A 144,179-nucleotide genomic window follows, 5' to 3' on the forward strand; every position below is an offset into this window, starting at 1 on the left:
GGCCGCCGTCATATAGCTGGGATATTGCGGAATGTTAAACAACACATATAAACACACGTCACTCTACGTGTGAAATATATTCGAATGCGACGTTTAGCCCCATTTCACCCCACCTCACTGTCATTCGACTCTCATAGTCATTTTATTGTGCGAGGAGATTTATATTTTACGACTACTTCAAATGTTTGTACAATTATTCTAAGATGCGTAACTGTAAAAGTGGAAAAGTTAATTAGTAAGATGACTTTTGAATATTAATATCATATTACTTCACAGAATTATCAGCTATAGGGTGTTTGTTAAAACATGCAACGCAAGAAGGACGCCGTGATTAATTTACATAGTGAGTGTGAACATTTGTGAATTTGAAGTGCTTTCATTTAATAAAATTTCGAAGTATTCTTCATGGCAATTCCATTAAATGCTATTAGTTACAATCTATATTCATATTCATGTGTTGTGATATTGAGCAAACAACAATGAAGTCTATAGTTGCCTTTGATAGTTAAGCTCAGTTAAAAGTGAGTAAGTTTGGTGTTTGATATTACGTGTCAACTTGATTTTAGAATATCAATGAAATACTGCATGCTTAAGCGCATAGGCGCCCCCCCCCCCCCCCCCCCCCCCCCCCCCCCCCCAACACACACACACCAATAAAAACAAACAAACAAATTAAACAAAAACTGATAAAACAACAACAAACTTCCCAGCCCCCAAAATATCAACATGTTTGCCCCTTATAATACCTTGACATCACCAATATTAGGTAGCTTAGTCTAAAATCAGGTATGTAATCATCATACAACGTAGATGGTAGGGGTTGTAAACCTCAAGGTCACCGCAACATAAATATATAATATTATACAGACAAACCATTCATAGGTTAGGTTGACTTGTATTATGTATTTCATTTTTAGCAAGATGCTCGACATTATGAATGTGATTTTTCAATTGATATTTTCATAGTTTGTTCGTTTTTTCACCTACAACCATTCAATAAATATTTCTTTAGGGAAGATCTGCTCTACATTTTAAATTACGGTTAGATCACGGCTAACGTTTGTGCGGAAACTCGTTTCTGCCCTTGTATATAATGTAATATCGCAACACCTCGCAGTAAACTTCGCGTTCCCGTGCAATAACTCTCACGTCTGTTAAATGTAACGTGCTTTATACTTCTTTTTATTTTAAATTTCTCTTGTTCACCTTTGACGCGAGCTTTCGCTATCTGTGTACGAGTCATTTGTTTGTGAACAAGTTGTTTTCTGCGTAAGAGTTACCTCCCTTGAGGAAGGGAGATAATAGGATGAACGCTAGGAGTCTGTCCGGGTTTCTAACGAAGTCTTTCGCTGGAAGAAAAACGCGATCTGCTTTCGAATTATACCTTAACAACCCCTGTAGTCATCGTAATGTGAACCTGGTACAATCATCCAAACCACAACAACGAAACTTCAGCCACCTGGTTTCTGAAATGTCGAAGAAAGGCGCGACATCGAAGCAGACGAAGCTACCATTTACGACTCAACCTGCGAAAAATATGAGTAGTCAGAATGCCGGTACTGGTGGAGGTGGAAGTAGCAAAAAAGAACCTCCGAGGAAACCGGATGGTGGTGTTGAAAGGAAAATTACACGACAGTTTGTACAAAAGGACGACAAAGCAGAAGTTGAGACAGATAGAGGTATAAATTGTTTTATATTGCTCACAAAGTGAAAGTGAAAGTTGCTTATGTTTTATTTGGGTTCAAATCAACCAAATGCGAACCATTTCAGCTCAAACAGTTCAAAGTTTTCCATAAATGAAAAATAATTAATCTGTATATACTGTTACCAGCTGTTTATAAGAACAAAGGTCTTAATTTCAGGTACAAACATTCTTCTACACCAACCAGGGTTATAAGAGAAAATGGCCCCCCAGCAGAAATGGCCCGAACAATGTGAGAAAAATGGCACCAAATTTTAGTGAGAATGCCCAAATATTTTTGAGAAATTGGCTCCAGTGTTTGGAAAAAATGGACCCAAAGAAACCTAACACAAATCCGTAGTGGTTTAATTTATACAATTAATACATCGGACACTTTTCTCCTATTTGCCATGAGACATTGTATTTCAAGTAGACTGCAACCTCGGGGTATTGCGGTACTTGTCATGTACGCTAAATGGAACAAAATGCACTCACTAACATTTATGATTATTCGTGTTCTCTATATCAGATGTCATTTATTTTATCTAACTGCATATTTTACTGATAAAGGTCATTATTAACATTAGTTAAGCTCCGAGTAAAACCGGGCCCCGTGCTCAGTATGACAAGGGAGAGAACTCCATTGTATCGCGGTACAGAGAAAAGTTGTGTATGGAGTTCCGAATTGGACAAAAAGAGGACATACTTCTACCAACCACTTAGTATAATCATGCCAGATATCAGTGATTTGTCCAGACATGTGCAACGACAGCACAAGTAAAATTCTAAATGCGTTATCAGTAATAGGTATTCTATGCATATTTACCGAAAAGTCTGAGAAAAATATTTTAAAAATCAACAACAAAATATCAGTAATGATATTCTTAGATCGTTTATAAAAAAAAATTGGATGACAACAATTTGTCACATAATGGAAAAATGTTAAAAGTTAACAATAAATATATAAAAAACACTCCTACTATGCCCAAAGTATGTATTTATCTTTTGGCTTCTAGTGAAGAACGTATTTCTAAGTTTGGCATTATGGCCCTTATGATCTCCCAATAGATTCTGAGCACAGAGCGGGAAAAAATGTGCGGACTACGTAACTTCCGTTACCTTATTAGTCGCCATGAATATGCAGATGATCTAGTTCAGGTCGATAGAGAAAGTTTACTTGGGGAACTGCGGGTTATATTGTTGGCCATTGATAGATGGGGGTAAGGCAATATTAAAAAAAGATGCAAGAAGTAAGTATCAACACATAAGTAACTCCTTACTTACAGCAGGCGGAACATTCCGAGGAAATTGAAATTGTTTACGAAGTGAGCACTTCCTGGTAACTGATTTGCATTAATAGACAGCTGCTAAGAGGCCTGTCCCGCGTGAACTACCGGAAAACACAAATGCCGCGATACGATGAATGCCGCGGTACCACGGGGTCCGAGTATACCTCTTGTAAGGGATGGATTCACAGTATGTGGACCTGTAGCTCAGTACAAAGAGCTCACACAGCAAAAAGTGGAATTTCCCTTCACTTGCCATGTCTGTGTTGAGGAAACCATTGTTGACAGGCCAGATGTTTGCAATGTCAAGTTCGCAGCTTTTATTATGTCACACCTCTCGTTACGCAACAAATCACGATCAATATTGTTGTTAAAAAACATGGTAGATCTACATGGCGATAACTAGTCCTTGGCTGATTCATCTTCGTGAGGCAAGAGTTAACTGACTATAAAAATCCAGTTTCCACCCTTGCCGAACTAGGCTGGTATTGTGGAGTTACATTTTGGCTGGACTAATGAGTCTATGCATAGTTCAATCCAAATTGCGCAACGAAATTAAAATCTGGTTTGTAAACTGTCATGCAGATTATGGTCGATTGCAGGATTTGCAAAGCATGTGCACCGCCAACTTGTTGTCAACAAATCATTTTCAAATCTGTTCATGTTTTTAAGCATGGTGCTCACGTGATTTGATGCACTTCAGGATGTAAGACCTGTTTTATCACAATACAGAACTTGATTATCAATCAGAGCGTCTTGACTGGGCGCCGCAAATGCAAGTGATACGAGAGATGGAATCTGATCTGTCCATAGGAGAGGCTGGAAACTCTAGTTAAGTCAGTTAACTATCTTGCCTCGAGGGGGGGGGGGGGGGGGGGGGGGGGGGGGGATGGGGGGGGGGGGACGGGTGACCCAGGAGTCTAAGGCGCCATGATTCGCTGTGCAGAGTTGCGTCCCTTGGGCACGCCAGAAACCTATGATTGTTGGTTCGAATCCCGGTTCGCCCCAATTATGTTTCTAGGTTTGTCGGCACCATATCCGTGCTCGTGGGTTTCACCGAAGTGGTAAATGTCTGAGACCTGCATCACTTCGGGCTTTCCTCCCACATTAAGCTGACACGCCGTGATATGACTTGAATAATGTTAAAAGCGGCGTTAAACCCAACTCACTCACTCACTCTTGCCTCGGGAAGATGTAACTGATTTGAAGTAAACTCAAAGCATAGAGAACTCGTAAAGATTTATGGCCCACAAGACCTACTAGTCATTGAGGACGACAATCTTTTGACTTTAATTGTCGACAGCACATTTTAGTAGTCTTGGTCTAGTGGAATAGCATGCATTTTGAAGGCTGTGTGATAGCCACAGTTGCCCACATGAGTGAACTGGCTCCCAGTTTGGTTCCATCAGTGCTTGTAATACCGATGGGACTGAGTCAAGGTGAGCAAGGCCCAGTGCTGAGTTACGTTCCTTAGCTGCAAAGGTTTTGGGGATTCAATTCCAATTTTATTTCTTCTATCCTTGATCTCTGTCTCAGCAACAACCAGTGCTTGGAAGTTGTGTGGAAGTGGCCAACATCTAAAAGCATACTGACTCTGGACCGATCTCCCACCGATCACGTTTAAACCATGATGACTGAACAGTGTTGACATCCTGCCACCTGGCATGCCAGGAACACTTGTTCATAGCAAAGGAAAAAAGTGCCTGTCCGTACTCAATTATTTATTGCCCATATGCTTTGGGGTTCTTTTTAAGTGTAACTAGATCTAATGCTACTGTTTTATTTGTTTCCAGAAAATGCATTGGGTATGTCCATAGAAGAAAAGCGCAAACAATACAAGTGCCGTGATAGGTATGAACTGCTTTCAAACATACCTTCCTGGAAAAATCAACCAGAATTGTCATCAGCAACATTGCCGAAGAAAAAGAAAGGTTTTCTCAGTAAAGGTATGTCATTCCAGCATTACCAGAACGTCACTTCAGTTGAACAGATGGAAAATATGAGATTTTCACCACTACACATAGTATTCAAACTACACTGTAGGTATGGCACCACAAGTACTCAAAAGAATCAGGTGGTCAGGCTCAAGGACTTCGTTGATGCATTGTCATCGTATCCCAATTGTGTAGATAGATGCTCATTATGGCAATCACTGGATTGTCTGGTCCAGACTTGATTATTTACAGACCGCCGTCATGTAGCTTGAATATTGCAAAGTGTGGCATAGAACCAAAAGCAAACCCAGTAGGCATGGCATTAGAAATACAATGTAGGTATGGTGTGCATAGTAACAGAGGTTAATATACATGTGTATGTGTGTCATACTGATTTTGCAAAACGATTGTCACAATTCTTGTATTTCCTGAGCTAGAAAGAGGGTAATACAAGTTTCATAAAATCAGTATGACACACATACAAGTGTAATAATTTCTTTAATACCCATTATTTCCTAATCTTGTCAGAGCTCCACCTCAGAAAAATGCACTAATCACAACCACCTTCTGAGAAAGCCAAAATTGTCGAATGACGTCAACAATCTCAGCTATGACATCATTTCTACATGTTCTTGTTTGACATTATATCAACCTTTTGACACAGTAGTATTCAAATGAAGTCAACAAAACCATCCAGATGATGTAAACAATACTCTGGTGCACATAATGTGATATTTGCACTAGTGCACATACAATTTTTATGAACTTGGTTATTTCTACCCTTAGGTATGCTCATGACATCAATCACCGGATTGTCTGGTCCAGGAACCTTTATTTACAGATATTATAGCTTGAATATTGCTGAGTGTGTCGTTAAACAACATACAAACAAAACAAAACTTCCTGTTGTTCTTCTCTTGAAAATGTTTCCTTGTTGTAACAACACTTGACTAGTGTGTATTCTGTTGCTTCAAACAGCCGTCTTGTAGATTTCAGAATATTTTTTGTTGAATTTGATTTTGTATTTAATCATATCCAAATGTATGATAAAGAATTTTAGTAACCTTAAATATTTTTTGTTCTGTTATTCCCCTGGTTTGAATTGAGTGGTGAACTGGTGCCTTTTGAATGATTTGGGATTTATGTTTTTTAATTTTTGTTATGTTTTCATAACGACAAGTTGAACTTTACAGAAAATCTCCTGATGACTCTTGTTTATATTTTTATGATATGGCAAACACGGAACTACTTTTGAAGTCGCAATTACAAAGGGTAGTGAAACGTCCCTGTGCATCAGGTAGGGAAATATCATGTTTCTCTCTAAGACGCCAATCTCTTAACTTTATCTCCTTAAATATCTCCTTCCACACTCCCGGTCACTCGATGAGAGAAACATGATATTTCACTCGACACATGAAGTATCCTCTATTTATCTGGACCTGCTCATGTAATAACAAAACACATGTTTTATGGCTGTGTAGAGGCAACTAATAAATCACTGACAACAGGACCAACATTGAACAAAATAACAATTCTTTCCCAAATTGGCTGGCAGGCCCACTTAGTTTGGAATCCTAGATACAGCCCTGATAGATGGCATACACAGAACTGTCCAACATCTGGCAATATTTTCTTGATTTCCTTAATATTGAATCTCTGATACCAAGTTTAAATTCAGTATTATAACATCTCCAAGGATGTTTGCTCAAATTATGTGATGCAATCAATCTGTTTTTAAGATGTCTTCAAACTGATGTAATGTACATATTTTTTTTCCTGGTAGACTGTTTTCAAGACAAAGATTTACAAAAATGTCCAAGGAAATCCTGAACATAGAACAAGGAAACATACATACAGGATATTTACAAAGCCATATTGTAGAATAATATCTCTGAAATTTGTATGGTGTGTTTCATGGATGAAATAACTATCAGTGATAGAAGATTTTCAATTAGAAGTTACTTCAAACTTTGTTTCACCAGTTTAAATTTTAGGTGCTCAGGAAACATGCACAAATAACCTTATTGTAAGTACCGGTAAATAGAATCACTATCTCTATGAATATTTATTCAACTGTCATAGTGTCCTGTGGTTTTGTTGGGCCACACTTTCTTGCTTGCTTTATGGGTCCGCCGACTGTAAATTTTATTTTAAATGAAATAAAAGCATATTTCAAAATTTGCTCTCTTTTTTTTATCCTACAAATAAGCTGATAGGATATTGCACCAAAATAAATATTTTCTAAACAAGGACCCGCTGAAGTTGACATATGTATTAAGCATGGGAGGCAAAATATGGTTTGTTGTTTTTCCTGAAATTGATAGGATGCGGAGATGCAAACAGTATTCAGGCTTGATTCATCAGGTTTGCATTGCTTAGAGCAACCCCTGTGTTGTAGGATGTCTTCCCCACAATAAACTGTTTTTATTCTTTTATACCAGCCAACCTGTAGTGGAGAAAAAAACTATAATGTCATCCAGTACACTGCTATCATCCTAGCTTTGTGTACAAATGAATTCAGACATCTCATAAGTAGGAAGTGTGTGTTTTTAAAGCAATTGAAATGAATATCACAAAATTTCCGACTTGAGACAAACATTACGTCATACCAGCAATTCTTTTGCAATGTCCTGCAACTATGATGTGGTCTAGGGCATTCTCCCTGAAAGCGAGACTGATGATACAGACCCCTGGAAGGCATGGTATGACAGGTACCTGGTGGGCATGGTGTCATGGGTACCTGGTGGGCATGGTGTCACAGGTACCCGGTGGGCATGGTGTCACAGGTACCTGGTGGGCATTGTGTTATGGGTACCTGGTGGGCAATACTGGGCATGATGTTAAAGGTACCTGGTGGGCATTGTGTTATGGGTACCTGGTGGGCAATACTGGGCATGATGTTAAAGGTACCTGGTGGGCATGGTGTTATGGGTACCAGGTGGGCATGGTGTCTCAGGTACCCAGTGGGCATGGTGTCACGGGTACCTGGTGGGCATGGTGTCACAGGTACCTGGTGGGCATTGTGTTATGGGTACCTGGTGGGCAATACTGGGCATGATGTTAAAGGTACCTGGTGGGCATGGTGTTATGGGTACCAGGTGGGCATGGTGTTTCAGGTACCTGGTGGGCATTGTGCAGTCCTGATTGTATGCAGCGATTGCAAAGTCATAGAATATTTTGCAGAAATACCCACTTGGTGCAGAAATATACCTGTGTGAAAATCACATTTTGTGCAGAATTCATGCAAAATTTTGCATTTATCTGCCGAGGAATTCATCAAATACGCTGCAGAATTGTAACATGTGAGTCAAAAGCTGGTTTTAAGCGTGTAAATAAATATATATTTCATTTCAATAAACCATTCTAGCAGCTGTTAAGTTAATAAATATAATGCCTGCCACTAGTCAAACAGATGCAAAACTACGAAAATTGATCTTAAAAGTATGCAGAATTGTGTGCAGTATTGTCAAAATGTGGTTGCAGAATGTACAAAAGTTGACTGCAGAATTTTTAATTTTGTTGGCGAAATACTGCGGGGACTGATATTGTTAGAAATACACGGCTAGTGTGGTATGAGAAATCCATGGTAGGTATGGTGTCACAGGTATCAGAAGTACCCAGAAGACATGATACTACCAGGACCAGGCAGGCAGGCATCATACTCAGTACTCATCAAGCATACTGTCAGTATCATAAGTACCCTGTGGAAACCTGGTTAGCAATGGCCCCCAGTGTACTTTGCTTGTTGGAAGAGTCTCCTAAAATGAATCAGATTTGTTTACTTGGCATGGAAAGTTAATAACCACTGGTTTGTCTGGCCCAGAATTAATTATTCATAGCCCACTCTGATATACCAGTAGATGGAATATTGCCGACTCAACCGATTTCACCCAAAAAAGGGAAGTACCCAGTATAGGCATGATAGAACGAGAACCTGGTAGGCATAGGATCACAATACTGGTAGGCATTTGTTCAGTATGGTCTCAAATGTAGAAAGTATGTTAAGTGTAAAGTTCTCGGTTGGCATATTGTGATAAGTACCCATAGCCGTGGAACAGGAAGTATCGGGTAGGCATGAAATTAAAAGTATCAAGTAGGCATGTCACCAAATGTATGTGGTAGGCATGTTATTGGAAGCATCGGGTAGGCATGGTATCCAAAGTACCTGGTGGGTATCACAAGTACAGTAAAGTACGGTTATAACAAACTCAAAGGGACTACTAATATTAGTTCATTATAACCGTAGTTCGTTATAAGCATATATACAGCATAATACAGCTAATTATCGGGACCAAAAAAGTAGTTCGTTATATCCGTCAGTTCGTTATAAGCGTGTTCGTTATAACCGTAGTTTACTGTACCTGAAATGTATCGGTATTTGTTTAAGTACCTAGTAGGTATTGTATCATCATTACCTGGTAGGCATGATGTTACAATGATTTATCTGCAAAAACGTTCTTTAAAGACATTTATCCTAAACAGACCTTGACCTTTCAGATTTCAGTTGAGTGAAAAGAGATTGTTCAGACAAAGTGCAGTGTGTTGATAAATCTTTGCTTTTAATAGTGTTACAGGTCAAACAGGGTACCATCACCTGGGGCAAATAAAAATTAAATGCAAAATTGAAGGTAAAAAATTTACTACATCAGAGATCACTCTTTGATTCTACAGTTACCACTGTCATTGAACATTTCAAATAATAATTTGTCCTTTGACCGACTGTGCAGATGCCATTCACCTTGTACATTATTTAAGGCATCAGTGCTAGTGAGTGAGTTAGTGAGACAGAAGAGTAATCATGGTTGGGTTGGCAGGTTGTTTCAAATGTTTACTCATTTACTTAGCAAAAACATAGGCGGATCCAGAAAACAAAATGTAGTGAGCAGTAACATTACCTGAGAAGGATAGTTATATTTTGGACCCCTCCTTTTTAACTGGATCCACCCTTGAAAAAGCTTTGGAACTTTTCAGGTATGTACACTAATAGGTGTCCATGTGGATTGGTGGATCGTGTGGTCAGAATGTGTGGTCTGGCTGATACTTTGTCATTGGTCATTCTTCTTGCTAGCCATGCCTAATAGCCGTGACTCGACTTACAGTCAGCAGTGATGTACCTGATAGCTTGAATATATTGTAAAACAACATTTTGATACTTTCAACTCACAGATATAGTCCGTAAGTTATTAAGTTATATAAAGCAACTAAATCTTATTCCAACTGTTTGTTTTTAAGTGATCTAACAGGTGCTTCATGACGTAAATCCATTTATTGTTTTCCCTGGACAAAGAGAGACAATGCATGCAAATGTTGTTGTAAGATGGTGTTGTCATTTCACTAGCGTGGTGGAAGTCGCTATTGAAGAAGACCGGGCCGTCTCATGCACTACGGGAGCCTCATTATAAGCCGATGGTTGAAAGCGGTGAGATAAACCATTAGATAGCCACTTCCATTGCCTTGAACCTCCAAAGTATTTAGAACTATCGTGACTCACTTGATTCTATGATTTTCCTCCTGATCCAAAGAATGAATATTTACTCTTTTATGATGTAATTTTGCCAAATAGATCCTGAGTTTTCCAAATTCCAGGATGACCTTAGTAAGTGCATCCTCAGTTATCCAGTGCATTTGTCTCACTTCAGCTATGATAAATACCCAGGGCCCATATTTCTTTTAACTCTGTACATGATGTTAAATACCTGTATATATATATATGGTCAATCAAATTACACTGATCATGAAAGAAATAAGCAGCAGTACTACCAGTTCCCGCCTCACCTTGTTATATGCTATGTTTAATACAAAAGAGAACTTCACACAAATCTGTAATGGTGGCAAATGGGTCGAGGGTATTTTTCCTGAGTGGAATTGAGATCTACTGTATACTTCATTTCTTGGTGTAGAGTAGTTTATTTTTCCTCTTGAAGTAATTAACAGAAGCCCCTGTAAATTTGAGAGTCTTCACGATTTTTTTTCCTCAAACACGCTTACAAACGTTGATAACATTATACCTGATGTGCCTCCTCTATTTCCCGGGAAAGTTTTCTGACATGAGACAACATTGTCATGGTCACTCAGTATGAACTAGGTTTTTAAAGACCTTCTGTACATGATGTCTTGAGTATTAATGAAGAAATGTAGGGCCCTCTGGGCTGAAAGACATAGGATCATTTTGAAATTTAGGGGGCACAACATTGAAGTTTTAAAAGTTTAATTCAAGTATGATGTCTAAGTTTTACAAATCTGAATTTGTATTATCTATTCTGAACTATAGGGGTAGAAACTAACATTTCTAGTCCACTAGTCCATATAATGATTATAACAAGTAGCAAAAGCCTTTAAGGGCAAATATCTACTTGTCCTTATGATACCTTAACCATTGGGTAGTTTGGCAAGGACTATAGGACTAGTGCCAACTACTAACGCTGGAACAAGTTTGATAATCATAATTGTTTCACTTTTTAATTATGAACATCAACTTTTGTCACGATCAAACCTTAAGCAGGGATTGCTAGACAATCATTTGTCTTAAAACAGACTCTCATTGTGTTGAAATGTCACTTGTAGGGGTTTGGGGTGTTGGGTCTGATGAAATTTCATTTTTGGCACTGACAACTGAGAGACATTGGTAGAGTGGTGCCTACTGTCTTTTCAATTATTTGTAATAGGAAAACACTTAACAGAGTCTTAAAACACTTTGTCTGTCTCAGCCATTTTGTAGCCTAGCAAAAGTTATTTATTAGGACAGAAGGATAGGCCTATCTAAGAAACATTTATAGAAATTATAAACCAATAACTACAAGCTCTTATACTACTGTATAGCGAAAGTAGGTTAAATGGAAACAAATCAATGACTGACGAATACACTAACCAATGAAAACATTTTGTCTGATTCCATATATGCTACTAAGTTTATTTTTTCCTTTCGTAAACATTTCTAAATCACGGAAAAACAGACTGATGTCTTATGAAGGGAAGGGCGATAATCTTCACAGTAAACCGGAAGTGGTATGGAAGTTTCATAATGAATTCAAGTTTGTCTCGACCGCAGCAGGTATTACTATTACTGGGTGGGTCTTTTTAAAATTTCATCTAAATTATTTGCAGGTTTGTTATGTCATCATAGTGGCTGTATCCTCGAAGGGGGTTGAAGTAGCGTAAAATTATTGTCCCCCTGAGAGGATATGTAAGCCCACATAAATCAAAGTAATTTTATATCTGCCAGTGTTTTAATCGTAGTATATTTGTTGGTTTAATCTGGCTAAACCTTGTCAATGGTCGCCAGTGACTAAAGGGATGGTGTAAATCCTGCTGGGGTCCATGCAGGTAGCAAAGGTACTGTAAGTCCCCATGGTCCTCAGTATGGTGACCTCACTTTAGTTGCTGGTGATATATAGCCCAATTTTATCTATTGTAATGTTATGAATTGTCATATTTTATGGTTCTGTACTAGTTTTAAACATATATCTGTGATAATCTAGTTGTTTTACTGTCCTTCGTTGACAGAATTTTATACAGTTTACATATATATTATTAAAGTCAAATTTTATCTCGTCACGATATGGCTGCAATACTGCCGATGTGACGTTAAATATTAACTCACTCACTCACTTGTTATGTCATCTGTGACATTATAACTGAAATAAACACAGCTTCATTTAGAAACAATCAAAGAAATTTCCAATCACCTATTATAGATCATAAATAGCTGATCATACCTGTTAGATACTCCTGCGAAAATGAAATACATAACCAGAATTTTGGTGTGGGAGTTAGCACACACTGACTTCACATCTGAACACTTGATGAGTGATGATATTTGACATACGTCTAAAATTAAGACAAACCACAGAAAATGAAAAAGGTTCATCTTTTGTGTCCACCAATAACATCAAAGGCTACCTTCCAATTCCTGCCCTTGGAGAGAAATGAGAGTATGGATCACAAATTTGGGAGTGTAAGCCCACTTGGCTTGTAGTGCATGTTTTCCCTCTGTTACAAATGTCTGTGGTTCAGGCTGTTGTACACAGTGATCCAACTCGTCCCATCAAGTACATATCTGGTGATTTAGAGGACCATGGGAGAACCTGTACATTGTAGTTCCCAGGGATGCTGCTGTTACACATGCTGTATGTAGTCTAGCATTACAGTGTTAAATGATGATGCTGATATGGTTCATAGTGTGAAATTGTGCCTGTAGGATTTCTTCACAATGGCGTTTGGCTGTTAAGCTGCCTTTCTTCCTCCAGGTTTGTTCTACCATTGTTGGAGATCGCCGCCCACATCACTACATTGTCATCAACAAATCTTTTCACCTGTTGTATGCTGTTCCTATCAGCTTGAAGTAGTATGATATATCTTGAGTTGTTGTTGAACCAAACAGTCCTCCATCACTGGTTGGGCCATATTCTGTGTGCTTGACAGCTCTGATGTCACAGTTGACAATGTCGTTTTGCCATCTGGCTCTGAGACCTGCTTCACGAAGTCATATGAGCTATGTCAGATATTCTTCACAATCTTGGAATTGTTGCTGTTTCGGCGAATGAGAAGCCCAGACTACTATACATAGATTATTCATGTTTAGAGCATCGAAGTACATCTATCCTATGGTCCTCTTGTGGTGTTACTTTTCTGTATTGTTACTTTTGGGTTAAATGCATTTGATTGTTACTGTATTTTAGAGATCCCAAAAACAACATTGCTGGTTTTTAACCAAACATGCCAACAACAAACATGCCAACAACACTGCTCACCTGAGGCAATACTTTTTGTGTGATATATTTGACAGATTTTTTTACAAATAGAAATCTTAATATGCTTGAAAGCACTGGTTATATTTAATCCACCAAAAGATTGTACATATGATATGATAGACTGCAAGATCAACCATTGCCAACTGCTTAATACGTTTTAAACAGTTGAAATGTCCCATCTTGTTCAGGTATGAATTCAGTATAATTAGTGGATATTAAGCCATCAATAATTCTTGTATTTATTGGACCAGGTATAGCAACCACAAAGAAGTTACATTAGCGACTGCGTCAAGGATATCCACTTTCCCCACGGCACTTACCTCTTCTTTATCTGACCAGTGAAGATCCAGGGTAGAATAGGTCTTTAGCAACTAATGCTTGTCGCTAAAGGTGACTATGTTGTTGTACAAGGCAACTAACGGGATGGTCAGGCTCACTGTTTTGGTTGATGCATGTTATGTATCCTAATTGCGTGGATCGATGCTCATGATGTCAGTCACTGGATTGTCTGGTCCAGACTCAATTATTTACAGACCGCTATCACATAGCTAGAATTTTGATGAGTGCGGCGTTAAACAACAGACAAGTCTACACCTTGGCAGCATAATAATTGGTGTCATCAATGTAAAAATGCTGTCACCAATGTAAAATACTGTCATGGACAATAAAAATCAAATCTTTAATATGAAGAGTATATGTGGACTTATGCTTACACTGAAAATGGCAGTAGTGCTCCTTTACGGAGCAGATCTTGAAAACCATACCATAATTCTTCATCAAACTTGGCACATAGATAGGTCCAGTGATGAACAATGGGTACAATGTGTGAAGCCCATTTCTGGTGTCCCCCGATATTGATGTTGCTGGAATATTGCTAAAAGCAGCGTCAAACCATACTCACTCTACTTATCATTGATGACTGTTCTTTTGAATGAAGTGATAAGATGATGATCAACCAAGATGATTTAAAATTTAGCTCACCTAAACAAACTTGTAATTTGAACTTTGACTTGATGCACCAATGTGTAATATATAACATGCAGTGAGTTGAAATAGATCTACTGCTCATGTTAGTTATAAGTACTGTGATGTACCTGTCCTCAACACAAGATTGCTGATGCAATGTTAAGTAATATTCACTCACTCACTCACTCACTCTCACTCACTCACTCACTCACTCACTCACTCACTCTCTCTCTCTCTCTCTCTCTCTCTCTCTCTCTCTCTCTTCACTCTCTCTCTCTCTCTCTCTCTCTCACTCACTCACTCACTCACTCACTCACCTGCTGTTCTTGCACCTGCTTGTGTGAAGCACAATGTGTGCACTATATACATGTTAAAGGGAGACTAGGCCTGGGTCACTTGGCAGTCCTAGCAAATTTGCTGGAAGTAATTCAAAACTCATTTTTCTGCAAACTCACATTTTGATATGTAGGTCTATGTCAAACAGGTAATAATTACCCTTACTCAAACAGTTTGACAAAAGTTGCTAATTATGTCAAAATTAGCCTCAAACTGGACCCCAGATCACAGAGCATAGTTCTCCTTTTAGGATGTTCATATCTGTTAGGAATTAGTTAATGTTTTGTATGGTCTAAAATCTTTTATTAATGATTGAATAATAACAAATAATGATTGATTAGGAAGGCTTGTAAAATTTAGGGCCTTCCTTATATATATTTATATTCACTATTCTGTTTAGAAAATGATTCAGGTTTATTTGCAAATGTGAAAGGGAATAGAATTTCTTTTATGAAAAGTATAGATTCTTATTTCCCTTCATTTTTCTTCTGAAATAACAAAACGTTCATATGATTATTAGCTGACCTGACTAAAAGTCAAGTGAGCATTTGTTGTGGCGCTTTGTCCGTTTTCTGGTTGTCCATCCATCTGTTGTAGAGTTTCGCATTTGCAACATCTCGTCTGAAACTAAAAGGCTGATAAAGCTGAAACTTGTGTTCTATTTTTTTCTGCATTATTTTGAAGTTTGATAAATTGTTTTGATCTTTACACCTTGACAGCATAATAATTGTTGTCATCAATGTAAAAATACTGTCATGGACAATAAAAATGAAGGTAAGTGCAGACTTTGAAAGTCATATCTTATTTTTATCATGCCAGTCTGCCACCATGCTTCAAAAAAAGTATTTGCATTCATTGGTACCCATGATTAGAATACCCTTGGTTAGAATAGGGCCGTCGGGTAGCCTCGTGGTTAAAGCGTTCGCTCGTCACGCTGAAGACCCGGGTTCGATTCCCGACATGGGTGAAATGTTTGAAGCCGATTTCTGGTGTCCCCCGCCGTGATATTGCTGGAATATTGCTAAAAGCAGCGTAAAACCATACTCACTCACTCACTCACTTGGTTAGAATAGGTCTTCAGCAACCCATGCTTGCCTTAAATATGCTTGTCGTAATAGGTGACTATCAGTATTGGGTGGTCTTTTTTAGAAAGGTATTTGTTTTCATTACAACGAATTGGATTTTTTTTAAAATGAGGGTAGTGCTCATTTCCAGAGCAGAACTCCAGAATATTGATTTATTTTTTGTCATGGCAACAATTTGGACTTATACTGAAAATGAGGGTAAGAGCTCGTTTCTGGAGCAGAACTCCAAAATCATTGACTATTACTTGATGAAACTTGCTATACAGATCAGCCTAGTGGTGATCTAGTGCCTTTTGATGATTTGGGATGTTGAAAACTTCTGAACTAAAGGTATCCAATGGCAACGAACCAAAAGGATTCATTACTCCATAACCAAATTGCACCAGACTGGGGAGATATGTCATCTTCTGATGAAGCTTGTTGTTTTTGTTAAAGTGAGGGAGTGAAGTTTTACGCTGCTTTTAGCAATATTCCCGCAATATCGAGGCGGGGCACACCAGAAATGGGTTTTCGCACATTGTACCCATGTCGGGAATCGAACCCAGGTCCTCGGCCTGACGAGCGAACGCTTTAACCACGAGGCTACCCGACTGCCCCTATTCTAACCAAGGGTATTCTAATCATGGGTACCAATGAATGCAAATACTTTTTTTGAAACATGGTGGCAGATTGGCGAACGCTTTAAGCACTAGGCTACCCGACCACCCCCGTTTTTGATAAAAATACTTGTAATCAAAGTTTACAAGATATACAAGATGTTTTAAAGATGTTAGCTTTTTCTTAAGAAGCAAAGGGCACTTAAAGCTGAAACTTTGTAAATGGTTATGACTATAAGCATGATAAGGAGATCCGTAAGAATATGTTTTTTTTTATTTACAAGAGACGTTTGTCTTAAGATTGTTTCTTCCTGTGAGCTACAGAGATTTGCGGCAGGAATATTTTTTAAGACCATGTATGATTTCTGAAACTGTTTTCACTACATTGAGACAATCAAGAGACAGTCCCCCTAAAGGACATGGGAAAGGGTCATAATACATGTAAAACAAGTAGCTGTAGGTACTTTTGGAGGTAAAACCTCTGAATATGTAATCATTATTTTTACCTGCCTTTTACATGATGGAATCTCACATGTTTTTTCAGGAAACGTAAGCATGTTTAAGGACAAAATAACTCAGAAAAATGATCAAGTTATAGATTTGGGATGATCTAACAACTGTGCGATTCGAATCGTATCACGACACCTTGCTCGCGATCCGATACCTATCTCAATACTTGCCTGTGCTCTTATCTGTGGTGTGTAAGCCATCTTTTTCATAGACATGATGGCCAAATACCTGGCAAACTAACAATTTACACAATGGATGAAAATATTTGCGTTTTCTATACTCATTTTCACTAGTAATTAGTGTTTGGTGTAATATTTATTAAAGAATACATTTAAGGTAAGAATCAGTACTTTTTACTTAGTGTGCGATTGTGATTGATAAGTGAATCGAGAAGATGCATTGGTGTATTGTCCCACTACTATCAAGTAATGGCCAAGTGGAACCTCTCATGCAAAAAAAGGAAATAAAACATTTTTCAACCTGACTTTGCAGTCAACAAGGATTCTTCATCAGGAAATTTGTTAGTATTTCTGTTTTGTACCGAGAGGAAAAAGTTGTAGATATTTTACCACAATTTGACTATCAAATGTTTTTTTCAGACAAAGCATGTAAGAAAGTGTATGAGGTAAGACCTGATCTCAACGAGAAGGTATCACTGTGGTGTGGTGACATCACAACGTTAGAAATAGATGCTATTGCCAATGCTGCCAATGAAGGACTCCTTGGAGGAGGAGGAGGTAAGTTACAGAGAGCTCAGTTTTAGCGTAGAGGTTATGGTATAGCCTGGTGGAGGACACTGATGAACCAGATTCAATTCCCTGTTAAGACCATTTTTGGCACCCCCTGCCATGATCCTCGATTACCCAGTATGTTATATCTCCATTCTGTTATTGGAATAACATGAAGCTAAAAAAAGCTGTCCAATCAAGTCACGTCGTTCCATCGTGATTGAAACAATTGGTGATATCGCCAGTATTTGACCGGCCTTGTTGCTTGTGTCTCAAATACTTCTAAGAAGGTCTTGTAGCCTGACTTTGACCCTGTCTTAATTCAAAGGAAATGACTCTTGATTTGATTATATATATTAAAGACCGAGATTTTGATATTAGATCAATGTCAAACTTGCTTTTGAAAGCGGCGTTGTGCTACATTATAGATAGGTGTCACTTGGTAAACCTGCTAAATGAAGCTATGGTGGGAAATGGGTCCTTTATGTATATCATAACAGAATGGAAATATTGTACCCTGGAACATCAAGGTTGGGAATACCTGATGATATATGATGGTGTGGGAATATTTTTAAAAGCAATGTAAACCCATAATCAAATATATTGTGGGAATATCAACTTTGTCATGTTAGTCAATACTGTAAACGCTGTTAACATGTTATAAGATCTTTGAGTGATATGTTGCTGATGATAAGATACGAGGGTTGATGTGATCGAGATATTTACACAAAAACTTGAGTCAAATGACCCAATTGTTTCGCCATGACAAGTCAGTAAATTCAGCAGAGGTCTGTGATCTGTGGAAAATGGACAAACTTGTGGAACATGCAGTGATCAAGTTCTTGCAGAAAGAAAGAAGCCATCCATGAAGATATGAGTACAACACTTAGGAAGGATGCCCCATCCCATGCCATGTTAAGAGGTTAGAGGTGGGCAGGAAAGTTTAAGCATGGCAGGGAGAGCCTTCACGAAGGCCTGTGATGTCAGCAACATCAGAAGTGATCCAGAGCATCCACACCATGGTGATGACCAACTGGGACTGATAATTCAGTAGGCATTTCTGAGGAGAGTGCATTCCATTTTCACAAAAAACTTTGGCAATGAAAACCTTATTAGCTCATTGGGATCCAAAGCTTCTGACATCTGCTCAAAAACGCACCAGGCATAACGTCTTTTGATAATCCTGGCTGCTCTGTTTGAAGCTGAACCAGAAAGGTTCTTGCAATGATTTGTGACTATGGATGAAACCAAGGTTCACTACTTCTAGCCTGTGTCCAAACAACAATATTCGAGTACTTGATTAGTCCACATTCCTCAAGTTTGTCCATTTTCCAAAGGTGACAGACCTTTGCTTATTTACTGACTTGTCACAGCAATTGACTCAAGTTTTTGTGCATATGCCTTTATGACATCATGTAATGTCCGCAACAAAAGATTTCACTATTACACAATTCCTTCTATGTGATGCTCAAAACTTTTGAATCAACCCTCATGCTATGTGTGTCCTATAAGTGATCAACTTCGTTATTACAATTGTAGCCACATTGAGATGAAGCTAGAATCAACAATCAATGATCCTCACTAAATTCACAAGACAGATGGACATGATTTAGTCCATACATACATCATGTTGTGGCCAAACAGTGTGAACATTTCATGCTTATCCAAGTTATCCAATCCCTAATGGACCTGGTTCAGGGTTAGAATTGGTACCGACCAAGCTATGCTGGTTGTGAGAGGAGACTTAATGAATCGGTTGGTCAGAGACACTGGCTGGGTTGATTGATTGTACCCCTAAACAGTATGGATCGTTCTCACAATGTCAATTACAGGATTGTTTAGTCCATACTAGAAAGCTGGCTGCAGTATGTATACAAGAATATTCACCCCCTCCCTCCAATGTTATTGCAGTAGATGGTGCTATCCATTCAGCAGCAGGACCCAAGCTGAAGAAAGAATGCAAACTCCTTAAGGGCTGCAGACCAGGCGATGCTAAAATAACTGCTGGCTATGAGCTTCCTGCCAGATGTAAGTGCTGAATCATTTGATAAAATAACCTGGTGATATGATTAAATCTGTTTTCTCCAGACAATTATTGATCTACTATCATGTTTGTATTGAATCAAATGTTTAGAAAATGAAAGTATAGGTTAAATCTACTCGTGTCATGAATTCTTGGATAACTGGTTATGGTTTGATTTGAAGTCCTAACCAGTTAAAAAATGTGCAAACCAATATTATCCTGTTTTAATGATATAAATATCATTTGAAGTTATATGTAACGTGAGCTGTGTTCGTTCTGAGTAAAATCAGATCTAATTTCCATACCAAGGTTAACAGTCAACCAATCAAATGAGTTCAGTCATAAAGGCAAGGCAGCATTTATTATCCCCTACCACGAAGTGGAAGGGGGAATATATGAATGGGTACTCTCCATCCGTCTTTCTGTCCGTCTGTCTTTCTGTCTGTCTTTCTGTCTGTCCGTCACGTTTTGTTTCCTGGAAGAACTCAAAAACCATGAGAGATAACTTAACCAAACTGGACACATTGATTGGCCTAGTTGTGAACTGGTGCCTTTTGATAGTTTTTTTTCTTTTTCTTTCCAAAAATAATTTTCCACATTCCATTGCAACAACTTTGACTCAGACCATGTAGACTGAAAATGGATGTAGTGCTCGCTTCCGGAGCAGGTCTTGACAACTGTACATTATTTGTTCACCAAACTTGGCACATAGATAGGCCTAGTGGTATACTGGTGCCTTTTAAAAGTTTGGGATTTTTTTAGAATGTTTCCTTTGCAAGAAACTGGTAATGTGTAACATTCGTTTCTGGAGCAAAACTCGGAAACCGTTTACACATTTTACAAAGAGATCTATGCAGGGTTGTCTGAGAAACGTTACCATAATTTATCATCCAAAACTTGCTCCCACAGGAGATATCGCTTGGGTGCGATCAAGAGATATCTACATTGTAGATATCGCTGCAATGAAATTGCATCACAATGATTTGCAGACGATTGTGACGTCACTGGTTACCATGACGTAACAATCAAATGACATCACTAATGGCTCTGCTACTGAAGCTGTTAGCAGTACTTTTAACACTTAAGGGGGCGGTTGGGTACCCAGGTTAGATTCCCGACATGGGTACAATGTGTGAAGCCCTGGTGTCCCCCGCCGTGATATTGCTGGAATATTGCTAAAAGCGGCGTAAAAATATACTCACTCACTCATTTAACACTTAAGACACTGGTTATTACTATCTACAAACTGAAAAAGTTGGAAGAATGATGTTGGATAGATAGAATCTCACCCTCGTGTCTTTTGATATTAAATATATCAACATGATTTGATAAAAGTGGAAACACTGTAAGGCTTACCAACAGCTCCAGTTGCAGAGCCATTAGTGATATCATTTCATTGTGATGTCATGGTAACCAATAACGTCACAATGTTCCGCAAAGCATTGTCATGCAATTTCATTGCAGCGGTATCTACAATATAGATCTTACTTGATCTCACTCAAGCAATATCTCCTGTGTCAGCAAGTTTTGGATGATAAATATTTGATATCAAAAGATACTTCCATATATCAAATCAGTAAACAAGAGTTGGTCTCATATCAGTCATTTAATAATGAATACATAGAGGATATTTAATGTGTTTTCTCAAATACCACTTTCATCTCACGAGTGAAAATATTAGACTCTCCCCACTTCACTCGATGAGATAAAAGTGGTATTTGAGAAAACACATTGAATTTTCTATTTATTATATACATGTTTTTTTTTTATTACTTGCAATTTATATATTTTTTTGAAAACAGTGTCTGATATATTACTAAGTTCTCCCTGTCGCCCCTTTACCACCGCCGTATAAAGGGGGTTTGCGAAAAGAATATAGTTCGTGAATAAAACTAGCCCTGTTAATATATGTTATGCGAAACATATTATTTCATATCGAGTATTAAGTTCCGTGGAAATTAAATTCTTGGAAAATTCAAGCGGGCGCTTCTCGCCTTGGCAGTACGTCTCGCTGTCGCCAGTTGTGCCTAATGACTGGCGAAACATGTCCGGCGCAAGAGTGATATTAACATTGACATAGATGTTATTTCCAGACATCAGACTCCATGTCTGATATTTGAGAAAACACATTGAATTTTCTATTTATTATATACATGTTACATTATTTCTTGTTGCTTAGCAGACGTAAACAAAGGGGGATAACCCTTTAATGTTTTGATTCAGGAGAAAGTAGTTCCGGCACCTAGTTTATATCAGTCACTAGTGTCTGATAACTTGATCCATCGTCACTGATAAATTCCAGTATTTCATTCATATGTATATAATAAAGATAATTATTTTGTGATAAGATTTTATATTATTACAAATTGTCAATGAAACCTCTAAATTAAAAACACTGGTTTATCACCATTCTACTATAAAGCTGACACGACTGTCAATTTCCTGCAGTAGTTGCTTGTTTCAAATCTACCATGACAAAATGAGGAATGAAACGTGTCTGTGTGTTAGAATGCTTAGTTTGACTTGCTAGTTGTAGGAATGAACATTAATAATTTTGTTGTCTTTTTGAAAATCCACCATGTTAATGTTATTAAGTTACTTTTCAGATGTTATTCACACTGTTGGTCCAGTAACAACTTCTCCAGAGACCCTTGAGAGTTGTTATGTTCAATCCTTGACAAGAATGAAAGAAAACAAGCTGAAAACAATTGTAAGTGTCTCCCCAGTAAATCTAGCACATCCATTTTTGATGTCTTGATGCTGAGCTACACAAGCTCCAATACTGACAACTGGCACTACTCATCCAAGATGCCAAGTTTTTCTAAGATCAAATACTAACACTAGATATTGTTGTTTGCATGATATTTATCACAGGTTTTGTTTCATAGTACATTTAACTGCATGTCAAGAAACGTAATGTAACATATGTGAGCACAGCTGCAATTGGTTTACTCAACCACATGCTTTTGACAGATGTGAGTGACTTCATTCCGCATATACCTGTTACATGCCCCTGGGGAATTTTTCAATCTCATTAAAATCAGATCTTAGTTCTTGCTATCGCTAAACAATGATCTGAGGACATCCCATTAAGGGTCACATCAGAACGACCTTCATCCGACCAATCAAAGAGTCGCTTATCAGATCATGAAAGTGACAGTTGAAATGTGTTTTCTAATCATGCAACCTCGAAAATGTTAACATGGGGTATTCCGAATGACAGTAACGGCCTGTACGACTGATTCTGTTAAAATTATCGTCTATCTCTCACGTCCGTGGGATAAATGTTTGAATGGTGGAAGCGTTGCACAGTACATGGGAAGCACTGCCATACTATCTCAACCATATATTACACATTCCAGAATGTTTGTTTGTTCAGTTTTCAAAATTTTAATCGAGAAATGTGTCGACATATCTTTCAGGAGAGGTCTGAAATGGAAGTCGCCAGGTTGAAACGAGTGCCTTAAAGCTCGAGAAAGCTGCTTTCTAAAGGCTGACATCGACTTCTTGTTAGTCATTTCAGTGGTCCCTGGACTGGGTCGTTCTGACGTGACCTGTATTAGGATGTCCTCAGAGATCTTTGTTTAGCGGCACTGGAACTTAGATCTGATTTTAATGAGATTGGGAATTTTTCTGACTAAGATGTGATGACATTGAACATGTTTTAGGACTTGAAAAAAGATAGACCCAGGTAAATCCCTGGATACCGGTAGATATTGCTGTGGTCAGCTGTCACTGATTTTGTGAAGTCAAAATGGTTCATGGTACATGTTTCTGGTGATACTGAATTATGATAGTTTTAGATTAGTACTGCTACTAATGAATGAACAACTCATATGTCACACCATCATGAAAGTACCTTTGCAAAATGATACAGAAAGTTTATTGATTGGGTTCTATGTTAAAATATAGATTTTTATTAGTAGTATTCACCATTTCTTACGAAGTTGATGTTAAAAACTGGTGTTTTGTTTTTATGTTACCTAATTGTAAAACAGAGTCGGACAAAAATATTATTGTATAAATAAGTCATTTTTTTATATTTCTAATTTCAGGTGGTTTCTTTGTCTTTTGGTTGGTCGCGTAAACCAATTAAAATATTTGTAAGGTCTATGTACACCTTTCTAGTATGTTTCTCTTTTCCAGGCGTTTCCTTGTATATCTACAGGAATATATGGTGAGTTAACACAACACCATCAGTACACACAGTACATGCCCTTTGCCCGAGGGGACACAACCCTTCAGTCGGTTAAGGTTTGTCTTCCACACAAAAAAGCTCAGGAACAAAATGGACCAATTAAGTTGACACTTCACATTCTTGTACCCACTACTGATGTCACCTTAATTTATTCAACCTGTTGTTTCCTAATTTTCATTATGACAGACATTACTTGACAGACAAAATACTTTTGTTCAAAATGTTATAAAAATTGGTCCATAGTGGGTTTGTTTTCCAGATTGTATCCAGTATTTATTCTGAATATATTTTAATAACAATGTTGACAACATGTTAGTTAACCATGTTAACTGGCTGTCTTTGTTGACATTTTGGTTAATGTACTGGCTCTAGTTACATTATCAGCAGTAGAAAGTAACATTTTTAGTCCATTAACATATAGCAAAACCTTTAAAAAGGGCAAATTTCTACTAGTCCTTATGATACCTTAACTATGGGGCAGTTTGGCAAGGACGACAGGACTAGTGCCAAATTCTAATGCTTATTTTGTGATCTCGAAGATGCAGTATTTATAAGCAAAACAGGTTGTTTATTCATCCTGTGCACTTTATCCCATGTGTCTGAATAGGCCTGTTTTGCTCCTGATGAGATTTAACAAAATGCAATTGTTTCAGGTTATCCTAATGAGAAAGCAGCCCCAATTGCGATGAGAGTAGTTCGAGATTGGCTGGAAAATGATCCATATGGACCTGAGGTACAGTGTCGAACTTTACAGTGAAAACTCAAACTCCAATTTTTTGTCTGAAGTTTCAGCAATATACAACTTACCCATTGGATAAGAGGCGACAACATGATTACAAAACTGACATTAATACCTTATGAAGGACTTATTTTGCCTAATATGTATGGATTAGTTACAATGTTAAATTAAATCCATCAGAAGAGAGACCATATGTAAAGACAGGTCAAATTAGTTTGCCTGCTATCCCGGTAAGATTCCAGGTAACATAGGTCCCCAGAAACCTATGTTTGTCGTAAGAGGTGACTTACGAGGGCTGGCTGAAAAGTTCTAAGCCTAACTGTGGAAGACCTGTATCAAGTTGATGGTTTTCATTTATTTCTCCACATAGTCCCCTTCCAGGTTTACACACTTTTGCCAGCGATGCTGCAAGGCCTGGATGCCGGTCAAGAAGAAATATTCTTCAGCCACCCTAGAAAGGGCATTCACAGCGGAAATGACGTCATTATTACTAGGAAAATGGCGACCGGCTAGTTCCTTTTGCATTTTGGGAAACCGGTGGAAGTCTGACGGGGCCAAATCGGGTGAATAAGGGGGATGGTCAATGAGTTCGAAGCCACAATCATGGATCGCTGACATGGCAAGCACGGATTTGTGAACAGGAGCATTGTCTTGGTGGAACAGGACTCCTTTAGTGAGCATTCCCCATCGCTTAGCTTTGATAGCTTCACGCAACTGTCTCAGTAAGTCAGCATAATATCTTCCATTGATGGTCTGGCCTTTTTCAAGATAGCCAATCAGCAGAATACCCTTGGAATCCCCAAAGACTGAAGCCATCACCTTTCCAGCAGAAGGAACCGACTTGGCTTTTTGGGGGGCTGGTGATTCCGGATGCTTCAATTGTTTAGACTGAATTTTGGTTTCTGGTTGAAAGTGATGAATCCAGGTCTCATCCATGGTTACAAATCAGGCCAGAAAATCATCAGAATCTGCTTCAAAATGGCATAAATTGTTATGGAACGTCAGGAATCTGACACGTTTCTGATCCGCTGTCAAGAGCTTTGGCACCCATCTTGCAGAAACTTTTGTCATTCCCAACTTGGTGATAATCTGCTCAACCCTCTAATGAGAGATGCCCAGAACACTGGCAATATGTCGAGTGGTCAAGCATCGATCAGCCATCACCATGTCATGCACCCGGGTAATTTTTTTCTGGAATGGTTGCTGTTGAAGGCCTTCCTGGACGCGGGTCATCGTCAAGGCTCTCTCTGCCACGCTTGAATTCCACAGCCCACTTCTTTACAGTGGAAAAGGAAGGGGCATCATCCCCTAAAGTGGAGACCATGTCAGCATGTATCTGTGTTGGTGTTAGCCCTTTCAGTTGCAGGTACTTGATGACTGCCCTATAGCCAGTTTTGTCCATTTCAGGTGATTTCAATGGGTATGTTCACAAGATGGTCTGGTACAAAGACAATAATAACACTACAGTTGCAGTTCGTATGTCTATGATTCATTAAATGATTGTTGGTTGCAAAAGTTTGTTTCAATCCGATTGACATATCCCACTTAGGCTTAGAACTTTTCAGCCAGCCCTCATACTAGATCGGGTGGTTAGCTTTGTAACTTGGTTGTTGGCATGTCATCGTATCTTCATAGCTGGGTTTGATGCCTATCATGCCATATACTGGATTGTCTGGTCCAGGCTAATTATTTACAGACAGTCGTCATATAGCTGGAATATTGCTTAGTGTGGTGTTAAACTGTAAACAAACAAAACAAAAGTTGGCCTGCTAATTTGTTCAGCATCTTTTTCATGAATACAGTGTTCCCTCACTATTGTGTTCTTCAATATAATATAGCGCCAGCTCGGTTGTAGCATGTGGTAAAGCATGACTCCAAAATTTTACTTACATTTTTAATAATTTTAGATACAATTCTTCCGACGATTGCATCAAAATTCTTTGAAGTTGTTACATTGGGTACTTTTTAACTGAATCCCAGGTAGATAGGGGAGGAAACCTGTGCACAGCTGATTCCTATTTCTGGCTTAGTTTACGAGAAAATACACATGGTAATCTTAATCTCTGCATATAGAACAATGGCTAAGAGAGCAGGAAATTCAATTTAAAAGGTAAAACATCATGTCCGGTGATGTTTTATATCAAATTTCATATTTGTATTGACAAAGTTTGTTATACCTTTTCGTTCACCTGTATTCGTTGAAGAGATATAATGTGTTTTTTTTAAAGCGCATAACCATGTAACACTCGATAAATCGTTTTTAAACTATGAATCATAGACAACTACTGTTCTAATCTTTTTTTAAACTCTGAAACCTGCAACGTAGAATGTGTTAGGTAGGCAGAGAATACTGTTTTTGTTGGTCTTCTACTCCCAACGACTCCACCTCGGTTAAACCACTGATTGTCTATAACGCTCATCAACTATTTTCACCCCAAAGGTAGCGTTGTAGCAAGGAATCTCTGTATATATCATTTTATGTACATTCATTTAGCTTGATGTGTTAGGTTATCAAAAAGGCATCGCCTGACTAACATTGTTTTGAATGTTTTCTATCTCAAACATGTAAAGGTTTGAGTTTAATGCAAACTTAGGATACTCGAACGTAAGATACACAGTGTCATGCAGTGTGATGTTCTCTCTGTCAGCCACATGGTCATTGATGCTTGTCTTCTACAATACAGGTGGAGAGGGTTATTTTTTGTCTCTTCCTGGATATTGATGTGGAATTGTACAAGGAGGGGATGAACACTTTCTTCCCACTTGGAGACAGCAACTCAGGAGGTGAGGGTTGGTTGAGGTTTGTCTTGCATAGGAGGTGAATCAGACATTGAATAAGAATGTGAATGAGGAAGTGAGTAAAAAAAGAATACTAAACAAGCTTCTGTGTAAACCAATTTGATGAAACGTGTGAATCGCTCTGGCCTAACCAGAACTATTCCCGAGTTGACACATATTAATTTAATACAACACGTCATTCCTTTTGAATCCAGCGGTCCGTTCCACAAAGCTGTCATAGCACTAAGGTTATGGTAATTCCCATACTATAACATAGACTTACGACTGTCTTTGTTCTATGATCGCCTTGTGGAACAGGGCCCTGCATCACAAAGTTTACAGACATGTCACAATACCCTGTTACGTAATTTGTGGAATTTTATTGAAACAATGCCATGTGACGTCAGCCAAGCATCAGGGTTGCTGGGGTCATCGGTTATGCATAAGCTCCTATCATCTCAGTGTTGTTGAATAAGCCCACGGATGTTGGGAGTTTTCAATATTTGTGAGTGAAACTTGTTCCTGCAGTTAAAAAGCATGTGCCTTGGTATTACACAACATGTAATACAGCTGTATGTTATTCTACCATGAATTTGGAATTTACTCTATTCTGATTGGTCAATCAGAGGCTATTAAATCACAATAAACCCCCTCTGATTGAAACAGCGGCATCACCGCGGAAGCTAATATTCATGGAATAGTACTATTTTCAGTCATTGTCGGTAGGCATATTTAAATAATTATATCTACAATTACAGGTTACAAAATGCACAGATGCGGTTACTACAATATTCAAAGGATGTGTGGCAATACATTTCGTGCAGAAAAACACGACAGAAATCAACAAAGGGAATGTATATATGTTTTGAAGACAACAGAGAGATTGGAATTTTGGCGCTTTTCTATATACGACTGTGACGTCATAACTTTTGCGTCACAATGAGAGATATGACGTCAGAATGGTGGTGTGTGATGTAGAGCAAAAGCCTTGCAAAGCTTGCTTTGTTTACTTTAGGGATGCCCACCTCATGTTAACTTACCAAGTTGCCGTGCTTATACGCTTTCAATGCCTGTCATGTTTTCGAGTGAAGTATTACGTTGTAAACAAACTGCTTGAGTATATACAGCGCCATATTTTGTTCAGTGATTCCGTAATTCAGATCGATAACCCACTCTAAACACTGGACTCAACCCATGCCGCTTCACTCAGTATATTAGCTGACATCAAAGAGTTAGCGTTTTATTTAGTCATGGTAGAATGGAGATAAACATACTGTGTTTTCAATGTAGAGCTAGGTTACCTGTAGATTGAACCCCGCTAAATTGAATTTGCATTGAAAACACAGTATGTTTATCTCCTAATTGTATCTCTTCACAGGCAAGTAATAATTGAGTTTGACACTGCTTTAAAAAGTACTTAAGTAATATCACATTACATCAGCTAAGTGTGAATAAGCCTGAAGTGACACATAGGTCATAGACTTTCACCACTTCATTGAGACACATGTATATGTTTGGGTAGGGTGCTGATACAAGATACCAATCAGGGAAAATCTCAGATTTGATCTCCTGGCATTGCTAAGGGATGCAACTCTGCAGTTCCTAAGACCACGAGGTCTGTTCATATTGTTAACTTATCTCGTAACGCCTTCACCTCAGACCATGAGAATGTCAATTACTCAACATGTTACCAGTGTTATTTACATACAAGTAGTAAAGTATGCTGTGTTTCTTTATTTTTCTAATTTTGCTTGATGTTTTTAATTTTTCAATTATTTGTCTTTTTATAAAAAAAAATTTTTTCACTTTATATTGGGTGAAATGATTTCATTTATTTATCAAATGACATTGTTGGAAGATCATCAAATACTACGAAACATCAATAACACAAAAACTCCCTAAGTTTATCAATAGATGTGGATGATCAAATAAGATTTTCCAAAGATTTATTTCCTTTGAGAATGTCTAGTTTGATTTGCAGGTGAAACAGCTGAAGGTGCTGTAAGTGATGAGGCCAAGGGAACCAAGGATGATGATGTTTCTGTAACTGATGAAGCCACAGCTACAACTGTTGATGAAGTTGATGTCAGCGATAACAGCAAAGAGCCCAAAAATGAATCCATGGAAGTGGATGATACCGGAAACACAGCTAAGGAGAAGGGAGATAACTCTAAAGCATCAAAGGGCAATGAAAATGACATTGAAATGAAAAATGATCAGTCTGAAAGTCAGGAGGCTTCTATTGATGACAAAGTTGATGATGACACACAGGAAACAGCTAAGGGGAAAGATGGAGGTAAGGTGTCAGCAGAAGAAAGTAAGGGAGATAAGTCTAGTCGAGAAAAGAAGTCTGTTTCGGCAAAGAAGGAATCAGCAGATGGAGATGGAGACGGTGACGGCGCCAGGGACAAATCACCATCAGAAGGTAGCAAAGAATCTGAATCGGCCACAAAGACAAAAAGTTGTCATTTATGAGGATGGTATTTTTTAATGATGGCATCTTTGAAAGGTTGAGGTGTGAGAAGGGTTCTCTGGAATTATAGTAAATTAATAATGATGCTGAAAATGTGACATCCCTTTGAAAAATATCTTGCAACAAGGGCATGTTCATTTTATAATACAACTTCTGGTGTCCCCTGCCATGATATTGCTGGAATATTGCTGAAAGCAGCATAAAACAATACTCACTCACTCATTTTGTAACATGAGAAAAATGCTTCCCCAAGATATAAAAAATTGGTCTTTTTGGCACATGATTGCGCTTAATTATATTTTAGGTTCACACTCGCAAGTGTTCATTAAGTATTTTTTCTCAGTCATATGAACTTTCTTGTAACTTTCATAGTTTTCCTCATTTTATCAAAAATCGCAATTGTTTTAATTGTCTTAAAAGGTTCCTTATCATTCCTTATCCTTTCTTAATACTGTAAATCTGGCATGGGTTGTACCATGCAAGTATTAAGAGTGTTCAACAAGCATCTTTATGCATGGAGAAAAGTTTTGTTGATAAGAACATGGATCCAGAGTTGGGGTCCAGAAGGTCCGGACCCCCCACTTTTGAAAAACTAATATAGTATGTTTAGGCATTAAAGTTATCTGAGAGATGATTTTAATATTTTGGACCCCTCCCATTTAAAAAAGCTGGATCTGCCCTTGAAAAAATACATGACAGTCCGTGGTCTAAAAATCAATCTAAAAACTTTTCGTTTTGGATGATACATGTATTTAAAACAAAAATATCCTGGTAGGCATTCACATCTTCGTCGGTGACTTTGTATGCAGGTGACTAAACTCCTTTGTTTGAAATTAACATCCCACTCAGCTGATCCATGAAAAATGACTTTGTTTAGTTTGCGTGTCCCATTTGACAAAGTGTCATTAGTATTTATCAATTGGAAGTCTGTAGCAAGGTGTAACAAGCATAGCTCCAAGATGGCTTGTCAAACAGGGCTCTGCGTCACCAGTCCCTAGTGTTTTATTGAGGGGGTATCTAAAATGGGGATCAGGTTGATTGTGTTTTGTTGTAAATCGAGGGCAGGAATTGGTGCTCATGCTATTAGTCACTGGTTCGTTGGATTTAGACTAGGTTATTTACATGCTGCTGTGATGTAGCAGGAATATTGTGGCGTTAAACAACATTCACTCACTCAAGCTAAAATGAGGATTGGGGTTGACCTGGCTGATTTGTTTCTTTGCTTCCGGGCGGTCAGCGATGGAAATTAACACTAGTCCTGAGGTAATTGCCAAACAGCCAAATAGTCAAGGTATCTTAAGGACCTGTCCAAATTTGCCATTTTAAACGGTTTTGCTATATATTATCATTATAAGATCTAGTGGACTAAAACTGTTAGTTTCTTTCGCTGGCAATTCAATAATTAGTATGGATTGGTGCTCACGCTATCAACCATAAGTAAGCCTGGTCAAGAATCAGAATTGGTTATTTAAACCTGTTGTAAACAGTTTAATATTGTTTGAGAAATTCAAGATTGTGTAGGAAAGAATTGTGTGTAGCACTGCCATCAAAATGCACGCTAGTCCGCCAGCCCGAGACTACTAAAATGTGAGGACAAGTAAGAGTCCAATCATGGTTGTCCTCATTGACTCGTTGCATTGAGGGGCTATAAGTTGGAACCAGACCTCAAAGCTTCACTTTTGCTACAAACTGGAACTGAATAAAACTGACATAAAATTTAAACATTTTAAACAATTTTGTCTTGTTCAAGCATGACTTCTTCAAACTCACGCCGAGTGAAGTAAAATTTCCACTATATTTCTGACAGGTCTTTATTAACGTCATTCTAAGGCTGTATGCGACCCCTGCAGTTCTCACAGTAATCATGTTTCTTGTAATACCTTCCATATTTACAGTCTGTTTTAAAGAACCTTCTCATATCATCTTCCCTGCATCAGTAACTTGCAGACTTGTATATTGTGGGATTTATCACTGGATGATCATCAATTTGTACATTTGCAAGTTTTTATGTATGTTTCTGTTATATAAGTCATGAGTAATGGCCAAATCTTATGTTCAGCGAGACATATGCACATATAGTTGTTTTGCAGAGGGGATATTCTGCTCCAACTGATGTTAATGCTTCTGTTTTAGCTTGTTTACCATGTTTACATGATGGGATATTTCATTGATGGATTTAACTCAATCATGTCGATGATGAAATATGTTTCATGATTGATGCTTTGTCTTTCAGACAGGAAGAATGCTTGGATGATATTTGTTAATTTGTTAAATCAATGTTTTAATGATGCATATAAATGTTTTGAATTTTTAGACCAGCAAACCACCAGATATAATACTCCAATAATCCTTATATCTCACTAACCCTGGTCCATGATTTTGTGGTACTTTGTTAAAGGGGGCCTCATAGGGTCTAGTCATCAATTGGCTGGGCAGAGCTGCAGCTTATCATGCTTATAGGCATACCAGGATCCGATTATCAGGGGTTCAAACTCCAGATTTGCTGTGATTATGATTCTCAGTTTGCCTGTGCTCGTGAGTTTCACCAAAATGGGAATCAGTTTAGACCTGTATCACTTTTGGCTTTCCTGTCACAGTAAACTAACATGAAATACTGTGGAAAGCGGTGCAAAGGCCCTCTTCTCCTTCATGAGATTTTATGCATGAAGTCCAGTGCTTGGGTGAACAAAGTGACCTACTTTTTCAAGGGGTGCGAAATTGAAGCTGACTGGTTGCAAATTACAGGAGCAGTAACAGCACTCTGACATGACACTGATGCCAGGAAAGATTCAGCATTTGATTCCTGGTAGTGTCCTGTCATGAGTTCTCCATCTTATTCAGGTCTCTCTATCTTTAACACTCAGTAGAGAGAAAAGAAATACATGAGCATAGTGTAGAGTATTACATCATAAGCATGACGGGATAGGAGAGTTTTGATTTGAATGTATATTTACTATTAAATGAAATAATAGTACACTAAATTTCGGATTCGGTTTGAGGTATCAAGTTGTGTGCTATGCTGTCCTACCTTTATGCTTGATTATATAGTGTCATAGTGCAGATTTATGAGAACCGGTGAAATAGGGGCCCATGTTACTTAGAAATTCAGGGTCATTTGTAGTTGTTCAGGTTCCTCTAAGGTGTTCACTGTGCAGAGATGCATCCCTTAGACGTTCCAGACAGCTTTGATCATAGGTTGGATTCCCAGTTCACCCTGATATATTTCTTGATTTGTCATGGCTATGCCTATGCTTGTTGGTTTCACTGAAGTGGTTAACTATTAGGACTTCAAAGAACAGTTAACCCAGACAGAAAAATCAATCACTCAATGATGCATACCCCTTGAAATCTAAAGCACTAATGATGAGTAAGGCATTTTGTGGTCGTGGCCTAGATTTATATTTTAATACTTCACTCAATTTCAGTGTATGCATGTATGAGGAAATTTAAGGACAAAATCATTAATTCAGAATCAAATTGACATGGACAATGATCAAATATTTTTGGGCTATATCAGTTTAATGCCTGCTTTGCTATTTGCCAAGATGCATCCATAGCCAAGAGTTACTTTCTGACTATTTTCATGATTAAAAATCTTTTTTGAATTGTGTCTTTTTGTAGTAAAACCTCTTCCAAAGAAAGGAATCACCTGGCTCGATTAGAACATTTTGTTGATTAAGTGTTTATTAGACAATCGGATATACAGCAGATATGCAAGATATTGAATTGTTATTTTTGACATAAAACATAATGGAATTGTGAATAAATTACGAATACATGTAGTCCATTGGATGACAATGGAGTGAATAAATAGTAATAGAGTGATTTCTAATTAGATTGTCTGTCTTTTTTTATGAAATAATATTTGCATATACTTGGTTAGTGAAGGATATATTTATGGTTGTGTGTAGCATTGTCTGTAGTGCTACCAGGAAGGACTCTTTGAAGGATGTATGCCCCTGGGTTTCACCGAAGTGGTAAACGTGGAAGTCCTGCAGCACTTCCAGCTTTATCCCACATGACGCTGATCCGACTGAAATTCTGTTCAAACTCACTCGGGGGCATGGTTGTTGGTTCGAATCCCGGTTCGCCCTGATTATGCCCCTGGGTTTCACCTAAGTGGTAAACGTGGAAGTCCTGCAGCACTTCCAGCTTTATCCCACATGGCGCTGATCCGACTGAAATACTGTTCAAACTCACTCGGGGGCATGGTTGTGGGTTCGAATCCCGGTTCACCCCGATTATGCCCCTGGGTTTCACCAAAGTGGTAAACGTGGAAGTCCTGCAGCACTTCCAGCTTTATCCCACATGACGCTGATCCGACTGAAATTATGTTCAAACTCACTCGGGGGCATGGTTGTGGGTTCGAATCCCGGTTCGCCCTGATTATGCCCCTGGGTTTCACCTAAGTGGTAAACGTGGAAGTCCTGCAGCACTTCCAGCTTTATCCCACATGGCGCTGATCCGACTGAAATACTGTTCAAACTCACTCGGGGGCATGGTTGTGGGTTCGAATCCCGGTTCACCCCGATTATGCCCCTGGGTTTCACCAAAGTGGTAAACGTGGAAGTCCTGCAGCACTTCCAGCTTTATCCCACATGACACTGATCCGACTGAAATTCTGTTCAAACTCACTCGGGGGCATGGTTGTGGGTTCGAATCCCGGTTCGCCCTGATTATGCCCCTGGGTTTCACCTAAGTGGTAAACGTGGAAGTCCTGCAGCACTTCCAGCTTTATCCCACATGGCGCTGATCCGACTGAAATACTGTTCAAACTCACTCGGGGGCATGGTTGTGGGTTCGAATCCCCGTTCGCCCCGATTATGCCCCTGGGTTTCACCAAAGTGGTAAACGTGGAAGTCCTGCAGCACTTCCAGCTTTATCCCACATGACGCTGATCCGACTGAAATTCTGTTCAAACTCACTCGGGGGCATGGTTGTGGGTTCGAATCCCGGTTTTCCCTGATTATGTTTCTAGGTTTGTCAGCATCATACCTGTGCTCGTGGGTTTCACCATTGTGGTAAACGTCTGAGACCTGCATCACTTTGGGCTTTCATCCCACATTAAGCTGACATGCCGCGATATAACTGGAATACTGTTAAAAGCAACGTTAAACCCAACTCACTCACTCTTCTCAGGATGTAGAATCGCCCTGGTTATTTTCCTTGGTTATTCAGCACCATAATTGTGCTGATGGATTACATCAATGTAGTGGTAGGAGTGGTGGGCCAGTCGTATAAGTTGCTGCAATTCATTGTGCCGAGTTGCATCCCTTGGGCATGCCAGAAACAACTGATCTCATTGGAATAACACATTTGCTTCGATTATGTTTCAAGGTTTGCCAGCACCATTTCTCGACAGGACTTGGAGTGAGTGAATAATAATTGCTCAATGCAGCATCAGCCATTGACATGTTGTGGCCTGGGGGTCCCAGGGGCTTATGGTGCAGTTAGGTCCACAGCTTGTTTCAGCTACTTCGGTCAAATCTCAAATGACCGATGGGATTCAGACAGGCTGAAAAGTGAGCTGTGTAGAGTTACGTCCCTCAGCTGGGTCAAATATACGCTGGTCATTTGTTCGAATCCGATTGAAGCTGATTTTGTACCTTGTCAGATTCAACTTAATGATGATCCCCTCGGGACCTGGTTGGAGGTGAGGTGAAATGACGTCTTTAACATTTCATTCAAGATTATTGCACTTATTGCATGTGGGTGTGTGGCTGCTAGTTTTGTTTTTTGTTTGTTGTTTAACGCTGCACTCAGCAATATTCCAGCTATATGACGGCAGCCTGTAAATAATCGAGTCTGGGCCAGATAATCCAGTGATTGACATCACGAGCATCGATCCACGCAATTGGGATACGTTGATATGCATCAACCAAGTCAGCGAGTCTGACCACCCGATCCCGTTAGCCGCCTCTTACAACAAGCATTGTCACCTTTTACGGCAAGCATGGGTTGCTGAAGACCTATTCTACCCCGGATCTTCACGGGTCGGCTGCTAGTACTAGTCGGGATTTAGGTCAGTTATATTATGCAAGCCCAAGCTTGTTTTATCCCTGTAATAGCACGAGGCAGGGGAACAAGAAGTACCATCTTTTAGCATCTTTTGGGATGGGGTCGTGCCTTGGACCATCGCTCTCCAGCAGATGCTCAAAAGTTTTCAGACCTGGTTAGAATAGGTCCCCAGCACTAATGCTTGTGAGAGGCCACAATCTTAAAACGGTCTGACACCTTGATGGGCATGGAACATTTTCGGTATCAGTCACTGCTTTGTCTGGCCCAGACTGGATGATTAACTGTACTGATATATTGCTTGAGTAGTGCTGACTGCAGTGTAAAAATTTACTAAGCCACAGCACCTGACAAACTAGCAGTTGATACTATGAACAACATCAACGAGTCTGTCCAACATGCAGTGAACCATCTTGACCAAGAGTCCCCTCTTCTGTAAAGCCTATGTTACTGGGTCACTATTCTTTCCCGTCCAGTAATCCCCACAGATTTGTATTGCTGTAGGTAGATCTAGCCATTCACTCAATCTGTGCGGACCGCCTCCGTGGTCTAGTGGTAGAGCGGAAGGTCCGGGGTTCGATCCCCGACCGCATCATATCAAAAGACGTTCAAAGATGGTACTTGTTGTTACCCTGTCTGGTGCTCGGCATTAAGGGGCTAAAACAAGGACTGGTCGGCTCGGAGTCAGTATACTGTCTGAGTGGGGAATTCATGTTAAACTGCGGCATGGTATCTCAGTGAGCTAGCACTATAAATCGGCATCAGTCTGGACTAGTACAAGTAGCCACACCCACACACACGTGCATGCACGTCGCTATATAAGTGCAATAATCTTGGACGCGACGTTAAGCCCCATTTCACCTTGCCACAATCTGTACGTTATTTTGATACAGGATATAAAACAGGAATGAGCATGAGGTTCGGTACAGTTTTGATTTTTATGGAGTACAGATTTCACCCACAATTCCCTTTTTACCATTTCCATAGACCGCACACAGCCCGTGTCTTCAAGATTAGGTGAAGACGTAATCTTTGGGAAGCATAATGTTCCTCACCAGTGTATCACCTTTAGTTCCTATTAGTCAGGCATATATCTCGTGTAAAGATCCAGTTTTAGAGACCACCAAAGCATTTACAGTCCCGATATGGCTGAAATACTGCCGATGGGAACATACAATATTAACACACTTCAGAAGCATTTACACTATACAAGGCACCCAAGATAAGGCCATTCGCAGATGGATAAAACATTCCAGAGATGGTTGCAACATGTAACAAAATGAGACGATGATGGATGATGACGTACTGAGAGATGGTGGCTTGACTTCAAGTGCCGTCGTTGACTTTTCATCACAGTGGACAATGAACTGTGACGTAATGAAGGATATCGACAGAACGCTTCACCTTGAAAGAATCCACGTATCTTGTCTGTTTCATTCCTCTTGTTTCGTCTCACAGTACGGTGTTTCGCTTTTGTCTATTGTTATATGTACACAATTTACCCACTTATAAATAGTCCGTTGTTTCATTTCCATGCATAATATTCTGTAATATCCCACTTCTGCTCCATTGCATTGTCGTTGCATTCCTTGAACACCAGCGATCCATTGGGGTTGAGGTATAAACATTTTTTACGATCTTTATTGTATATGTGACCGCTTGTCTAGAAAAGAAGGAAAAGTCATTTTGAACGTGAATGATTTCATTAACATCAATGAAATGCAATCTTAAAGTCTTGATGTCAGAAGTTAAGTGACACATTATGATTACAATTCACACTATGAGTCAGTGAGTGATTATGGTTTTATGACGCTAGCATTCCAGCACTGTAACGGCAGGGGACACCAGAAACGGGCTTAAAGCCACGTTATTATGTTCATACTACAGCTAATACCATCGCGTTGTGCAGAATCCGAATCGAGATGGAAGACATGTGCTTCAATATGCATACCTCAAACAAGGTGCCCTTCTTAGCAATAATAAGTTGTTAATAATAATAATAATAATATCATTATTATTATTAATAATAATATCATTATTAATATAATTATTATTATTATTGTTTAACGCCGCACTCAGCAATACTCCTGTAATACCAAGGCAGCCTGTAAATAATCGAATCTGGACCAGACAAATAAGTTGTTGATCATATGAACAACGCCACGGACCGTCTTGGTACGATGGCGATACCACCAAATCCACTTTGGTCAGCTGTTACGACAAACAGATAAACGGAGACATATTCTCACCCCTAATCGACACAAATGTTTACATAACTAACCTCGTTCCAGTCCCAAGGGCCACTGAGATCTGTAGTACTGCACCACTCCTGAGTGACACCTCCGTCATCTAACGCCAATACACACCGCTCCCCAAACCCGATCTGGCCCTTTGTATTCAGTCTGAATATCTGTAGATACAAAGAGTGAGTGAGTAAATATTGTTTAACGTCATGGTCAGCTACTTCCTCTGTTAATAATACAGCCTCAACAAGGTAAACCAGTGACTGAAACCAGAGCAACGATCGGGGTACGATGACAAGCAATCAGGCAAGGCGCCTCACAATCCGATCCCATTTTACGACAAGCGTGAGGCACTGTGGACTTATGCTGTCCCAGAACACATATGGGCGATAGACACAAAGAACCAGCCGCTTTAAGGGAATTGGCTGAGCCGATTGTCAGAATGATTATGAGTGAGTGAGTGAGTTGGGTTTAACGCCGCTTTTAACAGTATTACAGTTATTTCACGGCTTGTCAGCTTGATGTGGGAGGAAAGCCCGAAGTTTTGCAGGTCCAGGACGTTTACCACTTTGGTGACCATAATCAAGCCAGCCGGGATTCGAACCCACAATCATAGGTTTCTGGCGTGCCCAAGGGTCGCAACTCTGCACAGCGAAATACGGCGTCTTAGACGACTGGGCCACCCGTGCCCCCGCATGATTATGACACAAACACAGTTAAAAAGGGACTACAATGAACAAAATGTTAGATTAAAATGAAATATGTGTGTGTGTACTTTAACACCGCGATATTATGAACCACGACCAATGCCGTCTGGTTACGTTGAACCACCAATCAGGTCACCGAGCCAGACCACCCGATCCATTATTACGACCAGCATAGTGTATGTCCTGTATCAAAATAACACAAACGTGTGTATATTAATACTTCTGTAACCGGTCTGCATCTACGTGTTCTTCAGGTATATGTGTGGTATTTACATTTAATATATAACATCAACGCTAGAGAATAACCATTGATTATCTGCCGAATCAGATTCCATTCGCTTAAAAGGCAAAAACATTGTGACAATTATATGAATGGCTCACTGAAATGTCACATGTTCGAGATCACCATTGTTCGTCATGACGGGATACTAGTTATTTTATTCGAGTAAAAGAGTGGTATACGCCACTGTACTGCATCTATTTCCACTGGACTTTTAAAGTCCGTTAACTCTCTTGCCTCGGGAAGATGCTGTACTGATGATGTTGGTGTAGCTCACGAATCCTGTCTTTGTTATACTCACTGCATTAGCACTGGAACAAGGGTAGGCCCCGAGAGCACTCTTTTTATTATGACTAGTCGTGAACTCGAGACATAGAGTGCCATTGGACTTTCTCGAATTGATCTGAAAAAAATAAACAGTTGATTATGGTATGGTGGTGGCTTTCGATGTAACTTCTGAATCGTTCTGACCAAGTTTATATCTAAACCAGGACCTTTTTCACGTAGTTTCACACATGATCGGCAGAGTGAGTGAGTGAGTTGGGTTTAACGTCGCTTCTAACAGTATTCCAGTTATATCGCGGCGTGTCAGCTTAATGTGGAATGAAAGCCCGAAGTGATGCAGGTCTCAGACGTTTACCGCTTCGGTGAAACCCACGAGCACGGGTATGGTGCTGACAAACCTAGAAACATAATCGGGGCAAACCGGGATTCGAACCCACAATCATAGGTTTCTGGCATGCCCGAGGGACGCAACTCTGCACAGCGAATCGCGGCGCCTTAGACGACTGGGCCACCCGTGCCACCCCCACACACGCCTTCGTTTGTAGTGAGTGAGTTAAAATTTAACGTCGCATCGGCATTATTTCAGCCATATAGCGACGAGACCAAGTTAATATATTCACAATTGAATCATTTATGCAAAGTTATATTTAAAAATGGAATGGAAATGCTCGTCCGTTTCGAGCAGTTTTGTTTTTTCAAGCTGTCACTTCAATTTACTTTAATATTGTTTATTTTTCTTGTCACAGAGCCGAATATGACATCCCAAAGCACTGGTAATATTGGTAATACTTAAAGGCAAGAGTTACAGTGATAATAATAAAAACTTATTTGCTTCTTGAAAATGACTAATGATTATAATAAGATACATAAAACGACTTTACGTATTTTCCAATTTGTGTTCGACAGACCAAGTAGCTTCATGCTAAAAAATGCTCAAATAAAAATAACTAACAAGTTGAGAAAGCCTATGCACTGCACCTCAAGTAGGAGAAAATATTTTTTAGCTTTGTGCTCTCAAGTAAATATGATGAATAGCAACATGACCACTTTTGCCTTGGAGTATTTGTGTACAATGGTGCTATTTTGGTACCTACCCTTCCCCAGGCTTTATTGGGAGCCGGAGGCGGGAACCTGTTGTATATATCGTATGCGACGTTGTCTATGAACCACTGGAAGCTCCTGCAATGATTGTCTTCTCTAAACTTGAGTTCCTTGGTGATATTCACTGGATAGCCCCGGACCTGGGGCTCCCGTCTGTAGAAGTACTCCTTGAAGATGCCATCCATCCAAACCTCCACGACCCGGATGTAGTTCTGTAACACAACCACGACCTTCATTTATCTACCTTTCTACAAGATTCCTTCTTGTGCGATTTTACTTCAAGTGAAACGTTGTCGGTAGAATGAGATACGCGAGCTTTCATTGTGTGGATGCTCAATTTCCAGCCTTATCCCATGTTCGCTGTACTTTCGGATGTGTGGATTCATTCTTTTAGCACATTTCTTTTGAATAAGGAAAGTGTTTTGTCGCTTTTATTAATTTTTTAAGAATGTTTTCTTCCCGAAGTAATTTTGTCTATTGTTTTACAAACAAATGAGGGCTTAACTGTAGTTGTAAAACAATATCAACAGTGTTTAAATATGACTGCAATAATCGGTTGACTAAGGCTAAGCTACCCGCCATGGCAGTCTTTAATGAACGGGATAATTAGTGTTATTGATTGATAAGTATACTCGTCATCAATATTAATATACAATGTATTACTGTTTTCGTTTGTTAGAAACAAGAAAGGACTTTTGATCCTACTGTTTGTGTGCTATGTTCTGATGTTTCCTTCTCACATTATTTCGAAAATATAAGGGATTGAGAAAGCTTGTTCAAACACACCTTGAACAACGTTTCAGTTGTGTGTGTCCGTTTGACACGGTGGCGCAGATCGTAGCTACTTCATTATAACATGGACATTGAATTAACACTTGACAATAGTTCATGGCAAACTTACTATGTGGGTTGGAGAAAGTTTGGTTTTAATAACGGTCTTCCTGTCTGGTGTATAATGACGATAGATATGCCCCACCCTGGAACATGGCACCCATTCTGACGATCCGCCACACTGCCACACCTGTAATGAGAGTAGTTTTGAAAACAACATCGGAATGAGCTGTGTTAACACATCTTATTTCAGTAAACACAGCCTGTCAGCTTCATTGAGAAAGAAGACAAGGTAACGCAAGTCGTACACGTTTACCGTTTTGGTGAACCCTAAGAGCAAGGGTGTGGTAGGTCGCTTTATCTTGTAGATGTTTGTTTGTTTGTTTGTTGTCGTGACAAAGCGATAAAGTTAATTTCCTTTCTGTTTCTGCTGTGTTATGCCTGATCATATCGGTTTTGTTGTTGTTGTTGTTGAACGCCGCACTAAGCAATATTCCAGCTATATGACGGCGCTCTGTAAATGTTCGAGTCTGGACCAGACAATCCAGTAATTTACATGAGCATCGATCTACACAATTGGGATACGATGACATGCACCAACCAAGTCATAGAGCCAGACCATCCGATCCCGTCTGTCGCCTTTTACGGCAAGCATGGGTTGCTGAAGGTCAATTCTACCCCTGTCTTGTAGATGTCATATGCAGTAGCTACAATTTATCAAGTCAGCAACATCACAACTAAACCACGACGGCCCACAAAGCCGAGTTTTAACAAGGCTACTAGTGATTGATAATGAGAACATCAACCTACACCGGAGATGGTGGCACAGCACTGTTGTATCCAGTAGTAATAGTGACCACACGATCCCCTTTTAATTCGTCTCATGGTAAACTGTAGACAAGGTTTCTAGTGTCTTGCCTCTGTACGCGGAACCTTTAGCACCTTGTCTAGCTAAACCAGATACAAACACTGTGTGCGTTCAGTATGACACTATGTGCTAACAAATTATTCTGAATAAACAGTATCTCGTGCTGTGGCAAGTGTAGTTATGTTCATACATTGTATACATTGAGAAATGTATCTAAATAAAAAGAAAGAAATGACAAGGGAAATCGTCCACGATTTTTCTTTAAACTTAATTTGTTTGTTTGTTGTTTAACGCCGCACTCAACAATATTCAAGCTATATGACGACGGTCTGTAAATAATCGAATCTGGGCCAGACAATCCAGTGATTCACATCATGAGTATCGATCTACACAACTGGAAAACGATGACATGCATCAACCAGGTCAGCGAGCCTGACCACCCGATCCCGTTAGTCGCCTCTCACGACAAGTATAGTCGCCTGTTACGACAAACAATGGTTGCTGAAGACCTATTCTACCGGAACGGATCTAGGGGCCCCTTAAACAGAATGATGAAGAAAGATGTGTTCTTTACAAAATTGCCAAAACAATACTAATACTTATTTACAAGGCTCGCAGATAGGAAATCACCAATGCTTGATTTCTTCAATGCCAACTCTGGCACGAGAAAGCAGCGCACAAGCATAGGATAGCAGAACATTTCTGAGATGCCAGTAGCATCACGGTACCTTGAAAGCAAGTTCAAAATTTTCTCCACCCCAAATCATTAGGTTCGGATCATACGCTCCAAGTTCGAAGAAAAACTTTCTGTCTATCGCAAACAAACCGCCAGCGTTGGTGGGGGACCTACAACAGAAGGGGTTGTATACATGCTACAGTGAAGGGAGAATGGAGGAATGCATGCTTTTGTTTACGAGTATATATATATACAAAATGAGGTAAATGTTCACTCGGTGTACATGTAATATATAATAAAATAATAAGGTCCACATTAGTTCAACATCTTCTTTATATCAGTTTCAGACGTACTATGTTTGAAACTGATATAAAGAAGATGTTGGACTAACGTGGACTTTATTATTTTATTATATATATATGTATGTACAAGCACATGATCAGTGAAAGCCATTACTTACTTGGAACTTCAATTCTGAAACATTTCTCCAGACTATAGAATTCCACTTCTAAATACGCGATTGTCCCGAGGATAACGGGTAATCGATGTACCCCTGTTCTCATATTCTTAAAGTGTGACATTTTCATATCTTTAAATTACAACCCTTTCTAAGAAGAAAATCTAAAAATGACCGTTTAAAAAAATCCTTATATTCATGGTACCACAAAGTGTATCCACAGCGAGTATAGTCATTTTTTAACACTCCACATTCCACAAAATCAAAAATATGCTAATCAATAAAATCAGGTTGCATTGTTACTACAACATACAAACATTTGACATACCCAAGCTAGAGAAAGACCTCTCTTTCCTAGGAACTCACCAATATGGCTCGCTGTCGTGCTGTCGCTTGTCCAGTTCCTTCTTGGGCACGGGGTCTTCCTTGTAGAAGAAGCCCCATTCAAAGAAGCCTCTGAAGTGGTTTGATTGATACGAGGACCGATACTCGTAGCTAGTCCAGTCAATACCATCGACTACAGGGGCGGCCATGATGGTCCTGTAACACACACATGCATGTGGTGATGTAGCGTCCTTCCATCGACATCACTACATTTTGTTTGTTTGATTATCTGACGAAACAGATTCCATGTGGCGTAAAAGGCAAAATAGCGGTGGAAATAATATAAACACATAACCAGTAACTGCCATGGTTTGTTAATATTTGTTGATCTAACGAGCAACTTTGGATGGTCCATTTTTTATAGGCTGGTTTGTTTAGATCAATGTTCCTGCGGCCTATGAATAATCAGTATCGACCAGACAACAAGTGGTTGATAACACGAGCAACATCCCATACCATCGGTGTATGATGACAGGCATTCAACCTGACCACCGCTAATCGCGTCTAATGTCAATAGAGTTCTTGGGACCTATTATTACAAACTGCCATCTTTGGGTCAAAATGTAAGTGGTATATTTGTTTTGTATATGATCTACTAGTCTGTCTTACAGACCCTCATACAAATATATTTCAAATACAGCCCATGCAAGTCTATAATGTTTGGCAAGTCTAGATTACTGCAGTATCTGAAAATGAAGAGAGTCACCGGGCTCCCTTTTATTATATTTTATTAAGATAACTGAACAACTGTTTTTTCTGTACGATATGTTCATTTCAGAGACTAGATGTTAGTCTAATGATCTACCTGTCGTAAGCGATTCTCGTCAACAAGGGAGGTAACCAGTTTGGGCTGCATTCACAGTGAGCGTCCAGGAAGATAACAACGTCTCCTGATGCCGCTCGGGCTCCGATGGTTCGAGCCTGAATAAGGCCTTCCCTGGCTTGGTTGCGCACAATCTTCACCTTGTCGCCAAACTGTTTCATGTGCTCCTCCAACCTGGATTTTAAATGTTCTGCAGAAAGTCAGAAAATAAAGAGCTCAAACGTGATATAAAACATCAACGGCGAGTATAAAATGCATTTACCAGGTACACCTCGTTAAGCGTTATTGATGAATTATGATTTTGATTATCATACCCTGCCTACGATCAAAATTAAAATCTTTTGGGCGTCAGGAAGCCTATGGGTGGGGACAGGTTGTTACTTTATAAGACAACATTGTGACAAAACATGCTTGTGTCATTGGATAGCATTGGGTAGGGACAGAATGTTTATGGTATGAGACAATATTATAAGTAGGTGGTAACAGCCTGCGTATTTTACAGGACATCATTGGGTAGGACCAGGCTGCTTATGGCACCGGGCATCTTTGGGCGGACAAAGCCTTCTTATGTTATTAACATCAGTAGACACAGGATGCTTATGGCACAGGACATCTTTGGGTGGACAAAGCCTTCTTATGTTATTAACATCAGTAGACACAGTATGCTTATGGCACAGGACATCTTTGGGTGGACAAAGCCTTCTTATGTCATTAACATCAGTAGACACAGGATGCTGATGATATTGGACAACGTTGGCTGAAAACAGCCTGCTTATTCAATAGGGCAATACAGTAAACTACGGTTATAACGAACTCAAAGGGACCACTAATTTAGTTCGTTATAACCGTAGTTCGTTATAAGCATATATGCAACTTATATACAGTGAACGGTCGGGACAAAAAGTCCCGTTTGTTTTATCTCTCAGTTCGTTATAAGAGTGTTCGTCATAAACGTAGTTTACTGTATATACTTCAGTTTGATGGCCCAGCTGGTGTCAGCATCTGGATACGCAAACGTTTTAATAAAGAAAGTAGTACTCTGCTCGGGATCTGCACGTACGACTGACCAAGGAACAATTTGCTATTTTCCTTTAGGCCATCTAATAAATAGACCGACATTTAGTCCCAGAAATAATCTTATCAAAAAATATATATTTACAAAATAAAAATAAAATCCAAATGGAGCCCAGAACAATCCTTAATTTCAGGGTGAGAGTTGAGTCAATCTAGACTTGCCAAATTATTGTAGACTTGAATTGGCTTCCTTTTGAATTTTTTTCACAGGGTCTGGGAGACAGACGTTGTAATAAAGTGCATGTGGAACTACTGATTGAATCTTGACGTATCTAAATCTCAAATCAACCTAGCTAGTCTGGATCACAGGATCCATTTGGCAAACTTGCGTATTTTAAACACAAGGCCGTCGTTACGTTAAGGTATCGTTGTGTAGGTGGGTCCAAGACACTGTTCCAGGAAGTGATGATACACTGCGAGACTCTACACAATCTTAACTTCAGAGTCTCTTGTCACAGTTGACCCCGGCGTCATTGGTACCTGGAATGGCTACCTCTAGGAAGCAGACACTACGCGTAATTACCTTTGTCGCTCCCGTCATCTACCAGGACGACCTCCTTCAACAGCTGCGGCGGCGACATGTTGATGACGCTGTGGACCGTTCTGACGAAGGTGGACCAGCCCTCGTTGTGGAACACTAGGATTACACTGGCTGTGGGCAGCGTCTCAGGGTAGTGCCAATACTTGCATCTGAAACGAGTCCTCACAACGTTGTACGTGTGCACATTGTTCCCATGTTGGGAATCGAACTGCAGTCGTCGGTGTGACAAGTGAACGCTTTAACCGTTAGGCTAACTGCCCTGATCTATGCCATGCAGCTTACTCGAATCTGAGTGGCTTCAAATTCCAGTAACTAACCTCTTATCCGGGTCGGAATAGATCTTCAGCAACCCATGCTTGTCGTAAGAGGCGACTCACAAGATCGGGCGGTCAGGCTCGCTGACTTGGTTAATGCATGCCAACGTATCCCAATTGAGTAGATCGGTTCTCACTGGATTACTTACAGGTCGCCATCCTAAGCTGGAAATATTGCTGAGTGCGGCGTTCATTAACAACAACAACATCAAAACCGATATGATCAGGTATAACACAACAGAAACAGAAAGGAAATTAACTTTATCGCTTTGTCACGATAGACAGTGTCAAAACTCAAATCCAAATTTTTCGTTATGTTTCAAATTATATTCAAAGAATTCAAGTTAACAATGCAGCAAAAATAGAAACACGGAAGATTAATGTACAAAATAGTTAAACCAATTCATGTAAATGTACTACTATGAGCATAGTGAGTGAGTATGGTTTTACGCCGCTCTTAGCAATATTCCAGCAATATCACGGCGGGGGACAACAATAATGGGCTTCACAAATTGTACCCATGTCGGGAATCGAACCCGGGTGTTCGGCGTGACGAGCGAACTCTTTAACCACTAGGCTTCCTGAACGCCCCAACTATGAGCATAGTACAATAATAGTACCACAATAGTACAACATACTCTTCATGGCGCATGTCTTTAACTATTCTGTCCAGTGATATCTTGTCGCTGTTGACCATGTTGAAACCGAATTCTCTGGCAGTTTTCTCAACTAAATCCTTTTCGCTTGGCACGTCCGGAACTGGAACTCCGTATTCTCCTGATAGTCAACAAACAATTCTATGTTATCACTAACTTCCTAAGGAAAAGGGACAGACAAGCTTCGGATAAACATTGATAAACATTGATAAACATTGATAAACATTCCGCATAAAGACTGGCAATATGTACACAATCTACCTTGCTGTTTTACCAGTTCAGTCGTATATGGGTATAGCACACTCCAAGAGAGCACAATAAACAGTTCGTTATATCCGAAGTTCGTTTTAAACAACATATTGGGAAGATTAGAATCAACTTTGCGTTATGCGACTATAACGTCAACTACAATACGAATGACGACCCGTGAAGATCCGGGGTAGAATAGGTCTTCAGCAACCCATGCTTGCCGTAAATGGCGACTATGCTTGTGGTTAGAGGCGACTAACGGGATTGGGTGGTCAGGCTCGCTGACTTGGTTGATGCATGTCATCGTGATCGATGCGTGGATCGATGCTCATGATATCAATCACTGGATTGTCTGGCCCAGACTCGATTATTTACAGACCGCCGTCATATAGCTGGAATATTGCTGAGTGCGGCGTTAAACAACAAACAAACAAACCAATGACGAGTTGTTTAATTGTGTGCGACTTCCTTTTGGCACCATATTTCCCTCTGTCAAGATTAAATATGTTTGGAAGACTCTTAGTATCTTCCATAGGGGAGCTGGTGGGTGGTAGTGGACGTAAACAATAATCAAAGTGTCCTGTAACAAGACATACGCTTTAACGTACACTGTAACTGAGTGAGTTACGCCGTTTTGATCAATTTATACAAGGGCAGATCTAAAAAGAATTTAAGGGAAGGGTCCAAAATATCAAAATTTTCTCTCAGATATTTTTACTGCCTATAACATACTACATTTGGTTTTCAAGGGGGATGAGGACCCCCGAACCGTCACTCTGGATCCACCTATGCATGGTATTAATCATACTACGGCGAGTTTGCAAACCTTTATCCTTATTTACTTCTTTGGCAAAAACACACGAACAAATGTATGACGCTTACACACCATGGATAATGACCTGGGACACTTACACACAGATGCAATTCTGAACAGAAGACTGTGCCACCCCAAAGACCACGCCTACGCCCAAAACTAATCCCCTCTTAACCACCTACATCCCCTGCCCGACCCCTGGAACCACCTTCATCCCCAACCCCACCTCCATCCCTAGCTCACCCCCACCACCATCTTAAAGTGATGTTAGCGCCCAGAGCACGGTACCTGGTCCTGTTCTATTCATGTCCAGTTTAGGTTCGTAGTTGCCAAGGACGCCATGTTTGTAGACTGCATTAGGAGAATAAGGTTTTTTCTTCCACGTAGGTTCCACCTCGTCGGTGCCAGCTTTACCCGGAGCTTCCCCATGAGAGTCGTGTTTGGGCGGAGGCTGTAGTGGTTCGAGTTTCCTTTTCAAATTCTGTAAAAACAGTGAGTGAGTGAGTTTGTTTTACGCTGTAGTGACAAATATTTGTGCGGCCTGAGTCAGTTGTATTCCACTCCGTCAGGGCAAAACAATATCGACCAGAACATACATTATATTCACTTGCTCATTTCAGTCAGCCATTACGAAACGCATAGTGCTTGGGACTCATCCTGATTTTAGAATACCCAGGACGGTAGAGATTTAAAGCGATACGTGGGACATGTGTGTTTGGAGGATACGATTGTGAAACAATTCATCAAACGTTAGTGGAAAGTCTTTGCATGTGACGTCGCGGCAGCCTAGCAGCCTAGCACCGTGTGTGTCAACCAATGACTGCACGACACCTTCTGCCCATGGAACCAAGTTGCATGTGGATGGCATCTTATTGAATGGCAGCCATGACGAGCTTGACGTAATTGGCGCAGATGCAGTGGGACAGATTCACGTTGACGTACACGTCTGTCCCACAGATGATCCGATGACGGATATACTCTGACCTCTCAGGTAATCAGTACAGTACTGTTAGGGAATAAGCATTGTCATGAAAAGTGACGCGTGGTGCTCGCAGATCCAGGACGACGTCACTATAACGCACACCTGTTAAGTTTCACTATGTAAACAAGATCTGTCGACTTATCTGCAACATCCGGGGAAACGCTCATACCGCCGTCGATATGCACGGATCCGCCAACCCCTCCTCTGATGGAGGACACGGGATTCGTCACTAAACCAAACGCTACGTCACCGTTGGTGAAGCCACTGAGTGAGTGAGTGAGTGAGTGAGTGAGTTTGGTTTAACGCCGCTTTTAACAGTAATACAGTTATATCGCGGCTTAATGTGGGGGGAAAGCCCGAAGTGATGCAGGTCTCAGACGTGTACCACTTAGGTGAAACCCACGAGCACGGGTATGGTGCTGACAAACATAGAAACGAGGCCAATTGGGATTCGAACCCACAATCATAGGTTTCTGGCGTGTCCAAGGGACGCAACACTGCACAGCGCCTTAAATATAGACGACTGGGGCACCCGTGCTCCCATAAAGCCATTGATGATATAGTCGACACCGCTGCAGCCTCCGAAGTCGATTACATTGCGGTAATATTTTCAACATTGGCCTGTCGATATTTGAAGATATGTTGAAATGTGATATTGTTTTATACATTGACTTACGATATTTTAAAATATGTTGAAATATGATATTGTTTATTACATTGGCTGTTAGATATTGAAAATATGTTGAAATCTGACATGATACTTTTAACATTGATTCAACAGTATTTGAACATATATTGTAATAAGACATTGTTTTCAACACTGATTCAACATTGGCCTGTCGATATTGAGAATATGTTTAAAACTGACAGTGTTTCAACATTGAAAAGTAATCTAAAATTTAACACATGAATTCAGCGATTTTTTAAAATGAAATAAATATTTTTGTCGTTGGTAGGAATCAATATATTTGTATTTATCGACTCTAGACTCCTTTATTTTTATACCAAACGCTATTATTTAAATTTAATATTGACATTGAATAATTTATTTAACTAAACTGCCAGGACATCTCTCATTTGACCTGAACATTCCAGGAATGTATTTAGGCGTTGTAATAAATGTCGGTATTAATCTTATTCTTAAACCTCGGTTAATACATCATTATGGTTGTAAATGCAGAAGAGTCAGTTTAACATTTCAAATAAATTAAAATATCAGTTTGTTATAATATTTTTAAAAATTCTAAAGTCTTAGGTATAACGGACATAACACTTGGACCGAGTATTAAGCATTTAGCAGGACCAAGGTTAAAGGTTTAAACCCAGCTTTATTGTAAAAGTCACGTCCTGGCATCTAATCCCATGTTGACAGAGGGCAGAAGGCCTCCGTGTTTGGACCAGGATCACGGTATACTTCTCATGGTATAACAAAGAGGTGAGTAGTATTCTTTACATGTATAATATTTCTTTGTACACATGTACTAAAACATAACATATTTGATTAAAACGATTGTTAATTTAAACAATTTGGATATTTGTATACTCAGCAAAGATTTTCTGAACTTCAGCTTCAGCTTCCGTTATTTAGTATTGAAGGATACAACGTTTATATTTTAATAACGCTGCAATGCCACAACGCTACATGTTTTGTGCAAACGAAATAAACTTGGTGAGAGAGTATCAGTACAATGTGATTCTTGTCGCAACAATGGCTTTAGGTGTTAACAAGACTTTTTCTTTCTCTCTTCATTGGTCGATAGGAGAGCAGATGTCTGATGAATCAAGGGAGATAATACAGTGTGTTAAGAACTGACCACGTACCTCGACATCAGGAGACCCGAAGGATGTGACAAATCATCGTTGCGCTAAAGACTATATGCTTTTAGGGTGGTGCTCAGATATTTTGTTTCCTTAACATGTTTTGATTTAAACATATTTTATTCAGATTGAAATGGATTGGGAACAAGTTATCCAACTTAGGACTCCCTCTCCATGGTATTTACAAAGCTTGTACAGTAAATCATATACAAGGAAAACAGAAAAGAAGATGAGTGTAAAGATAACAAGAAATGTACAAGAGAGAGACTAGTATATGTACATTAAAGTGTTACCCAAATCTCTTTGTATGACTTAAAAACATTTGCACTGCTTTAAAGATGTGTTTATTTTCGATAATGGACAAACATTCATTTCCGTTTAACATCAAACTTAAATCTAATTTAACAATTTTGTTCACGGCGTTCTGTAAAATGTCCCGAATTATTATTAACATAGTTTTTCTTTGGTGGACGTACAATGGACACTTTAATAAATAATGCTGTGCGTTTTCACATGGATTACCACATTGACCTATTGGATCACATTTTATCTCTATTCTGTATTCTGTATGTTGGACATGTCTTAACTGTTGGACACTATGGCTTGACGTTTTGCATTGAATTTTTCAATGTTAAGGTGTTACTCAAAGGTTGTGATTTCTTTTCAATCAGTATTAAGAAAAACATTGTCATTTGTTCAGACAATCGCTTGTCTTGTGTGTTGTCTGGCAATACTCCTAACTGGTTGGCTTTCCCGCTACGGAGAATGACGAGATCTCTGACAGACCGCTAGTGACATCGGACTCTCTTAAAATGCAGCATTTCCCTTATTAAACCACGTATGGAATAGTGAACGGGTCTCCAATGAGGAGAAATTGGTATGCGCCCGACAAAATATGAACCCTGGATCTCTGTCAGCGCCCTCTAGTCGTGCCCCCTTGGTACTTACTCCATCAAAGACAATAAAACCCTTTCGCGACACTTTATCGGTTAAAAAACCATGTACACTTTCTTGTCACGAAGCAGTGAAGCATGGAAAACTTTCCATTAAAAAATTACTTTTGAAAATATTTGATACCACGTATGCGTTTCTTCTTTTGGAGAGTTTATAGCAATACAATCTTCGTCTTTTCAGCTATTTTAATACTGTAATATTCATTGAGGAAATGTACTTATCATTACAGTCATCTAAACCATAATTCGAGTATTCAGGAATGAATAATATATGGCAATTACAATTCCACAACTTGTTCTCGTCGCTGAATCAAAGCTGGAATGCCGTTGAAACAACTCACTTACTCGAACACCCATCACTGTGAAATAGTGAACTGATCCAATTCCCAAACAAATGCCTGTTTCAAACGTAGATGCACGTGCAGCCCACAGTCGGCTCATGGTTGTCCACGACAGAATTCACAGGTGACACACAATAATAGAATGTCATTGTTATAGCAAGGCCTGGCAATGTCGGGGAAATATCAAGGCCTGACAATGTCGGGGAAATATCAAGGCCTGGCAATATCGGGGAAATATCAAGGCCTGACAATGTCGGGGAAATATCAAGGCCTGACAATGTCGGGGAAATATCAAGGCCTGACAATGTCGGGGAAATATCAAGGCCTGACAATGTCGGGGAAATATCAAGGCCTGGCAATGTCGGGGAAAGATCAAGGCCTGACAATGTCGGGGAAATATCAAGGCCTGACAAGTCGGGGAAATATCAAGGCCGGGCAATATTGGTGATACATCAATGCCTGACAATAACGATGTTACATCGAGACATTGCAGTATTTCAACGCCCATTGCATCGCCTCTGGTTACGTTGCGAGTATATTACAAGTTATCAATGTCCGCTGGTAATTATGCTGCTCGATAATGCAAACCTTACATATGCATACACAGACAATGTCATGCGCACACTATGTAACACACACGACCAACAACAAATATTGTGATATTTTGTATTGAAATTTCTATTATCAAGAAAAGTGAATGTATTTATCATCATATTTAACATTTGCGATGTCGAGTATGTTTGAAGAGAAATTAATTAACCAGCTGGCGATTGCATAAGGAGAAAACTACCTTTGTTAGCTGGTCAGTAAAACAAAGATTAAACAGTGTAGGATTATTAATTTCAGAAATAAAATAGACAATGTGGGCCCGTTTCACAAAGCGATCGTAGCGCTACGACTACCGTAACTCCTATACTTTAACATAGACTTACGACCGTCTTAGCGCTACGATCTCTTTGTGAAACGGGGCCCAGTATGCAAGTCTCTGTAACATATATATAGAACAGCTTCTAAATATCAAACCCACTGCCCTGATGTAACATCGCAGTTCTCGCAAAAAAACAATACATTTCCAAAGATACTAAAATCATAAAAAAACATTCATGATCATCAATTAATAGGCAAGGGCTACCCAACTGACACATTATTTTCGAAGTTAGTTTCTTGGCAAATTCGCATCTATACCACGACAACATGACTGTCGCAATAATTTTAAATGAGTATAAGATAGACTATCAGTACATGTGTTTGTTTATTGTTTAACGCTACACTCAGCAATATTATATGACGGTGTCCTGTAAGTAAATGATATATCGTGAGCACAATCCGTACAGTTGGGGTACGATGAGTCTGACCACCCGATCTATTAAGTCTCTTCGTACAAGTATAGGTTGTTGGTGACCAATTGCAATCCGTAGTCCCCATTAGGGTAATGTCATTTATCATTTTAACTGCGAAAATTGCATTGGAATACACATTGGAATTCCATATTTTCATTCACATCCATCCTTACATTAATTGTTTTGTTTGTTTGCTGTTTAACGCCGCACTCAGCAATATTCCTGCTATATGATCGCGGTCTGTAAATATTCGAGTCTAGACCGTGCTATCCAGTGACTGACATCATGAGCATCGACATGCACCAACCAAGTCAGCGAGTCTGACCACCCGGACCCGTAAGTCGCCTCTTAAGACAAGCTTGGGTTGCTGCAGTCCATTTCTAACCCGGATCTTCAGGGATTGTCCTAACATTAACTCAATAAGACTTTATTACCTGGTCTTGGTCCCGTGCCCCGTCCACATAGGTCCAATTGATATTCTTTATAATGTATACACTCACAAAAACGACCACAACAAGAAGAGCAAATTGACGTCCAAAGCGCCGCCTCCTGCATAGCGTACAGGCCATGTTGTGGGGAGAACAGACTTACTTGGTGTACGTGAAAGTTAGCCGCCTACGCCTCAACTAATGACCAGCACACGGAGAAACGTGTTGCAAGTACCAATAGGGAAATGATTATTGCTCTGAAAGGCATTTGTTGTCGTCCTTCTGAAGAGTAATATCTGTTGTCCGCGCTGTATCGATTATCCAGGGAGTCAGGAAGTGAGCCATCTGCTGGGTGACCGATTAGTTATTAACGCCTTTTAAGGAACAATATTCAATATAAGGACAATATAAGGACTTTTCTCCTGAAAAAAGGACAGGCCCAAATTACACGGTTGTTGACGTTAACCGCTTTGTCGACATCTATATTCGCGGTCAGAGCGCGGCAAAGGATCCTCGAACCCACGACCACAGGATTATGTCATGTCCAGGTGCGGCATCCTTGACTAGTTGGCCACCCGTGACCCGAGGTAACCTGACACCGATCGGTCCTCAGTCCTGAAATACCAGTGTATCGTCTGGTCCTGACTATTGAGATGTAACGTGGAGGTCTGACGGTAGCGGTGTAACATGGAGGTCTGACAGTAGCGGTATAACATGGAGGTCTGACAGTAGCGGTATAACATGGAGGTCTGACAGTAGCGGTATAACATGGAGGTCTGACGGTAGCGGTATAACATGGAGGTCTGACGGTAGCGGTATAACATGGAGGTCTGACAGTAGCGGTATAACATGGAGGTCTGACAGTAGCGGTATAACATGGAGGTCTGACAGTAGCGGTATAACATGGAGGTCTGACAGTAGCGGTATAACATGGGGGTCTGACAGTAGCGGTATAACATGGAGGTCTGACGGTAGCGGTGTAACATGGAGGTCTGACGGTAGCGGTATAACATGGGGGTCTGACAGTAGCGGTATAACATGGAGGTCTGACAGTAGCGGTATAACATGGGGGTCTGACAGTAGCGGTATAACATGGAGGTCTGACAGTAGCGGTATAACATGGAGGTCTGACAGTAGAGGTATAACATGGGGGTCTGACAGTAGCGGTATAACATGGAGGTCTGACAGTAGCGGTATAACATGGAGGTCTGACGGTAGCGGTATAACATGGAGGTCTGACAGTAGCGGTATAACATGGAGGTCTGACAGTAGCGGTATAACATGGAGGTCTGACAGTAGCGGTATAACATGGGGGTCTGACAGTATCAGTGTAACATGGAGGTCTGACAGTATCAGTGTAACATGGGGGTCTGACAGTAGCGGTATAACATGGAGGTCTGACAGTAGCGGTATAACATGGGGGTCTGACAGTAGCGGTATAACATGGAGGTCTGACAGTAGCGGTATAACATGGAGGTCTGACAGTAGCGGTATAACATGGGGGTCTGACAGTAGCGGTATAACATGGAGGTCTGACAGTAGCGGTATAACATGGGGGTCTGACAGTAGCGGTATAACATGGAGGTCTGACAGTAGCGGTATAACATGGAGGTCTGACGGTAGCGGTATAACATGGAGGTCTGACAGTAGCGGTATAACATGGAGGTCTGACGGTAGCGGTATAACATGGAGGTCTGACAGTAGCGGTATAACATGGGGGTCTGACAGTAGCGGTATAACATGGAGGTCTGACAGTATCAGTGTAACATGGGGGTCTGACAGTAGCGGTATAACATGGAGGTCTGACAGTAGCGGTATAACATGGAGGTCTGACGGTAGCGGTATAACATGGAGGTCTGACAGTAGCGGTATAACATGGAGGTCTGACAGTAGCGGTATAACATGGAGGTCTGACGGTAGCGGTATAACATGGGGGTCTGACAGTATCAGTGTAACATGGAGGTCTGACAGTATCAGTGTAACATGGGGGTCTGACAGTAGCGGTATAACATGGAGGTCTGACAGTAGCGGTATAACATGGGGGTCTGACAGTAGCGGTATAACATGGAGGTCTGACAGTAGCGGTATAACATGGAGGTCTGACAGTAGCGGTATAACATGGGGGTCTGACAGTAGCGGTATAACATGGAGGTCTGACAGTAGCGGTATAACATGGGGGTCTGACAGTAGCGGTATAACATGGAGGTCTGACGGTAGCGGTATAACATGGAGGTCTGACAGTAGCGGTATAACATGGAGGTCTGACAGTAGCGGTATAACATGGAGGTCTGACGGTAGCGGTATAACATGGAGGTCTGACAGTAGCGGTATAACATGGGGGTCTGACAGTAGCGGTATAACATGGAGGTCTGACAGTAGCGGTATAACATGGGGGTCTGACAGTAGCGGTATAACATGGGGGTCTGACAGTAGCGGTATAACATGGGGGTCTGACAGTAGCGGTATAACATGGAGGTCTGACAGTAGCGGTATAACATGGAGGTCTGACAGTATCAGTGTAACCTGGAGATCTGACAGTATCAGTGTAACGTTGAGGTCTGACAGTATCAGTGTAACATGTAGGTCTGACAGTATCGGTGTAACCTGGAGCTCTGACAGTATCAGTGTAACATGGAGGTCTGACAGTATCAGTGTAACGTTGAGGTCTGACAGTATCAGTGTAACATGGAGCTCTGACAGTATCAGTGTAACGTTGAGGTCTGACAGTATCAGTGTAACGTGGAGGTCTGACAGTTTCAGTATAACGTGGAGGTCTGACAGTATCAGTGCAACGTGGAGGTCTGACAGTATCAGTGCAACGTGGAGGTCTGACAGTATCAGTGTAACATGGAGGTCTGACAGTATCAGTGCAACGTGGAGGTCTGACAGTATCAGTGTAACGTGAAGGTCTGACAGTATCGATGTAACATGGAGGTCCGACAGTATCGGTGTAACCTGGAGGTCCGACAGTATCAGTGTAACATGGAGGTCTGACAGTATCAGTGTAACATGGAGGTCTGACAGTATCAGTGTAACATGGAGGTCTGACAGTATCAGTGTAACATGGAGGTCTGACAGTATCAGTGTAACATGGAGGCAGTATCAGTGTAACATGGAGGTCTGATAGTATCAGTGTAACATGGAGGTCTGACACTATCAGTGTAACATGGAGGTCTGACAGTATCAGTGTAACGTGGAGGTCTGACAGTATCAGTGTAACATGGAGGTCTGACAGTATCAGTGTAACATGGAGGTCTGACAGTATCAGTGTAACGTGGAGGTCTGACAGTATCAGTGTAACATGGAGGTCTGACACTATCGGTGTAACATGTAGGTCTGACACTATGGGCGCCTTCTCTCCCCTCCAGGCCGCATTGCCAGAGTAGATTCAACAGCTGTTACAAAATATGAATATTCTCAGTAATTTCCGAGTCCACACAATGGTCGATATTTGTACAACATAGATAGTTACAGATCGAACATGTATCGTCACGCACGACAAATAATCTATACATTTACTGCAACAAGGCATTGCAATTTCCCAACGCCTTCTGAGTGTAGAACATCAATATTTCCTAACGTTCGTAGGAATGTTTACTATTAATTACTAAATCAGATACGATTAATTCAAAAATATATTGTTGTATATGCGCGTGTGTATGTGTCTGGGTGTGTCTCTGTGTGTCTGCCTGTGCATGTGCGTGTATATGTCTATGTCTCTGAGGGGTGGGTTTGTGTGGGTGGGTATGAAGGGTGTATGTGTGGGTGGGGATGTGTGGGTGGGGGTTGGGGGTCGACATGGTCATGGCACCAAACCTTGATCCGCCTACTAAACACATATATGGTATCTGACATATTTGTATTTATCCCAGATCAGGGATGACACCGCATTACGAACCGGTCCATGACTATACTTGAATTCCCATTATCATAAAGATGACTGTATGTATTTACATATCCAGTGATCGTCGTTTTAGGTCCCCGATAGCAATAACATAGCTTGTATAAGTCACCTATGAATAGGTAGACCATGTTAAAACCAATTTTGGGGTATATATATTTGTCACTCAAATTAAGTGCGATTAATTTAATTCTACTAAACAAACTTTAAAATCCATAGTTTCATAGTTTTATCGTAACGCCCATACTTTAACATAGACTTACGACTGTCACAGCTCTACGATCGCCTAGTGGAACAGGGTGCCTTTGAACAAAACAACTTTAGCGCTACGACTGTCGTAAGTCTATGTTAAGGTATAGGAGTTACGATCACCTTAGCGCTAAGATCACTTTGTACAACTGTACCTAGGGACCTGTAAATTATTTTTCCCTCATGGTGCCTGGACGTCAGTCAGCCTGCAAACCGCTCAGTGCCGCACTGTGATGCCGTCGCGGTTACAAAAACGTATACATTGTATCAAAGTTGTTGCAACGTCTTTATTTCTTCACACAGTGTAACCAAGTTGTATAACATGCAACTCGAGTTGATTGTCTTTCCAACAGTATCTAAAGTCACCAAATCCAAAAGATCTATGCACTGCCCAGCCATCGATAAAAGTGCTGGTATTATAAGTTTCCTACTTTTCCACATTATTCGTAATATGGACGCACCCGAATATGGCAAGCACAGTCAAGTAAGCGCCCTTGTTTGAAATCTAAATGACCAATAATTCATATCATTTGCAAGTACATGTCCTAACAGTGATAGACATATGATATTTATGAAGAAGTACACATTCACTGAGAATTTTTCGTGAGTTATATTTACCGATAAAAAATCCCGATGAAATTGTGCGTGTTTTTGACGTCAAAACAAAATTGACGGAAGTGGTCGTGATTAATTCATACGCAGACTGTTTCAAAGATTATGTCACAAAACGAATGACAGTTTGGAATGTATATCGTGAAGAAATCCCGGTTACGTCAATGTATGTTTCAATGACCGTGCTCTTTTATTAGTGATAAAAACAACTTCGGGGTAATTGACATCGTACATTTTCAAAGGACAAAATGTGAAAGATTGCTCAACAGCCCTAACAATACTCAAATTGACATCGCTCAATATCGGGCATCATCATTATTTCTTAATAATTAACAAGATTATACTAACGTTATACCACCCAAGAGTAAGTACATGTAGATTCAATCAAAATTGTTGAAACGTTTTCATGGGCAGCAAATCATTCAACAAACCTATTTTCGATCACTAGCAACTCGGGCGCCATATGTCATTGTACGACGTGTCACTATGACCACCCGAAAACATACATCCTCGTATCAGCTCGTATTTCGCACTTGGCTGCCAAACTTAGACCTTTGCTTAAAATATACTCGTATGGCAAGTCCATGAAATACCACTTTTTCTTTCATTTATTCATTTGATTTATAAATACGACTTTAGAGGTGTATTTACACCTAGCTAGGTATATGTACATGTACATTTAAGGACATACGTGATAGTTTATTTCCACTAGTTTCCCATTCCATCCCATTCTACTAAAGAAAAAGTTTGAAATGGATAATGATCGTAGGTCAATGAAAGTAATGGAATTATTTGTCATAAAAGGAAAAATATATTCTTGGTATTGAACTTCGAAAATTTAACCAGTAAAGTCTTTAATAAAAATGGTTTATTATGTCTTTCCTTTTTTCCTTAATTTTGGCCTAGCTAAACTACAGCTTGGAGGGAAGATCGATATACAAATTAAAATGGTGGAAAAAAACCCACAAGAATGCATTGATTTTGCTCTTAGACAAATATTTATTTAAAAAAAATCTATTTCATACTTAGGATACAAAACAAAGTAGAATGTAATTACTACTATGTCACTGGTCGAAGTATTTGGTAATTTAGATAATGCAAAGTGAAAAAAAGACATAAATATAACTATATAAAACATCAAAACGAAATCACATTTACACTGAAGACTTTTTGTCTTTTAGAAATTGATTATCTATATATTGTGAGTAGATCTAATTACTTTTACTGTTTATGTTATAAATTGAACCATTCGAGATTCCAATAGATGAAGCTAAAATATAAAAACTCTAGGTTGTTCAATATTGGATCCATTTTGACAGGTTTCTCACTGTACTCAACTAAATGCACATTATTGTTTTGGAATATCAAGCCTTCAAACAGATATGAAAAGCACATGTCAACATACCAAAATTAGAAAACTGCGCCAAATATTCTAACACTGTTAGTCAAATGATAAGCGGTCTCACTCACTCGTCGGTCGCCGTAGATATTTTCCAATCGTGATGTACTAGATATGCTTTCTAGTTCAGTCAAAGAGAATATTGTTATTTGGAATATGAAACCACGTGTATCTATTATACTACCACAACATTAGATCAGCTGTTTCATGTGACGTCATCCACGTCACAAACACGCGAGGTCAAATCACGCGCACCTGTCCAGACGACAAATTCACAGCGGCGGGAAATCCCCGACCGTCTATTAGCCTGTTTGAATAAAATTGCAGATAGTAACGAAATAAAATTAATTGTACTCATTGCTGACATTTCAGATGACATATCAAATAAGAGTTGAAGACTTGCAATAGATAATCATGCGTTAATCGAGAGTACAGTGTACATAAATAATTTGTAAATCTAATATTAATTTTTGATCTAATATCCATGGCAGAATGTTTGAAAACGAGCTATAATATATTCCATTTTCTGAAGAGATTAGTAATGTGTATTTGATGATATATATGCATACACAATTGGTTATCAATTATCTTCTTCAATCACAGCATGTACCATGTACATTAGACTCATGGAAAATACTATTTCAGCAAACCAATCACAGCGCCATTATCACAGTTTCAATGAAAGGAAAAACAAATCCAAATCGAACTTAACAGCACAGCGTATCCAAAAGCGGTTAATCCAAATACAAAAAGGTATTGATGTCATCATTGTAGAAGTTATGTTGATGTTTTCAGTTGTTGCATTATGCTTGTATCGCGTGTACCATCGACAGAAACGGGGGCCGAGCTACCACATGTGGAACCGACCTTGACACAATTTGTTTACAATATGGCGTCGACTCACGTTAGATGTCGTGGCCACACTTTTGAAATCTCAATTTGCGACAAAATGTTAAACAGTTAGGGCAAGTCACTCACACATGTCTCTTAGTCATTTCATATGAAAAAAGTAGCAGTTATGTGTCTGAACGGGCGAGTATGTAGGACAACCGGTAAACAAGAAATAGCGGCACAGATATGATGCGAACGTGCCCTGTCGATGACTTCGGGCTTGGCCATTCAATGTTTAGGTTTTGATCATGAACCTCCTGCCCATAAATATACACTATACCATCTTAATATTAACGATTATAGCTATCTTTCCATATCTTTGAATTGAATATTTTCTGTAAATCAGCATCATAAACAAAAAGACAATCTGCACTGTCGTTCTGTCTCTAGCGCCGTGCTAAATCGCCATGACACAGTCGATAAACAAATGCAATACTTGAACAAAAAACTTCCGTGGCCGACTAAACGTTAGTACTCTTACGCCAATAACTGTACAGTGGGGACTAGTAAATCCTTCTGACCAGTCCGATCAGATTTCTTTTTCAAATTGGCTGTCTGATATAATAATAGTTACGTGTATGTGACATGGGTGCATAATACAAAATTGCCTTCATTCGCATGAAGTTCAACATGGCAGAAAAAGATCGAGAAGCGCGGTAACCACATTACTAATCTCGCCATATTTCGCAATCCGTAGCACTGCATAAAATATGAGTTACACGATATTAACGTTGAGATGATTAGGGTGATGATGGTCATAATTTCATTCAATGAACTTCATAAATGTAATGAAAATATACACTGTCGTTTTCTCATGAGTACCGACCATTCCGCCATTACCGATAGTCGATAAAAATATACAAAACGTGTAAATAAACTTGTTCATAAAGGAGTGAACAGAATTGTATTTACGTGAATAAGTATACAGTTGGGAAAAATATGTCTTTCTGACCACTCAGGTCATATTTTTTCTTATGAACAAGGATTTTGTCTGAAAATATTTACGTGTTTGTGACATGGGTGCATAATCAAAATTCGCCGTCATTCGCTTGGTGTTCAAACATGGCAGAAAAAGGCCGAGAAGAGCGGTAGCCACTTTACTAATCTCGCCATATGTCGCAATCCGTAGCATTGTATAAAGTATGAGTTACACGATGTTAAAGCTAAGATGATTGGGGTGATGGTGGTTATAGTTTTGACTTTGCGCACTCAGTGTTAAATATAAAAAATCACAGTTTAAAAGGGCATTTTCTCGGGACCATATATGGTCCCGTGGCACCAAGAGGGTTTAAACAGTTTCGTCTTCATTATGACATATCCTGTACATTAATCCATAGTCAAAATGATGTCGTCTCTCCTGGACATTAATCCCTAGTTTCCTCATTATAATGACTTATCATGCATATTTACACAGTGATACAGACCTGGTCTAGATCCCGTGCCCCGTGCACATCTGTCCAATATATATCCTTTGAAATGTATACACTCACGAAAACGACAACAGCAAGAAGAGCAATTTGACGCCCATAGCGCCGCCTTCTGCATAGCCTACAAGCCATGTTGTGAGGAAGAACAGACTTCCTTGGTGTTATAAAGCCAACAGTGGCTTAACTTGTAAGCGCAACAGAAACGTGCTGCGTGTATATCCTTAAGCACGATTCATGCTGGGTAGTGCAAACCCCGAGGGAAGCAAGGCAGTGAAATGTAAGGCCGATGGTGAAATCGGAGGTCTGACTATCAGGCCGATTTTCTCAAGTTTTACGATCCGAGACATAACCGAGGCAGAATATGCGTTCTCCAACGCATGGCGAAGGAATATGTACAAAATCGAGCAAATACAAATACGCTCATCAATTTCGCACATGCAGCACAAAAAGTTCATGTTGCACATTGTGGTAGAAGTTTGTAAACACCATTGGGATCGGTGGCTATTTTAAAGGATGTGAGGCACGGTTCATATAGTGTGTGAATACCCAGGTGGGGGGTCCAATGTGTTATGACGTCACCTGTCTACGGAAAAAGTTGAAATTATGACAGCACCTGTCTACAGAAACAGTGATGGCAGCATCTGTCTACGACAGCAGTTATTGACATCACGTATCTCAGGTAACAGTTATTGACATCACGTATCTATGGTAACAGTTTATGACATCACGTATCTATGGTAACAGTTATTGACATCACGTGTCTATGGTAACAGTTATTGACATCACGTTTCTATAGTAACAGTTATTGACATCACGTATCTCAGGTAACAGTTATTGACATCACGTATCTCAGGTAACAGTTATTGACATCACGTATCTATGGTAACAGTTATTGACATCACGTATCTATGGTAACAGTTATTGACATCACGTATCTATGGTAACAGTTTATGACAACACGTATCTATGGTAACAGTTATTGACATCACATATCCAAGGCAACAGTTATTAACATCACGTATCTGGTAACAATTTATGATATCACGTAGCCACGAAAACAGTTATTGACATCACCTATCCACGGAAACTGTTGATGACATCACTTATCTCAGGTAACAGTTATTGACATCACGTATCTCAGGGAACAGTTATTGACATCACGTATCTCAGGGAACAGTTATTGACATCACGTATCTCAGGGAACAGTTATTGACATCACGTATCTCAGGGAACAGTTATTGACATCACGTATCTATGGTAACAGTTATTGACATCACGTATCTATTGTAACAGTTATTGACATCACGTATCTATGGTAACAGTTATTGACATCACGTGTCCATGGTAACACTTATGGACCTCACGTGTTCACGGTAACAATTATTGACATCACGTTTCAACGCCAACATATGCTGCATATTTGGTTGACTTCAACGGGCTGCACGTGAAAAATATTGATCATTCAGTGTCATTTATCATTCAATTTGTGGTTCATTAATTTCAAATTCCTTTAATGGCTGTCACCAATTGTTTCCTCTTATTTTCTATTCTGTCAGTCTAAGAGAGATAGCGTTGTGTTTTGCTGAGGTTCACATCGCCGTCGGCGACAAGTGACACGTCAACTTCAAAATGAAACTTCCTTACTGATCTAACAGAGCCCTCCAGGTCTTGTCGGTCTGCACAAGGGCGTCCTGTGCTAGCTAAACGTAGTTCACACGGGGCCCATGCCTGTACCTGACTTATTTGTATATATATATATATATATATGTTTGATATACATACATACTAAATGGACACGTGATCTACATATATATATATACATGTACATCACGTGTCCCTGTAGTATGTATGTATACACGTGATCTACATATATATATATATATATGTAGATCACGTGTCCCTGTAGTATGTATGTATATCACATGTCCATACAATGATTTGTGAATTGTGTAGGTGTCTATTACCATGTCGCTCCCAGTTTAGTATGGACGGTGTCTTTTCCTGGGACAGCTATGACAAACTCACGAACTGATAAAACAGAGACATAAAACGCTTCAACTGTTTCCCTCGATATGACCTGGGGCATTTCAGTCTGAGGTCATGAGGCTGTATCTCGAGCCGAGCCTAGTGTGTGAATCAGGTACCATAAAACACGTGACCGGAGGTAAAATGTACTTGTCAACATGTTAATGATAATCGGTTCATTCACACAAAATGTCAAGCTGACCACATTTCTGGAGCGTGATAGTGTCAGACATTAGATCAGCGTTAATTACCAATCAGCGCAAATTAACTATTGGCTTCTTTTGTTTTCTTTTTGTTTCCACCTATCTTATTACTTATGTTGATTTTACATACATACATATACATCCTCGCATTCATTCACCCGATGAAGGAGTAAGCATATACTCTAAAACGTTGTGTTCCTCATTATAACGATATATACAGTAAACTACCGTTATAACAAATTCAAAGGGACTACTAATTTTAGTTCGTTATAACCGTAGTTCGTTATAAGTACATATACAGCATGACAACAGCAAGTAGTCGGGACCAAAAAGTAAGTTCGTTATATCCGTCAGTTCGTTATAACCGTTGTTTACTGTATATACTTAACACCATGTTTAGTGTTCAGACACATTTCCGACAGTATTCGGACCAAATTCAGATTGTGTTTACATATTATTCAGACTGTTTCAGATTATGTAGTCAGTGTTCAGACAATAATGAGATCGTGTTTAAATGGTGTTTAACTAGGGTTCAGATAGTTTGCTCATTGCATTCAGATGATGATATCCAGTGTTCAGGAAACTGTTAGTCAGCGATCAGACAGGTACATGTCTCGTTTTATTTCTGACAGTGTTTAAAGTGAGTGAGTGAGTTAAAATTTAACGTAAGATCGGCAGTACCTTAGTCAATTAAAGAGTACTTAGTCTTATCGTTGACCAACCATTTTCAAAACATCGGAATTGCCATGTAGCACAATATGAATGGCTTCATTACAACCCTCCATACCTCGACCGAGAAATCGATTCATAATTCATTTGACATGACACTGAGTCACGTCAGCCATAAAACATTCACGGCATGCACTGGCATGCTGGTTGGTTAGAATTGACTTAACAGCCACATGGCGGTGTCAATCTAAACTCTCACATGTTCAGCTGAGATGACTATCGTTTCTTGAAACAAGATCTGAGATCGAATACATCTTAAACATGACACCACATATGCATCACTGAACACACAGTGGATATATCGAGTGTTCAAGAAATGGGTAGTATGTCGTGCATTGACGGCATAGGGAGCTCATGTTTACATTATTTGCCAAAGCAACAATCAAATCAATATTCATTTGAACAAACCCAAATATCATTATCGAGTCCTTTTCTAATGATATTGGTATGTCAATTTGACTCGACAAATGCAGCATTCGTTATCCAACACGTGGCAAGGTAGAACAGGGTGGATCAGTCAGTTTACTTGGGGGGTGGGGTGTGTGTGTGTGTGTGTGTGGGGGGGGGGGGGGGGTATTTACAATCATGTGGAGGGTCAGGCCTATACGTACTTAGAGATGCAGGTTGGGGATAAATCTCCAGAATGTCCATGTCAAAGAAAAAATAACAATTGTTACCAATGACTTTATATCTCAGTCGGTGTACGTACTATCATACACTCACGTAACACTATGATACAAATGTATCCTCGTTGTTCTTCTGGTTTACTACATTTGCTACGACTCAATCAATTCCGGGGCAAATAGATTAGACACTTGGATCAATCAGGTCAAGTGCCTGTACACAAATAAAGTATTCATTCACCAAGAAAGTATCCATATACCAAGAAAGTACCTATACACCAAGAAAGCTAGCGCCAATAAAAGAACTATACATTAGGCATTTTGTTGATCTTCTAATACTGATGACAATGAATAGTTAGGGAAGAAATATACGGGTATTTTCCATTTAAATAGAATTAAAGGCATAATGGTTAATTGATTGTTAATAACCACTTTCAGTTCTGTTTTCCCTGACGTATTATGGATTATAATGCCTGGTGCATCAACAACGGTACCGTTATGTTTTATGCAAAGAATATTGATTGTCCTCACCTTGTTCAGTAATTCCCTGTTTCCTTCGTGCATGTAGGAATCGTCAAGGACCTTGAATATCGACACACTTGTAAACGCAAAACAGAGTACCATGCCCAGGAGAAACAAGATCCGAACACCGCCTCGTCTTCTTAATAACCTGTAGCACATCTTGTTACAGTGTTCCGCTGACACAATGCCGCTGTATATCTCCGACACTGTCTCACTGTATGTCTCTGACACTGTCTCACTGTATGTCTCAGACACTGTCTCACTGTATGTCTCAGACACTGTCTCACTGTATGTCTCAGACACTGTCTCACTGTATGTCTCTGACCCTGTCACTGTATGTCTCTGACCCTGTCACTGTATGTCTCTGACACTGTCACTGTATGTCTCCGACACTGTCTCACTGTATGTCTCTGACACTGCCTCACTGTATGTCTCCGAAACTGTCTCACTGTATGTCTCTGACACTGTCACGCTGTATGTCTCTGACACTGTCACGCTGTATGTCTCCGACACTGTCTCACTGTATGTCTCTGACACTGCCTAACTGTATGTCTCCGACACTGTCTCACTGTATGTCTCTGACACTGTCACTGTATGTCTCCGACACTGTCTCACTGTATGTCTCTGACACTGTCACGCTGTATGTCTCTGACACTGTCACTGTATGTCTCCGACACTGTCTCACTGTATGTCTCAGACACTGCCTCACTGTTTGTCTCTGACACTCTCACTGTATGTCTCTGACCCTGTCACTGTATGTCTCTGACACTCTCACTGTATGTCTCTGACAATGTCACTGTGTGTCTCTGACACTGTCTCACTGTATGTCTCAGACACTGTCACGCTGTATGTCTCTGACACTGTCACTGTATGTCTCTGACACTGTCTCACTGTATGTCTCGGACACTGTCACGCTGTATGTCTCTGACACTGTCGCTGTATGTCTCTGACACTGTCTCGCTGTATGTCTCTGACACTGTCTCACTGTATGTCTCTGACACTGTCACGCTGTATGTCTCTGACCCTGTCACTGTATGTCTCTGACACTGTCACTGTGTGTCTCTGACAATGTCACTGTGTGTCTCTGACAATGTCACTGTGTGTCTCTGACACTGTCACTGTATGTCTCTGACACTGTCACGCTGTATGTCTCTGACACTCTCACTGTATGTCTCTGACACTGTCACGCTGTATGTCTCTGACACTGTCTCACTGTATGTCTCTGACACTGTCTCACTGTATGTCTCTGACACTGTCACGTTGTATGTCTCTGACACTCTCACTGTATGTCTCTGACACTGTCACGCTGTGTGTCTCTGACACTGTCTCACTGTATGTCTCAGACACTGTCACGCTGTATGTCTCTGACACTGTCTCACTGTATGTCTCTGACACTGTCACTGTATGTCTCTGACACTGTCACGCTGTATGTCTCTGACACTGTCACGCTGTATGTCTCTGACACTGTCACTGTATGTCTCTGACACTGTCACTGTATGTCTCCGACACTGTCACGCTGTATGTCTCTGACACTCTCACTGTATGTCTCTGAAACTGTCACGCTGTATGTCTCTGACACTGTCACGCTGTATGTCTCTGACACTGTCACGCTGTATGTCTCTGACACTGTCACGCTGTATGTCTCGGACACTGCCTCACTGTGTATCTCGGACACAACGCTAATGTGCGCTTACACAACCTCATGGTGCGTCTCATGGTGCGTCTCATACTGTCTCACTGCATGTCCCCAACACAACCTGAATGTGCGCCTTTGACACAACCTCACTGACTGTCTCGCACACAGTCTCACTGTATGTCCATCACACAACCTCACTGACTGTCTCGCACACAGTCTCACTGTATGTCCATCACACAACCCCAATGCCCGTCCAACGTAACCTCACTGGGTTTCGCTCACACAGCGTCCCTGTATGTCCCTGACACAACGTCTCACACAATTTCACTGTACATATCTCACAGGCGCACTGTCTCGGATCACCTGTTAGGGACGCATCAGCTCATGGACAACAAAACCTCTGACAATGCTAGACTTGATGAGCCGTGCAACAAAGCAAACTGCTACGTGGCGCGGTCAATAAATCCGTGTGGAGGACTCCATTTCAGCAGAACAAATTTACAGGTGACATACCGATAAGCGCATATCAATAGCCTACTTGTTTAGTATACGAAGACAGGTGCGTGAAGCTGTGATAGGGAAGAAAAACGAAGTGGCGCTGCAATCAGTCAGTATTGCCGCTATAGTCCATATTGTTTCTATTCTGTGCTGCTATATATGTCTCTTCTACCTTTGTTGATTTGAAATACATAAATGACAACGTAAATATCACTTACGGATTTGCCAGAAGGCATTTTTTGATCAGGGCATAGTGTTTGAGTACATGCGAATATGTGTGACTTGGATTCCTTAGTAAGTGTTGAATTAAGGTTAATTAAAGAAAATTATATAATATAGCATTAATAAATTAATATTTGCTCAAATGGATACAATGTCGAGTGTAACAACAACAACAATAATAATAATAATGATAATAATTTATTTGTCTGATGATCCTCTTGTGAAGCATGTCAAGATTTTTATTACTGGGAGAAGTCCCATTCGTGCTTTTGACACAGAGGTCCATCCATGGTACGACCCAGATTATGTAGAGGGCGTCATGGAAAATGATAAATACAACATTCTTTGGAATAGGCCCGTTTACAGCCTCAGGTGTATTCAGACCAACAAACCTGATCTTGTCCTGTTTCATATATCCAATGAAAAAATTTATATGATTGAATTTTCTGTCCCTTTTGCCACTAATGTGATTGACAAGATTCAGGAAAAACATAGCAAATATGAAGAGATAGCTTTCGAAGTATCACGCTTCCATAACCTAGTACCAAGTTGTCCCCATAGTTCTCAATGCCTTAGGTTGGGTGCATCCCAATCTGTTGACTGACTTTGGGTGAGGACTCGGATTTGCTACCAGGAATACAGTCTTTCTGACAATCTGGGTAATGCAGAAGGCTGCAATGTGGGGAGTCTTCACATTCTCCGAAAAGTTCTGGGTGAGTTTGACTTGTCAGCGCTTCCTGGGAGAAGACCCATTCGCTGTCTGGGCTGCGTGTAGAGGGGGCAAGGGCCCTGAGCTGATGATGAGCCTAACCAGCCTGACTGTACCAGTATCACCCAAAGCCTCATTGCTGCATTTTCTATTTTAATCTGATCATAATAATAATATAGTTTTCTTAAACAAGCCAAGGATGTGGGACATAATATCAATGTCAAGTTGATTTTGTTGATGGTTCTGTAATGCTCGATGGTACAGAAGTGAGTGTCAATCAAACGGAGTCCTATATCAAATCGGCCCAGACCCAGTTTTTCAAGGAGAGGCTATCTGAACGACCACTGCATCTAGTTTATATGCAGTGTGTTGAGAAGATCAGCATTCCCACAGAGTCTTTCGCTTTGATGAAGTCTGCTAGCCTGAAAAGTGAAACAGAAGACTTTCTGTTTGCTGCTCAGAACCAATCACTTCCCACTCAAAACCGTCAATGTGTGATTTTGCATCAAAATGTAAAGATGAAATGTCGATTATCCAATTTATTGAGACTGTCCAACACATTGTCAGTGGATGCTCAGCTTTGGCACAAACACAGCATCTTAAGCGACATGGTGGAGTTGCTCGATCCTTTTATTGCCGTCTTCGCCATGCTTGTGGTTTTGACACAGAGGTCCATCAATAGTACGACCCAGAACATGTGCATCATGGAAAAACTCGTGTGGTTGGTTATTATCTGTTTCCAGTTCAGACAACATGTTAACCTGTGGTGCAGTAGTGTAACGGTACAGTGCTTTCATTGCAGGTACTTTTTTGCATCGTTTTTCTTTTCACTTTTTTTGACATGTGTACGAATATCTATTATACGCATAGAACGGCACTGATTTATAATTCGACATTATGTGAATATATTGAATGTTCATCAGGTTGAAGTACCATGTGTAGAGTAGGACAGGTCATGTTCCGCACACACAGCTGTTGCAGCAGTATTGACTTTGAGCTAACTACCAACCTTTTCCCTCAAACATACTTTACAACAGATTTATAAATGCAAGTTTTTTTTATACTCCGTGGTTCAATAAAATGAAATTTAGTTACCAAGGATACGCAGCTGTATTGTGACTTGCCATGACGTTAACGAGAACCCCTGCAGCGTTACTGATATGCAAGCACATAGCTAAGGTTTATGGCTAGCCTGTATACCTTCGGGCGCGCAGTCTATTCTTTAAATATACACAATATGACTATTTGAAACATAAACAAGCTGTTGCCCCATGGGACGTGGAATACAATCCCAAATGCCCACAAAGTTACCCATTTAATTAAATTTCGTTCAATACAAAGGAGACGACGGGGAATATGTTTAATAGGCCCGTGCTATATATTGAACAACTGTTATTACCGGCCCGTGGTGCATTGAACAACCTTTATTACAGACCCGTGATATATTAAAGAACCGTTATTCCAGACCCGTGGTATATAAAAGAACCAGTAATTTCAAAGGCCCGTGGCATATTAAAGAACCGTTATTCCAGGGCCGTGGTATATAAAAGAACCAATATTTTCACAGGCCCGTGGCATATTAAAGAACTGCTATTACAGGCCCGTGGTATATAAAAGAACCAGTATTTTCAAAGGCCCGTGGCATATTAAAGAACCGCTATTACAGGCCCGTGGTATATAAAAGAACCAGTATTTTCAAAGGCCCGTGGCATATTAAAGAACCGCTATTCCAGGCCCGTGGTATATAAAAGAACCAGTATTTTCAAAGGCCCGTGGCATATTAAAGAACCGCTATTCCAGGCCCGTGGTATATAAAAGAACCAGTATTTTCACAGACCCGTGGCATATTAAAGAACTGCTATTACAGGCCCGTGGTATATAAAAGAACCAGTATTTTCAAAGGCCCGTGGCATATTAAAGAACCGCTATTACAGGCCCGTGGTATATAACAGAACCAGTATTTTTAAAGGCCCGTGGCATATTAAAGAACCGCTATTACAGGCCCGTGGTATATAAAAGAACCGCTATTACAGGCCCGTGGTATATAAAAGAACCAATATTTTCACAGACCTGTGGCATATTAAAGAACTGCTATTACAGGCCCGTGGTATATAAAAGAACCAGTATTTTCAAAGGCCCGTGGCATATTAAAGAACCGCTATTACAGGCCCGTGGTATATAAAAGAACCAGTATTTTCAAAGGCCCGTGGCATATTGAAGAACCGCTATTACAGGCCCGTGGTATATAAAAGAACCAGTATTTTCAAAGGCTCGTTGTATGGTAAAGAACTGCTATTACAGGCCCGTGGTATGTTAAAGAACCACTTTTACAAGCCCCTGTTATAGAAGAACCAATCAAGTTTATTTCGTAATTTAGGCCACATGGCCCATAGTACAGTTGTAAGATAAATAACATTTTAGGTCACATGTCCAGAGTGTGACACCCCTGCAATTACATAACATACGATGCCCAACTGACTTTTCCATTCTCATCTAATACTTTGAGCATAACATTACTTTGGAAGGGTTTCGACTTGCATTCATTCGCAAAAGCTTACCCAGTACTTAATTACCCTTATTTGAGTATTTATAAACATACAATGACGTCCAGTTTCACCCAGAATAGCTTTGTTTGATGCAAATTTACCCACACCAAGAAAACGTTTAAAATAGCATGTTTGTATCTTTTCAATTGTATCATAATATTTAATACCCCATATTTCCGAACCATACATCAATATTGGAGCGATTTTATTGTCAAATATTTTACAAGCAGTCGAGAAATCTGTAAGTCTGTTATTACTAAACAAATGAAAAACTGGCCCTATTGCCTTCCGTGCTTGTAAGGCAAGGGCTTCACATGCTTTAGACCATATTAACCGCGAGGAGAAGATTATTCCAAGATATGTATAGTACGTAACCGTCTTTATCTTTATCCAGTGTCCATGCTTCGTACATGGTTATTATCCCTCCATTTCTACATACAATAACATTTGATTTATCAAGATTTACACACAATCCCCATTTCAAACAATATGTATTTAAAACATCTAGCTGTCTCTGCAAGCCCCGAACAGTATACGAGAAAAGTACAATGTCATCGGCAAATAAGAGTAACATCAGATCTTTAATATTTTGGGTAACAAATATACCATGATCGCAAGCAGCATACATTTCCAACACAAGCTCATTGATAAAGAATATAAATAAGACGGGGCTCAAAACGCAGCCTTGTCTTACCCCACTAGCGGTGTTAAAAAAAGAAGTTTTAAAGCAACTAATCTTTACACATGCTTTTACAGATGCATACATACTTTTTAACAAATTGTGCATTTTACCATGGCATCCTTTTAGAAGGAGTAATTATAGCATTTTTTCCTGTCAACATAATCAAACGCCTTTCTAAAATCAATGAATGCACAATAAAATCTGCCTTTTGTCTTACAGAGATATTTGGAACATAATGCATGCAGCGTAAAGATATCATCAATGGTAGAATATTGAGAACGGAAACCTGCTTGGGATTCTGAAATAAGCTCATTTATCTCTATCCAGGTTCTAAGGCGTTTTTCTAGAATAGACGTAAAAACCTCCCTAAGATGTTCAAAACAGAAATGCCCCTGTAGTTGTTAGGATCTGTTTTAACTCAACTTTTGTATAATGGTATGATCATACCTAGATTCCATACCTCAGGAAACACTCCGCTATCAAGAACTTTGTTAAATAACAAGACTAGAAGTGATAGAAAATAATAATTAGAAAGTTTTAAGAATTTAGGCGGTATACCATCCTCTCCTGGTGCTTTTCCCAACTTTAAGTCTGCAATAGTAGTCCTGGATTTCTTTCTCAGTCATACGGCTAGATAACAATTCTTCAGTAAATGGCAATGCGTTACAATCGTGACATGAATGGCTTTCAATAAAATCTGGAACGGATTGATCAAACAGCAAATGATCAGTTCGTTGATCCGGTTTAACAAATTCTTAAAATAGGAATACCACACTTCTGGGGTAATAGATGACTTGCCTTTATCACTATAGAGAAGGCGTTTGAATGATTTCCAAAACTGTTTACAGTTACTCTGGGAGGCTGCATCTTTTATATCATCAGCTGTTTTACTGTCATAGAAACTCTTTTTTTGCTTACAGCAATGTTTAAAGTTGGATTTGGCCGATATATAATCATTGATGTTCTTTTCGCACTTAAATTTCCTTAACTTATAAAGACATTTGTACTTTACAGCCTTGCGATTATTACATTCTTCATCAAACCGAGGTGGTTGATTATCTGTGCTCTGAGCAAAATATTGTAGCTGTCATAACCAACTTGTGAGCAACAAAGTCCAAATAATTCAGTTAATTTAACTACTGCAGCATTGAGATCCTCAGTTAATAACATTACATATTCTTCCTTCATCAAACTCAAAGAGTTGTTTGAAATTAAGATATCAAACTTCAAGTGAGAATCATCTCGCAGTCTAAATCTTGAGATTTTCTCAACAGGAATATTTACTAAATTACAATCCAAACTTTGAAAAGCAAAAATGTTTTCTAAGTTACATTCCAGTGGCAAATGATCAGACTCAGTTCGCGGCAATACAGTCATATCATGGAGATTAGTAAATAAGGCAGTACTAATGATAACTTAGTCAACAACACTAGTTCCTATATTTGAAATAAAAGTAAAGTTCCTTGGAGTGTCGCCGTTTGTACGACCATTAACAATATGCATATTCATGGCTTTGCACAAAGCAAGGAGTTGTTTTCCATAATTGTTTACTACATTATCACAAGATAATCTTGGTTTAGCAAACGAATCTTCATGATATAGTTCTTCATCAACAGGTACATATTTGGGGTCATCGTCCAGAATCTAATCTGGTTCAGAGGCTGTTCTAGCAGTAAAATCTCCACACATGATAAACGAAGAGTCAACTCCATATTCATGTTTTAACTCTTATCTTCTAATAGGTCGAGACCACTATCTTCCGAATTGTCATACTCTGTCGACCGCGCCGGGTGTACATAGAATGCAAGAAACGTTGGATAAGGCAAATTAGCATTAAGTAATTGAAAAATGACACAATTTCCCCAGTTACATTTCATCCGCTTGAAATATGATTTTAATGTTTTGCTTATACAAACAGAAATTCCCCCAGAAAATCGTCCACGGTTCTGCCGACGTTCTGCCTCTGATGAAGAACTGCTTTTACAGACTGGTGGTATATTGAAACACCACTATTGCAGGCCCGTGATGTGTTGAACAGACACTATTACAGATACGTGGTAAATTGAAACACCGCTATTGCAGGCCCGTGATGTGTTGAACAGCCACTATTACAGATACGTGGTATATTGAAACACCGCTATTGCAGGCCCGTGATGTGTTGAACAGATACTATTACAGATACGTGGTATATTGAAGAACCGCTATTGCAGGCCCGCGATGTGTTGAACAGACACTATTACAGATACGTGGTATATTGAAACACCGCTATTGCAGGCCCGTGATGTGTTGAACAGATACTATTACAGATACGTGGTACATTGAAGAACCGCTATTGCAGGCCCGTGATATGTTTAACAGACACTATTACAGATACGTGGTATATTGAAGAACCGCTATTACAGGCCCGTGATGTGTTGAACAGACACTATTACAGATACGTGGTATATTGAAACACCGCTATTGCAGGCCCGTGATGTGTTGAACAGACACTATTACAGATACGTGGTATATTGAAGAACCGCTATTGCAGGCCCGCGATGTGTTGAACAGACACTATTACAGATACGTGGTATATTGAAGAACCGCTATTGCAGGCCAGCGATATGTTGAACAGACACTATTACAGATACGTGGTATATTGAAGAACCGCTATTACAGGCCCGCGATGTGTTGAACAGACACTATTACAGATACGTGGTATATTGAAGAACCGCTATTACAGGCCCGCGATGTGTTGAACAGACACTATTACAGATACGTGGTATATTGAAACACCACTATTACAGGCCCGCGATGTGTTGAACAGACACTATTACAGATACGTGGTATATTGAAGAACCGCTATTACAGGCCCGCGATGTGTTGAACAGACACTATTACAGATACGTGGTATATTGAAACAACACTATTACAGGCCTGCGATGTGTTGAACAGACACTATTACAGATACGTGGTATATTGAAGAACCGCTATTACAGGCCCGCGATGTGTTGAACAGACACTATTACAGATACGTGGTATATTGAAGAACCGCTATTACAGGCCCGCGATGTGTTGAACAGACACTATTACAGATACGTGGTATAATGAAGAACCGCTTTTGCAGGCCCGCGATGTGTTGAACAGACACTTTTACAGATACGTGGTATATTGAAGAACCGCTATTGCAGGCCCGCGATGTGTTGAACAGACACTATTACAGATACGTGGTATATTGAAGAACCGCTATTACAGGCCCGCGATGTGTTGAACAGACACTACTACAGATACGTGGTATATTGAAACACCACTATTACAGGCCCGCGATGTGTTGAACAGACACTATTACAGATACGTGGTATATTGAAGAACCGCTATTACAGGCCCGCGATGTGTTGAACAGACACTATTACAGATACGTGGTATATTGAAACACCACTATTACAGGCCCGCGATGTGTTGAACAGAAACTATTACAGATACGTGGTATATTGAAACAACACTATTACAGGCCCGCGATGTGTTGAACAGAAACTATTACAGATACGTGGTATATTGAAGAACCACTATTACAGGCCCGCGATGTGTTGAACAGACACTATTACAGATACGTGGTATATTGAAGAACCGCTATTACAGGCCCGCGATGTGTTGAACAGACACTATTACAGATACGTGGTATATTGAAGAACCGCTATTACAGGCCCGCGATGTGTTGAACAGACACTATTACAGATACGTGGTATATTGAAGAACCGCTATTATAGGCCCGCGATGTGTTGAACAGACACTATTACAGATACGTGGTATATTGAAGAACCGCTATTACAGGCCCGCGATGTGTTGAACAGATACTATTACAGATACGTGGTATATTGAAGAACCGCTATTACAGGCCCGCGATGTGTTGAACAGACACTATTACAGATACGTGGTATATTGAAGAACCGCTATTACAGGCCCGCGATGTGTTGAACAGACACTATTACAGATACGTGGTATATTGAAACACCGCTATTACAGGCCCGCGATGTGTTGAACAGACACTATTACAGATACGTGGTATATTGAAGAACCGCTATTACAGGCCCGCGATGTGTTGAACAGACACTATTACAGATACGTGGTATATTGAAGAACCGCTATTACAGGCCCGCGATGTGTTGAACAGACACTATTACAGATACGTGGTATATTGAAACAACACTATTACAGGCCCGCGATGTGTTGAACAGACACTATTACAGATACGTGGTATATTGAAGAACCGCTATTACAGGCCCGCGATGTGTTGAACAGACACTATTACAGATACGTGGTATATTGAAGAACCGCTATTACAGGCCCGCGATGTGTTGAACAGACACTATTACAGATACGTGGTATATTGAAGAACCGCTATTACAGGCCCGCGATGTGTTGAACAGACACTATTACAGATACGTGGTATATTGAAGAACCGCTATTACAGGCCCGCGATGTGTTGAACAGCCACTATTACAGACTCGTGGTATATTGAAGAACCGCTATTACAGGTGATGAAGAACTACTTTTACAGTCTGGTGGTACATTGAAGAACCGCTATCACGTGCCCGTGGTCATGTCCAACTATTTGTCTCAATCATTGAAAGGCCGCTTCACTGAGCTGTAAGTGCAGCCAGCCGTAAATACAAGGGGACTCAACTACTTTTGTCTTAACACGCTTATTTCTTACCCCTCATCGCGAAGGTTTTAGCGTCCATGCCCACACATGGTTTGAATTAATGAGACATGTGTTTGTCCAGCCGCCATCCACGTCCTTCATACACTATATATCAATATTTCAGTTGCAAGATATATACGATTCTGCAGAACTCGTGGACTTTATTATTGTTGCAGAATAAAGATGGTCCGGGATTAAGAGTGAACTTCGGTGCTGGATTATGTCATATTAAGCATTGTCCGCCTTGGATATTGTATTAGTCAGCCTCGGTCGTAAACGATAAAGTCCTTTAATTTTCGTGAACGTTCCCGAGTTGTATTGAATAATATAACTGTTAGCGCTCCCCGGCAACAGACAAAAAGATCCAGAAGAGCTGCTATCAACCAAGACATAAACAAGCGTCCGTGGCGTATTAAACAACCACTATTACAGGCCCGTGGTGTATTAAACAACCACTATTACAGACCCGTGGTGTATTAAACAACCACTATTACAGGCCCGTGGTGTATTAAACAACCACTTTACAGACCCGTGATGTATTAAACAACCACTGTTACAGGCCCGTGGTGTATTAAACAACCACTATTACAGGCCCGTGGTGTATTAAACAACCACTATTACAGGCCCGTGGTGTATTAAACAACCACTATTACAGACCCGTGGTGTATTAAACAACCACTATTACAGGCCCGTGATGTATTAAACAACCACTATTACAGGCCCGTGGTGTATTAAACAACCACTATTACAGGCCCGTGGTGTATTAAACAACCACTATTACAGGCCCGTGGTGTATTGAACAACCACTATTACAGGCCCGTGGTGTATTAAACAACCACTATTACAGACCTGTGGTGTATTGAACAACCACTATTACAGGCCCGTGGTGTATTGAGCAACCACTATTACAGACCCGTGGTGTATTGAACAACCACTACTACAGGCCCGTGGTGTATTGAGCAACCACTATCACTGGCCCGTGGAATATTGAACAACCACTATTATATATATTAAAGAACTGCTATTGCTATGTTTAACATGTAGGAGCAGGTTTCACTATTTAGTTTGTGGCTAAATAAAATTCCGTTCGAAACTCTCCGTTCATTACAAAGTAGACACATTATATGGATGTAAACTTCTTTAATGTACTAGTATAGCGACGTTTCGGTATACAATCTATATCATTGTCAAGAAAAACCTCAGTTGCTATCCATACATCGTGCCTTCTTTGTCACCCGTCAATTTCTAAGCAATGATTATCAAACAAGTGTCCATGTATCCGTTATGTACAGCTGAATTAATTAAGAGGACGTGTTAAACCATACAATTTATGTTCCAACGAATTCAGTCAATCATTGTTTTCAGCATTAAGGCCTCAGTCCCATGTACAATTAATAAAATGAAGGTAATTTAAACACGAGTGCAACGGCAAATATGTACAATTGTGAAGATCGGAGATTGATGGCATGTAATTTGCTCAATATTTTAGAACGCTTGGATCAGACGACTACAACATTGCTATTAAACTATCCCTTGGATTAGTAGAAGTAAGGACATTGAAAAATAGGAAATATTTTGAACGATTTTTTTAAATATGCGGGGAACGTAAATACAAAATGAATTTCATTTTCGAAGGCATGTAAGTTACATAACGTACCAAACCGAAGTGTCTTATCGCTCCCCTCACTATACGAAGCATAAAGTCCACTTCAATTTGCCGAATGTAAATTTGTTTCGGGTAAACGTAGTGAATAAGTATTGCGAATTTGTATTCAACATGAATAGTTGATAAAGAACAAGATGGCCATATCAACAAGGGCCATCATACAGGAGCATCTCTCCATTTTCTTGATTTGCGGTCAGATCTGGTGTTGGGTTGTGTTACAGCTGATGTCAAGAATACTCTCCCAGTTCCAGCCAATGACTTTCAAATGAGTGAGTGAGTGAGTGTGTGAGTTGGGTTTAACGCCGCTTTTGACAGTATTCAAGTTATATCACGGCGTGTCAGCTTAATGTGGGAGGAAAGCCCTAAGTGATGCAGGTCTCAGATGTTTACCACTTCGGTGAAACCCACGAGCACGGGTATGGTGCTGACAAACCTAGAAACATAATCGGGGCGAACCGATTTTCGAACCCACAAGCATAGGTTTCTGGGGTGCCCAAGGGACGCAACTCTGCACAGCGAATCGCGGCACCTGAGACGACTGGGCCACCCGTGCCCCCAGAAACAACTTGAAGGCTAATGAGTCCACTGATGGAGTCGTCCTCGTCCGGATAACAAATCCAGTTACTGTGAAGAAAAAAGTCACATGAATTAAATCCAAAGTACAAAGACCCATATCTTAGTGTTTCAAATACACTGTGAGCTGCGAAATAGAGAACCGCTTGAAGAGCTAGCATCACATAAGCATGCCAAAAGGATCAAATCCCTTTGTGTTCCGATAACGTCATCAATAACTACGGGGGAGCATATTACCATTGTAACGGGATCAGATCAATGTATTAGATCTCAGAAAGGAAACGAGAATATACGATAAACGTTCACACTGTTTGTTTGTTTGTTTGTTGTTTAACATGCTGGCCGTGTGGTTGTTTGACAATAATTCCCAAGACTGGGCTTTTGGAACCAAGTTTCATCAATTTCAGAAGAATGTTCAGAAGAATAGTCAGGGCTTTTCACGAAATCCCTAGTTACACAACCCAGCTGTTACATATGTACTTGCGGTGTCCCGTGCCCGGAAGAATATTGATTTTATCCATATGCGGCAAAGTTCATCGCCCGACTGTCTGAGAATAGAACCATACTGTGTGACTCCAGTGCTGTCGGGAATAGTGTACTGTGCAGACTGTGTCATTGCCAGGGAAACCGGTCATGGATGGTTGACGCTTCCTGAAGCCGAACGACGTAATTGCTTTCGCATCTGACATCTTGCCACGTAACAGCACAGGTATTGAAGTCCGTATCCAAAGAACACACTGGGGTGAGATTGTATATCTTGGTCTATGTAAAGGATGCCAAATTATATACTGTGGTTGACAATAAGTGAGTGAATATGGGTTTACGCCACTTTTAGCAATAGTCCATCAATGCAACTCTAGTGAACACCAAAAATGGGCTTCACACATTGTACCCTTGTGGTGTATCGAACCCGGGTAGTCGACGTGACGAGCGAACACGTTAACCACTAGGCTTCCTCATCGCCCTGACAATATAAGAAGGAAAAATATGAAATGTCTTAAAAAAAATAATAATAAAGCGACAATTATTATTCCATAATCATAAAAAAAATCGTTAATAAAAGAAGAGTCCATTGTTTGATTGCGAATTTATCAGAAGTCTGTGTTTTGTCAATAGTTAACTTTCGCTTTATGTCAAGCAATATTCCTGCAGCTCCAGCCCTTAATGTCTACATTTCACAACTATTGAGGGACAATCGAGCATGGTCCTTCCACCATGATTTCAAAGAGAGTTTTTGCTTTTTGCTCAGAAGTCGTTTGATCAAGGTTACAACATTCAAGGCCTCAGTAAAGCTTTCAAAAAGGTGTAGACATGTGGAGGACATTTCAAAATTTGACGCAGCAGTAACAAAATTATTCCCAAAGCAATTCCCTATTTTGACTTGTGCCATATGTTCCCGTGTGGTTTTTTCAGGTGAACAATTGACTTGCCTTCGCATGAGTTTGTGACGGGTGCCACCCGGGGGACAGTGTGCTTTCAACTTTTCGCGAGCACCCGGTGTCATCACTATTTGATAGTGATCCATAAACACATGCTTTTGTCGGAATCGTACAATCGAAACTGCTCTTGGCAGAGATTTCGGATGAACATGGAAAGGGTTGTCGCATTTATTTGTAAACGACTATCAGAGAGTAATCATACGTGAGTAGGTGAGTGTATCCTGTCCCGTCGGTGGTTTGTTTATTTGTTGTTTATGACCTTACTCGGCATATTCCAGTCAGAAGACAGCGGTCTGTAAATAATCGAATCTGGGCCACTCAAACCAATGATTTACAAAATGAGCATTGATCCACAATTGGGATACGAGGGCATGCAATCAACCGAGCTTGACCATCCGATCCATTTAGCCGCCTTGCACGAAAAAATTAGGTTCATGAGGGCCGATATTCTTAATATCTTGAATTCCTAGTGGTTGTAGTTTGTATTCTGTAAATGCTTTACCCGTGAAACCTGGAAATTGTCAAAGACAAAAATTGTACGAAGCCGACAAACCCTTTGATCACTTTACCACCCGCTTGTTATTACAGGAAGGTGTTTGGTGTGTTAGTAGGGTTGTATATTGATTTTAGAAATCGTCCATACATGTCCCGTGCTTCACATAGTTTGTCAATGTGGGGATTCAAAATCCGGTCTTCGGCGTGACGTCATTAAACATGACGTCAACGTTGCTGGATATAATATGTCAACATCGGTATTTGCATAACGTCAGCAAACATGAAGAACGCAGTCCTTAGTACACGTGCTTTGTGATAAACTGTATTATCTCGCTTATTTTGACATACATTTATCTGTTGTTGAGTGAGCGGGAAAATTATTGTTTCGTCGGTGGCGCAATCACGAGAGAATATGTCACCTTTTTCAGGTCATGTTTGTATCCACCATACCTACTACTGCTTCACCATGCATGACCGGTTATCACATTAAAGATGCGGACCATCGGCGTCCTAACGCAGAGCCAGCGAACCCGCACTTCGGACTAATCGACTCACTGTTACTGTAGAGGTCTATGCCCGGTTTGTTGACTATGTTTCAGAGGCCTAGGAGACTTGTATACGTCTTTTTTCTCTTATTTGTATTGACGTGGATACTCTTTAAATCTGGTAAGTGTGCATTTTGTTCTAGCTTTCAATCTGAGGTTCAATGCACCGCGGTTCTCTTTGAAGAGTTGAACCCAGTTTCATGCAAGGCTCACTGTCGGTAAACCGACACACAGTTATATGCATGAAATGCTGGGCAAAGTGGCTTAAACGCATTTCACTACCATTCGTGACCAACTCGTCCCATTCCGGTACAAGCCGAATGTAGACTCCTGCCCCTCTCGAATGTTTCCATATTGGCTTATGAACACGAGAACTACTTTAAACAAGAACGACAATTCTTATTCTACACGCGTCTTATGGTAAACTAAATGTAGGTGTTACAACAACGTTCGCTTGTTCCTGTTGTAAAAGTATTGAACTTCTCTGATACTAATATATGCTTTTGTACAAGAGTATGTTTGACGAGCCAACTCATTCTTTCGCAATTGTTTATTCATTTGCAAATTATTCATTTAAAATAAGATATTGAAAATAGATGAAGAAAAGTATGCAAACGCCAGACTGAGACATATTGAATATATTGGCTATCTTTAGCTGAGCGCTACCGGTTTGAAGCATACCAATATCCCTTAGGGGTTCATCAAGTTGTTGATGACGCATTCCCAATCTGGTCACAAATACTGCATAAAAGCACGAGTAGAGAGTTGAGGTTTTCCTGTGGATAATAAAAGACAACAATATTAATGGCTCAGAGCGAGTTAACGACCTTTTAGTAAAGTGTCAAAATCAAGAATGACCCCTAACCACGTGCACGGAGGAAATGCGTGGTCCAGGTGCCATGTTTCGGGTGTTTCGGGGCGTTACGTATTGGTTTCGAAACCATTCTATTTTGGCAGTCAGTTTTAAAAGCTGATCTTTCACTGGCGATCTTTATATCTATATCTATTTCCTTTCCCCTACTTTCTTAAGGAGTATATATGTTCCAATTAACACACACTGCTATCATGTATCAGGTTTTTGGACAAAATGTTCAAATAAATTACGAAGTCGTCACGTAACTAAAAACCGTAAAACTGGAGCATAAAGGCATGCATTCTGACCGACCCATTAACGAACCGCCGGTATAGACTGAGATAAATAATTTATATTTATACTTGTCTTCAGGAATTATCTTCCAAAGGATCTTTGGGACTTTCAAATTGACACACATCTGGTCAATAACAGAAGCAGCCATCCGTGGTAGATTTCTCTGAACGCTTTCTGTTTGGTTTGAAATTACATAGATTCAGTGATCCCTTAACGTTCGATTTGTTTGTGACCCTATTACATTCTGCTCTATAAAGCAGACATATTGATTATCATGAATATTAAATTGAAGGTTCTGTCTGTACATACGGTTAAACACCATAAAATCCATCGCGCTCTCTGTGGCTCAGTGAGCGGTAGTCGATATTAGACCGCCATTCCAATAAAGATTCACACATTTAAGTCAAACTAAGATCATGTGAGGAGATTCCACTCAGATAAAAATTAAATTTAAACTTTTTTTCCACCCCTTACACAACACCCTTCATGAATCGAAAGGGCAATTACACTCTCTCGTCAATAGGGTATTGCTTCCAAGAAAGCGTTTCGGAAATTTGTTTTTGATAATATATATCCGCAAATGCCTTTTGAATAACTGACAAAACATTCGAATTTAGCTGAGAGGTTTAACTCGAGCTTCAGGTATATCGATGATAGCGTTCAGTAATAGTCAAAGAGGCAATTCCCTTCCACCGATTTACCCACCTGAACTAGAACTATACTAAGTCCAAATATACTTGGATTGTTATTCTTATGCTATGGAAAGGGCATTATCGCTTTTATTAATGTCATTTATATACATAGGAGAAATGAATGATGAACTTGGCATATTTGAATGTGTCTTATAATTTCACATTCCGCTCAAAGGACCATGAAGATTTAGATGAGGGGTTTAACGTCGCGTTCAGGGTTATTGCACTTTTGACTTTTACATCCCACTTTTGACTTCACTTGGTATGATGTGGCCGGGGATTGTATCGTCGACCTTTCGCTCTTCAGGATAACGCTGTCTCCACTGCACCACGGAGTCGGTCTCCGGGTAGACGCTCTCTCCACTGCACCACGGAGTCGGTCTCCGGGTAGACGCTCTCTCCACTGCACCACGGAGTCGGTCTCCGGGAAGACGCTCTCTCCACTGCACCACGGAGTCGGTCTCCGGGTAGACGCTCTCTCCACTGCACCACGGAGTCGGTCTCCGGGTAGACGCTCTCTCCACTGCACCACGGAGTCGGTCTCCGGGGAGACGCTCTATCCACTACACCACGGAGTCGGTCTCCGGGTAGACGCTCTATCCACTGCACCACGGAGTCGGTCTCCGGGTAGACGCTCTCTCCACTACACCACGGAGTCGGTCTCCGGGTAGACGCTCTCTCCACTGCACCCCGGAGTCGGTCTCCGGGTAGACGCTCTATCCACTGCACCCCGGAGTCGGTCTCCGGGTAGACGCTCTCTCCACTGCACCCCGGAGTCGGCCTCCGGGTAGACGCTCTATCCACTGCACCACGGAGTCGGTCTCCGGGTAGACGCTCTATCCACTACACCACGGAGTCGTCTTTCGGACAATGCACCACGGAGTCGGTCTCCGGGTAGACGCTCTATCCACTGCACCACGGAGTCGTCTTTCGGACAATGCACCACGGAGTCGGTCTCCGGGTAGACGCTCTATCCACTACACCACGGAGTCGTCTTTCGGACAATGCACCACGGAGTCGGTCTCCGGGTAGACGCTCTATCCACTGCACCACGGAGTCGTCTTTCGGACAATGCACCACGGAGTCGGTCTCCGGGCAGACGCTCTATCCACTGCACCACGGAGTCGGTCTCCGGGCAGACGCTCTATCCACTAGACCAAGGAGTCGGCTTTCGGACAATGCACCATGGAGGCGCTCTATCCTTTGCACCACGGAATCGGTCTCCGGGAAGACGCTCTATCCTTTGCACCACGGAGTCGGTTTCAGGGCAGACGCTCTATCCACTGCACCACGGAGTCGGCCTCCGGGAAGACGCTCTATCCACTGCACCACGGAGTCGGTCTCCGGGAAGACGACCATCCACTGCACCACGGAGTCGGTCTCCGGGAAGACGCTCGATCCACTGCACCACGGAGTCGGCCTCCGGGAAGACGCTCTATCCACTGCACTACGGAGTCGGTCTCCGGGCAGACGCTCTATCCACTGCACCACGGAGTCGGTCTCAGGGAAGACGCTCTATCCACTGCACCACGGAGTCGGCCTCCGGGAAGACGCTCTATCCACTGCACCACGGAGTCGGCCTCCGGGAAGACGCTCTATCCACTGCACCACGGAGTCGGTCTCAGGGAAGACGCTCTATCCACTAGACCACGGAGTCGGTCTCTGGGCAGACGCTCTATCCACTAGACCACGGAGTCGGTCTCCGGGAAGACGCTCTATCCACTGCACCACGGAGTCGGTCTCAGGGAAGACGCTCTATCCACTAGACCACGGAGTCGGTCTCCGGGCAGACGCTCTATCCACTAGACCACGGAGTCGGTCTCAGGGTAGACGCTCCATCCACTGCACCACGGAGTCGGTATCCGGGAAGACGCTCTATCCACTGCACCACGGAGTCGGTCTCCGGGAAGACGCTCTATCCACTAGACCACGGAGTCGGTCTCCGGGCAGACGCTCTATCCACTGCACCACGGAGTCGGTCTCAGGGCAGACGCTCTATCCACTGCACCACGGAGTCGGCCTCCGGGAAGACGCTCTATCCACTGCACCACGGAGTCTGTCTCAGGGAAGACGCTCTATCCACTGCACCACGGAGTCGGCCTCCGGGAAGACGCTCTATCCACTGCACCACGGAGTCGGCCTCCGGGAAGACGCTCTATCCACTGCACCACGGAGTCGGTCTCAGGGAAGACGCTCTATCCACTAGACCACGGAGTCGGTCTCCGGGCAGACGCTCTATCCACTAGACCACGGAGTCGGTCTCCGGGAAGACGCTCTATCCACTGCACCACGGAGTCGGTCTCAGGGAAGACGCTCTATCCACTAGACCACGGAGTCGGTCTCCGGGCAGACGCTCTATCCACTAGACCACAGAGTCGGTCTCAGGGTAGACGCTCTATCCACTGCACCACGGAGTCGGTATCCGGGAAGACGCTCTATCCACTGCACCACGGAGTCGGTCTCCGGGAAGACGCTCTATCCACTAGACCACGGAGTCGGTCTCAGGGCAGACGCTCTATCCACTGCACCACGGAGTCGGTCTCTGGGAAGACGCTCTATCCACTGCACCATTGAGTCGGCCTCCGGGAAGACGCTCTATCCACTAGACCACGGAGTCGGTCTCCGGGAAGACGCTTTATCCACTGCACCACGGAGTCGGTCTCAGGGCAGACGCTCTATCCACTGCACCACGGAGTCGGTCTCCGGGAAGACGCTCTATCCACTGCACCACGGAGTCGGTCTCCGGGAAGACGCTCTATCCACTGCACCACGGAGTCGGCCTCCGGGAAGACGCTCTATCCACTGCACCACGGAGTCGGTCTCCGGGAAGACGCTCTATCCACTGCACCACGGAGTCGGCCTCCGGGAAGATGCTCTATCCACTGCACTACGGAGTCGGTCTCCGGGAAGACGCTCTCTCCACTGCACCACGGAGTCGGCCTCCGGAAAGACGCTCTATCCACTGCACCATGGAGTCGGTCTCCGGGAAGACGCTCTAGCCACTGCACCACGGAGTCGGCCTCCGGGAAGACGCTCTATCCACTGCACCACGGAGTCGGTCTCAGGGAAGACACTCTATCCACTGCACCACGGAGTCGGTCTCAGGGAAGACGCTCTATCCACTAGACCACGGAGTCGGTCTCCGGGCAGACGCTCTATCCACTAGACCACGGAGTCGGTCTCCGGGAAGACGCTCTATCCACTGCACCACGGAGTCGGTCTCCGGGAAGACGCTCTATCCACTAGACCACGGAGTCGGTCTCAGGGTAGACGCTCTATCCACTGCACCACGGAGTCGGTATCCGGGAAGACGCTCTATCCACTGCACCACGGAGTCGGTCTCCGGGAAGACGCTCTATCCACTAGACCACGGAGTCGGTCTCCGGGCAGACGCTCTATCCACTAGACCACGGAGTCGGTCTCAGGGCAGACGCTCTATCCACTGCACCACGGAGTCGGCCTCCGGGAAGACGCTCTATCCACTGCACCACGGAGTCGGCCTCCGGGAAGACGCTCTATCCACTGCACCACGGAGTCGGTCTCAGGGAAGACGCTCTATCCACTAGACCACGGAGTCGGTCTCAGGGTAGACGCTCTCTCCACTGCACCACGGAGTCGGTATCCGGGAAGACGCTCTATCCACTGCACCACGGAGTCGGTCTCCGGGAAGACGCTCTATCCACTAGACCACGGAGTCGGTCTCCGGGCAGACGCTCTATCCACTAGACCACGGAGTCGGTCTCAGGGCAGACGCTCTATCCACTGCACCACGGAGTCGGCCTCCGGGAAGACGCTCTATCCACTGCACCATTGAGTTGGCCTCCGGGAAGACGCTCTATCCACTAGACCACGGAGTCGGTCTCCGGGCAGACGCTCTATCCACTAGACCACGGAGTCGGTCTCCGGGTAGACGCTCTATCCACTGCACCACGGAGTCGGTATCCGGGAAGACGCTCTATCCACTGCACCACGGAGTCGGTCTCCGGGAAGACGCTCTATCCACTAGACCACGGAGTCGGTCTCAGGGCAGACGCTCTATCCACTGCACCACGGAGTCGGTCTCTGGGAAGACGCTCTATCCACTGCACCATTGAGTCGGCCTCCGGGAAGACGCTCTATCCACTAGACCACGGAGTCGGTCTCCGGGAAGACGCTTTATCCACTGCACCACGGAGTCGGTCTCAGGGCAGACGCTCTATCCACTGCACCACGGAGTCGGTCTCCGGGAAGACGCTCTATCCACTGCACCACGGAGTCGGTCTCCGGGAAGACGCTCTATCCACTGCACCACGGAGTCGGCCTCCGGGAAGACGCTCTATCCACTGCACCACGGAGTCGGTCTCCGGGAAGACGCTCTATCCACTGCACCACGGAGTCGGCCTCCGGGAAGATGCTCTATCCACTGCACTACGGAGTCGGTCTCCGGGAAGACGCTCTCTCCACTGCACCACGGAGTCGGCCTCCGGGAAGACGCTCTATCCACTGCACCATGGAGTCGGTCTCCGGGAAGACGCTCTATCCACTGCACCACGGAGTCGGCCTCCGGGAAGACGCTCTATCCACTGCACCACGGAGTCGGTCTCAGGGAAGACGCTCTATCCACTGCACCACGGAGTCGGTCTCAGGGAAGACGCTACATCCACTAGACCACGGAGTCGGTCTCCGGGCAGACGCTCTATCCACTAGACCACGGAGTCGGTCTCCGGGAAGACGCTCTATCCACTGCACCACGGAGTCGGTCTCAGGGAAGACGCTCTATCCACTGCACCACGGAGTCGGTCTCAGGGTAGACGCTCTATCCACTGCACCACGGAGTCGGTATCCGGGAAGACGCTCTATCCACTGCACCACGGAGTCGGTCTCAGGGAAGACGCTCTATCCACTAGACCACGGAGTCGGTCTCCGGGCAGACGCTCTATCCACTAGACCACGGAGTCGGTCTCAGGGCAGACGCTCTATCCACTGCACCACGGAGTCGGTCTCCGGGAAGACGCTCTATCCACTGCACCATTGAGTCGGTCTCAGGGCAGACGCTCTATCCACTGCACCACGGAGTCGGTCTCCGGGAAGACGCTTTATCCACTGCACCACGGAGTCGGTCTCAGGGCAGACGCTCTATCCACTGCGCCACGGAGTCGGTCTCCGGGAAGACGCTCTATCCACTGCACCACGGAGTCGGTCTCCGGGAAGACGCTCTATCCACTGCACCACGGAGTCGGCCTCCGGGAAGACGCTCTATCCACTGCACCACGGAGTCGGTCTCCGGGAAGACGCTCTATCCACTGCACCACGGAGTCGGTCTCCGGGAAGATGCTCTATCCACTGCACCACGGAGTCGGCCTCCGGGAAGACGCTCTATCCACTGCACCATGGAGTCGGTCTCAGGGCAGACGCTCTATCCACTGCACCACGGAGACGCTCTATCCTTTGCACCACGGAGTCGGCCTCCGGGAAGACGCTCTATCCACTGCACCATGGAGTCGGCCTCCGGGAAGACGCTCTATCCACTGCACCACGGAGTCGGCCTCCGGGAAGACGCTCTATCCACTGCACCACGGAGTCGGCCTCCGGGCAGACATTCTATCCACTGCACCACGGAGTCGGTCTCCGGGAAGACGCTCTATCCACTGCACCACGGAGTCGGCCTCCGGGAAGACATTCTATCCACTGCACCATGGAGTCGGTCTCCGGGAAGACGCTCTCCACTGCACCATGGAGTCGGTCTCAGGGAAGACGCTCTATCCACTGCACCACGGAGTCGGCCTCCGGGAAGACGCTCTATCCACTGCACCACAGAGTCGGCCTCCGGGAAGACATTCTATCCACTGCACCATGGAGTCGGTCTCCGGGAAGACGCTCTCCACTGCACCATGGAGTCGGTCTCCGGGAAGACGCTCTATCCACTGCACCACGGAGTCGGCCTCCGGGAAGACATTCTATCCACTGCACCACGGAGTCGGCCTCCGGGAAGACGCTCTATCCACTGCACCACGGAGTCGGCCTCAGGGAAGACGCTCTATCCACTGCACCACAGAGTCGGCCTCCGGGAAGACGCTCTATCCACTGCACCACGGAGTCGGCCTCCGGGAAGACATTCTATCCACTGCACCATGGAGTCGGTCTCCGGGAAGACGCTCTCCACTGCACCATGGAGTCGGTCTCCGGGAAGACGCTCTATCCACTGCACCACGGAGTCGGCCTCCGGGAAGACGCTCTATCCACTGCACCACGGAGTCGGTCTCAGGGAAGACGCTCTATCCACTGCACCACGGAGTCGGCCTCCGGGAAGACGCTCTATCCACTGCACCACGGAGTCGGCCTCCGGGAAGACGCTCTATCCACTGCACCACGGAGTCGGCCTCCGGGAAGACATTCTATCCACTGCACCACGGAGTCGGTCTCCGGGAAGACGCTCTCCACTGCACCATGGAGTCGGTCTCCGGGAAGACGCTCTATCCACTGCACCACGGAGTCGGTCTCCGGGCAGATGCTCTTCAGAATGTGCGTTATAAACACTGTTGTCAAAGAATCCCCCTTATATATAGTTTTATGAGAGCGAATGTATTGATTTCAACTTCTTTACTATGAGGAACACCATAAATTCTCTACTTATGTGTATCGCTTCTAAATACCATTGAAATACCAGAACCGTGTTATGTTTTAAAATACGCATGAAATATAATAAGCAAAGAGCCACCTTGTCGACGGATCTGGTAACTAGTGGGGTTTGTGTAGTGTAGAAAAACGTGTTATAGTAAATGATTAGTTTTCATCCATCTTAAATCCTTATTTGTTCCGTCTTGTCAAACATTGTCATTTGTCGAAATAATTATCAAAAGCCATGTTAACTATATGTCCTCTTTCCTCTGTGTTATTTGCAGATACATGCAACAGAACTGCAAACACAGTTACCAAATTCGGACGCCAATCTAATGGGATTTTTGAAGTGAAGACAAGAAGAAACTTGGAAAAGATCAATCTCAGACACAAGCTGCAATCAGCACGAACTAAAAACGAAATAAAACCCGAGACCAAGAAATCCCAATATTGGCATTTTGTTCTTGATGATGGAGAAAAACGCCATCGGAAATTCGGTCCAACTATACCAGTAATATATGCCATCACACCAACATATGCGCGTTTGGAACAGAAGGCTGAACTAACAAGGTTGTCACAAACATTTCTTCACCTGTCACATTTTCATTGGATACTTGTAGAAGATTCCGAAAACAAGACTAGCCTGGTGATCAACTTGTTACGATCAAGCGGTCTATCGTATACACATTTGCATGCTCAAACACCACCGAATGTAAAGTTGAAACCCACAGATGCCCGTTATTCAAAACCTAGAGGGGTATCGCAAAGAAATGCCGGGTTGTCATGGATACGGGATAATGTGGATCCCGAGACCCAATCTGGAGTTGTATATTTTGCTGATGATGATAATACGTATGATTTACAGGTGTTTGATGAGGTGAGTTCCACATCTGTACGTCTAGTTAAATACAAATCTCAAGACGCAGGGTATAAATGAATTAACATTTGATTTACAACAACAATTTAAAAAAAGAATTATATAGTTGTAGCCCTACCGGCCCCCATATACTAGTATTTACAGACAACCTTTTGAAAATATATATGCCCACAGTTCTACGCCTGTCTTTCGAAAATCAGGGTAGGTGGGTTTACAAGGTAGACCCAATTTTATGGACAACAACATCATTAATACTGTAAAAAGCGATGTTTCGGTATAGATCCTTATACCGTTGTCAAGCAAGGCTTGCTTGACAACGTCTTGCTTGACTATCAACTCTGAAAGGGTTTTGTCACTTTTGTGGCTGAACCACGGCAATGACCCTCCTTCTCAGCACTCGTGCGGACTTTATAGTTGGAAAACTGTGCCTCTGGATATTGAAAAAAAAGTTTAATGTTGATGGCAAATCCGGCCATGTCAATGGCAAAGGGGCGATGCATTTCTTGTCCCGCCAGTCACCCAGTCACCTGTGAAAGTATATCAATAATATATATATATATATATATATATATATATATATATATATATATATATATATATATATATATATATAAAGTAGAAAGAAATAGAAAGAGCATGGTCGATTGTAGCTCCTCAAGAGTTGTGTAATGTAGAGAACAAAAGGCAAGATGGGCATTTCTTTCCCCTCAAGGACGGGAGACCAAGTATTTTATAAAGATCTCGTGAACTAATCAGATACCATCTATTTTCTGACATGGCGGTATGACAATCCCTCTGGTCACACTGTCTTGTGGAGAATTTTGGCACACTGAATCTTTAAGCTAAGATCTAAATATGTACGTTGGGCGTAGAGACCTGAAGACTAAGACACTGCTACTTTATTGCAGATGCGGGTGACACAAAAGGTTGCAGTGTGGCCTGTGGGATTTACAGGACATTTGAAATATGGAGGCCCAGTCGTGACACATGGAAAGGTAACAGCAACTCCATATACATATATAGTTAGGGTTTGTTTTCAGATTGTGCCGAAATGTCGTACGTCACTTACTCATCACGCCATTGCCACAATGACGTCCTGATGTTGCTTGATATACTGCCTTGATTCTTGCTTCACTTCCTTGTTTCCACCTTTAATTCCTTGTTTCCGCCTTTACTACATTGTTTCTGCCTTTACTACATTGTTTTTGCCTTTACTTCCCTGTTTCTGCCTTTACTATATTCTTTCCACCTTTACTTCCTTCTTTCTGCCTTTACTTCCTTCTTTCTGCTTTTCCTTCCTTCTTTCTGCCTTTACTTCCTTCTTTCTGCCTTTACTGCCTTTACTTCCTTCTTTCTGCTTTTCCTTCCTTCTTTCTGCCTTTACTTCCTTCTTTCTGCTTTTCCTTCCTTCTTTTTACCTTTACTACATTGTTTCTTCCTGGTTCCGCCTTTACGTCCTTGTCTCAACCTTTACAACTTTGTTTCCACGTTTACTTCCTTGTTTCCGAATTCACAACCTTGTTTCTGCCTTTACTTCCTTGTATCCACCTTTACTACATTGTTTACACCTTTACTATATTGTTTCCACCCTTACTACATTGTTTCTACCTTTACTATATTGTTTCCACCCTTACTACATTGTTCTACCTTTGTTACATTGTTCTACCTTTACTACATTGTTTCTACCTTTACTACATTGTTTCTACCTTTACTACATTGTTTCTACTTTTGCTACATGTTTCTACCTTTACTACATTGTTTCTACCTTTACTACATTGTTCTTCTTTGCTACATTGTTTCTACCTTTACTACATTGTTTCTTCTTTTGCTACATTGTTTCTACCTTTACTACATGTTTCTACCTTTCCTACATTGTTTCTACCTTTATTACATGTTTCTACCTTTACTACATTGTTTCCACCCTTACTACATTGTTTCCATCCTTACATTTTTTCTACCTTTGCTACATTGTTTCTACTTTTACTACATGTTTCTACTTTTACTACATTGTTTCCACCCTTACTACATTGTTCTACCTTTGCTACATTGTTTCTACCTTTACTACATGTTTCTACCTTTACTACATTGTTTCAACCCTTACTTCATTGTTCTACCTTTGCTACATTGTTTCTACCTTTACTACATTGTTTCTACCTTTGCTACATTGTTTCTACCTTTACATTGTTTCTACCTTTACTATATTGTTTCTGTCTTTACTACATTGTTTCTACCCTTACTGCATTGTTCTACCTTTACTGCATTGTTTCTGCCTTTACTACAGTGATTCTGTGTTTCCTTTATTCATTCTTCTTGTCCTACACATTTCTACCTTTTCTACCTACCTTTACTACGTTGATTCCACAATATTATCGTGTTTTTCTACCTTGTTCGGCCTTTACGACTTCTGATCCTACCAACACTATGGTCTCCCTCAAACACCTGGATTATACATTATTTTATGGTTTATCTAAGCTTTTCTTACTAAGTCGTGATGTTAATGCATGTGCACTTGACATAATTCCCGACCACATGTAGGCCACGAAACTAGATCTCAGTTTAACATGTGATGTGTTGTGGAAGCCTATAAGTCCCCGTGCCTGATTACCTGATCCATTTAGTCGCCTCTCGCCATAACCGTAGGTTGATGGAGACCTATATATCTACCCAGAATACCTACAGGATTATGATGAGGAAAAAGGAACGTCCAGTCTAATGTAAGCTTACACCTAATGACATAAGATCCCCTTCACTAAAGTGTTTCTACCGTTATAACTTTTTCTACCTTCTTGGGGGGCGGTCGGGTAGTCTAGTGGTTAAAGCGTTCGCTCGTCACGCCGAAGACCCGGAATCGATTCCCGACATGGGTACAATGTGTGAAGCCCATTTCTGGTGACCCCCGCCGTGATATTGCTGGAATATTGCTAAAAGCGGCGTAAAACCATACTTACTCAACCTTCTCGGCACTTTTACTACTTTGTTTCTACCTTTACTACCTTGATTTCACATTCCTTTTTTTTCTAACCTAGGCATTGCGTATATGCTTGTGGACTTGACCTAATACCCTACTACAGTAAACTACGGTTATAACGAACTCAAAGGGACTACTAATTTGAGTTCGTTATAACCGTAGTTCGTTATAAGTACATATACAGCATGACTACAGCAAGAAGTCGGGACTAAAAAGTAAGTTCGTTATATCCGTCAGTTCGTTATAAGCGTGTTCGTTATAACCGTAGTTTACTGTATGTATATGGCACCGAACTTAACATGGAACTCAAGCTCATGGGTGTAAAGTCACCGAGCCTCATCACCTGATTCATTTAGTCGCATGTTACGACAAGCATAGGTTGACAGGGACCTACATTCCTACCCAGAGTAAATTAAGTATCGGACTGAGTAAAACTAAACGTCCGGGCAGATGTAAGCAGCTGTTGTAACAAATAGTGACATGAGAACTCCAAGTATGTTCTTCAACCTTGTGGCTGAATCACGGCTATGACCCTCCTTCTCAACACTCGTGCGGACGCGACATGTTTATATATATATTATCGATATACTTTCACAGGTGACTGGCTGGCTGACGGGACTAGAACTGCATCGCCCTTTTGCCATTGACATGGCCGGATTTGCCATCAACATTAAACTTTTTTTTCAATATCCAGAGGCACAGTTTTCCAACTATAAAGTCAGATCAGGGTTTCAGGAATCCAATATATTGCAGCGACTTCATATATCACTGAACGACCTTGAACCTCTTGCTGACAATTGTACGAAGGTGAGTGTGGAGCCTAGTATGGTCTCGTCAGCCTGGTTCCCTGGGTATGCTGCGCTGGCGCTACTATGTAGTGTACCTGTAGCAGGCTGTGGTCTCGTCGGCAAATGTCCACGTGGAACTCAACTGTCGAGCTACAGATAATATGAACATCCAACCTTGAGTAAACCGTTAACCGTCCACAACATGGACTTTGACGTACATGTTGTATATTTCATGTTTTTAAATGTATCGGCTATAGTTAGTATGGTATTTGATTGAAATAAAGGTTAGGTAACACAATAACAAACAAGTGTATGGACGCAAACATCTGCCTGTAGGTTACACACAACCAAATGTTTTCCCATAGACTTCTATAGTAACGTTATAAAAAAAATTAAATAACTAAGCATTCAACAGCTATTACCTGTACGTGTGTGCACAGTTTGGCCTTAGAGCAGCAATAAAAAACTAAAAAATGACTAGCTTAGCCAGCTCCTTTTCCGAGTACAGGAAGCTAAACACACCAACCCCAGTTTCGCACCAAATGTCACCTACTTGAAAATAGCTGTGGTCACATTCAGCATAAGTCATCATGTTGAAAAAGACAGTACTAAATATAGAAAAACATGGTCAGTTTTAATAACTGGATGGATGTACATTTGAAAGACATAAAAATCTTACAGAATATCCTCCAATCACAGCCTGCAAATATCTCTCGATCTGCACTGAAGGCTCCCTATGAAAACCGCACTGTCCAAACTGGTTCTGATTTGGTGTAGTAGAACCTGTACACTGTTTCAACGTTTATGTGCATATATATTACATAGTGACGTACCGCTTCGATGATCTAGTGGTAGAGCGTTCGCACGGAAAGTGGAAGGTTCGATCCCCGGCCGCGTCATACCAGAAGACGTTAAAAGATGGTACTTGTTGTTACCCTGTCTGGCGCTCGGCATTAAGGGGCTTAAACAAGGACTGGTCGGCTCGGAGTCAGTATACTGTGTCTGAGTGGGGTATCCATGTTAAACTGCGGCATGGTATCTCAGTGAGCTAGCACTATAAATCGGCATCAGTCTGGACTAGTACAAGCAGCTACACACACATACACGTGCGTGCACGTCGCTATATACGTGCAATAATCTTGGACGCGACGTTAAACCCCATATCACCTCACCTCACATAGTGCCATAGTTGATTCACCTCACCTCACATAGTGCCATAGTTGATTGTGGTACTAGTATCTAATGTCTGTACCGAAACGTCGTAACAGTGTAAACCTATAAACTTCAACCAGTGACCTGATGTTCCACACCTTGTGTGTCACGTCCGTGGTTTCAGCAGGTTGTTTGTCTTTGTGTTGCCCTGTACGTATAGTGGTTGGAGTATACGATTTAGAGGAGAGTTATCCTTGGTTTGGGCTTTTGCATTATCGTGAAATGTGCATCGTGTTCGTATCCCACGTGGTTTAGCGATCCCCTCAAATGAGGCATGGATACTTAACCTACTGTATGAACTTTCCGTATTTCTATACCAAGCTCCTTGAAAAACGGATTTTATAAGTTGATCTTTGTAGGCGTGGATGGGTGCTTGCGTGAATGAAGATGAGCGTAAGTGGGTGTTTGTTTCAGGGAGAGGAGGTGGGTGTTCGCGTGAGTGGATGAAGGTGAGCGTGAGTGGGTGTTTGTTTCAGGGAGGGGAGGTGGGTGTTCGCGTGAGTGGGTGTTTGTTTCAGGGAGAGGAGGTGGGTGTTCGCGTAAGTGGGTGTTTGTTTCAGGGAAGGGGGGTGGGTGTTCGCGTGAGAGAATGAAGGTGAGCGTGAGTGGTGTTTGTTTCAGGGAGAGGAGGTGGGTGTTCGCGTCAAGGAATGAAGGTGAGCGTGAGTGGGTAATTGTTTCAGGGAGACGAGGTGGGTGTTCGCGTGAGCGGTATTTGTTTCAGGGAAGGGAGGTGGGTGTTCGCGTGAGTGGGTGTTTGTTTCAGGGAGGGGAGTGTTCGCGTGAGTGGTGTTTGTTTCAGGGAGGGGAGGATAGTGTTCGCGTGAGTGGGTGTTTGTTTCAGGGAGAGGAGGTGGGTGTTCGCGTAAGTGGGTGTTTGTTTCAGGGAAGGGAGATGGGTGTTCGCGTGAGTGGGTGTTTGTTTCAGGGAGGGGAGGTATGTGTTCGCGTGAGTGGTGTTTGTTTCAGGGAGAGGAGGTGGGTGTTCGCGTGAGGGAGTGGAGGTGGGCGTGGTGGGGCGTTTGCGTGAGGGGGTGGGGGTGGAGGTGGGCGTGGGTGGTTGTTCGTTTGAGTGAATGAAGGTGAGCGTGAGTGGGTGTTTGTTTCAGGGCTTGGAGCTGAGTCATCGCGTGAAGCGGTGGAGGTGGTTATTGATGGGTGTTTGCGGGAGGGACTGTAGGTGGGTGGATGTTGGCGTGAAGAAGTTAATGTGGGCCTGGGTGGGTGATTGCGCGAGGTTTGGCGAGGGCTTAGATGGGTGTTCGCGTGAGGGGGTGGAGGTGGGCTTGTGGGAGTTAAAACGTTTATGAGCGTGCGTGTCTCTCTGTTATTACAACTGCATGTTGTCTCTCATTTCAGGTACTTGTATGGCATACTAGAACCGAAACACCTCGAACTGACGCTGAAGCAAGAAATAGACAAAAGTTGCTCAAAGGGCCCTACTTTTCTATTGAGGTTTGATCCATATTCGTAACGAGAAACACTATTGTTCATTAAGTGTGCAACAGAAAGGATTTGTAACAGAAATATATTATACTACGTGAGTAGAGCGTGAAACGACATTACAAGTTAAAGGATTAACAGTTTCAGTGATTAACGGCGTACCAACAATATAAAAAACTTTGGGCTCGACCAGACAGACCAGAGACTGTAAAGTCCTAGCTGGGAGTTGCTCTTCTCTGTTTGCCTTCCATCCAAGTCAGATTCATACTCAGTATCCATTGTGATCACCTTAGCCATAGTTTAATCTCACGTGAAGCATTGAGCTCTTATTCTAAACCGGAGTAACCGTTGTTGCTTATGCGTACTTAGTTCAGACACTGTATGCTTGCTTCCCATGAACAGTTCTTCACAAAGCTATTCGAGCAATTTGAAACAAGACGACAGAAATATACTGACACTTACAAAGATGAATCCATGAAAATATCAGGATAGTTGGCAAAGAACAATGAAAATACCCTATGGTTAGGACTAGGAAGCTCCAAAACTGTTGTCAATTGTGATAGCCGTTGTGAGTCGTCACCCAAAAGCAAAAGAGAACAAGCACGTTTTTACACGTGCAAAGTACGAAAAATGCAAAGTATCATTACCTTTTCGTGCAGAAATGGGGTATAAAGGTTTGGCATTCAAAGGCTACCCGCATATTCGCTGTAGCCGCGGAATACCACTGGGGACGCAATGCCGAGACTGACACTTTGGGAACGGGAACGTGCCGTCATATTTTCGTAGACCCTATTCTGACCTAAAGGCACCGAAATGAACGTCTACACGGCACATACAATGGTTACTTCGACGCTGGCATGGCGTTCTGTTCTCTGACGAATCCAGATTTCACCTCAGGAACGCCGACGGACTTATACGGGTATGGCGTCGCCGTGATGAACGTTGTCACGCTGATCGTGTTGTGCAGACTGATGATCGACGGGGCGGCGGAAGTGTGATGGTTTGGTGCGATATCAGTTTTCGGCACAGAGCGCAGCTCTATATATGCATAAGTCGTGTTAATGCAGTTTACTACAGGGACGCCATGTTTAAACGTCATGTTGTCCTCTGTTTCCGTCAACGCCAAGAGCTGCATATTTTCCAACAGGACGCCGGAGCACATATAGCACGTGCATCTATGGACTTCCTGGCCATAGGCTGTATTATAGCTAAATTGGATAGAATTATCAATAAACCGCCCGCATGTTATCAGAAATCGGCGGGCTAATGTAATTTGATAATGCCCTCATATTGCTTGACGACGGGCCAATATCACGCCTGTTGTTAGGTGACGCCATAGGAGAGGGATAGATGACGTCACGTTCGATAGTGACGTCATCTGGTTTGTTCTATGACGTTTCCATATTTGTAAAAGTGGGTCAGTGATATTCGTGTTGCTTGTAGTAAATGTATCAAACCCGATATTGTTGTTTCTTTTCTTTTTTATAACAAATTCCATCCATTTCAGCTATAATAACGGCAACCTTTTTTTTTAGAGCATTATCATTTGCAGAAGCCCTCGGTCTTTTCACCTACTCTCCTTCGTCGGGCAGTTACCCTTATATTATCCCCTGGCACTTGTGGGACTACCTGGGACAGCGTATTGCACGTAAACCTCAAATTGTCAACGTTAGAGAGCTCGCACTTTGCCTGCAACGTGAGTGGCGTAGGATACCATCAGCTGTTTTCCAGATTGATACTGTCCATGAGAATGCGTTGTGTGGCAAGCATTGCAACCAGGGACGGTCAAATGTAATGCTCTCAAACATGTGTGTGTTTCCTGATTAACGGTGTGCGGATTAAAGAGGTTTCAATGTATATTAAAACATACAAGCCCCATTGAAGATCCCTGGTAGAATTGATCTCCAGCAAGCCATGCTTGTCGTAAGAGACGAATAACGATCCCCATGCTTTACATAGCCCGACTTTATTCATTGATTTGATTGATTGAATTACAATTTTTCGATGTCTCGACAACATACTGCCATATAACGACTATTAACTGATAAACTTGTGAATAGATGATACTTTTTCTGGATAGCAACTTCTCTTTTTCTTTGTCACGACGTTTCAGCTACTTCTTGCTCCTTTATCGTGTGAACGATGTCACGACGTTTCAGAGCTACTTCTTGCTCCTTTATCGGTTGAACGATGTCACGATGTTTCAGAGCTACTTCTTGCTCCTTTATCGTGTGAATGATGCCACGACGTTTCAGAGCTACTTCTTGCTTCTTTATCGGGTGAATGATGTCACGATGTTTCAGAGCTACTTAATTCTTGCTCCTTTATCGGTTGAACGATGTCACGATGTTTCAGAGCTACTTCTTGCTTCTTTATCGGGTGAATGATGTCACGACGTTTCAGAGCTACTTAATTCTTGCTCCTTTATCGGTTGAACGATGTCACGACGTTTCAGAGCTACTTCTTGCTTCTTTATCGGGTGAATGATGTCACGACGTTTCAGAGCTACTTCTTGCTCCTTTATCGGGTGAACGATGAAGGAGCAAGGAGTAGCTCTGAAACGTCGTGACAAAGAATAAAAGAAGTTACTATCCATAACAAGTGTCGTGTTTTATGTTCTTCCAATTTCTAAATGCCTATCAAAGACTTGACTAACTTGTGTTCATGTATATACGTGTTGTGTCCTGTACAGAAGAATAGAGTTTTATCCATATGTGATAAACTTGTGTTCATGTATATACTTGTTTGTTTTTATCAATATGTGTCACGGTTCACCGTCGGACTGTCGGAGTCATGCAGGGGAACAAGTGCACTGTGTAGACCCTGTCATCGACCGGGCAGCCGGTCATGGATGGTGCGCGCTTCCTGATGGAGAACGATGTAATTGCATTCGCGTCTCAAGTCTAGCACAATAGCCACATAACAGAACAGGTTTAAAGTTTAAAGTATCCAATAACACACGTATGCATGATGTTAAGGATGAAAACTTGGTTTGGCGAAAGAAAGAAAGAAATAAGAAATATCTTCAACAAAGATAAATAAAAGAGACAAACCTTTCCATATTCCCAAGCAATATCTATCACAAGCGCGGTCCATTGTACAATTACGACTTCTATCATAAACATGTTTTTTACCGGGTGCTCGCGAAAGGTCAGCGTATCCTTCCCCACCGATGGTTTGTTTGTTTGTTTGTTTGTTTGTTTGTTTGTTTGTCGCAGTCAGCAATATTCCAATTATAATACTGAAGTCTGTAATTAATCGAGTCTGGACTAGGCAGCCATATGGAAAGGAAATTACATTCTCTCATTAAAAAAGGCTGCTGTTTTATATGCGCAAATGCCTTTTTGAAGTGTGGATTCTAACAGTTCTACTTTACTTCGTGCATTCACTACCTTGGTTCTACCAGTACTAGGGCGGTCGTTTAGCCTAGTGGTTAAAGCGTTCGCTCGTCACGCCGAAGACTCGGGTTCTAGTCCCGACATGGGTACAATGTGTGAAGCCCATTTCTGGTACTACCTTGATTCTACTTGCACTATCGTGTTTCTACCTTTAGTATCCTGATTTCACCTTTACTAAAGTGTTTCTACCTTTACTGCTTTTACTACCTTCTTGCCACGTTTATTACCTTCTTGACACGTTTATTACCTTCTTGCCACGTTTACTACCTTGATTCTACCTTTTCCTATCTTGTTTTTACCGTTACTACTTTGATTCTACCTTTACAACCTTGATTTTACAGTTATTTATTTTTAACTAACTCAGACATTACGTGTATGACTTGTGGACTTGACCTAATACCCTACCATATATATGCCACGGGACTGAGTCCTAACATGGGACTCGTGTATGGAAGCATTGAAGTCACCGAGCCTGATCACCTGATTCTGTTTTTATATACCAAGCTCCTTGAGAAACGGATTTTGATGATTGTTGTAATATATATTATCCTTTGATAAAAAGTTTTCATACTCTTATCGTTCTTTCTTTCCTTTTCGCCTTCTCTTTTACTCCGTTATGCTCCCTTTTTTTAAAGGTAGGCTGCAATGATAAAGTTATTGTCCTTACTGTGAATGCTGTCTGGAACACTGACTGTTTATACTATGCTGGGCAGTTGGCCTGATTTTTTTTAATTTTTTTTAAAGAATTTATTTACTTTTTTTTACTTTTTTTTCTTTTTATCATTTATTTATTTTATTTTATTTATTTTATTTATTTTTATTTTTTTGGGGGGGGGATATCCAGCAGAATATCCAGAATATCCAACCTTTGCGACACTTCATAACATGTCAGATGTGTTAATAACTCGGAACATCATTTCATGGACATATCTGGTAAACTGTTTTGCACAGTACTATATTTGCTGATTATTTTGAGAAGATGCCAAAAGCTCAGACAGGATTTCGAAAGGTTACTGTACAGCTGACATCTTCACCGTGCAGTGTCTTGTCCAGAAGTGTTTATCCATGACTGGTGGGAGATTCAACTGTCTCTTTGATGTTTTTAAAAGGATCTTTGACTTTGGCATTGTGTTATGAAACATGGTATACGTGGCAGGTTATGTGCCGTGATAAGAAATATGTATTCAATTTTAGTTAAGACTGTTGGAATGTCTGACACATCAATTGGTGAATAATGTTTGAGTGGTGTTAAAACCAATCACATTCACTCGCTCACTCACTTTCATCAGTTCTGCCTAACATTACTACCGCCTTGAACCCGTTGATTGCCTTCAAAACACAGGTAGGCCGACAGGTGCTGGTGACACAGATCGGTTCAACTTCTATAACAAAAACACTAAATTATATTTACAAGGGAGAACATTGCCTTTCTCTCTGTGACACGAGATTGGCTGCTTATGTTGCGTCTTGTGAATTAAACTTATTAATTCTGTGAGTGAAGTGTGAATATTGAATGAAGCGGCACACAAATATTTTGATTAAAATAGCATTTCAAGTATGGAATTCCTAATATATATGTGAACTGTTCTGTGACTATGGACCACCTGCTATATGGAAATATTATTTCGATATACATTGTCACAGAGACACATGCGTGCGTTCTTGCGTGCGTACTAATTTATCTTATAAATCACAACTTCTTTAAGTGGCATTTAGAAGTTGGTATGTACAAGGTAAATATTTCAACCGAAACGTCGCATAATTTTTTAAGAAAGAAGTTGTATATCAATAGAACTATCCTCCTTGTTTGTAAATCATACTATTGGAGAGAAAATATGAGGGGAGAGAGAACAATGGAGAAATGAGAGAGTGAATCTAAATGTATTATCCACGAGTGTACAAAGAAATAGACCCGTGAAGATCGGGGTACAATAGGTCTTCAGCAACCCATGCTTGCCGTAAAAGGCGACTAACGGGATCGGGTGGTCAGGCTCGCTGACTTGGTTGATGCATGCCATCGTATCCCAATTGCGTGGATCGATGCTCATGGTGTCAATCACTTGATTGTCTGGTCCAGACTTGATTCTTTACAGGCCACTGTCATATAGCTGGTGTAGAATAGGTCTTCAGCAACCCATGCTTGCCATAAAAGGCGACTATGATTGTCGTAAGAGGCGACTAACGGGATCCGGTGGCCAGGTTCGCTAACTTGGTTGATGCATGTCATCGTATCCCAATTGCGTGGATCGATGCTCATGGTGTCAATCACTTGATTATCTGGTCCAGATTCGATTATTTATAGACCGCCGTCATATAGCTGGAATATTGCTTAGTGCAATAAACGAACAAAGATATATGACCCGCTTAGCGTTCAATTTTGACCTCTCTCGTGTATTTTGATCCCGTTATGCAAACCAAACATTTACTTTCTTTTCAACATGTCAACAATAAAATAATTGTCAGTTTCTTTTGATGACCTTTTTTATATATTCTGTCTGTTGTGTTTGAGTGTGATTCTACCGCATATGTTTCACCCTGTGAACTGATTGAGAATTCATATGTCTGATATAAACTATGCATATAGGCTACCAAGAAGTCACTGAGGGAGTTAAAATTTAAAATTTAACGTCGCGTCGGCATTATTTCAGCCATATAGCGACAGAAGTCGTTGAATATAATTGTTCAGAAGCCTCTGTTCATTCGTAGTTGATGGTCCGGGCAAATCACGCACATCTCCCCATGTGTGCTGTAATCAGGGCCTACTTGCACAGAGGAATCTTAGCACTTAGATGATCGTAACTGCCATACTTGAACATAGGCTTACGGTAGTCTTGGCGCTAACATCGCTTTGTGCAAGTGGGCCCAGGAGTCCATGCTTATACGATCGACCGCATGAGGAATGATCGACGTGGACAGGGGAGATAACTCCTCTCTGATTAACGTTGTCCCTAGCTCTCTGATGCGTACATAAAATGAGCGCTCATGCGTGTTTGGGTGTCCACAAGTGATGAAACATAGTGTAGGTCAGTTGAACAATCAGAAACTTTAACATCACTTACGGGCCTGCAGCTGATGGCCAGGTACAATACAGTATGTTTACAGTATTACGTCACACAGTTATCAACGGGTTGACAAAAATAGTTTAATTGATGGGTTAGAATGGCTTTGTTTGTGTAGGTTGTAAGCTTTCGTGTACACAAAAAGTAAACCAGTTTATAGTGCAGACTCTTGTCCGTGATAACTGTGCGTGCATATCACCGTGACAGGTGTCAATATCGGGTTTATATTTCATTCTGGATCAGTTGAAAGTAGAGGGTGGCATTTAGGAGGTAGGGATATTGTTGAGAGGCATTTCAACAAATAGTGGACAGGCAATTGTACATTAAAGTAGCACGATATCAACAAAATAACAATAAAACAGTTTCAAAACTCATTCGGGCGACTCGTCATATAGTAATTTTAATTTGCGGGGATATTTAATTCCTTGGTAAACAAACTATGGCAATATCTCAGGAACTATGTGGAATGTTGTCGAAAAGAATAAGTAAGATTAAAAAATCAAAACAAATACATGTATGTATTTTGAACTTAGATGTACCCATTCTAAGACTGCTTCAGACGTTGAACGTAAGTTAAACACCGTTGTGTCGAACTTTGATGTGCCGAACTCACGTTTGTCTCGAAGTAAAGCTTGGTGTTACGTAGGTCACTTCCGCTTCAACACAACTGTGTTCGACTGTATTTGCCTTGGCAGAACATATAGATTTTCGGGGGATTTTATAATAACTATTTCGTATTAATTATTTTTCTAAATAATTCTGAATCGAATTCCCGTCATGCCTAAATATAATATAAAATGGAGTTTTCATGTCAATCGTGTTCGTGTCTGCAGTGGAGAGTTTTGGATGTAAAAATAAATAAGAAAGCCTTGTACGCCGAGTACTGTTGTCACTCCAGCACGAGAGATCCTGGTAAATGTTATTCGCTGCAACCTCAAGCCTGGTTCGGGGTCACTGCGAGATTAAACCAAGTTCACCCCGGGGGAGCGAGGGCTCCGGTAGTGTGTCTCAGATCCGGGTGTATTTGAAGGCTACAGTCTTTTTTTCTTACTTCTGTCACAGCTCTTCTTTCTCTCCGCTCATATCTCACCTACACACTGGTAAACAGGTATCTCCCTGAGGATCGGGTGGCTCTGACAGTGAGCTAACTGCGCGTCATGATGACTCGGGCTTTCAGTCACTGGTTTACCTGGTCCAGATTCGATGTACGTAAGCCGCCGTGGTACAACTGAAAATTTGACTGCCGTGTAAAACTTCCTCCCTCACGTTAGATATGTTAATCCTCAAGCTGTGTCTCACTCACTCTTACTGATTCACTGGTGCCTTTCTATTTCTCAGTGTAATTCGTAGTTCGCTCTCTCTTCAGTGTAATTCGTAATTTTCTCTCTCTCTCTCTCTCTCTCTCTCTCTCTCTCTCTCTCTCTCTCTCTCTCTGCAAGCTACCAAGGACACGGGGTACCGGGAGCATATCTAATTAACAACAATAGGCAGTGCTTGAGAAGATCAACCAAACTACCCAAAGCAGTGATAGCAAAGGTCAATCAGTAGCCTCTACAGTCGCTACACGCGATAGCCTACACTGCCTGATCACTGCAACTCCAAAGACTGCTCGGCCTATCTGCCCATCAAACAAGCAGCTATTATTTCCTTGCTTGATTTGACCATAGAATAAAATGAATTTAACCCTCATCACTGTCAATGTCCAATTGTCCTCGGTGGTCAAGGACGATGTTATCTGTCGGACACAAAGCTATATATAGATCAGGTATATCTATAGATATTTATTTCTAATTATATATCTTTGATCTTTGACCTATCCACGGTCATTAAATTTTAACGGGAGTCGATATGGCGATTAAATGTGTCTGGGTGCATTGTACAGACCAAGCAACTGGTTACAATGACAGAGGAGGTACGGAGGTACATAGTCTGTCATACAGACCCTGAAACAAATATGTCCAATACAGCCCATGCAAGTCTATTATGTTTGGCAAGTCTAGATTACTGCAGTATCTGAAAATAAATCAAGTCTCTTGACTCCTTTTTATTATATTTTATAACTATAATTTAACAATTTTCTGTAAAATATTTTCATTTCAGAGACTAGATGTTAGTCTAGGGGGTAGACACCACAGCCTCATATGCCATGTGTTTGTACCTGTACTGGCTATGACTAAATGATGTGATATATAGTGTTTGTTGTTTAACGCCGCACTCAGCAATATTCCAGCTATATGACGGTGGTCTGTAAATAATTGAGTCGGGACCAGACAATCCAGTGATTGACATCATGAGCATCGATCCACGCAATTGGGATACGATGACATGCATCAACCAAATCAGCAGCCTGACCACCCGATCCCGTTAGTCGCCTTTTACGGCAAGCATGCATGAGTTGCTGACCTATTCTACCCCGGATCTTCACGGGTCCTATGTCTAAATGATCTCTTGGACTTGAAATAATTCGTGACATAGTGAGTGAATATGGTTTTACTCCGCGTTTAGCACCATTTCAGCAACATCACAGCGGGGGACTTCAGCAATGGGCTTCACATATTGTACCCATATGGAGAATCGAACCTTCGGCGTTACGAGCGAACGCTTTAACCACCAGACTACATCGCCGCCCTTTCAGACCCCCATTACATGAGTGAGTAAGGTTTTGTGTTGCGTTTGAGCAACATTACCCCAAGAACAATAATGAGCAATAGCAAAGATACAGGGGCTAGATGCAACTATCGATCAATACCCAAAGACTACAAGACCTAAAGTAACACATGACCCAAAAACATCACAACGGACGTCACCTTCTGCACACGACACCAGCCTTATCTATCATTTACCAAGTGTAGAAAAGAAATCCACGTCCAAACTGGTGCGGAAATGTAAAACCTCGATTTGTGATTATGCAGCGGGTTTTTTTAACGCTAGCTTTCTCCAAACAGGTTCTATTGTTATACTGTCATGATATTACCAGGTTGTGAAGTTACAGACTAACGTTACGTGATGCAAGGTGTGCGGGAATGGCTCGTTCACCTTTAGAACGGAGTTGTTTATTTCAGTTAACATATATATAGGATGGGCTACTCTACTGTGAGACACTCGACACTGTATTTGACGTATGCTAGGTTAACAAGATACACATAAACGGTACGTAGGATATCGTGTAATGTAAAGTACTGTCGTTCTTTGTACATTAAATTACTAACGACATTGTCGTCACAGGTTACACGATAGAGTCCTTTTAGGTCGCTTTGTGTCTATTTTAGTTATAATGATGGATATTATAGGGAGTTTGTATGTCATGGCTTCATTCATTAATATTTACCACTGCAGTAGGTGCGACAATACAAATTAATACTGATATATATTGCAATCAAATATGTGAAGCTCGCTCACTCACTCACTCGCTCACTCGCTCATCCACCAATCTATTCACTCACTCACTTACACACTCACCCACCCATACCACCCACTTGGTCGCTCACTCAAAACTGACTCATTCACTCACCTATCCACGCACTCATCGACTCACTCACCGACTCACCCATCCACGATCTTCCCGAGGTAAGGGAGTTAACTGACTGTAAAAGTCCAGTATCCACCCTTGCCGAACGAGGCCGATATTCCGGAGTTACATTTTGGCTGGACTAACGAGTCTACGTATAGTCCAATCAAAATCGCGCATCGAACCAGACATCCGGTTCGTAAACAACATAAAATTCAACGTGCAGATTTCGATCGACTGCAGGATTTGTAAAGCATGTGTACCGTCAACTTGGCATCAACAGATATTTTGCAAATCTGTTCATGTTATTTTTCAAGGTGATCAAATGATTTGATGCACATCGCGAGGCAGGACCAATCTTATTACAGTATAGATCTTGATTATCGATCAGATCGTCTTGACTCGCCGCCATTTTGTTTAAAGCAAATACAAGTGATATGAGAGGTGGAATCTGATTAGTCAATAGGAGGGCCATAGAAGGGACATAACTCGTAATAGCCACGATCGAGCCAGGAAATTCCAGCGTTGTTCGGCAAGGATGGAAACTGGACTTTTATAGTCAGTTAACTCCCTTTCCTCGGGCCGATACCATCCACGTATTCACTCTCACTCCCCATCTAGCATCTCTCAAGTGATTATGTCACACCTGACAAAAGAATCAAAAGAATCAGTCCATGCAGAAATGACTTCATTTTTGGAATTAATTTTGTATGGATATCGGCAACACTCTGTCAGATAGTTAAGATTTTACTTCTTTGCATTTCTTTTTTTGCAAGGTATATATAAAAGGCCGCCGTCATATCGTGTGTATAACATAACATTGAAACACTAATAGAGTAACCCAACTCTCTCACTCATGCATAATATACATTCATATCACGAAAAATGTCCATGATAATTTAGAGTTTCGCTTACCTGTTATCTTGTCCGAAACATTTAAATGAAATAAATTATTATATCTAATCGATGAGGGGCGAATTTAGGTGACACGTGACACCGCCATCCCCTTCTGGTACGTACCAGTTTACAGCCATGCGTATTTACCATGGCATAGCCATCTTAGTACATGTATCTATGTATATCCGTCACCTATCTTTACAGTAAACATAATTACTATAGATCCGTGTAAATTGTCTCGTGAGATTTTGTAAAGTTTACGGTAAGATTGATAGTATTGCCGCGCTCATTCCTGTCTACATGACACAAGATTTTGTGGATTTCCGTGTGTTCGTTTCAGATTCAAATCGTCAGGAAATGCTCATGAATATGTGAAACACGGAACTGGCCAAGAAACGCCGTGTTCATGATTTCATGATCTGCCCCGTTAATCCACATGTGGAGTGTACCCGTGAAGATCCGGGGTAGAATAGGTCTTCAGCAACCCATTCTTGCCGTAAAAGGCGACAATGCTTGTCGAAAGTTGCGACGGAGGGGATCGGGTGGTCAGGCTCGCTGACTTGGTTGAAGCATGTCCTTGCGTGGATCAATGCTCATGATGTCAATCACTGGATTGTCTGGTCCAGACTCGATTATTTACAGACCGCCGTCATATATCTGGAATATTGCTGAGTACGGCGTAAAACAACAAACCAACCACAAGTAGAGTGATTGAGTGAGCGTTGAGAGTTTGAGTGAGTGAGTGAGAGAGTGGACCTATTTCACGTCGCAAGAAGGCTCCATATAGCCACTGCCACCGCGGCCTGATAGACCATTGGTCTATAGCGTCAATACCCATCAATATACAATGCATCCGCTCAAACAAGAAGTTTTAATGGACACCCAATGGTGTGTGTGTGTGTGTGTGTGTGTGTGTGTGTGTGTTGGTGTGTTGGTGTGGAGGGGGGGGGGGGGGGGGGGGGGGGGGGGCATGCGTGCGTGCTGCATGCGTACTAATCACCTCCGACTATTAGAAAACATATAGGAAATCTACTGGGTACTGAATACTCTTATTATTCAAACGCTAATATCTCTGATACTGGTTGAAAGCGACGGTTGCCATGCACAGTTTCAGGACCAAGCAATACTGTACAACAAATGATTTAACTGCCGGTTGCACCTTTTCTGCATAACAGAATCCAAATTCACGAGCTTAATAAATGTAATCCGTCAAATGTAGGGCGTGTATCATGTGTTTTGTATAAGTAGACATGAGTGATACGCCTGGCTGGTAGGATGTGAAGTACCCTAAAAATAATATATAATGTACTGTTACATACAGATTATTCATACTTATCAGGGAAACATATGTAAATCATGGTGTGAAACAGGGAAGTTTATGAAAATTAGAACGCTGATGTGTATACATATATATGCTTGCAGGTGAATAGGCGGTCTACCTTCCTGTTTATTCTGTTTATTCAAGTATATTTTGGACATATCTTTCCTGTTGTTCGTGGCAACACATACGTGTATATTGCGTGATGTACAATATTTTTCAACGCAACTCCAATGTAAATGACATTCCTAGAAGCATACTTTGTCGACATACATCTTAATACATTGTCACAGTAAATATGCCATGTGGTATTAATCTGTCTGAAGAACATTTCTTAATACCGTGCTTGTCGACCTTAATTCACATAAAAGAGGAGATATGTCGATGTGAGGAATAGATGCACGCAAATTACTTGACCGATGTCGACAATAATAATAATAATAATAATAATAATAATAATAATAATAATAATAATAATAATTCCAGTGCCTTGTGTTAACAATTGTGTACATTATGAGCACAAACATAATTCACACCGGACCATAACAGGCCTTAAAGACACCTCAAGTCTAAAATGCATATTAAGACATTTGCAAATTTAACATATATAACAATTTAAAAAAAATTATAGCAATTTTAAATACAGACAGACAGACAGACCGAGAGACAAAAATGACATTATTGGGATTTTGTTTAAATGCTCATGAAGATCAATAATTCATGGCGTCACTTGTCACATACCGTGTACTCAGAAACAGTCATGCATAGATCATATCATCAACACATTTTAACAGTATGTGTATTTATAAAGGTGTGTTCCTGATATGCATGACATGAATTGCAGATATATAGAGTTGTTTCTGAAACGACAAAGTTTGCATTATTACACTTTTCTTGTTTAAAGTAAAGTTGTTTTTAGTGTAAAATTAAGATTATATATTTACACATGGATTATACAAAGGCCTAAACTATATCTTCTGCATATGTAAAATTAGTGGTTTGAATACAATCACATCTGAGAAAAGTCACTATTTTCAGCTTTGTGACGAAAGCATGTGTTGTTGCAATTAATAAATACACATTCTCAATAAAACCAATTTATGCATAACTGTTACTCAAGTCTTATAAAATATATAAAAATATTTTAACATGCTCACACATTTCGATTAGATTATATATTCATTTATTTTATTGACGTTTCCAAACTTTCGCTTTGGTTGTCACATGATTTCGGCAGAGCCTTCGAAAGCCATGTGACCTAAATAGACCAATCATCTTCCTTGTTTAGTGTTGAGGCGATCGAGTACGTCGATAATAGAGTATCAACCTTCCCTGGGGTACAGGTCGCCGCTAGACATGCCAAATAAGACTAAGAAAGAAAAGGTATGTCAAATTCTACCCCCCTAGAAGCTTACTGCACTAAATGGATGAAGTTTTAGGTGCCGATCACGCAAATGATGGCTGTATTCACGCATATTACGGTTGTCAAAATTTGAAGGAGGGGGTAGGTTGTTAGGCATTCATTTGGATATCCGTGCTTCTAACATGTCATTTGATATTTCAGACGACAACCAAGACAACGGGAAGTTCCAAAGCTGGCGGAAAAGAGGGATCAGAGAATGCGGAAAATGAGGTAGGGATGTCTGTTTAGTGACTCGATGTTGATCACTGTTTTGCAGTAGGCAGCCATATTGACATGGATATCCAAGATGGCGGCCAACTTTTCTGAAACCGAGAGCCATGAAGATAATCGACTCCGTTTGCCAATGAATGCAGTTGAATGATCTATTACAACACATTTTATCGCGAATGAGACAGTATAAGTCATGTTCCCTTTACAGGCTGCCAAAAAGAAAGCTCAGCAGAATAATGACACCCATCCACCTCCAGCCCAAATAAACAAGATCAAGTTCACAGGACCCCCTCACGTGAAAAAGGACAAAAGACAAAACTCTTCACGATTCAATGTTTCCAAAAACAGAGAACTGCAGAAGTTGCCACCTCTCAAAGGTAAGTTACTGTCACATTGATTGCACTACACACTAGTTCTAAATCTCATTCAATGTGTGTGTTGTCACCAATGCTGTGATACGTTACCAAGAATATACATTCTGGAAACTTTGATGTCCTGGTACCAGCACTAGCCTAATAGATAGTCAATTATTTAGACAGTATTTAGAGGTTATTATGTTAATGTCTTGGTCTGCCTAAAAGTATTTTATACAAGTGGCAACCCATAGCAGATAGACTATGTCCCCAAAAACTGTTTTGCTATTAGCGTGTGTTCTCAATGTTTTCTGCTTGATCTATTGCAGTGTACAGCGATAGAAACCTAACATTTTTAGTCCACTAGTCCTTATAATGATCACATTATAGCCAAACCCTTAAAAATGGCAAATTTCTACTAGTCCTTGTTTCCTTAACTATTGGGCAGTTTCTCAAGGACTACGAGTCTAGTGCCAATTTCTAACGCTTGGGTAGCTATTATATTTTATATAAAGCTGCTATATCATTCTTCAAAGATATCTAATGTACAATTTGTACAGCATGTACTGTGTGAAGTGACCCCATGACCGTCTGCTGCAAATTATGGAACTAGTCTATGTGATGAGGGTTTCTTTGCAGTGTTTAACACTTTTTACATCAGAATGGTCAGTAGGGAACAAACTTTCCCTGTGTGGACACGGCAGTGAGTGGCCACCAAAATAATTTTCTTGATTAAATCTGTGAAAACTAGAAATGAGAGTAGATGAAATATTTCCCATTCCTATTAGTGTATTTTGTCATTCTGCAAGAAATATCTACTCACTATGAAAATGGGTAAATTGGCAGGTTTCTTTATGATCATAGAAGGTAGAATCATTCAGATACAAACATATGGATCCATGTTTTTCATTTTTTCCATCACACCTTCAAGCCACAAATTGCGTAAATGAGTAAAATTCATTGTTGACCTTATTTTCTATACACATTTAAGCCAAGGTTTGAATCATGGTTGTTGATCAAATCAAATATACAACGTTTGAAATTGGTACAGGTCCTGTGGTCCTTGCCAAACTGCCCCAAAATTAGGGTATCATAAGGACAAGTAGAAATTTGCCATTTTTAAGGGGTTAGCTATATGGTATCTTTATAAGTACTAGTGGACTAAAACGGTTAGTTTCTACCTCACAATTTGCTTTGTATTCGATGCAGAATGGGATCCCAGTATTTCATCCTTGTTACAGGAGCTGGCATAGATTGGGTTAAGTCATTTCAGATGTTGTGTTTTTTTAACCTAACTGACCCTGGGATAGAGTTTGGGTCAAGTCACCTTTTGTTATAATAATGAAAATAGATAGACCTTTTGATGATTCATATGTAAAAAACATAAAAGTATATGATACCTAATCTATAAGGTTTTAGGTCAATTACATTTTCTAGGACAGAGGCAGATTGTCATCCAAAATGTTCTGAAGATTTTGATCAGTTCAAATTCAGTTACTATTTTGATCCTCCAAGTGATTGACAGGTGTTAAGGGTAGTCATATATCTGCTGTAACCATGTTCTGATACCCATGGAGATGTTAATTACTAAGATTGTCACACCAACATGGTTGATTTCACGTCAAGTGTATTGACATGTGTACTCGACCACGGTCGTGTGTCAAGTCACTCTGAAGGGATTACTTTGTGTTGTTTATTACTGGTGTATTGTTGACACTTAAGGTAATTATGCTCCTTTGTGATATCCATACTCTCTTATTCTGATGGGAAGGAGTATTAACCTCCTTTTCAACATCAATGTTCCTGCTCGGAAATAAAGAAGCACATTCAGTATTAATTTATTATTTGCAAAACCAATTTTCGACAGTTCTGTGTATTGGTCATGTAACTTTGTTTCAAGTTTCATGTAAGCTTACAAGCATAGCATGAGGTCCATCTCTGAAACTTTAGGGCTTGTCATGTTCAACTTTGCCTGATGGATGCCAGAAACAGTAACTCCAGAGCAATTTTTATCATTGCGGCCATGTTAGCCTTATTGAAGATATGTTTATCCCATTAGGCATTATTACTTGGCTACACAGCATGCATCAACTGAATCATTGTGAAATTACATCAGTACATAGTGTGTTGTCAGGGATTTATCTACACTAAATCTAAAGTACAAATCCCAAATTGGGGTTGAGAAATGAATATTTCATGTTATCATAGATAAAAATAGTGTTATGGCCTTGTAGAAGTGATTTTCAAGAAGTTTACTAATGTCCATTGCACAACCTTTGAAGGTTTTAGCCTATTAAAAATGGTGATTTCAATGAAAATCTGTCGTCGACACACACAACTCTTACTACAATAGAAATGTCTCTTGTGTGCAACAAGCAATCTACATTTTTTGTTAGTTTAATGATTCAATCAGCCATCTCATGTGGAGGCCACAGGACTTGCAGTGTAACTTATGCATCCATTCTCACTATGTGTATTTGTAAAAGTTACAAACACCCTTGATCATCCCTTAAACTAATGAGTATATGCCCCTCTAATGATTCCAGGTCAGAATTGGTTCCCTGCAACCTATGCTTGTTGTAGCTGGTGACTAAATGGATCTTGTGGTCGGACTCAGTGACTTGGTCTATTGCGTGTCATCGTTCCCTGACGCTATGGATTGTTACATGCAATATTGATCATTGGATTGTCTGGTCCAGACGTGATTATTTACAGACCGCTGTTATATAGCTGGAATATTGCTGAATGTGGGGTTAAACAAAAACACACAAAAATGATGTTCATTAACTGCCTGGGTGTTGGAAATTCACTGTTGATATAGTGCTTATTGATCCTCTAATAATGATAATGTTGATATTCTACCAGTGACTTCCATGGTGATTATCATGGCTTGAGCTCATCTATGCACCGATCAGCTAGTGCTCACATGGGTTTGTATGAACCTTTCAAGTGGAACCTCATGAATGATTAAGTTTGAATCAAGTGATCATCAAAATTGGTCAACATACAATTCAGTGTTTGGAATTGAGGGAGTCCTTGCGGTCTTATTCTATTGTGTTTGTATCTAGGGACCCCCCAAATTCTAAACTTTTTCAGATTAAGGTTATGACAAGGACCCTTAACTTTCATGCTTAATTAGAACACTGCATTTATTAATTCATTATGATTGTTTTGATTTTAGTCAGTGTGGATATTATATGGTGCTGGGTAGATTTTTAAAGTTCTATTGCTCAATTCCACTCTGAGGTTATGTCCAAAATGAGTGGTCACCAGATCAATGATCCATCAATAATGGCATTTACAAAGATCGTTTCATGCATTACCTTTGAGTGCTAGATTGCAGGAATGAGAAATGATAGCTGTGAGTGTGATTACACATACTTAGCATTGCTGATTGAACCTATTTGGCCAGGTTACTATAGGCAACTGATTGGCAGCACAACTTGGCTCTTCAAGATCAAGGGTTTCACAGATTTGCAATTTTCAAGAGTTTTCCAACTACATGTTGTGTTATGTATATGTATCAGTGGTGTGAATCTTGTGGACTTTTTATATGATGTTGCTGTTCCAGCAGTTATGGTTTTTAAGGTCTACAAGTATTGACTAAACAAATAGTATATGTAAGAACCAGGTTAAATATGATTGATACTCTAACTCATGTGTTAATCCTGTCATCAACATATCCGTATGCATAAGAATTGGAGGTTGAGTCAGATCCTTGAACATAATTAAATGTTTGATATTATAATTTAACTTTGCACTAATATGACAAAGTTGGGGGTCTGTTGATGCTCTTATTTTACAATGATACAGTTTATAATGGGCTGAGAAATTGCAATGCATAAATAATGAGTGGGTCATTCTGTAGAAAGTGCCATCCCATGAAGACCTGGGTTAGAATTGATCTTCAGTAACCCATGCTTCTCGTAAGAGGTGATTAACGGGATAGGGTGGTCAGGCTTGTTCGATGCATGTCACCGTACCCTATCCCTAATGCGTAGATCGATGCTCATGATGCCAATTACTGGATTGTCTGGTCCACGCTTGATTATTTACAGCCTAGCGTCATATAGCTTGAATATTGCTGAGTGAAGCATGAAACAAACAAATCTTTTGCTCAGATAAGATACCTCTCTGCATTAAGATCTAAAGTCACTTCCATGAAAGGTCTTTGTCTGCCCTATTTAAATGAAGGATGTGTGGCCAATCAGATGTCAGCTTTCTAAAACAACTTGGCTTAATTCTTTCCCATCTTGACTTAAAAGTTATGATTTTTACAAATGAGAATGGTACTCCTTTTTTGACTGCAGATTCCATGGTGCGCAGAAAAGGCAGGATGTCTAAAATATCCACACCTATATCAGGGATTGACTAAGGTCGCTATTCAGCGATATACTCGCATAGTTGTCGTAGATATCGCATCAACATTCAATCAGCACGATCACGGGTGGAAACTAACATTTTTAGTCCGCTAGTCCTTATAATGATAACATATAGCAAAACCCTTAATAATGGCAAATTTCTACTCGTCCTTAGGACACCTTAACTATTGGGCAGTTTGGCAAGGACTACAGGACTAGTGCCAATTTCTGTTGCTGGTGATTGAAAATCACGTAGATCTTTCAATAGTTTTAACTGCATTAGCACTCTCATTTTCACCTAGAAAAATACAAACTTTCGTATTGCTTCAATGAATTTATCTACTGCACCTAAAAATGTCAGTAAAAAACTTTCACAAATGTCAACAGTCTTTTCAACTTTCGTTTACCTGTAAACGTTTTCTGGCTGCTGTACATGGCAAACATGCCGCCTTCTATGTGAAATAAATGACTTAATTGTTTCTTATTAAACAAGAGGGTGAACCTGGAGCAATAGTCATTGTGTAATGAACTGTCACTTCTTATTAATGGAAAAATCCATATTGATAAGATTTCATTTGTTACGGTCAGAGACCCTGCCTCTGATATGGTACACACTTCAGACGGAAATAAGACCGTGAAATTGGCGAAAGCACTGGCATGTAAATAATATATTTTTTGCCATCAAACTGTAATACCACTTAGAGCAGTCACTATTTCATGTCATCACTCTAAATATATTGAATTACAATCTAAACACACATAGTTGAAATTTGATAACTGCAGATTTTTGTCTCCTGCATGCCAACGAAATGAACAGCTGATGGTGATAAACATGCCTCCTAAATCAAATACAGTTTCCCCACTGTGTGAAGATGAAATATCTCTGAAAATTAGCAAAATCTCATCACAAGCCAAAAGATCTCATTGCTTTTGGTCCAGGGGAGATTTTCTCTCAAAGGTAAAAATTTCCAGGATAATTCCTGCAATATAATGGCACTGCCTTATGTTTCTACTACTACTACTACTACTCTGTTATTATCCCCCGCCGCGCGAAAGCGCGAAGCGGGGGATATAGTATTCACGACCGTCCGTACGTCCGTCCCACCTGTTTGTTGCCACGATATCTCAAGAACTAAACACTGGATTGTCTTCATATTTGGAACTATGGTGTATATACAGACTCCGCAGACACCAGTCGGTTTTGGTGACCTTGATCCCATTTTCAAGGTCACAGCAGACAAATCTGCTTTTAGAGTTGGAAAACGGTGTTGCCGCGATATCTCAAGAACTAAACTCTGGATTGTCTTCATATTTGGAACTATGGTGTATATACAGACTCCGCAGACACCAGTCGGTTTTGGTGACCTTGATCCCATTTTCAAGGTCACAGCAGACAAATCTGCTTTTAGAGTTGGAAAACGGTGTTGCCGCGATATTTCAAGAACTAAACACTGGATTGTCTTCATATTTGGAACTATGGTGTATATACAGACACCGCAGACACCAGTCGGTTTTGGTGACCTTGACCCCATTTTCAAGGTCACAGCAGGCAAATCTGCTTTTGGAGTTGGAAAACGGTGTTGCCGCGATATCTCAAGAACTAAACACTGGATTGTCTTCATATTTGGAACTATAGTGTATATACAGACTCCGCAGACACCAGTCGGTTTTGGTGACCTTGATCCCATTTTCAAGGTCACAGCAGGCAAATCTGCTTTTAGAGTTGGAAAACGGTGTTGCCACAATATCTCAAGAACTAAACCTCTCGATTGTCTTCATATTTGGAACTATGGTGTATATACAGACACCGCAGACACCAGTCGGTTTTGGTGACCTTGACCCCATTTTCAAGGTCACAGCAGGCAAATCTGCTTTTGGAGTTAGAAAACGGTGTTGCCGCGATATCTCAAGAACTAATCGCTGGATTGTCTTCATATTTGGAACTATAGTGTATATACAGACACCGCATACACCTGTCAGATTTGGTGACCTTGACCCCATTTTCAAGGTCACAGCAGGCAAATCTGTTTTTGGAGTTGGAAAACGGTGTTGCCACAATATCTCAAGAACTAATCGCTGGATTGTCTTCATATTTGGTACTATGGTGTATATGGCGGGGGATATTTCGTCACTCTGTGACAAATACTTGTATAGTTAGTTTTCAAGATACAAAAATAAGATGTGCTGGTTTCAATACTCCTGTTTATTCCTGTAAATGTAGGTGGATGACATTTTTGGCTGAGTAAGACAAACCTTTAAAGTCATATTTGTTGTATTGTTTATTGGTATTGTCTGTTAAGCTGACTGAATGAGTGTAAATATCCTTGAATGTGTTGTGAATGCTTGCATACTTTTGCTATTCCTAATCCGATGCCAGGGTTTGATGTCTGATTACCATTCTGAAGAATTTATTATCTTCGTGGCAGGGGGGATAGATATAGGAATGGGTGCCGTCCTTCCGTCCGTCACATTTCGTTTCCGGAGCAGATCTTGAAAACCGTACCATATTTCTTCACGAAACTTGGCACATATATATAAGTCTAGTGGGAATTGTTGCCTTTTGATAGTTTGGGATTTTTAAAGAAAAATATTTTTTGAGTTTCCATGGCAACGGCTTTGACTTAGACTGAAAATGGCGGAAGTCCTCTTTTCGGGAGCAGATCTTGAAAACCGTACCATATTTCTTCACCAAACTTGGCACATATATATAAGTCTAGTGGGAATTGGTGCCTTTTGATAGTTTGTCATTTTTAAAGAACTTATTTTTCGAGTTTCCATGGCAATGACTTTGACTTAGACTGAAAATGGTGTAATGTCATCTCGCAGTATTGAACATAGTTCACATGAGTTAATGCATTGCACACAACCAGACATGTCATTTTGGCGGGGGATATGAGTATTTCATGCTTGTTTACATTTTCTAGGAGTTGTCTTTCTTATGAAGGTTTGTCTTTATGACTATGACATACTAGATTGATCATCCTCGTAACACACAAAACAATTTAAAAATGAAAATGTATGAGACATGTGGTCTTGGAAACATCTGTTGTGGTTCAGTTTTCAATTGTTACATCTGTAAATACTTGATAACCTTCAGGAACATCTTTAGCAATGTCTCACTTGGCATGACCATGAGTTAATGAAAAATAGGCTTTATTATCCTGCTGCCACGATGTGGGACGGGATATTGGAACAAAGTTCGTCTGTCTGTCCGCTTCTCAAATGGGACAAATTTTCTAAAAAAAGCTATGATAGTCCAAGAAATGAAATTTTAAAGGCTAATATTACTGGTCATGATCTCAGATGAGTTTGAAAATTGGTGCAGTGAATTCATTTTTTACAGAGTTGTGGGCCTTTCTCCATTCTTTTCAACTTGTGCATACTGCTTGAAATGGGGACAAATTTTCATAGAAACTACTGAAGTTGCATTTATAAGTTTGCATGCTTTTTGCATGCTTTTTTAAGAAATTCTTGTCAATACTTTTTGAAAATTGTTACCGCCCTTGATCCATGTTACTGTATTTAACTTTGTGCATAATGTCAGGGGACAAGTTTTCTCAGAAACAACTGAAGTAGCTTATCTAAGAGGTTATCAATACAGTTATTTTTTCCAGAGAAGGGGCCTTTTGTGTATATTAATTTCACATTTGATCATTTTTTCTGTTGAAATTAAGCGGCCCATAGTGCCTATCTCTTGTTAAGGCTTTATATGACTCTCTTTTTTATGGTTTATATTCACTGCTATATATGCCCCAAGGCGCGGGATTGTGATAATGCTGGGTTTTTTGTTTGTATATACATCTCATCATCTTAACCCTGAAATATAAAACTGGCTCTTTAAAAGATAGTGAAAGTGCCCAAGGCCTATATTGTAAAATCACAAACAATGCAGAAAGGAAACAGACAGCACCAGTGCTATCTCCATCAACTTGTGTATGATGTCATTCTGTACAAGAGGTTGTATAAAAGTGAGGTACTTTTCTGCCACAGTTGAGGGGAGGTGAAAGGGGGTTTAACATTGCGTCCAAGATTTTGGCACTTACATAGTATTGTGCATGCACGTGTATGCATAGTCTGGACTGAAAGTGATACCGATTTATAGTGCTAGCCCACTGAGATACCATGGCGCAGTTTGACATGAATACTCCACTCAGACGCAATATACATACTCCGAGCCGACCAGTCCTTGTTTAAGCCCCTTAATGCCGAGCCACAGGCAGGGTAACAACAAGTACCATCTTAAAATGTCTTTTGGTATGACGCAGCTGGGGATCGAACCCCGTGCCTTCAGCACTCCAGGCGGATGCTCTACCACTAGACCACAGAGGCGGTCGAGTCCTACGCGAGTCTTACATAACCTGGCAACAATGTTAGAAATAATGGGGTGCTTAGGTTCCTTGGGCTTTTCTGCTTTAGTATTTAAGTGTTGGATTCCCCTAAATCTTTAAAAATAGGTTATGAGGGAAAAAACCTTGACAGGCATGCTTAATTTTGAATATTGCATACAATAGCACATTTCTAGTGGGGATTTCAGGTTATGATATGTCCCAAGCAACCTATTCTGGTCATAAAGAGCTAACCAAATGGATTGGTTGGTCTGGCTCTGTGACTCGTACCCTGATGGCATGGATTATGTTTACAATATCTATCACTGGATTGTTTTGTCCAGGCTTGATTATTCTCCTGAGAAGGCCAAGATTTGAATAATGAGTTCTGGTAAAATTTCTAAGTGTACAGCCTCGGGTGAAGGTTTAATGTGTGATACCGAAGTAAACGTGTTTGACGTATGGATCAGCTATCTAACCTCCTCCTTGACATGACTGACAGATAAGAAAGGATCAATATATTTTCTGCAGTGGCTCCTTAGAAAAAGACTAGCATTGAGCATGTTTAATGTATTTTATGTTAATAGTGTTGTGGCCATGTCAGATGACTTCAAATGGCAACAATTTCTTGAATCTTCTTAAAAATAGTCCTCATTTATCTATTAAAAAAATAGTTAGTAAAACGTTGACTATCACGTTATGTTTGATATTTTAAGTTTGTTGACCTTGATATTGACCTAGTGTCCTTGATGTGTTTTCATTTGAGTGTTCAAGTTTAGGGTTTGGGGGGCTTGAGGTATGCTCCTTCAGGTTTTTTAATCAAGGGGATCCCCTTAATCTAATTGACTAATGACATGGACACCTTGACTTTCATGTTTATTTTCGAACACTACAACACTACAGCGTGACAAGGTTTTAAGCCAGTTTGCAGACTATGTTTCAAAGGTGCCTGCAATACTAGACGCATCCAGCACTCATCTTGTCGTCATCCAAATGCAGGCCAGTGTGTGGGTATTGATCTGTGGAGTCCAGTTAGGAAGCTGGTCAATCAGTCGACTGATGTGGCCAGCACTGATCAATTCATTTGAGTTGCTACATGTAGGTAATAAGCAATATCTTGCCATCAACAAACAGGTGGCTCTATCTCCCTGGGTACTCTCAATCAGTTGAGAAAATGACAAGTAATTTGGGTGATGGTGTTAAGTTGTGACTACCGTCGACAGAAGATGACTATAAAGAGTTCATGTGATTAACTTCATTACCCCAACTGTCTGTTCTTAGGTGTGTTTCATGCTGTCAGTGCAGCTTTGTATTGCGTGTAGGCAAGGTGTAGCTAATTACATTGAGAGGGTTGTAACACTGTGCCATGAAATATGCATCAGTTGGAATATGGTTCTGCCACTTTACAATATCTTGACAGTTTCTCACTTGACTTATCCTGTAAAGAATCAGCAGACATCTTGGTTAGAATTGGTCTTCAGCAATCCAGGTGTGTCCGAAGTGGTGAATGACCGGTGGTCAGACTTGCTGATGTGATTGATGCATGTCATCATATCCCAATTGCGTAGGTCGATGCTTATGATGTCAGTCACTGAATTATCTGTTCCAGACTCAATTATTTACAGACCTCCATCATACAGCTGGAATATTGCTACATGCAGTGTTGAATGTCAAACAACAAACAAGCATATATATTATTATATCAATCACCAAAGTCATTGAAGAGTGTGCCTTGCTCAAATTTCAAAAGTGTCTTGTTTGTACTCATGTAGCTAATGCTTGTAGCTGTAATGAGGGATAATTTGATTTTCATGTGTATTGGCAGTGTTCAAAGTGAATGGTGGGATCCTTGGGATTTGATCCTATTGTATTTGAATTTAGGGACCCCCCAAATTCTAAACTTTTAACATTACGATAATGATAAGGACCTCCTTGTCTTTCATGCTTATTTTCTAAGACTGGTCACTATACATTGTCTTCTCATAAATCCATTTAGAGTGGTATACAAAGCATCAAATGTGATTTGAATTGACAAGAAAATCAAATCAGTACCGCCTTCAGGAATTGTAACATACGCAAGTCCTCGGAGACAAGAACATTTCTTTTTCTCTTCTCAGTCTAACTGTACTGAAATTGAGTTCATTGCTTCTGAAGGTATTAGATTCAACTGTATAACTGTATCTGCATCATATGAACCATATTTTTTTTAATTTAATTGATTTTTATAGATGTGTTCATGAGAGTTAATATCAAGCTCATTCAGCAGAGAGGCATTAGCAAACTCTTTCAAGTCATGCCAAATTAAATTTTTTCCTGAAGTTGTGAACTTCTTTACAACAACTGAGGTGAATCTTGAACTGAAAAATACAATTGTTAATTGACCTTGCAGTTTGACCTGAAATTTTGGGTTCCCTTATTTGAAAAGATAATGTGCTTCCTATGAGTATAAGTTTCCCCCAAACAGCTAGATATGTGGTAACTACATTCCCTATTGATTACCTAGGTATTTTTAGCATACCCTGTAATCAATAGGGTGATTTGTGTAGGGAAGATGGGCCTATATTTGATTGCCTCTGACGTGCACCAAATTCTATAAGCTTGTCTCTCTGAAGTATTTGCCTTATGAGACTGTATCAGCTCATGGTGTTCATTTTCACCTTGTCCGAATTGTCCCGCCTGTCCAGAATTCAATATAGCATGCATTAGGAGTGGATGAAATATTGGCTTCGGTTCGACCATTTGAACTGTCTGTAACTTACTTCAGGCATAAGCATCTGATAATGATGTAATGGTTTGCAAGCTGGTGAGGTATTCATCTGTTGACACAAACTTAATCATTCTCTCTTTTGCCACTTGTGTCTACAACCTGTGGTGAGTGTGGAGTTGGTAGTTACCACAGATGGATGCATTCACATCTGTGTTATAATGAAAGCTACTCGTAATAATATTTAACTGGAACATAGGATGGTGAATCTGGTGGTTGGAGAGACATGCTAAGGGCGTAGTGGTGAGTTTATGGTATTGGGTTGGGCCATGTGGTAGGTCTTCTGTTATTATCTGGAGTGTTGTAAGATCAGATGTTGTCTGGGAGCAGGGAGGGAGTCCTTGCTTGCCATCAGCAACATAACATACTATCAGGCAAGGACTATTTGGGGGTGAAGGTGGGTGGTGGTGAGGATATTGGTAGATATCAAACAGTATGCAAAACATAAGTTTCCTGTACTCCCTGCTTGTGCTAACGTAGCAGGTCTGCTATCACATACTGACAGTGGGGAGAATTGCACATACTATGTGTGGTCAAACAGGTAATTACAGCCTGCTGTGAATGAACTTACATTGATGGCAGAGTGTAAAACAACATTCACTTTCTATCACTTACTCTCAAAACTGTTCATGACAGCCTCTTATTTGTACTTATTATTAATTTGTACAATAATAATGACAGCCAGTTTGTACTCTTCTTCATAGATGCAAAGTATGTCTCCTACCTACACCAATTTTTCAGAAGTTGAAATCCTTGAACGTATAGGTTTGTGCCTCAGCGTAATCCTTTCATTAATGACTTTGAGATTGCTTGGAATAAAAGGTACAATAAACAGTGCCTTGCCTTCATTCTTCAAATAGCCGACAATTATCAAGGCTCAACACTTCAGGTTATAGTGTATTGATTGAGAAGAAAGATTCTCAATTGTGTCTTTACATTTCATTGAAGGAAGGCAACACACACACCAGAAGTTCCCTGGCAGTCATTGACTGGACCAGATAATCAAACATGTGGTAATGGACTCTCACATACAATCATCTGGTAGAAATCTTGTACCAGTTCCCACTGGTGTTACTGTGTGTGCTTTTCCCAATTATTTCTGTTGAAACTTGCTGTTTCTTCTCGAACCAAGGGCACAGACAGTGTAGGGTGAATGCCTTGCTGGCTCTGCCCAGTAGGTCTGACAAGAATTGTTTGTAGAATTGGCAGCGGGGCCTTTCTGGCAGATCGAACATGTTGATAGAAGCCAACTTGCGCTTTGTAAACAGTTTCAGTTATTAGTAGATCTCTTCTCTATGGTTTAGTTATTTGGATCAATGGTGGTCTTGCCATGCCTGGCTCCTGACGTCATTATGGAAATAGTTCATGGCCTGTGCTCTCTAGCAGCGATAATGTTGTCATTTACATATTTTATTGCTATAGAATGCTTGTAATATGTATGCTACAATGGCTATTGAATTGTATAACCTGTTTGGATTAAAGTTGGCTATCGATTTTGATATCAGCCACATCAATAAAGGCAGCATGATCTCCTGATTCAGTGCCATTTATTATTATGTAATGGCTGCATACTCGTTGTTATGGGTTTAGGAAAATAGGTTTCCAATAAGAACTTCAGCTCTTGCGTCTTTGCTATTTAATCAGAATTGACGCTGTATGTAATGCAACTTTTATGTTGAATGGGTCAGAAAAAGTGCTTATGACCAGAAGTTCTTAAGAAACTGTTCCCATGCCTTTTTGACCATCATAAGCACAAGAGGTTGCGATGAGTTGTTGCATCAGATCATTTGCTATCATGCTGTAGCTCAAATGCTATGATATATAGTACGTATATTGTTGATCCATTGACATAGGTGACTTTCATGTTGTGTAACATGAAAACAGATTATGTATTCAAAGTATATAATAACCTAATATTTTTTTATACATACTCATGAAGTAGTATTCATTTCAATTATGAGTAGAACATGAAATACAAGACAGAATACATACACATCAAGTAGATTTGTCTTAATAATAGGCCAGTTTTTGTGGATTTAATAAATATTGAAAACAGATCTGATGAAGTACCTGAAGAACACATGTTGATCCAGCCCTATGAGACACATGCACTGAATGTTATGAGACTCGGTGAGTATAGAAAGTGAGTGAGTGTGACTCCTGAGATTTTGTTGTATCAGCATATTTTTCATAAAACATAAAAAGTGCAAGAGGCTCTCTGGTGACCAGTAATAGATTTATATAGAGACTTAGGGCCCTATTGCCCTTCAGTGAAACAACATAAAGATATTCTGTAGGTAAAGAGGTGATCAATTTGGAATTGAAGACTAAAAGAAGTACTGTATTCGACGTAATAAGTGCCCCACTCTAATAAGCGCCCTCGGTGATATTTGCTAATATAATTGCTAGTGAACAATCCCAATTAGCACATCTTACGATTGATCAATGTACACAAGACTTATTTATTCATGTATAATACACACTTGTGTGTTATATGCACCCTTAATTTTGGGCAATTAAATTTGGGAAAAATATATCTGTCGTGTATAATACGCCATTTCTTTTGTATCATTTCAGGTACATAAACCTAGACATTTATGATCTTTCAACTCTGTTTTTGTTTTGTTTTTCACCAAAAATATATTCTAATAAGAGCCCCCTATTTTTAATTTTGAGAGCACACTGGGTGCTTATTACGTCGAATATGGTAGTCCTGGTGTAAAACAGATGGACAAAGACCACAGGGATGAACTAATTCAACTTAAAAGAAAAATGATATGATGTAGCATTGTTTCTAGTCCTTTTCAGTGTACGTACATATATGTATATCATAGCAATTGCATTGCATTGAGTAGCTGATCTTTAAATGTGGAAATGCATTAAGGTGTAAATGGTTTTGGTGCCCATAGCCTTTTGTCCTGTCTCAGCCTGTATTTTCACTAGACACGATCAACAGGCAAAGGTAATTGTCAAACCATGTAATGATAATGTAGTCCTGAAGAGATCAAAGGCTAAAGAAGCTACAAATCATGAAGGGCAGAAAATTGATCTTGTTGGTTACTGCACCAAAAAATCTTGAGAAGTCTTAAAAATCATCTTTCATGATTGAAATGAGGCTGATGATCCGCTGTACTATCTTTTAGAGAAAGAGTGGATTGCTGAGAAGCATCAATGCCTCTATGTTTGTAAATCAATAAATCAAGAGAGCTTAGACACAGTAGACAGTGCCAGGTCCAGTTCGATAGATTGCAGCTTTCTGTGCAAGATGCTACTGTAATGCGCAAAATCATGTTGTAAATATGAAAACTTAAAGGCATGAAGTAATAACTTAGCATTATATCAACATAAAGAAGTCATTAAAAGGGATAAGTGAATTCTTAATGGTTATATGAGATTTGTTTTTCCTTGACAAAATGACAGAAATTATGTTTTACTTTTCTTAATAGCATATTGCTTTTGTCGATATCTCTACAGTGAGTCTTAATACTGAACTGTCACAACGGTATAATCAGATACAAGTATTGCTTCATAATAGGGCTGGGACGGGTAACTCGGGTACTCGGGTTGGATGGGTCCAGAGTAGTACCCGGGTACCCACAGTACTGCCCGGACCCATGGTTAGTTTTGTGATATATTGTTTAATACTCACTATAGCTCAGTGGTTACACTACAAGTTCACATTTCTTCCTGATAAGGAACACATTCCTCTTGATGTATATGTTTGAGTAAAGATAAAGCTTCAGTCAATTTCATTGTACGCATGATCTGATAGTTTTTGACAGGGTAGCGGTAAAACAATTCCCAATCAGACATTTTGTTCCCAATTCTTGAGGCCTACAGTGGGTACCCGGGTAGTAAATGTGGACTTGTCCCAGCCCTACTTCATAATGTTTCCTTTGTACATGCTGATAATAGAACAAGCTGCAACACACTTGTAGAATTATCCAAGGTGTTTCTTTGCGTTTTTCCTTTTCTGAGTTTATATCACAACTGTTATGTGTCCTGTAAAACCCTGTAATAGATAGAAGTTTGTAATACCAGGATGTTGATCAGTAATGTAAACAATGCTGTGAAGAGAGTCAGTTTTGCATGTCATGCCTTGTTCAACCACCTGATGAAATTTCAGGTAATTCCTCCATGTAGAGAACATTTTATTTGAAATGAAACACTTCTAATGTGTATTTCAATGTTCCATATCTCTGAAAATGTATCCGTCAATTACAAGGTGGGCAGGCTGACATGGATATGTGGTAGTTAAGGGGTTATACCCAACAACTGACTGTGTGAATACGGTGAAATTATTTGATCCCAGTCTGAGGTGGTTTCCTCCTCACCATTGTGTGACGTTATGGGGAAGTATATCACCTTGCCTACCCATATCACATGTACATAGGCTTTGTCACCCTGTTGTCCCAGCTGAACAGGAGACATGATCTACTTCTGGTGTTTCTCATATGGAGCTGAAGAATGCCATATTAGTAGTGTATTTGAGAGAAAACAGTTGATTTTCTTAGACCTGCTCAAATAATGATTTGGGGGTTTCTTGTTTTGCAGTGCTGTTGGCATGGTTAAAATAAGATCCAAGTGTCTAAAGAACACACTTGGAAATTTAATTATTTTAACAACAATACCATGTGACAGTGTTCGTTATACGAAACCACACACAAACACGGAAAATGAACATGTCAACACGTTACATGCACAGTATGATTCACAAACAATGTTGGGGTATGCAGAAATGATAAAGGGAAGAAAGCAAACTTTGAATTACAACTGCTTATTAACTAACTGGTCTTCCTGAAACGACGTTCACCGAGTTTGTTGATGGATCAAAAACAAAATTGTTCTAATTATTCTTCAAGCTGGCACTCTTTTACTCAAGTGGGCACACCTACATCTTTATGTATGCCTTTTGGCATACTTGAAACATACATTTCTTTCCCTGCTGGTAAACATGGATAATTCTTGCAAATACCCTACCTCTATTACATCATAGCCATAAATCCTGCATTTAGGCTGTCATCACACCATCAAATCTTCCGTTTCTCAACACGTCCTCTTCACTGTCAACTATCCATCACATTTGTAATAGGCGTGATCCCAATATCAGACTGGACATGCATGAGTGCAATTTTCACACCTGGTAGCAATGTTAGTGAGTAAAAACTTTAACACAGGCTGGTAGCAATTTGAACAATACTGTTATATGTTTATATTCTGTGGCAGAAGAGGTCACTTATACCCATGCTTGTAAGAACTAATTAATGAGGATTGTGTGGTTTATGTCTGACATTACTGATTGTGTGTTATCATGTCCCAGTTGTGTGGGTGGTTCCTCATACTATATCAACCATCAGTTATTTACAGGGGCTGTAGCTGTAGTTAGCTGACTGGGATATAACCATCATCACTCTCTCACTCACTAGCATACATGTATACACTTAACAGAGTACCTGATGCACAAGTTACACAATGTATTTCAGGACACTGATGTTTCAAGAAACATGTTGACCATTAGCTTCCAGAGTCAAGTCATAACCATGTAATGTTGTGTGCAGTCAAGCAGTTGAGAGATCTGGTCTCTGATTGAATTATGAAGTACTGCTGCTTTGCCTTGTTTTTAACGGTGATGAATATTTGTTTGACTGTGTTGTCCATTTTTCTTACATTTATCATTTCTCAAAATATTCAGTCACCCATGACCACATCAAAAATACATGAGTGACAAAAAATTAATATCCGCTCCAAATAAGTAAATAACAAAGAGAAAATATGTGTTTTCTATATTTGATGTCATCATGCCCTTGGAGTTTTCAGCAGGCCATTTGGTCTGTTGTAGATTCAGCAATGAATTTTAGATAACGTGATTGGGAAGAGTATCAATTGAGTTAATAATGTAACAGTCAAGTAAGCCTGATTGCAGTGAAATTAGTCTGCGGTGCATGCAGCTTTAGCCACTAGTCTCAAGCCAGAGTCAAGTAAAAATGTTATGTGGGTACATTAAGGTAAAAAACAATCTTGTGGCTGTTGGGTGACAGTGGTTAAGGTAAAAACAGAGTTTGTTTGTATGTTTATTGTTTTTGTTTTTTAATGCTGTGTGGAGGAATATTCCAACTATATGATTGTGACCTGTAAACGATTGAGTTGTCATAATCCGATACAAATATGCAGCATGAGATCCATGTTTGTTTTGCAACAGCTGAATACACTTTTTGCTTCAGTGTAAGTACCAGATACACAAAAATGCCTTCACTACAGAAGCAGGTGATGTTTGTCTTAATACATTCCTGACCTAGATGTAGGTATTATAAAAAAAGTAGCCCTTGCCAAGACTTGACATAATTGTGTCTGAATGAATGGTGTCAGTCAGACTGACCACTTACTGACTTAGTGATCTGGAGATTAACTTGTTTTGACTTGGTAAGAGGGCTTATTGTCTGATACTAGTTAGCATGGTTAGTAGGCTTAAGGCTGATGAGATTAATGGGAGCCTAGATTTGGATTACAAACTTTCCACAATTAAGTGTCATGAGAGTTGCATAAATCTAATTCCTTATAAGTTCATTTGTTCTTGTTTTCTTTTTTCAGCAATTGAGCCTGAAAGTATCAATAAAATATCAGACCACTGCCATTGGGTGAAAATTGTGATATAGCATTTGATGTGTGATTATTTTCAGGTATATCAGATCTCCAGATAACTTTTTGAGCAATTGAGTTTTTACTCTAGGGTTTCTATTTTAATTTGGTTATTACATTTTTCATTGGGTAACCAATATTTTGTCACTCATCTATTCATCACTCTATTGGGTTTTTCCCCAAATTAGTGAACATTTTAAGATTTAAAAAACATGAGATAATGTTTCAGATGTATGTGACTGTTCTAAATATATAGGTTTTCCTTGGAAAGTAAATTACCTAGTAATTGTCTTTCGGAAATTAACTCCTTTGTACACATGCTGAAAAAGCTTCATGGGGTATTTACGCGAGCTGTTTTTATGCATTTGACTTTTTCATTTAATGCATGCGTTTCTGTATGCAAGTTAATTAAAAGTAATTGGGTTTTGAATATTTTGTTTTGCGTATTTTATGCAAATACACTGCTTATCTGTAGCTTTGTATATGTATATATGTAGAGATATATTGTCTGTCTTTAGTTTAAAGTACACATTAGCCAGCCAGCAAGCAATGTTATCTTTGAAAGCCTTATCCGAAGCTTGACTCTCAAGCCTAAGATTAATGATACTATGCTGATAATTACATTGAATCATGTGTTTTTTAAATGTAAGTGGTATCAATACACTTAATGAAATTCAGTTGGGGTTGTGCCATTATCCGAACAGCTCAGCCATCTCTTCCATGTTGTAGTTTGTCCCACCTCTCTTGATTAGAAATTAGACAACTACTCATGTTCAAAGGCTTTATCTACAACACTGCAAAAGAAACTCTATTATCAGGGAGCGCTCTGTGCAGCTGCATACCGAAAATACATTTCTTTCACACATCAATACTGGAGGCTATTGTCCTGTGGGTTAACTGAAGAGTCAGAAAGCAGAAGACCCAGTGTCATTAGCACTAATAAGGCCCTGTGTATTGCACTGGTCGGTCATTATGCCTGGTTGTCTATACATTGCAGCTCTCGTACTTTAACACAGATAAATACATAATGATGTTTGCCCTCACCTTGTTTTGTTATCTTGACCATTGTTGTTTGTAACCACCATTTATCGGTGTCATTTGAATTTCACAGATACATCCAAACCTTTTGTTACCTTGATCATTTTGTTTGTTTGTAACCACCATTTTCCCGTGCCATTTGAATTTCACAAAACACCCACTGCCGAGTCACAACATGTCCAAAATATCTATGTTATTGCTTCCTGTATTTTGATATAACGAAGATCTAACATGCTAATTATCACATAAGGTTGTGTATATAACATTTTTATCAATTTGTTCAGTGTAACATATGTAAAGTCTACACATGAACCAGATGTGTTCTGAAGGTGTGTTGTACTTACATGTAACAGGCACTGCTACAAGAGTCCTCTTGACAGTAATGGAGTTGTCATAATAAAATTTGTGTGGTTCCTACTACATGTACTCACTAACATCCATTTCAACAGACAGATTTATTTCTAAGATGTTCAGCTGATGGCATTGTTCTACATTCAAAGCATTCCAGAGACCCTCAACAGTAATATTGCTTGTAGATATCCAACAACTAGATTTGTCTGAACGATCTGAACATTTTGTCACTTGGGTTTAATTTGCCTTGTGTCTGTCTTTGTGTTGATCAGGCTACACCATGGGATAAATACAAGCTAAGATTTGTAGTTTGGGAGAGCTGTCCAGGTTTTCTGCAAAATGTAATGTATTTCATGTCAATACCTGACGTTAAATTGAAGACATTATTGTTTCTAATTAATCAGTAGCAGTCAAATCTCTATAGCAACCTTAGTGGGAGGGTGTGCTCAGTTATTTCATAGTCATGGCTTCTTCATGTGACTCAGTTATTCAAGTACTATGGTTTGGTGTAACAATAATCCACAGACCTATGGCAGTGCATTGATGTCTTGTTAAAATATCTATAGTTAACATTGTTGCTGTGTTACGTTAACAGATAGATGAAAGATTTGAAGTGTTCTGACCCAACAACATGAACAAAGATATAAAGTATGCAATACAGACAGGTAATGCTCAGATATCCATAATCTTTCTGAATTTATTATTGCTCTCCTCTATATTTATTGTCTGATTTTTGTACACGAGCCTAGGGCCTTTTCACAGAATAAACTTCATTAGTTGTTATATTGTCAGTCACCCGGGTAGCCTTGTTTGGATTCATAATGTGTTGGGCCAGAATGGAAGCGTGTTAATATTGAAAGTGTCGGCGATCCCCCCCCTCCTCTCTCTCTCTCTCTCTCTCTCTCTCTCTCTCTCTCTCTCTCTCTCTCTCTCCTCCTCCTCTCCCCCTCCCCCCCCCCCCAGTTGTAGCATTTTTATATAATGACACAATTCTGACATTAACTTTTTCATTATTATTGATCCAACATACACATGATATCTTGCCCGCTAGCTAATTGCTAGGCATTACAGTATTAGTTGTCATTTCCTAGTTGATGTAAACAAACAATATTGAATTTCTGTAACTGATTTTGGGGTAGCATTTTCCCTTCCCTGTGGGCAAAATCCATCCTTGACAAAACAGTTTAACAACACATAATAAGCAGTGTCTCATTCTTAGATATTGTATTCTCTAGTATGAATTTATTTTTTATGAACAAATATTTTTCACTTTGAAATTGTAACAAATACATGAGGGCATGGGATCAATTTACTCAGGTAGCTGTAGTAGCGTTTTGCTAATTTGTGGAGTGACATATATGTATTTGTTCCTACCTGCTCCTATTAATTTCAAGTTCAGGGCCCCGCTCTACAAAGCGATCTTTGCGCTAAGGTGATTATAAATCCTATAACAACCAGACCCTGATCTTTGTAACAGGACACGCCTGGAAATGTAAGTTTTTGATGTGAAAAATAATTATGTGTGTAAAAATTAATGTATGCGCATGTCAATGTGCTTGAGACATATATACTACATCACTGTCCCCTTGAAACACACAGGAAGGACTCTTGACTATTTCCTCTGAATGTTAGAGGTACATGTGTTGTATTGACCTTGGAATGATGTAAGCCAAGATTGTCCCCTCCACAGACTAAGAGTGCCCGAACACAGGTGTACCTGGTCTCCATATTGCAAGTAGTTGTGTATGGCAAGTCTATGCAGAACAGCAATGATAGTGGGCGTAATGTCAGTCTGGTATGTAGGTCAGGTCAATACTAGATGTTTTGCATAGAACTCCAGCTAAAATAAAAGGCGTCAACATTGGAGCTGGTGTGACACATGACTGATTGACGTGCTATATACAACTGTCAACATTGACATATGCCACTCATTGCTGTGATATATTGAGTTTCATATTGTCTTTGCTGGATGGTATGTGTTTTGGAGGCGTGTTTGACAGTGTTGCATTTTAGGATGCCATTTTAAATGTATGTTTTCACCTATACCAACTTTTTTATAGTTGAAGTATCAGTTTGATGATTTTCAGTAATATATTCTTAAGTTATTGTATTTTATTAAAACAAAAATGTTTGTTATTATCCTGCTAAGAAATGTGTTACTGATGGCACTGGTTTGTTAAGAATCAAAGAGTTGAATTGTTTATCAGCTTCAGGCAATTCGACTCTATTTTCCAGCACTCTCCTAAGTAATCGTAACTTACAGGCAAAGCATCAAATATAAGACATTTCAAATCCCCAAAAGGATTCTTTTAAAATGAGGTTGCTTCTTGCAAGATGACAAGTGCCTTGTATTCTGTTTGTCTACCAATGTAGGTTGCATAATCTGAACATAACTTTCATTTCAATTTCAGTATCAAATTATATATAAGTCCAGCAAATGTTAAAGTTGTATTAGTTGACTTTTGTTCATTAACTGTGTGAATGCAATGACATTTTTAACATCATAAAATCTTTCTTTGGATATGTGATGTCACGTCTTTGTCTGGAGCATGTAGGTGTTTCTTACATAGGTATTTGGCAGGGTTATATCAACAGTGTGGTTGCATGCACATTCTTTATCAAGCTTCCTGACATTTCAAAGATAGCACTTAAGTCAGAAATAGATTTTGCAGAAAGAAGTTGTTTTTGTTGTCAAAGTTTGATCGTCAGACAGTTGCTATGGTCACTACAATCCATCAACGTCAATCACTTGCAGGTGAAATAGTTATGTCTACGCACCTCAGAAAATCAATTCCTTTGCAAGTCCCTCTTCATAAGCTGGCAGTTTGAGGAATAACTAACGTCTTGATATGTACAACATGTTATTAACATGAGATCTGATGACATGTGACATTTATTGATTAGGACTTGACAGTTGCTATGTTTGAACAAGTGAGCCATGTCTGCTTTGTAAAAAACAGTTTCATGTGTGTTCACACTGGACTTGTTGATTAAAGGGAATGGCACTGAATATATCACATCTTAGCGCTGTGCTACAATGACGTTTGTCTCGCTCGAAGGTAGGTGGACTTCTGGCAAACTCTGTTGTCGTTCATAGCACGCCTGTTGCAGGCAGCCGGGATTTCTGACGAGGCTAAAGACGAGCTGCTGGAAGCAATTAAGATCATCTCGTCACAAATGTTTATGGAATGATCTTTGTTAAGATGATGGAGAAAACATCCCCAAATGCACTGATTTGCAGTGCCACCAGTTTAGATGCAGATTTCTGCAAAGGTACTTTGTGTTCCATGTTGTTTTCTTACATTTTGTGGCCAGTGGTGAGAGCTATATCTGCTGCCCAGGGACCATGATGAAGCATCCGTCTGTGAGATTTGGCAGTCTCTGCTGAGACAGCATGCATATGTTACTTGATGGTCGGTGTCTGTTTCTGTGGAAGTATGTGCCCGTGTGTTGCAATCAAGGGAATAGTGATACCTTGCACATAGTTATGCTTCAACACATTTTAACTTTGCTGTCTATTTTTATCTTGGTGTCAAGGCCATGATTGATCTGGTTTATTGTGGACTTTAAACAGTACATAGTTTGATCTCTTGCTCAATAGGGTGTGTTTAGTAAAGCAGGATTTTTGTGACGATTGATATTGCTAATGTAGCATTGTTAGCATGGTTAGTGCTTTCAGTGCTAATCTATTTGATTAGATATTGATCAAAACCTGTTGATGTGCTGATAACACAATAGATTCTAATGCACACTACAGTATTCCCCATGGAATGTTTTTGTGTTGGCAATCCATGTAAATGGACTTTGTAGGTAACAATTAACTTAAGTGTTTCGTCCAATCTGAAATGGCCCCTCTCCATGATCTGGTGGATGGAATGTCTGCCTGGAGAGCGGAATGTTGGGTTTTCGATCCCCGTCAGCATCATACCAAAAGATGTTAAAAGATGGTACTTCTTGTTACCCTGTATTGACAATCGTCATTAAGGGGCTAAAAGACGAACTGGTCGATTCTGTGTCCATTTTTGTGTCTGGGTGGGGTATCCATGTTAAACTGCAGCAAGGTATCTCAGTGGGCTGGCACTATAACCTCACCTCACCTTACCTCCAGTCTGCAATTGGATTGCCTAAGCATTATATTGATTTGTCAGATCTGTAATGTGAGTATGGTATAGCATTTACGTCACTGCTGGTATTCATTATTTGATGATGTTTGAGGCATTTTTTCCAGATGTTTTGTGTGGAATTTTATTCTATAGCATCAAAACTGGTAGACGTCAACAACCAGTTCTTAATGATTTGTCAGTGATGGTGAGAGTTGATTATCTAACATATCTATCGGTAAATTCATTTTCAAAAATAGAAAGCTGATTTCATTATTTATACCTGTGAATGCTTTTTGAAAGGCATATTCAGATTTTATTTGTATGCATAGTATCACTGATTATTCTTTGAGCAAGCCATTATTTCATATCATTTACTTTTGATTGTTGACTATAAAAAAACATAAGTAACTCCTCTTCCACTGTCTTTTGTCGAAAGTGTTTCTGTTTAGAAAGACACATTTATTAAAAGAACTTGTTTGTTGTATTATCCTTTGAAAATCTAAAATGGGCAAACTCCGAAAGTCGAAGTTGTGAGGTTTATAAATAGGAAGGTGTTTGTTTTTGTCAATTCTTGGTTTAGTCTAGTGTTCCATGGAACAGGCAAGTCTAGACTGCCAAGCGTAGATCACTGTTCATTGTCATGGCCTCCTGTGTCCGGGGAATGCATTCAGATATATTAGCTGTATTTGTGGGAGGGGTGAACAGAGTCCAAGTTCTTAGCTGATTGAATGGGAGAAATCTCTGAAGCATGACGCTTATTTAACCTACTTGAAATCCTTGCTCCAAGGAGAGCCAAACCCACTCTAGCATAAAATAACTAAGAATCGTATTCTAGAATATGTGATTTTCAGAAGGTAAAATCTTTGCTTGTGGTAAGAACAGACTTTGTTGTTTCGGTGGTGTGTTATTGTATGAGGGGAAAGGGATTACAGAGTATGTTTGTACAGGTTCAATTGTGCCCTGTGAGACGTAGATAGAAAGTTAATGCAGCAGAAGTGATGAAATCTTTGCACAGTTGGGTGTACTGATCTTCAGGATTTGTTTACTATTTATTTAATAGCTACTGAATGTTATGGTAATGTTTAATTTTGCAAATGTAATCAATGGTTTTGTTTTGTTTTATTCAAGTTTCATTCATGCGTTCTAATATTTCAAGCCTGTTGGGATTCCTGGTAAAAATATAGATCCCCAGAGACCTATACTTGTTGACTTTGTTGATTGCATGTCAGCGCATACCGATTGCATGGATCGTTGTTCATGATGTCAATCACTGGATCGTCTGGTCCAGACTCCAATATTTACATACCAATGCTGATGGTGGCATTAAACAAACTAACAATTCTAATATATCTATTTTCATAAAAAAGTACCTTGTGTTTCTGAAAACATGGTTTACATGGTTAAAGGATATTGAAATATCACTCTTTTATGACACTGGATGGAAACCTTTCAGCATTGAGCACTGATTTATTTACAGGTATTCATATTACTACTTGCTACTATATTGCTACTCACGTATCTCTTGGACCCGTGTAGATCTGGGGTAGAATAGGTCTTAACTAACCCATGCTTGCTCTAAAAGGCGACTATGCCTGTTGTAAGAGGCAACTAATGGGATTGGGTTGTCAGGCTTGCCTTCTTGGTTGATGTGTCATCGATCCCAATTGTGTGGATTAATGCTCATGATGTCAATCACTGGATTGTCTAGTCCAGACTCGATTATTTACAGACTGCCATCATATAGCTGAAATATTGCTGAGTGTGGCATTAAACAACAAACAAACGAATGTATCTCTTGATGTAAATGTAGACAGTATTTGTTCATGTATGGTCCCTTATTCTGGTGAATTATTGTGGTTTGATTGCATTTGTAATTGGTACACCTGTTGCCGTAAATTTGACACTGAGAAGTTGGTCATCTTAGTCAACAATTGTTATAATTAATATGACTGAAACATTCTTTATTGTGTTCCTTATTATGTCAGAAAGATGTGTGAGATGAATAGCTTTGACCCAAGTACAAAATTATGCTTTGAAATCTTGATGACAATGTCAGAGTTCACAGTTTATCTCTGTAACTAAAGTTTGTTTTAAATTGCATCAAATAAACACCTGTCAATATGAAATATTATGATATTGATAGGAATATATTTCAACAATCGCTGGTTGTTGTCAGTTTTGTTCATAAACAGAAGATACTTACCAAAAGGATGACTCATTGAAGAAGTAAAGGCATAATATGTCTGAGTCAGTTATTTGACCACAAATGACAGCACTTCTTAAGTTCTTATGACTTGACCACATGTTCATCTTGAAACATTAGCCTCGTACAACATGTACAAGACTAATTGGATATATGTGAAGTGAGTGAGTGGGTGAATGTTGCTCAATGCCACAGTCAGCAGTATTACAGCTATACCACTGCACCCTGTAAATAGTAAAGTCTGAACCAGGCAACAACTATCTGAACAGCAGGCAATGCTGTTGGGGTATGATGACAAGCAATTGGTCAAGTCACAAAGCGTACCAAGTACCAGATTCCTATATCAGTTGACTCTTTGTTGATCTGCATTCAGGGTTAGGAACTAATTTGTATTTTCACTAATCCGCATAAGTCATCTGCTAGTTTACAGAGTTGTTATCTACCCGATGGTAAAAGTCTGTGTCCAAAAATTCATATCACTTGTCCTTCCTGAATTTACTAGTCACAGACTAGTCAATTTCAAACCCATGAGGTACTGTCGACCTATTCTGGTCCAACACAGGGGAAATAAATGTATATAATGACATGCAAAGTGTCTTGAACACATCTCCTGAAGGATCTACAAATGCAGCTACGAAGTGAACCAGGTGTCTGCAAAAAATGTATTTTGGCAGGGAAGATCAAGTTTGACTGAATAGTGAGTGAAATCTCACAGACAGACTGACTTATGTGTGATGGCATGTTGTTTTCGGTTAACAGAGGCAACACCAGCCGAAAGGGAGGAGCTGTTTGTCCAGAAGATCCGCCAGTGTTGCGTGCTCTTTGACTTCGTGCAGGATCCACTCAGTGATCTGAAATGGAAGGAAGTGAAAAGGGCCGCTCTCAACGAGATGGTGGAGTATGTCACCCAGAACAGAGGAGTGATCACGGATGCCATTTACCCGGAGGTCATACACATGGTGAGTATCTCATAGGGTTAGAATACGTCTTGCAGCAACCCATGCTTGCCGTAAAAGGCGACTATGTATGTCGTAAGAGGTGACTAACGGGATCGGATGGTCAGGCTCGCTGACTTGGTTGATGCATGCCATCATATCCCAATTGCATGGATAGATGCTCATGGTCCAGATTCGACAACCTGGGTGTTATCATTGTTGATACTTTCTACCATGGAGTCACACACATGTTATAAGAACCATTACCATCCTTACTTGTATCCCTGTAAGTTGTGTAAAATGTCTGTATACCAACAAGCTGTGAATTAAGTATTTGTGTTTATCTTGCAGTTTGGGTCAAATCTGTTTCGGACATTGCCACCATCGTCCAACCCAAGCGGGGCTGAGTTTGACCCCGAGGAAGATGAACCCACTCTAGAGGCAGCCTGGCCACATCTACAGGTTTGTGCTGATACAGCTCATGTACATTATATAGCACAGAGCATCAGGAAATACCAGTCCAGCAATAGAAATTGTCAATAGGCTTTATTCCTTGCCAAACTGCCCAGTAGCTGAGGCATAAGGACTAATAGAAATTTGCCATTTGTAAGGGTTTTGCTATATGTTACCCTTATGAAGACTAGTGGACTAAGTGTTAGTTTCTGTTGCTGCCAGTGTCATTTCTGGGCCGGTAAAATCTTTGTATTCATTGACATGTCTAATACTGTGTGTCCAGTTATCAAGACTCAGTTTCTCAGGGGATCTAGGGTCTACAGCTGTTGTAACTTTCTTACTTAAAAAAAGTCTTGCAGTGTTCGTGGCACTGATGTGGATTTTAAAAATGGGATTCAATCTTGTAAGCTATCAAATATCGTCACTGGAAAGTACCCACTTAACCTGATGTCAGGGTGTGGGAAATGGGGTTTAATGTCATGTTCCAAGATTATTGCACTTAAGAAGTGAGGTGCATGCACATGTGTATGTAGCTGCTTGTATTAGTCTGGTGTTATAGTCCTAGCCCACCGAGATACCATGCCGCAGTTAAACATGGATACCCCACTCAGACACATAAACTGACTCCGAGCCGACCAGTACTTGTTATATCCGCTTTATGCTGAGCTCCAGACAGGGTAAAAAGAAGTACCATCTTTTAACATCTTTTGGAAAGAAATCTTCTGGGGATTGAACCAGTGACCTTCAAAAATTTTGTGGAGATGCCCTATCCTCAAGACCACAGAGGCGTTTTCTGTATGTCTAGCAGCTCTAAACAACTTTCCTTCCAATTACCAAAAGTGTACAGCTGAAGGACAAGGTGTCGCTAAGAGCTTAGCTAAGATATGTTTAGTCTGATATGGGCAAGTTATTCCAGGTCTTCAGCAACCCTCCCTTGCCGTAAAAGGCGACTATGCTTGTTGTAAGAGGCGACAAACGGGATCGGTGGTCAGGCTCGCTGACTTGGTTGATGCATGTCATCAATCACAATTGCATGAATCGATCTTCATGATGTCAATCACTGGATTATCTGGTGCAGGCTCGATTATTTACAGACCACTGTCATATAGCTGGAATATTGCTGAGTGCGGCGTTAAACAAACAGTTAGCAGCCATATGGAAAGAGCCCAAATATGTTTGAGATGCCTCTCCAGATGCATTAAGATTTACAACAATGTATTGTTTTTCAGCTGGTGTATGAGTTTTTCCTCCGGTTTCTTGAGTCTCCGGATTTTCAACCAAACACAGCAAAGAGATACATAGATCAGAAGTTTGTTCTGCAGGTAATTACGGTCTTTATCTTGATTTGCATGTTTGGAATATAATAAGTAATCAACATGAATAATGGCATGATCTCATCTCCAGATATTAATGCTTGAAGTCTTGATATTTGCTGTTTTATACAATACATGGTATCTTGGGTGAAAGGTTTGACAGTCATGAAACAAGTTTGTTCCTCATAAATGCACAATCTTAATTCACTGTTTGTCTTGTTTCAGCTTCTCGATTTATTTGATAGTGAAGATCCCAGGGAAAGAGATTTTTTGAAAACAATATTACACAGGATATACGGAAAGTTCCTGGGTTTGCGGGCATACATACGAAAACAAATTAATAACATATTTTATAGGTAAGTATCTAATAATATTTTAGACATTATTTGGATAAGATTGAGGCAGAGGCTGTTGACATCATATTATTAATGTTAAGTTTATATCGTTCAAGTAGCTGAACCACAGGTTCGTGTGAACTTACACTGTGAGGACTTGTCTGTCATCTGAACAATTACAATTTCGTCGATTCCTCTCAAACTGCCTATGGTGTTTGCAACTGGTAAAAATAAACATTTCTCACAGAATTCAGATCCGGTTGGTAGCATGGCTGTTATGACAGCCATATTGAAGTATCAGTTTGCCTGTTATGTATCTGAAAATGATGCTTTAGAGTTAAGTTTGGGCTAGTAGACTCAAATGTTTTTGGTCCAGACTGAAATTGGATGTACAAGGAGTATGTATATTTTTGTATTTGCCCGTTCCAACTCAATCCATGAGATTGAGTTGGAACGGGCAAATACCAAAATTTAGTTCTCGCTACCGCTAAACTAAGATCTGAGGACATCCCATTACAGGTCACGTCAGACCGACCTTGCACGAACTTTGACCAACCAATGGAGTGACCGACCGATGGAATGACCAATCAAAAGGCAGCTTTCTCGTGCTTTAATGTCAAATTGGCGACTACGCTTTTCGAAACATATTTTGACAAATTCTCGATTACAAATTTGATACCTGAACAAAAAGAACATTCTGGAATGGCTAATAGATGGTCTAGATTGTAAGGATACAGTCGTTTAACCCGTAACTATCGTTCAGAATACCCCATGTTAAAGTTTTCGAGGTTGCATGATTAGAAATCACATTCTGACTGTCACTTTCATAATCTGGTAAGCGACGCTCTGACTAGTTGGATGAAAGGTCGTTCTGATGTGACCCCCAAATGGGATGTCTTCAGAACTTTGTTTAGCGGTAGTTCCAACTTCACACGATTGTAACTCTAATGATATCAAGAAACAACTTGAGTTTATGAACTCATCTTTTAAATGGACACCATAATCAGTTGTTATTTTAACTAGATCGAGGTATTGCCACAATAAAAAACAAAGCTTCATCCACTACTCATATAGCACATGCATGGTATTCATAATGAAACCATAGAAACATAATTCTTCATATATCTTTAGATCATTAAAATGTTGTCAATGTAAATTGTAAATTGTGAATTGTGACGTTGTGGACATCATGAGATGAAAGTAAACTGCAGAGCCTCACGGCACTAGTTGTCAGATTAACTCAAGTTGATGCTCTGGACACCATTTTATCTCGTAAAATCTTGGAGCTTATCAAAACAGGTAGTCAGGCCTGTAATTTAGTTTTTTATTTAACAGATCAACATTTTGCATATTTTTCTCATTTATTATATGATAAAACTTTATGTTATGATTTGAAATGTCATTATTATTCTGATGTGTTAATGATTGAAAAAGCCTTCCATGCTGCTTTCAATTTTATCCCTTTGTATAGTTAGTTCTAACGGCCAGTTATTTCATAGAGCATACTGATAAGGTGTTTTAGTCTTTTTTCCAGGTTTATTTATGAAACAGAGCATCATAACGGTATTGCAGAATTGTTAGAAATCTTGGGAAGGTGAGTTGTTGGTTTCTGCTACATTTCTATTAAAATAGTTTGTTTTAGAAAACAAATTGTTCATTTTACTCTGAAGGCTTTCCAGCCTAACCTCACATACTGTTCTGTAGGATTTGGGATGGGTTCTCTTAGGAATTCTATGTTAGTGTTTGCCTGCTAAGATACGTACTTCAATGGCATGGTTGAGATAGTTAGTTGACATATGCTAATAGACTCTGTGACTTTGTAACCGTGTGACTGTAGGTGTCAGTTCCAGATCTAGTGTCTATACTGATTGTCGCTTTGATGAAGTATGGTTCCTTGTTCTGTTGACTTTAATCTAGAGTCTTTCCTATTGATCACTTTTGAGCCTTTAACCTTAGACTCCTATCTTTTCCCATTACTCGAGGAGTGTGGTAGCCTAGTGGTTAAGGTGTTTGCTTGTGAAGATAGTGTCTTGAGATTTTAATCGCTGTAAAATATTGTTAGGTAATATTGCTCGTTGTTCCTTGTCTTGTTCCTTGAAAGTTCAACTGATGTCTCCGAGTTGGGCAGTTGTGGTAGTTGCGTTGTTAAAGTGTTAGCTTGTCAAGATCTTAAGTTTTAAACACTATACTATATTAGATATTGCATCAGATAAGTCGTTATATCAGGAAAGGCATTAATAGTTTAGTTAAGATTACTTGAAGTTCAACTAGAATCAATACTCACTAAGATGTATGTGCCTGTAAGTCGTGAGCTGGTTAAGAGAGGCCTGTCTTGTTTCATTTCCTAACGTGTCCGTCAAACTGTCATTGATTGATGATTAGCTAGGACTCCGCACACAACCTTACCCTGATGTGCCTAGGCCTGATAGAAAGTTATTACCACCCTATAATGAGGCTTGTTGTTTATGGGAAGGTAGATAATTGTGTTTTGTCATGTGTACAGTACCCTGTGGAAAATGTCTGGCATGTTTTTGCGGTCATGATTAAGCAGAGCTATCAAATTTCAGTGTTGGTTTGAATTTTGATGATTGGTTAAAACGGCACTGAAATTATTGAAAAACAGGCATAAAGATGTTGTTCCAATATGTGTACCTGCCCTTTTGATTCCTACCTAACATGTGTGATGTTACTGATAAAAATATTTTTCAAGAATGAAATATTGCGCTATGTCTTGGGACTTTTGGCAAAGATATGAGTATCAATTAAAGAAATAATACCAACATAGTTTGGCAGATGTATAATTGAATCAGCAAAGTCTTTTTAGTTTCATTTACTGTATATAATTTATACTGAATTCGTTTGTCTAAAAATTGTTTTATATTTGTTTCAGTATAATAAATGGGTTTGCTCTTCCTCTGAAGGAGGAGCACAAAGTA

At 40.5% G+C, this 144,179-nt stretch overlaps 4 protein-coding genes and 1 long non-coding RNA gene across 24 annotated transcripts in view; 4 read left to right on the plus strand and 1 right to left on the minus strand.

Moving 5' to 3' along the window:
- The first annotated feature begins 1,275 nt into the window (after positions 1-1,275).
- LOC124143947 (ADP-ribose glycohydrolase MACROD2-like) lies at positions 1,276-33,918 on the plus strand. Of its 3 annotated transcripts, XM_046513113.2 has the most exons (10): positions 1,276-1,679; positions 4,761-4,913; positions 10,240-10,320; positions 17,744-17,881; positions 19,784-19,900; positions 22,502-22,605; positions 24,042-24,072; positions 24,747-24,826; positions 27,517-27,616; positions 29,592-33,918. In XM_046513113.2, the coding sequence occupies exons 1-10, from the start codon at positions 1,307-1,309 to the stop codon at positions 30,083-30,085; spliced, it is 1,671 nt and encodes a 556-aa protein (XP_046369069.2). In that variant the 5' UTR covers positions 1,276-1,306; the 3' UTR covers positions 30,086-33,918. The 3 variants fall into 3 exon arrangements, with proteins under 3 accessions (XP_046369069.2, XP_046369077.2, XP_048259899.1); XM_046513121.2 differs by lacking the exon at positions 10,240-10,320 and having other exon boundaries at positions 1,277-1,679; XM_048403942.1 differs by lacking the exons at positions 1,276-1,679; positions 4,761-4,913; positions 10,240-10,320 and adding an exon at positions 6,117-6,198.
- A 3,164-nt stretch (positions 33,919-37,082) lies between these two features.
- Positions 37,083-68,957, minus strand: LOC124143960 (N-acetylgalactosaminyltransferase 7-like). Of its 4 annotated transcripts, XM_048403943.1 has the most exons (13): positions 68,674-68,957; positions 66,854-68,625; positions 48,690-48,882; positions 47,321-47,459; positions 46,351-46,517; positions 44,736-44,943; positions 43,913-44,086; positions 43,142-43,259; positions 41,616-41,735; positions 40,708-40,926; positions 39,630-39,731; positions 38,380-38,508; positions 37,083-37,761 (listed from the first exon to the last, which is right to left on the minus strand). In XM_048403943.1, the coding sequence occupies exons 2-13, from the start codon at positions 67,001-67,003 to the stop codon at positions 37,624-37,626; spliced, it is 1,857 nt and encodes a 618-aa protein (XP_048259900.1). In that variant the 5' UTR covers positions 67,004-68,625; positions 68,674-68,957; the 3' UTR covers positions 37,083-37,623. The 4 variants fall into 4 exon arrangements, with proteins under 4 accessions (XP_048259900.1, XP_046369090.2, XP_046369099.2 ...); XM_046513134.2 differs by having other exon boundaries at positions 66,854-68,957; XM_046513143.2 differs by lacking the exons at positions 66,854-68,625; positions 68,674-68,957 and adding an exon at positions 62,740-62,980.
- Positions 48,880-51,554, plus strand: LOC124143971. 2 transcript variants are annotated; one of them, XR_006862355.2, is made up of 3 exons: positions 48,880-49,651; positions 50,756-50,818; positions 51,144-51,554. It is a non-coding gene; the product is annotated as an uncharacterized LOC124143971 (long non-coding RNA). The 2 variants fall into 2 exon arrangements; XR_006862354.2 differs by having other exon boundaries at positions 48,880-49,392.
- A 13,543-nt stretch (positions 68,958-82,500) lies between the features above and the next one.
- On the plus strand, positions 82,501-100,781 carry LOC124143978 (galactosylgalactosylxylosylprotein 3-beta-glucuronosyltransferase 1-like). Its single transcript, XM_046513180.2, has 5 exons — positions 82,501-82,657; positions 91,257-91,849; positions 92,758-92,844; positions 95,415-95,624; positions 98,177-100,781. The coding sequence occupies exons 1-5, from the start codon at positions 82,564-82,566 to the stop codon at positions 98,276-98,278; spliced, it is 1,086 nt and encodes a 361-aa protein (XP_046369136.2). The 5' UTR covers positions 82,501-82,563; the 3' UTR covers positions 98,279-100,781.
- Positions 100,782-111,713: 10,932 nt separating this feature from the next.
- The window catches only part of LOC124143984 (serine/threonine-protein phosphatase 2A 56 kDa regulatory subunit delta isoform-like), a 48,918-nt gene continuing 16,452 nt past the window's right edge, over positions 111,714-144,179 (plus strand). For 13 of the 14 annotated variants that reach the window (XM_046513221.2, XM_046513214.2, XM_046513194.2 and 10 more), the window contains exons 1-9: positions 111,714-111,823; positions 112,005-112,073; positions 112,282-112,450; positions 138,967-139,166; positions 139,494-139,604; positions 140,825-140,917; positions 141,134-141,264; positions 142,766-142,837; positions 144,134-144,179. The exon at positions 144,134-144,179 is cut by the window's right edge and continues 117 nt beyond it. In XM_046513221.2, coding sequence (XP_046369177.1) covers positions 111,797-111,823; positions 112,005-112,073; positions 112,282-112,450; positions 138,967-139,166; positions 139,494-139,604; positions 140,825-140,917; positions 141,134-141,264; positions 142,766-142,837; positions 144,134-144,179 — 918 coding nt within the window. In that variant the 5' untranslated portion in view covers positions 111,714-111,796. The remainder of the gene's footprint in view (positions 111,824-112,004; positions 112,074-112,281; positions 112,451-138,966; positions 139,167-139,493; positions 139,605-140,824; positions 140,918-141,133; positions 141,265-142,765; positions 142,838-144,133) is intronic. The other variant, XM_046513206.2, reaches the window with a different exon arrangement.

Source organism: Haliotis rufescens, unplaced genomic scaffold (assembly GCF_023055435.1).
Source record: "Haliotis rufescens isolate VD_foot unplaced genomic scaffold, xgHalRufe1.0.p SCAF_3, whole genome shotgun sequence".
NCBI lineage: Eukaryota > Metazoa > Mollusca > Gastropoda > Lepetellida > Haliotidae > Haliotis > Haliotis rufescens.

Coding starts and splice junctions, on each gene's coding strand:
- LOC124143947 (XM_046513113.2), top strand. CDS start 1,307: ATGAACGCTAGGAGTCTGTCCGGGTTTCTAACGAAGTCTTTCGCTGGA. Junction 17,882..19,783: donor ACTCCTTGGAGGAGGAGGAG/GTAAGTTACAGA, acceptor ATGTTATTGCAG/TAGATGGTGCTATCCATTCA. Junction 24,827..27,516: donor ATGATCCATATGGACCTGAG/GTACAGTGTCGA, acceptor TCTACAATACAG/GTGGAGAGGGTTATTTTTTG.
- LOC124143960 (XM_048403943.1), bottom strand. CDS start 67,003: ATGTGCTACAGGTTATTAAGAAGACGAGGCGGTGTTCGGATCTTGTTT. Junction 46,518..47,320: donor AAAGACATGCGCCATGAAGA/GTATGTTGTACT, acceptor GACTCGTTTCAG/ATGCAAGTATTGGCACTACC. Junction 38,509..39,629: donor CTTGTTCCAGTGCTAATGCA/GTGAGTATAACA, acceptor TTGTATCTACAG/ATATTCAGACTGAATACAAA.
- LOC124143978 (XM_046513180.2), top strand. CDS start 82,564: ATGCCCGGTTTGTTGACTATGTTTCAGAGGCCTAGGAGACTTGTATAC. Junction 82,658..91,256: donor GTGGATACTCTTTAAATCTG/GTAAGTGTGCAT, acceptor TGTTATTTGCAG/ATACATGCAACAGAACTGCA. Junction 92,845..95,414: donor CAGTCGTGACACATGGAAAG/GTAACAGCAACT, acceptor ATACTTTCACAG/GTGACTGGCTGGCTGACGGG.